Source organism: Lonchura striata, chromosome 3 (genome assembly GCF_050655825.1).
Source record: "Lonchura striata isolate lonStrDom1 chromosome 3, ASM5065582v1, whole genome shotgun sequence".
NCBI lineage: Eukaryota > Metazoa > Chordata > Aves > Passeriformes > Estrildidae > Lonchura > Lonchura striata.
Window position 1 is genome coordinate 43,099,119 of NC_140705.1, and position 144,179 is coordinate 43,243,297.

Sequence of the window (144,179 nt, forward strand, 5' to 3'; positions counted from 1 at the left end):
GTAAGTGCTTGTATGGTGAAAAAGGGATTTAGATTTGAATTGTTCTAGACCTCCAGCTGCTTGGATGGGTGCTTTAACCATGAGTCTGTTGGGGATGTGACTGAATCATGGCTCTGTGAGATGAGCTGCTTCACTGGGCTGATGTTTGTTGGCATCGCTGCAGAGCTGCAGTTTAGTTCATCCCCCAAGTAAGGTGTCTGCTCAAGAGTGAGAATGTAAAGTTAAAAATACAGAGTGTAAACTTAAAAGCTGTTCAAAGCATTATGTAACTGTGGAAGATATCAACTGTGAAAGTGAAAAAATTATATTATAGTCAGGCAAATAAAGCAGGTATTTTCCATTACAAATGTTTAAAGACTTCAGGAGTAGAGGTTATTTCTGTTTCTGATACTCTCTCTTGCTGAAGTTCTGAGCTGTCATCAGCCTCCTACTAGATGTTGCTGGAAAAGGGAAGGAAATCTTTAATTCCCAGCCTAGCTTGCATGTCAAATATTTCAGTAGTTATATAAAGTTTTCAATAGTTAGATTTACACCTTTTATTTTTAACTCTACACTTTTACTGCTCATTTTGCTTTTTCACCTTCTTCTGGCTCACCCTTCATCTGTTCCCAGAAGCCTTCTGCCTCAGTCCTTACCACTCAAGCGACTTTCACAAGCCGTGTCATTAACAATAGATAAAGAACTTTTGAATAAATTATTATCTTTACTTCGAAAGATCCAGATGACCAGATGTGATAATGCAAGAGATCTGTTTGCCTGAGGGAGCCTGTGTTCGTGTTAAAACCAAGTTTGGACTAGCTTAGAGTCACACCAGTTTCAGCTGACACACACACAAATGTCATTTACCTCTTGTTTCATCCACTGTAGCACTGTGTTCTGAAGGTGCTTCTACAAAAACATGTTAGATTAATTGCAGGTGGAAACTCTGGGTAACATCAGTCACTGAGCCCTAGCAGTGAACTGAGCCAAGGTGAGCCTTAGTGGGCAGACTTGTCATGAAAGTTTGTGAAGTTTAAGAAATGCCACTGAAATATTTATCAAAAAGCCTCCTCTTCAAACCAAACTTTTTACCTTGAAGTATTGAAAGAGAGAAAATCATGTAGCATACCAAGCTCCATGTAGGTACAGAAGAGTGACATGGCACATGGAGAATTCTGCCCATATCTGGACCCATTGCAGTGCAGCTGGAGTATAGAAAAATCATTGCAAATATCTGTTCTTGCATGTGCTTACACTAGTTTAGTTGTAGACTTGCCTGCTAAGGGGTTGTCAGTAATACTGAGACGTGGGGCTGAATTCCACCACAAATTCCATACTTCTGATCTGAATGGTAGAACTCAATAATCTTAAAGGTCTTTTCCAACCTAAATATGCCAATGGTTCTGTGAGTCGTGGTCATCAATACAAAGAGGACTCCAACCTTGTAAACAGGTTCCCTATATGATTAAATATCTCCATCATGATCATTGTTCTTACACTCTACTTCAGACACAAAGCTTTGCCAAGAGCCACAGATAGCAAGGATGCAGTTATATTTAATTCAAAGGTATAAAAATAGGAAGTGAGCATTCACTTCATTATGTTTCTAATTAATTATAAAATGTGTATCATCAAAATAAATATTCTTGAAATTGCTTCCTAATGAATCACTTACACAATGTGCCTACTCAGTTGTGTCAATGATTAATTACATTCTTGCCTCCTTCCTGGAATACAAATGCTTTTATTAAAGCAGATCCACGTCAGTAAGACAACAGACTCATTCTTATGGTCATTCATTTGGTTGTGGATTGATAGAGTATTTCTTTTAGCATCTTTAGAGTGCATCTGAACAGCTGCAAGTGGCTGTGACATAAATGAAAGTTCATGTCACCTTAAGCAGAATGAGATGAAAGACAGTCTATTCATCCAGTTTCAGCTTATCAGTGCAGTCATTAAGTACTAATATTATCTGGAGCACTGTGATAAATACAGAGCGTACTGTGCCAGCTGCGGGCGTCATCAGATAAGAGCCTTTTTACAACATTCTGATGCACAGAGGTGAATTATTCCGGATTATTAAACATTTCATTAGTTCTCAGCTTCAAAATACAGCTTTAAAAGTGTCCAGTCTCACAGAAAAAAATCATTATCACTCAATGCAATACTTACAAATTGGTATTTGTGAAGTTCAGTGACTGCCACTATGAAAGAGCCTCAGAAACCTTTGTGTAGGTGAGTGACATCGTTCTGCAAGGCTGAAAAGCAGTTGCTTATTTGCATAATGGCATTCATATCATTGTTGAAAGATTAGGATTCATTTAATGAAAGTGGTCATGGGCAGAGAAAAATGCTTTTGTACTGAATTTAAATAAGCCACTCCTGAGCTTAGGTATTCCTCTTTGGCTTTCTAGCACAAGTCACATGGAAAATCTTGACTGCCAGCTGTCCTTGACACTGATGGGCTTCATGTCAGTGAAGATAGTTAATAATGTTGTTTCTTATGCCCAACTACTTAGATGTCAGTAAGCAGGTTACTTTTATCTAGTAAGTCAACATCTGCAATTACATGGAAAGAAAGAACTGGAGAATTCATTTAGCACAGTCTGTCTTGCACAATGCAAAGTGACCAATTTACAATGACAGGAAATGAGGAAGGGTGGTATTAACTAGGAATATACCACATGTGGCTGTGGGGTGCAATTCTTTCAAGGTGTATATATATATATATATATATATATTCTTTCAAGTCTTTCAAGGTTTAGCTAAAATTGATTAAAGTTAAAAGAAAAACCAAAATACAATTAGGCCAATTTGAAGAATACCCAAACATAAAGAATCCATCTTTTATGTACTCTCTGTATTAAAAACACTTGATTCAAGTGAAATTTTAGTAAAATATGCTCAGAGTTACCTTGTACATAGGCTGCAGCAAAACAAAATCAGTAACTTACAGAAGAAAAAAGCAAAGGTTTTTAAAAGATGAGTATTTTGTAAATGCTTTGGATGACAAAGGAAAGGCAAAGTGCCTGAACCACAGCTGACTGCATTTGATAGTGCTTTTTTTCTTCAAAGTCCAACAATTACATGTAGGGAAAATGACATTTAAAAGAAAAAAACACAGCAGAGAAGAACACTATTTCCTTCACCTATTAACATTCCTCTTTCTTGGTTCAATCTTGCCTTTGTTTTTGCACCTTCCTCTCACCGAATTTAGTTAGCAGCCCTCTGGATGACCCCTCCAAATCCATTATGGAAAAGGAGACTCTTGCTGAGTTCAGGGGTGTTTAGGGGTAGCTCTGGACGAGGAAGGATTTGGGGTAGGTCCTACTGTTGAAAACCACAGGGGTCAGAGCCATGTGCTGTTTGCTCTGACTTTGTCCCTTTCAGCAGTGGGATCCCGTAGCCTGGCCAGCCTGGACAAGGCAGGCTGTCACCATGGAGGTGGCAGGACAGTGGTTCCTCCCAGGACCGTGCATGGTCGGGAGCAAGTCCTGCAGCACGTGTGGCAGGGAGGGAGGGAAGGAAAAGCCAAGTAAAGGCTCTGTCCTTGCAGTCTGCTGGGGTTATCCTGTCTGGGCAGGGCTGTGGCCAGTGCCTCCATACTGTGTATGGAGCCACGAGAGGGAGGGGAGAGGTGCTGAAAGCAGGGGAGCAGCCTTCTCCTGGTGCCACGCCCTGACTCGGTACCATCTCCCCAGTTTGCTTGGGCAGAGAAGCCCTTGCAAGAACTACTCAGCTATTTCTGACAAAATCTGTTTTCCCCTGATACTGCCAGGAAGTGCCTGGCTAGCCGGGCTCGTTAGCATGAAGTAGCATCTGTGACCAGCTTCCTGACACATGAATTTGCTTGTGCCTTCCTCATTTATTCAGATACAGATGAAGAAAGATGCAAGCACTGGGGAGCCAGCCCTTTGTCTCTGTGGTGTGGCATCAGGACAGCTGCTGTTTCCTCAGAAAAACTCACCCGGGGCTTCCGTGGCACCAGAGAGCATCTGGCTCCTGGACCATTCCCACAGATCACTGCCTCCTCCTCACCTCCAGATGCTCACCCAGACTCTGCCCAGATGCAGGACCAGACTGACCACGGGAAGCAGCCAGAGAAGAAGCAATTACTGGTTTAATGATCTCTGTTGTGACTACAGAAGCAGATTTCTGTGCCGTGGAAATCAGCAGGAAGGTACAAGTGCAACAGGATATGAAAATTAGTGAGTACTGGTATGTCAAGGCTTGGAGACTTCTTTTCCCCAAACAGGAAGGTGCTGCTGCTCTCATGGAGCAGCATGTCCGTGAAACACCTCTGCTGGCAGTGGATTAGCTGTACAAATGTATTACCAGGGCAGCACAGTGGAGGAGAAAATGGATGCATTAAGGGAGGATGGAGTTCAGAGTATATATACTCATACCAGGCACACATACACAGGCTTAGATAAGAAAATGGATAACAATTGAAATTCAATTAGGGACTTCATGGCTTATTTTTTCTGGAAAGAGTCATCCACTTCAACACATTCCTTTATCTTGTTCTGCCGTAATAAAGACATTGTCTTTCAATCGAGTTAACTCTCCTTGTTTCTTAATTACTTTAAAAGAGGATCTCAATTACTCTTTTCATGATCTGTTGTCAGATATATTTGCCTGCACTTATTTATAGCAACTGAGAAATTTTTTTCTTTAGTCTTTTCTGGTGTTAACTTTACAATTTGCAGTGTATGCTTTGGCTAAACACATTCAGCCAAAAGAGTAACACAGACAGATCTAATTGCAGATATATATGCTAAAACGTAGCTTCATTGGGATTGCTCTCAAAAATGAAGCTGTTCAGAAGTGTTTATGAAAGTGGCAACTGACTTGTGTTCCTGAAGGCTGGAAATTTGGGAAGGTCATTCTGCTTACTAATGTGGATTGTCTGCCATAATGCCAACAGGCTGTGTATCACTGCACACATAAAATTAATAAATGCTACTAAAACCTGCACTGTGCTTTTCTGTTACATGCACAGAAAACTGTATCTGTAAGAGTATTCTGGGCATGGATGACATGCTCAAATACTATAGTGATTACCTGCATATAAAAATCAAGGGGGAATAAAGAAAAAAATGCTATTTTTTTTTCCTACTTCAGAGCTTTACTTTCTGAAGTAACCATGTGTGGACAGATACATATCAGAGATTTATCCAAGTTAATTTTCAAATCAGAGCCCTCTGAGCATGCTAATTTACTGTGCTATGCTATTTCTGTCCACCAGCTGTAAAGGAGACGTACCTGGTTTAGTGCAAAGCCAGCTCAGAGCTGTCTGTGCTTGCTTAGTCCTGCAGGCACATAGATGCACTACAAATCCTGTCCAGCAGTTTTCAGGAAGCAAGATGGAACCTAGGAGGTTAATATTTTACTCTTTCTTTTGTTATTATTTGCGCTGGTTACAAAGTATTACACAGGAAAAAATAAGAAGTGGAAATACAATTTACTATACTGCATTTTACCAAATGGTCTGTGAAGTAAAGCAACAACAAACTAAAAAACAACCTCGAGAGACTGATATGGTAGCAGAGCTCCAAAATATTTCCCAGTGTGCTGATCAGCTGATGTTTATCATTAAACAATACTGTACCACTAACTGTAATACACTGAATAACACAAGATTCAACTTGAACAGAGTGAGAATCTCATCCTGCTGCAAATTGCTAGGAAGGGAAGAGATAGGAAGTGAAGAGCAAACTAATGTGAAAAACATGCAAAGCACAAACATTAGGCTGGATTTAGAGAGCTGCAAGTTATTTTATGAGCATTATAAACCGGATATTTTGTCATTTAAATGAAGATTTTGAGATCTCAGCTAGCTTACATTTTAACCCAAGCATCAGCATTAAAACGAAGCTCAGTAAGCAGTTGAAAACATTTGCAGATAATCTAGTCTGAGTCTTTACCCTCCTGTGCAGGCCAAGTGCTGCAGCCCGGTGCTCAGCAGGAAGCAGCTCCTCTGTTCGGCTCCATAGCCTGCAGCTCCGTGCCTGGGAGCAGCCGATTCTCCTGCTAACCCACCCTGTAAGCTTCGTGCTCCTCTTTGTCAGATGAGGCTCAAATTCAGGAGCATCCAGAAATATCAGGATCACCTACTACATTAGATTTCATCCTGATCTTTTATACAGACATAATAATTTATTGCCTCTTTCATGAGCTTCAATATCCCTTCCTATACTAGTGGAAAACAAGAAGAACTTCAATTGTGGTTGCCAAACATTCTTTGGAGTCTTGCTGACTTCTTGATGTGGGTGATTTCCCCTGGAAATGAGTTCTGGATAATAAGTCATGTGGAAAATCATCTGTTTCCTCAGTGATAGATTCCCTGCATTGTCATTTCACCAAGGAAATTTTCTTGGCTGGAATAACAGCAATCCTTTTTGCTAGAGAATAATTGTTATAGCTTTTATAGATGAACATCACCTTCTCAGACCTTCAGTTCTTTGAAAATGTCAACAACAATTGAATAAGAAAACGCTGGCTGTGCTGTCTACTGTAATTTCTAAAAGGCTTTCAGCAAGGTCTTTCACCAGAAGCTTTTAAGGAAGCAAAGCAGCTGTGGGGCAAAAGGAAAAGTTCATGTGTGAATAAATAATTTATGAGAAGAAAGAAACCAAAGAGTGGGAGGAAATGGTCATTTTTCATGGTGAAGTGAAATTGTAAGGGGAGTCCTGCAAAGAAATTCTTACTGGCACTTGTGCTTTTCAACACTGTCATAAAGGACATGGAAGCTGGGTGAGGAGCAGGATTTTCTGAGAATATGAAGTTAATAATTTATTCTGGACAGCAAATATGATTATGCAGACTTGCAGAAGGAACCTGCTAGATTGAGTGGGCAATAAAATGACAGATGAAATTTGGTGTAGACAGATATGAAGGTGGGGGAAAACCAATCCTGTTTTCAAATATAAAAAGATGGGTTGGCTGTTTCCCTCAACAGCAAAAGCTCTGGGCTATGATAGATAATGCCACAAAAACCATTCATGCTTGTTATCAGTATGCAATCTAAGGAAAAGCAAGTATTAACAACTGGCAGAAAAGAAAGAAAGAGAAAACTGGACATCATCATCATGCCACTTGTTATGCCCATGATTTCTCATTCCTTCTATTCTGCATGCAGTTCTGATCTTTCTTCCTCAAAAAGGTGTAGAGATGCTGAAAAAGTTTCAGAAAAGAGCAACAAGGATGATCAAAAGTATGAAAATGCTTTTGTATGAGAAACAACAAGAGGAAGGGAGGAAAACAGTCTAAAAAAGAGTCAATGAAATAGCATGGAAGGGAGCCAGCTCAGAAGTTAATGAAGTCATGAAAAGCATTGAAAGAGAGGATTAACAGAACACTCCTGGTAGAGGAATGGGGCACTGGCAGATGGAAGTAGTAGGAAACAGGTTCAGCTGACAGCACCAGAGGTTGTTCCACCCTCAGGGTGTCCCTGGGCTGTGAGCTCCTGCTCACAGACATGGATGTCCAAAGTTTGCACGTACTCAAGGGGCACAGGACAAACTTATGGAAAAGAGCTTTTCTGAGGATTACAGCATGTTGTCACTTGCAGTCACTGCTGGAGACAAGGCATCACCTTAAGGACCTTTCTTCTGGTCTTGCAATCAGCAGTTTTAAATGTTGAAAAAACAAAAAAGAAAAGCAGATTTTTTTTTTTTTTTTTTTTTTTTTGCTTAGGAGGAGTGATTCCTGGTCTGAAATTTGGAAATAGAAACTTACAGTGAAAAGACAAATACTGTTTGACCCTTAACATTTGAGCCTGCTGTTGCACCCTTCCAATTTACTTTCCTTCCTCATCTGTACCAGATGTGAGCACTTATGGGGAATCCCTTATTTGAGTAAAAGCCATTTTTGTGGCCACTGTGGTCCCTGAACTTGTTTCCACCACTTGACTGTAGTACAATGCAATGCTAATAAAAGAATTCAGTTTTCCAATAAGGGTGGGATTCCTTTGGCCAAAGCCACATTAAACATGACACTGAATCAGCCTGGGAGCTATCAAAATATCCCTATAATTCCAGCACTCCTGCCCAGCTCAGTGCACAGTGCTACCTATCCTTAAGAAATTAGCCAAGAAAATACAGTTGTGTAAAAACTACTGAGATGATTTCAAGCTGCAGAGGAAAACAGATAACACTATGAATTGGAGTAAAGCCATGCTTTTACTTAGAACTAAAAGCAACCTAAGGCTAACCATGAATTTGTTAGACTAAGTGCTAGGCTGTGTTTAACGTTGTGTTTTAGCTGCCATTTGTTAGCCCACTACATTTCCTTTGTGAAGGAGAAGCTTTGGTCTGATCAATTCCTTTGCTGCTAATGACGGACGAGGGATTTTAGAAAGCATCCCCAGGGTACAGAGAGCCCTGCTGGGCTGTTTGCCTTCCTCCCAGAGTTTTCCTGTGGAAGGGTACAGTATAATTCTTTGATTTTAGCAGTTAACTTACATCTGTTGCTGTCTTTCATTTGTTATTCCTACTCCCCACGCCTGAGACTGTCATACTTTGTCCTTGGCATATGGGTTTCAGTGAGTGTGTATGAAGTCATGAAGAGGATTATTAGCTTCTAAATTATGACAAGTGAGAGCAAATGAAGACTTGAAGCAAAGATATCAGTTCTCTGAGAAAAATACTAGAATGAAATTAAATCAGATAAGAAATTACAGACATTTGGAATAGGAGATAGAGACAAAATTGTTTATAATTAGCTCGTTGTTTTAGGGTGTTTTTTCCTGTATAGACTACATGTACTTTGCACTATTTATTAAATAAACTAATTACTCCTCTGTGAAACAATCTCTTTGAAAACAGTCAGAAAGCCTGCTTTGGGATCACTGTTGTGCATACCATGCTGCAAACCCAGCATGCTGTCTGGGAAGCTGCCTTCACCCATGTTACACCTGGGACAGGGCAAGTGTCCACTCTATTACCACATCCCAGGTGCGTTTTCATGAAAGGGTTTGTGCATCAGGCCACAGGACACAGCTGTTTAGGTATGGACTAAACTCAGAACCTGCATTTGCAAAAGATGACATTTGAGAAATTTGTGCATTTAAATCTGGATGCTTGTATGATAGAATTGGAAATAACCCAAGATTTCCAGTCTATCTAAGCATTGCACCTGGGGGGCCTGCAGAGAAAAAGCTTGGTGCCCAAATGCCTTTTGTGGATCTCTGTGGCACATCAAAGCAGGTGTGGAGTACACAAGACTTTTAACCAGGTGTAGGATGAGATCTCTACTTCTGATCCAGTGAAATAAATTTTCTTTATTCAACAGATGAATGCAGAAAACATGAGTTCAAAAACTCAAGCCAGTTATCACTTGGAAGCCAATATACAGCAACTTCAGTTTTCAGGTCTTCAAAGCATTCATAGATGGTTTGTACTGAAAAATGGGCATATGAAATAAACTCTGACAGCAGAAGCAGTATCTGAATAGTTGAACTAAGCTGCCAATCTTTGATGTAACTCCTAAACCACCATGAAGTCCATACTCACACCAGTAACCAGAAAGCTTTGCCCTACAAAGCTTCAGATGCTGAGACCTTGCCCTTGAAAAGAGTTAAGTTGGTATCCCACTTTAATTCATTGTCATCTCAGGAGAAAAACCATTTGAAAATAACAAAATGGCACCTGATAAAAACTATATTAATATTTGTAGTTGCTGGACAGTTTCTATTTTTGAAGCCAAGTGAGTGAGTAGAGTGTAACTTCTGTATTTGTGGTGACACAGGAGTACCAAGACATATTTAAACACTTGGACTGTAAAGTTATGAGTAATCTCCTCAGAACAGGAATATTGGTGTCAGAGATGTGACTGGGCATCCTCTTACAAGCCCTGCTCTGGCAAAGAAGGTAAAAATAACTAAGTTTTTTTTGGAGGGTGGCTAATTCTTGGGTGACTCAAGACTTTCTGTCCGAAGTGTATCAGCCCTACTGTCCATGTTGTGGACATAAAGTGCACTCACATGAGCTTATAAATCACAGATTTCTGTTCAGAATTGATTAGGCTTAAAGATTTTGAGAAAAAAAATTCTTTGTGATATTTTGATTAATTCTGCTTTGATATGAAAGTCATCATGTGTCTTCCATAGAACACAGTCCCATATTAGATGAAATAAAAACTTGGAGGGCAGTAATTCATGTGTGGTCCAAGAGTAACTATACTGAAGTGGAAAAATATTCTCTGTGCAACAGAGGCATCATAGCCTTTAAGACATCATTTTTTTGGGCACATAAAATTGAAGAAAACTTTTTCTTTCAGCATAATGGAATCTTGATAGGAATTATGAAGCACAATTTTTCTTTTTCTGGTCTTAACACATTGCTAAAGAAATGGAATTTTTTGCTTTTGACAGAGACAATAGCTAATAATTCACTGTGCATGGAAATAATACCAAGATTGGACAAATCTGCAAAAAACATTGTTAACAGAGCTGACAATTGCCATTCATCTTAACTTTTTTTTTTTTTCAGCTGGCAAAAAAAAAAGATATTTTCCATTTTCCCTTGAAGATGTGTCTATGAGATTCATTGTAACACTATGATAAGTGGGCAAGAAGAAACTAAAAACAGAATGGCATAACCTGAATTGCCCAAAGGGCTTAAGACAAGCTTTCCAGTAAGTGCCTCATAATTTTGCACTGAACATCTTTAAACTGAGCTTAGTGCAAATGTGTCTCCCAGTAAAGTTACTGGGAAACACAGCATGATGGTGACAGCATCCCATTGTCCATTTTACTGCTGGAGCCATTCCTGCCTTTCCCTGCAGTTCATGGCACCTGCAGCATCCTCAGCGCTCCTGACAGGAAAGGCAGCCCTTGCCTGCCGAGGCTGGTGGCCGCTGTCGGGCAGTGAAGGTGAGGCACCCAGGCCTGGCGATGCCTGGGCACGGCGGGGCTCAGCTGACGCAGGGGAGCCCTGGGGAGGCTGTGGCTCCTGCGCTCGCTGTGAGCCAGGCTTCGTTTCCTGAAACATGGGAACGATGAAGGAGGCTGAAACCCACAGCTCATTACTGTTTCAGACTTGTCCTAGAGGATCAGAGATTTCCCTCCTGCCTTTGTCTGAGACTGTAAGAGAAAGAGAAAGCATGCAGGAAGGGGAAAAGGAGAAAGACCATTCACTGGGCACAACCATTTGAAGACAAGACTTACAATAGGACAAAATCTTGCACCTAAATATGAATTTAGGAATACAAAAATGTAACTGCTACAAATCTAACAGAGGACACATGGGGAAGTCTCTCGATCCAGGAGAACTGTCACTGCAGTTCAAATAATAAGTAAGAGGTCATTGATTTTGAATCGAGGCTGAGAAATAATCCCCCAAGTGCTATTTTGAACTGTCAAGAATTTGGCAGGAGGCACTGATTAATGCTATTATGCTCTAGCTCCTGTTGAGAACTTATATGTTTTCAGCAACAATCTGGCAGAAAAAAACAGAGGAGCAGCAGCAGACATGTTCTTTGAAGGAACCTTACAAAAGTAAAGGTGGAACCACACCAAAAATCTCTCCCAGGTATAAATGCTTTAGAAACAGCATGGGAGTTTTATGGCAATGTAGAATTACTTAGAGCATGAAGGATAGTGAACAACAATTTGCTCAAACAGGACTCCATATTTTAGGACCACACAGTAATGTGTTCATGACACATTCAGTGAAGTGTTGGAAAAGAGTCTCACAAAATGTTGGCAAAATCAAGTAATTTAATTTTCAAATTTTCTCCCTTTTGTGATAGATGTGCTTGTTTTTTTTTTTTTTCCTGGACAAATGACAATTTTTCTGCAATTAAATAAGAATTTTAGGACATGTGTTTTAGCGAAGAAAAAAACCAAACAGCAAGACATTGAACCCATTATATATGAGTTTGACTAGAAAACTGAAAACCACATTTTGCACAAATAGCAGAGGTGGAAAATGGAAGTGAAAAGGCTGAGACCGCTGGCATCAATGTCAGTATCTACAGCACAGTCAGTTAAATTAGAAGAGAGAAGGAAAAAGAGTGAAAGGATCTCAGGTTAATTGTCAGTTTTCAAGCCAGCTTGAAATTAAGTGTGAGTAGAGCAAAGGATGTGTAGGTATTTAAAGGCATTTCTAGTAACTAGCTGGCATCACAAGCTTGGTTTTGTTTGGATCAGAAAGCAAGTAGCTCAGGAAACTCCTTGATAACCCTTGCATGAATCCAAGTAGTAAGGGAGTAGTAGAAATGAGCAGGTACATACAAATTCCTTTGCATAAAACCATCTCTGACCATTTTACCTCTGTCTCTCTTTCAAAATGCTCTGCTGCTGAACCTTCCCATGGGTCAGCAAAGTCTCCTCAGATCATCACAGGAGATGAAGACACACAAGGACTGAGTACAGAAGTGCATTCCCTTGCTTGAAAAAATCCCAGCAGTGCTAGGGTGTCACATTCAGAAAACAAGTGATCTTAGTCTTTATAATCTTACTCCTTTTTATATCTTAAATGGCTTCAGACTGCAAGAGCTGGAAAGGGTTTAAGAATGAAGGAAAATATTTCCTTTTTACAACCATTTCCTCACTTTTCTCCCACCATCTTTCTAGTGTGAACAATATTCAGGATGTGTTATGGAGACCTGAGAACCATGATGTTTGGAGGTTCTTTTCCCTTCAATTTCAACAGTAAATGGTACATAAAAGTGATTTGCTCCAGTTTAGAAGAGATTGTCCATACTTTTGTGGTAAGGTTCAGACTTCCCAGGACTTGAAGTGAGCAGGTGCAACAGGGTCTCACTTCTCTGATGCTGAGCCTCCCCCAGGAGCAGGGCTGAGAGGGAGATGTTGTTAGGATTACCTGCAGGGCTCCCTAGGGTGAGCTTCTGGCTTGGAGCCAGGTGGGGAGCTTCCTGGGGATAGGGCACAGATCCCTGGCCTCATCCCTGTCCCTAGCTCCTAACATGTGTTCTCACCCACCCTGTCACTCAGGGTGACTGTGATAATTAATGACCAGCAGTTCCCAGATTGTTCAAGGACTCAGTTAAATATAGGCACAAAATTAGCAGTGGTAGAACTATCCTAGTGAGGTATACTGAAATATCTCAACAGGTATTTGAGAGCTCTTTCATACCATCTATGCTGAAGCTTCACAATTACACTAGTGTGAAAATTTCCCGGCTGTTTTTGGATCTGATCTGAAAGTTCATTGCCAAAATGGGAAGATTCACATGGATTGCTGTGCTTTGGATGGAGGACTGCCTTCTGCTGCCAGTCATTTTTCAGCTTCCAGTACCAAAAATCTTGTGCTGGGGGGGATGGTGTTTCACTTTGAGGAATTCCCCAAACTCCTCCATTCTGTTGGATTTTGTTTGATTTAGACCTTGCTGGCTGTGCTTTCCTGAAATGAGAACAGGGAAATGCCAGACATACTATTTGTGTGTCTGCAGGAGATGCTGTAATGAAAACAGCATGGAATTTGCAGGAGAAGCCCACATTGTCCCAGGGGCCTGTGTCTCTGAGACAATTACTGGGACAAGTGGCTGCTGTAGAGGTGAAATCACCATCTGGGCTGAAAGATCTGCAAGCTGCCTATTTTCCAGTGTGGAAAGCATGCACAGGCAACATCTCTTCATTAGCAATTTCAAGGAATGAGATGGAGGAGATGCACAAGAGGTGGCAGCAGTCTGTGGGGACAGCTTGCCCTAGTGGAAATGAATGAGGGAAAGGAAAAAACAACAGAAGCTAAATCACAGCTAATTCCAGCTTGAGGAGCTGATTAAACAGACCAGGAGGAAGTTCAGAGCAGCAGTATGTCTTGGGCATTACTTGTTTGTTAAGTAAGGACATCTAATTATCACAGAAGCAACTGGAGAGAAGGTTTTTCAGAGCCCCAATTTATGTTCCAAAAGTGTTTCTTTAAAAACCAACAGCTGGAGTTTGCAACAGATGGTGAAAGCACAGTGAAAGCAGGGATTACAACCAGAGGGCAAAATGGGAATTTTAATGCTAGTACCAAACATTCCTGATGGGAGAGATTCAGTCATCTGTGGATAATAAGCATGCTGCCGCTGTCCTGCTGCATCCAAGAACTGTTTCAGTGAAACAGGCCTTAGGAGGGCCATGTTTGTGGCAACCATATGTCACCCAAGGAGAAAAGCTGGTCTTCAGAAACTGGCTCAAGGGATTTCTGAATTTCTAAAAAGTGATCCGGAACAAGTAAGAGAAAAAGTGAAGCAAAACCCCAAGGAAAGGTCTCTCTCTGCATATGTGTTAGCCAGCAGCTTGTTTGTTTTGCCATAAGCTTTGTAGACATTCTCACATGCTGAACCTCCAGATAATTCAAAGAGTAGACAAAGTTAAAAAGCAAGAAGGTCAAAGAATGAAAAATTATCAGATGTAATGCAATTAGGAAAGATGAGAACACCTTTTGGACCTCAAAGGTGAAGAAAATTAGGTATTCCTGTAACATGCAAAACTGTAGAGAAAATGGGATGGAGAATGAGAAGGACAAACTTGTTGCTGTAACATAGCTCAGAGTCAATAGGAGGATCTATGGCAGATAGGCTTTAGCTTTTTAAGTCTAAAACTGTCATTCAGAAAACCCTGTCAATTAATTGCTTCCCTCCAAAAGCATCTCTCATCCAGGCCAGAAATCTCTCTTGGTAGCTGGAGGTCTCTGCTACGCCAAAGGCCTGACCTGAGCAGGACTTCTCCTCTCTTCTCCTCTGCACTGAAGGACAGGCCAGGCTTAGTTTCTTGCCAGCTTTACACTTTACAGGACAGCAGGACAGCTGAAACAAATGAGCCAGTGGAAGAATTTTGGTAAGCCCTGTATAAACTAGGGCTCCCCAGCTTTCCTTGCCTTGGCTGCTCTTGCTGGTCCAAGGGGTCTCCTTGCTTATAGCATCTCCCTTATCCATAGGTCTGTGTGGGTTCTGGGTTGGCAGGCCAGGGAGATCAGCTCCATGCTTCTCTTGCAGAGAGGAAAACCCCTGGGAAGCTGGCTTCTAACTAAACTGGTATTTTCATCAAAATCTGTGCTGGAGATAAAGATGACATGTTCTCCCAAAAGGCTTGAGCAGCCTTCGAGGGCTTGACAGAAGAGTAATTAGCTTCCCTAGATGTCTGTTGTCATCCTGAACAGTAGAGAAAACCCACAAATGAGATAAGCAGGCTAAAAAACCTGGAAAAAAACAGCTTTAATTGCAGATGTTTCAAGGCAGAGAAAGGTAGCCACTGTAATTTGGCAGCATCCAGACCTCAAATTCTAAATTTATTTCCCAAGTTCCTATGTAAGCCCATTTTTCTCCACAAACAAGACCCAGGTCACAGAATCAAGCATCCAGAATCACTTAGGTTGGAAAAGACCTCTAACCTTTGACCATTCACTACCTTGTCAGCTACACCACAGTACTGAGTCCAGCTATTTCTTGAACCCCTCCAGGGACAGTGACTCCAACGCTTCCCTGGGCAGTTCATTCCAATGCTTAACAACTCTTTCTGTGGAGAAATTATTTCCCATGTCCAACTTGAACCTCTCCTGGCACAGGCTGAGGTAACAACCTCTGAATTTTACCATGGCAGCCAGGCAAAAATGATTAACATATAACCTATATAACATAGGTTATAACCTATAATCCCGCTTGTAATGTAACCCCTACCTTAGTACTTACTACACACAATATCACTACTTATCTAACACTTCAAAATTCATCCAGTCACTGATCAAAAAACTGTGCTTGTATATACTAGTAAAAATTATATATACTTAATATACTTATTACACTACTGTAATTGTACCTAGTAAGTCAAACACATAGTAAATAATAAAACATTAAGAGATAACTTACTAATATAAAAATTTACATTAAGGAAAAGAATTTACTTATAATCTTAAAGAAAGGGGGGAATGAAACAGTAAAAATTTAACAGAGTAAAAATCCATTTAGATTTAAGTAAAATGTACCACTTTGAGCTTACTAACATAAGTAAAGTATGTTGTTCAGTCTAATAACTACAGCACTAGTAAAGTTGTCCCAGCTAAAGAAAAGATAAAAAAGACTCCTCAAACCTTAAAACAGACAAAGCAAAGTAACCCAAGAGTTCTTTCTATACTTTCTAACAAAAACTAAGTACAAGTGTAACTAGCTGTAAGTACAAGAAAAATCACCATAATAAATATACATAAGCCTATTATAAAATTAGTCAAAATAATAAAAAAGATCAAGAGCTCTCAAAAATGAACATATGCATTAAAAAACAGTAAGTCCCCACATATGTCCACAATACTGTAAATAAACATACCATTCCCTAAAAATCTTTATTAAAATTGTAGTTTTAACTTTTCATCCACATTTCAAAAGTGGTGCAAGTGGTGAAAGTGGCAAAAATGAAAGCAAAAGTTGTGAATGTAAAAATGAGAGCAAAAGAAGTTAAAATGAAAGTGAAAATAGTGATTATGAAAGTGAAAGCAAAAGCAGTAAAAATGAAAGTGATAGTAGTGGAAATGAAAGTGAAAGAGAAAGCTGTGAAAGAGAAAGTGAAAGTAGTGGAAGTGAAAGTAGCAAAATCAAAAGTGAAATAAAAATAAGTGAAAACGAAAGCGAAAGTAGTGAATACGAAAGTGAAAGTGAAAGCTGTGAAAGCAAAAGTTAAGGTAATAAAAGCAAAAGTGAAAGTGAAAATCCTGAAAGCAAAACCAAATGCAAAAGAAGTGAAAATGAAAGTGAAAGTAATAAAAGCGAAGTTGAAAGCGAAAGCTGTGAAAGCTGTGAAAGTTGGGAACGTGAAAGTGTTGACAGTGTTGAAAATGTTGAAAGCATTGAAAGTATTGAAATTGGTGAAAGTGGTGAAAGTGGCAAAAGCGAAAAAAAAAGTTGCAAAAGTGAAAGGGAAAGCTGAGAAAGCAAAAGTGAAAGCAAAAGATGTGAAAAGAAAAGTGAAAGTGAAAGTGAAAGTAGTGAAAGCAAAAATGAAAGCAAAAAAGTGAAAATGAAAGTGCAGTAATAAAAGCGAAAGTGAAAGTAGTGAAAGTGAAAGCAAGTGTTGAAAGTTGAGAACGTGAAAGTGTTGAAAGTATTGAAAATGTTGAAAGTGTTAAAAGTAGAGAAAGTGAAAATGAAAGTAGTGAAAGTGAAAGCAAAATAAAACGAAAGTGAAAGTTAAAACTATGAAAGAGAAAGTGAAAGTCAAAAAAGGAAAGTGAAAATTAAAGTAGTGAAAGCAAAATTGAAAGCAAAATAAGTGAAAAAGTGAGAGCAATAAAAGAGAAAGTGAAAGCAAAAGCTGAGAAAGTGAAAGCAAAAGCTGTGAAATTGAAAGCAAAAGTTTTGAAAGTGAAAGAGATAGCTGTGTAAGTTGGAATTGTGAAACTGTTGAAAGTGTTGAAAGAGTTGAAATTGGTAAAAGTGGTGAAAGTGGCAAAAATGAAAGTGAAATCTGTGAAAGCTAAAGTGAAAGTGAAAGCTGTGAAAGCAAAATTGAAAGCAAAAGAAGTGACAATGAAAGTGAAAGTAGATAATATGAAAGTGAAAGTGAAACTAATGACAAATGAAATAGTGAAAGCAAAAGCTAAAGTAGTGAAAGTGAAAGTAGTGAAAGTAGTGAAAGTAGTGAAAGTGATAGTAAAAGCAAAAGTTGTGAAAGTTGGAAACGTGAAAGTCTTGAAAGTGGTGAAAGTGATGAAAGTGAAACAGTAAAAATTTAACAGAGTAAAAATCCATTTAGATTTAAGTAAAATGTACCACTTTGAGCTTACTAACATAAGTAAAATAAGTTGTTTAGTCTAATAACTACAGCACTAGCAAAGTTCTCCCAGCTAAGGAAGAGATAAGAAAGACTCCTCAAACCTTAAATCAGACTAAGCAAAGTAACCCAAGAGTTCTTTCTGTACTTTCTAACAAAAACTAAGTACAAGTGTAACTAGCTGTAAGTGTAACATAAAATCAACAAAATAAATATACATGAATCTATTGTAAAATTCTATACATATAAAAATTAGTTGAAATAATAAAGAAGATCAAGAGTTCTCAAAAATGCACATATGCATTAAAAAACAGTAAGTCCCCACATATGTCCACAGTGCTGTAAATAAACATACCATTCCCTACAAAAATTATTAAAATTGTAGTTTTAATTTTTCATCTGCGTTTCATTATGGCGAGCCAGGTAGGAGATTTTCTGTCCTCGCAGGGGCAGGGGGGAGAACGGACCCCCCAGCATCTCCCACTAATTGGATCCTTACAGGAAACAAGTATCAAAAATAATGAAAGCAATCCAAAATCTCCAATGAAATGTTCTTAATAACTGTCTAACTCATTATTAGGAAGCAATTTTGTAAATGTGGTACTCCTCCCCCTCATTTGACTTCCTCTGGCAATCACAGTGGCCCTGGAAGGCTCCACCAGGCAGGAAGAATGGGCAGCAGGCCCATGGCAGCAAACTATTTAATGACTGGGTTGTTGTGTAAGTGAGTGTCATCTGTGAGAGGAGGATGTTTTCCAGTTTGTCCTTGGCAGCTGAAGCTTTGCTGAAGGATAACCACATTGCAAAGACAGGCAATTTCAAGAGCTGCTTTTGCTTTTAGGCATTTTGAGTGATGTGTGCTCTTGTGAAGTTCAGATTTGGATCTGTACTTCCTTGAAGCTCAAGGAGAGGTGAGCATCTCTAATTAGGAAAAGTAATCCCTTTAATTTCAAATAACAGCTGAAGGCTTGTTTACATACAATCAACCATAAAGGTTTCTCAAGACTTTCAATTTACAGGCAGTGATCATCTATGGTTATTTTACTGTTATGTGAAGTTTTTCTAGTTCAGTATGGAAAAAAGCAGCTTTGGGCTGACCTAACTGTAGCCTTTCACAGGCAGGAAGCCTACAAGAAAGATGGAGAGAGACTTTTTACAAGGGTATGTATTGACAGGACAAGGGGGAATGGCTTCAAACCAGAAGAGGGTAGGTTTAGATTAGGTATTAGGATTAAAGTTTTCTCTTTCACAGAGGCACTGGAACAGGTCATCCAGAGAAGCTCTGAATGCCTCATTCTTCAAGTGTTCAAGACCATATTGGATGGGATCCTGAGCACCCTGGTCTAGTGGAAGGTGTCCCTGCCCAGAGCAGGGTGGTTGGAACGAGATTATTTTTAAGGTCCCTTCCAATCAAAACCATTCTGTGATTCTACCTGCGTCTACTCAGTGACACAAAATGAAAGGTAACCCATTCAGGAGCTGAAGCTTGGGTCCCCTGTCAATGGTCTTACATCTACAGCTTTATGCCCCTTATGATGAAAACATGGTTTTAATGCTGAGAAGCTTTAAACTAAACCAAAAAGCAGTTAATTATGGACACTAAATATATGAAGTAGGAAGTATTTAACAGCTTGGCCCAGCTTCTGAAAGAAATATCTGCACATACCTACATCACAAATCTTATTATACTACAGCAGAGCTTCCTCTTAAACAGCAGTACCACCAGAAAACAACGCATTTTATTGCTTTGACATGACACTGTTCATTTAAAACAATCAGAAGACAATAAGTATTGTTGATCTGCTTCTGTTACTGTTCCAAAGGAAACTGAAGAGTGAAATGCCCAAGCCCTTTATTCAGTTTCTTCCTCAAGAAGGAAACAACAGTCCAAGTCACAGCATTTTGTCACTTGCTGCCACAACGACATACTCTTGCTGCACATCAGAAATGGCCTGAAAGAATAAATCAGCATGGATAACAGTTTTTCACCAGCTAAGCACTCCCCAAACTCTAAAAGTTTGCCTGAACTGGTGCAAAACTAACTAATGAATAAACTCCTCTGTTACTTAGTATGTTCATGGTTGTTCAGTAACTGCTAGGTGGCAAAGCAAACTGTTTTTTTTTTTCTGCTGCTCTTGTCTTCTGACACTTTCAATGTCCCATGCAGAATATATTTGATGGCATCACTGAAATGCAACGTATCTTCAGGTTCATCTGTTCTGCTAAGGAGATGTCAGAGGTTAAACACAGCTCTTCACAGAGAAAGAAAAGAAGCATAAAAATCATGGTGCTAGGAACTAAATGAAAATATTGCCTCTTATTAGTTCAGGTGCTACTGCTGAACTTCTCATTTTCTGATTATTTCCCCACTACTTTAAGAGTGAGGCCAAGATAAAAATTAGATAATATTTTGGGCCTAGAAATGCCCTGTATATGCTATAGAGCTTAGTTTGCACTATCAGATAGCTACCTAGAACACATTTTGCTTAAAACAGCATGTCTCCACACCTTAGGGGCTTCAAGAATAGTAGCACCTTCATTTTTGCATACAGAAGGCCTGGGAAGCATTGAAAGTAGTGCCTAAACACAAATAACAGTTTTCAGAGCAGCATATGGCCAGCTGGTTATGTCACATTTGCAGGGATGTTATCCATCCACTGATTACAGCTGCCATGCAGCATCAACAGTGGGAGCTGGAAATGTTTGGTGAAGTCACCACACACTGACTCTTGCTATTCAGACTTTCAGCACAAAATTTCCACTGCAATGGGTAAGGGCATGAGCACCAAGTTTGTTCCTTGCCTCTCTTACTCCTGGCAACAAAGCAGAGGCATGTCTTCAGAAAAGAGATTCTCACTAATACATTAATGCTTAGTTTTGGTTTTAAATCTTGAATTTTCAATTGTTCTTATGGAAAACTAGAAGAAACAGTCAAATCAGAGCCTGCTAGTCCAGAATTTCAGTAAATTTCTGTGCCAGTAGCTAGTCCAGCTTCCACTGAAGGACTCTGTCACTAGGATTCCTCTCCCATGAATACACTGAGGATATAAGCTTATTCAGAATTTTCTATTAATGGATAAGGTTATCTTGAGGACACACTATAGTTATCTTCAGGGACACGAGAACTGGAAGGCTACCCCACATCACTCTTCTGCAAGAACAAGCTAAAAAAAGCCCAAGCAATGGGGTTGGTTTTTTTTTTTTTTCTTTCCTCCCAGCACGTATCTGAAGGCAGAAGTAATTAACACATGGAAAAATGAACCACGTTGCCAAATCTGGCTGTTCAAATCAGTAGGACCTATCCATATTTTGAGAGATCTGGACAAAGAGACAATTACACAAAAGTGGTCTACTTAAATTTTCGAAGTAGAACAGCTTGGCAGAAAATTGTGTGGTTGTTTATTAAGTCTGGCTTCCAAATCCCTCTCTTGGCCCTCCCCCTAAATCCTACTCAGGCTGGAAAACCCCTGTCACAGGAGAGACTGTCAGGAAGTCTATAAGCAGATCTTTAGGCAATCCTGAGGGGCAACCTCAGGCTAAAAATAAATAAATGACCTGGCAACATTGATCTTTGAAAGCTGCTGCTTGCCATACTGAATCCAGAAGTACTGCTGCCCATGTTTCTGCCTTCCTACAGACAGATGGCAAAGTAGAGCTGAGTCAAGAAAATCCTGCTCCAGAAGTTCTAGGTGCCAGGGATAGGCATCTATCTCCAAACTCTGTCTTGAGCATCCTTTATTCTTACATACCCACAGGCTAGCTGCCCTCTTCAATCCCTAGGCTATAGAGTGCAGCTCCCAGCTGAAATCAGTACATACATACACACATATAGATCTATCTATATATCTATCTTTTTTGCAGCTATCAAAATGTAAATTAACTCCAATGCAAAGGAATTAAAATCTCTCTTTTAAAAATAAGCTTTTAAAAATATTTCTGACCTTTTTCACATAAATCAACTGTAATGCAAATGTACATTCATGGGAGGAAAGACAACTAAGATATCTTTACATTAGTTGTGAAGACTATTAGAAGAATTATGTAAAAAGTTCATTTATTTTCACATAAAACCAGATTTTTCTTCATGTAACATAAGCCTCTTACGAGGCTTTTTTGGGGGCTTGGATCTTGGTGCAAAACATCAGTATTTATTTTTCTAAGGTGGTTTTGAAAAAGCAGATATTTGGTAGGTTACCTTGCCCAGCTTGTGAATTTTGCTTCACACACTGGAAATAGACACCATAAAGCACAAGAGCATCTTCATAAAATAGCATTTCCACTATAGTGAAAATAACCTTGAAACTAGACTAACAGAAATTTCATTATGTTTTATACAGCAGGAATGGTTTGGCTCCAGGTCTATTTAAGCAAAACCCCAAAGGTTGAAATCCCACTATATTACAAGAGCATTACTCGCTCAGACTTAATTACAGATTCCAGCTGGAATATGACCCTGTCTGCCTCAAAAGCAGCAACTCAGATAACAGGACAGCTTTGCAACACCATTTTTTTTGGCACCTGCATCCTGAACTTGGCACAGCTGATTAAGATCAAATAAATGTTGACATGATGACCCTGTTACAGAAACACAATGCCTTTCCAATACTTACCCCAGCATGCCACAAGAAATACTCTGGAACATTTACTTTGTGAGTGGTGTCTCCAGCAAGTAGCTCCACTTTCAGTACTACTGATTGTCACTCCGAGAAATGTTTGTTTCCAAAGTTCCCAGATTATGGGTCATCTGTCATGACACTGAGTCATTCGGGGAACTCAGTTTCAACAGAAGGCTCCAGGAATAAAAAGAGTTACTTTTAAGCTGTGCCAGAAGTTTTGTGCTTGAGCAACTGGAGAACATAGAAAAGCATTTTTAGGAACAGACCTAGAGATGACTGAGCTGGCTGTACTCAGGTATTTGCAATTTAATACATTGACACAGTTCAGCTCTATTTCTTGAATGTCTGAGGACCATGTTTTCACACACCCTATCCTGCAAAGCTCTGTATCAGAGGTGAACTGGGTACTGCCCTCTTGACAGAAACTATAAATTCAATAGAAAGCTACATGCCACAACTATGAATCTATGAGTATTTCAAATGGAGATGGCACATCTTCATATGCTTTGTTTCTGCCACGTGGGAAAGCTGTTGAAAATTTCTAGATGATCAAAGAAAGCAGTTCATATACCTCTGGGAAAAGGGGCTGAATCTGCTGAATCTGTACCTCATTTTCACAGTCTGGAAGGAAAAAAAATCAGCCATCCCTCAACTCTCTATTCTTATTATTTAATGCTGTGATCAGAGTGCAAAAGTTTACAGAGTATCTTGCAAACAACTCTCATACTTGTGGATCCCAAATTAACCCCTGTGGCAAGCATATTTCTCTCACTCTCAGGATTTTTCATAGAGGTGCACAGAGAGAAATTAAAGAAAAAGAAAACAATTTCTATTTCTGCTCCTTGTTTTTCCGATGTGCAATGTGTTTGGAGAATCGTTTACCTGGAGTGAGTGCTTGATTGGATTCTGGTGAGGATTGTTTGAGCCTGATGGCCAATCCAATCCACCTGTGTGTGGACTCTCGAGAGAGGGTCACGAGGTGTGGAGAGAAAGTAGTATGTAGTTTTAGTATCTTGTTTTTTATATGGTGTATTAATGTATTTTAGTATAGTTATAATAAAGAAATTCAGCCTTCTGAATTGAGTCAGACATCGTCATTTCTTCCCATTGGGTTCTCCTGCATTTACAGTAAGCGGTGACCCCGAACGTTGGATGAAGAACCAGGACCTGGATCGGCCCACAGCCGTGATTTAACACGGGAAAGGAGGTGAACCCTCTTGAAAAGGCTTGTCCGAAGTCCCTGCGAGGGATCGGAGGATGTAAGACACCGTGGAAACCCTCTCCATAGGACCAGGTGCAGCCCCGAGCAGTTTGCCGTAATCGGACGCCTCTGCCTGCCTTTGAAAAGGTACCGATTTTCTGATTATAATACTGCCCTGACCTGGGGTGGACCTTAACTTTGGGAAGAGATGTCTGATGACTTGGACGCAGATTTTTATTGTGAGGATCAGCTTATATATACCGTCTGGAGAGATTTGGCTCGGATCTATTGGAGAGACTGTGTCCGACGATGATTTGTTGGAGTTTCTTGAATTTGCAGACACTCGTGTTTTTTTCAGGAGCTTGGCTTTTGCCCTGAACCCAGAGGCTTGGAAAGCTCTGTTTTCTTCCTCAAGGAACGCTGCGCGCAAGATTTCCCAGACTCTGGATACGCGAAGTTTTTATACAGCTTTTTCGGCTAGTCCGGAGATGGATCCCAATGAGCACGTCTGCAGAGGGCGGGGGGAGTCCCCTGCACCCAGCGGGGCCCTTCAGCCCCCCGTCATGGCCGGACAGAGACCAGCTTGCTCAAGGAATCTTCGCTGTGGGGAGAGCCCTTCTCCGGGGCTCAGATGTTTTTCTCTGCCTCCCTGCAAGAGAAGCCTGCTCCTACGGAGGAGGTGGAGCCGGCCCGCAGCCTCAGTGCCTTGTCTGCCCCGGCGGAGCCGAGGGAAGCACCCACCGCGGAGACGCCGCCCTGGCCGCGCCCGGGCCGGCCTCGGAGCCGGCGGCCACGGCTCCTGCAGCGACGGAGCGTGCTCGTGGTGCGAGCTGTGATGCCGGGGGAGATCCCAGCCCGCCCCGCCGCCTTCGAAGCAGAGCCCCTCGCCCCGCCGCCTCCGCTCGGCTCGGCGTCCCCTCCCAGCCTGTTCCCTGGCGCTGCCCGGCGCCTCTTTGCGGCTGCCGCGACAGCGAGTTAGGAAGTTCAGAGCCTTTCCGGGGAGCAGCGTTCTTCTTGGTCCAGCCCCCCGGGCCCCCGCGCCCGCCACGGCCGGGTTTGGGGTCTGTGTTCCGCCCACATGGACCGGGGACACCAGCTCCGCAGGGTCTTAAAGCCTGCTGCTTGCTGGGCATTCTGATTCCAAGATTAACAAAAACAATTCACTGGAATTAGATTTAAGATTAGTTAAATAGAGATGGTTGAAAAAAATAAGAAACAAGAAAGAAAGTGGTTGATTTCAAAGCTTTGGCCATGGCATTTCAGAGATTTTCTGAGTTTTTTGAATTTGGTGATGGTTTTTGCACGGAAAAGGTGTTTTGGTGTTTGATAATTAGATGATGTCACATTTGGCGGTTCATTTGGTTTTTTTTTTATAGGTTTGTTCATTGTTGTTTGGACTTTCTTCAGTTGTTCTGTTTCAGGACTGAGAAGGATTTTTAAGGATGTCAAGATCAACATCTCCACTCGATGGACACATCTCCCGAGACTCAGGTGTTTGGACTTTGGGATTTGAACATTCTTTTCATTATTGTTTGGGTTTTTATATTGTAAGTTTTGTTTTAGAGATTTGATATATGTTATTGCAGGTAAAGGATCTCTTTGAACATTCCACATCAGCATTTGATTTGGCTTCTGATTGATAACTAGCAAATTGATAAGGGAACCTCTTGAGATGTATTTGCTTTCTTTGCAAGGGCCCTGCAGAATAACTGCAAATGCAGGGGTTTTTTTAATTTATACAGAAAGGGTGATATGTGGCAAGCACATTTCTCTCACTCTCAGGATTTTTCATAGAGGTGCACAGAGAGAAATTAAAGAAATAGAAAACAATTTCTATTTCTGCTCCTTGTTTTTCCGATGTGGAATGTATTTGGAGAATCGTTTACCTGGAGTGAGTGCTTGATTGGATTCTGGTGAGGATTGTTTGAGCCTGATGTCCAATCCAATCCACCTGTGTGTGGACTCTCGAGAGAGGGTCACGAGTTGTGGAGAGAAAGTAGTATGTAGTTTTAGTATCTTCCTTTTTATATGGTATATTAATGTATTTTAGCATAGTTATAATAAAGAAATCATTCAGCCTTCCGAATTGAGTCAGACATCGTTATTTCTTCCCATTGGGTTCGCCTGCATTTACAATAAACCCCAGATCACATACAGATTTTAAATATGGTATTTCATATGAAAGCAGAAATAGTTTTTTATTTTCTCCTAAAGTCAAATTAGCCATACATAATAAGCATGATTGTTCCTGGACTCCAAAGAGAATAAAAGAAGTCCAGATCATGAGGGAAACACAGAGTGACTCTAGTACAAATTTATTTTTTTTTTTGCTGCTCTTTAGAGCATCTCCTTCACTTTTGAATACCACTCCTTGCTCTTCCTGCACCAAGACATTGTTTGTTTAGAGATGAAACTCCTGAGCCCAGAGTTAAAATACAGTCCTTAGGGTCTAAGTATGAATGTGATGACAAGCATGATTCTGTAATACTAGATCAGTTCATCCAAAAATGAGAAACAGTGATGTCTTCTGGAGGGGCAACAAGACTAATAATAGTTGATAGAATACTTTTTTCCACTGCAAATCAAACTGTAATTCCTGCAGTGCATCAGAGATTAAATAGTAGGCAAATACTCACATCTACTTTACAGCTCTACAGCCTAGATGGGAAAAATGGCAGTTCAAATAATATGCCTATGTCAAATCAACCGGGGAGTCTGACTACAAGCTCTTGCTGTTTTGTAGCCAAAACTAAGTTATATATGCATGTTCAGATTTTGCTTTGTTAGAGAATGTCCTGTGAGGAGCATCAGAAAAAAACTGAACCTGAGTAATCTGGACAAAGCTGTGCCTTTGGGTTGGGGTGGGTTTTCTATTTTGTTTTGTGTTATGTTTTGTTCATTTATTTAAATCAGTGCCTGGTCTACTCTTCAGAAACAGTTGAAGAAATAATTTCACATGGGTTGTTGGAGAGTATCTGTATAGCTTGACTGAGATTACAATGAGAACCTAAGATTTCATCAAGTTTTTCAGCCTCCAGTCTTCTCTTCTGTGTAGAAATAAAATGGCAGAAGAGAACACTGGTGACATTTTGAAGTCTCTTTGGAAAGAAAGAACAATTTAGCAAAATCATTATTATAGACTGTAACACGTTTATGAACAGAATGCAATACAAGCTTTTTAATAATATTTGATGTAACTGGATTACTGTCTCTTCAGTTTTTCCTGGTTATCACTGAACACCTTCCGTTTACATTCTTAAATAAATTATTGTGTAAATAAAATATGCTCAGAGATCTTGTATGTGAACAGTACTTACATTTAATTACAAATGATCTGGATATGTTTAGAGGTGAAATACATTAAAATTGCTTACAGGAAATAAGCTCAAATAGCACTAATTTTGAAATCTACATTTTCACACCAGTACTGAGAATAGCTCAGCTATTTTTTTGAACATGCTTTTCAAAATGGAGTTTGGAATGCAGTAGAAAAAAAAAATCAAAGAAATACCAAAAAGAGGGAAGCACAGATCAAAACTTCATAGCAGATTGGATCAATAAAATATTAAACTGCAGTTCTTAAATGTAAGTACTACACCAAGTAGTAGTGTGGCTGTTCTTAAATGTTAAAGCCCTTGTTTTCTAAAGGAGACAGTAATAAGCATTTTTCCTATTCAATCCACTCAAGATTTAGACATCGTGCTACAAAAGCGAACATATCTGACACTTCTTCTATAACTTTAGCAGTTGGCTTTCCTGCTCCATGCCCAGCCTTGGTGTCAACATGGATGAGAAGTGGATTGGTTTGTTTACTGCTTCGGCCCACAATGTACTGCAGGGTAGCGATGAACTTCAGAGAATGCAGAGGGACCACACGGTCATCGTGGTCTGCTGTGAGAAGCAGTGTGGAGGGATACTGGATGCCATCTTCTTCTGGTAGTTTGACATTGTGAAGTGGAGAGTACCTGAGAAAAAACACACAAATGTTTCCATATCTTCTTCCTCAAGACCCAACAAGAAGGTCCTTTCTTACTGAAACCATCACAGTGGCATTTGTTAGTACTCAGAATACAACAGTGCTCAGTTACATTAATCAGAATTGTGCTAATGGCAACTGACACGTAGTAGTGGCCACAGATCTCTGGCTCTGAAATGTGAAGCAAGTACATTTCTTTATTTTCAAGAGAGGTGTATGCATACATCTCACAGGAATGTCCAAAATATCAGAAGCCGGGAGGGAAACTGAAGCAAAACCTGTCAAGTCCATAGCAGGATCCATCCTGCTGGAAACGGAAATTGAGACTCTCAACAGAAGCTGAGAAATTAATTAAGACCTTATTATGGTCTAGTGCCATTCAATTCCTACAAATCCAACCCACATTGTATAATACAATTCACAATGGTGACTATGTCTCCCTCATGGTAAAAAATACAATTTATGTAGTGATCCACTTGAGAATATTCTGTTGCAATAGCCTAAAAGAGTCATTATTCAGAAAAAAAACCTTATGAACTGTTAAAAGCTGCTAGGAGAACAAGGTCTTTGAAAACAGAACCACTTGATTCAACAAGGTGTTGAAGACAGTCTTTGATTCAAAACTGACTAGTAAGGGAATGCTGAACTCCCCAAATTCAGTGTGGGAAAGGATGAAGTAATCACTAGAATAGATATTGATCATGACAACTAGAAACTGTTGAGCAGACTACATGTTTTATAACCACAGGAAGTATTTAAAGGCACTTACTTGCGCAGCCATTCAAACTGCTCCTTACAGTCGGAGCAACCATAGTCCGTGGTCCAAGCATGGCCGATGGTGTACTTGTGGAATTTGAGCATGTCCATCACTCCCACTTGGGCAATGGCACAACCAAACAGGTCAGGGCGCTGATTAGCACAGGCAGCTTCAGCAGGGAAACAATTCCATTAGTATTCAGATCTTAAAGAATTAAGTTCAACAGTAAAAGATTCACTACTAACTTGTACTGGGAGCAGGCTGTCAGTGAATATGAAGTCAAATAGACTTTCAAGCAAAACTGTAAGCAAATACACAAATGGATAAAAAACGTTAATTCTGAAAAATGGTATGTTCAAAAGAACTTAAGAACCATTTCTGTGCTCTTCAGACACCAAATATGATTATGAAAACTTCCTTTCAAACCACCAAATTGGGACTGAAGGAGAAATGAACTTGTAAAGCATGTGAAATTTTGAACTACTGTACTGAAGGTACCTAAACCATTCGCTGTTTAAACTTTTAATACTAGTCTCAAGAAAGAAAAGGGCATTAAGGATCAAAAGCCCTCCATTTGCTGATGAAAATTGTCTTCCATTACTACTATGTAAACCCATAAGAAAAGGGTCTTGATAAAAGCAGATGGTTACAGAACAGTGGAATAACTTCAAATTAACAAAATGAATTGGTGCTGTATTTTCTTGTTTTACATTTTTTATATTCCTACAACTGGAAGGGACAATTTCTTTAAGACTAATGCTTGCTTCATATATTTTAAAAATAACTGCAGTAGGCCCATCAAGCTCAGTGTTCAGTGTATAAGAGTGGCAACTGGGAGATCTCTCCTATAAATTATAATCTGGTTAACTAGTTATTTCCGTTTTCTCTGAGTTGGAGTTATCTTCAGCCATCCTATAAAAAAGCTATCAAAACACATATCCTCTGTAAATACAACTGTTTCCTCTCTTACTGTTTATTCATCCAGTGTTCATCATATCTTGTAAGTTCTTCAATTCCAATTGCTGTTTCTTGATTTAAACCTTTTCCCTGGTGATTTTACAAATTCCCCTGCCTTTTTTGAATTTTAAGAAATAAGAGCACTGAAATCATCACATAGCTACTACAATAGATCCCAGAATCCCTTAATTCAGAACTATTCACTGTGCATCCACATGTAGGTATAATCTTTCCCAAATTCTTATCTCCTTTGTTTTAGTCCATTGTGAAAATGGATTGATTATCGCCACTCTTTGCCTCCTGCTAACCATGACATTGCTATGACATGACTTTGCTTCCAGCTCAGCAAGGACTTTCTTTCACAGCTTTTGAAAATCCAAGAATAGCTCCTCACCTAAATCACTGTTACAAGCCCCATATGTAGCTTGATTCCTTCAGATAACTCTAATACATTTGAAAGCTGCAACTTCAGCCTGCAGAATTCTTTCTTTTATGTCAGCTATTATTTATTGGTTTCAACTAGCTTGCCCATTAGAGAAGTCAGATTTACTCAGCTGCAGCTTGTGGATCGCCACGAAACATTTAAATCTTGGCATTACACTTGCCCCCTTCTGTTCCTCAGACATTCAGGCTTAGTAGCCTGCAATTTCATATCAGAGTTCACTTAGGATCCTGCACATGCACCATCTGGTCCTGGCAACACACTGCTTTTCACTGGATTGATTCAGTCTGAAACTTTCCTGCTGATGCTTCAACTGGATCTCCCCAGAATACTCCCCATGAAGACAGACTGGTGCAGGGAACCTCCAACCCTCTCCTCAGGAGGGAACATCAATACAAACAGACCATTTAGTTGTTCTGATTTGCAATTAATTTTCTTTGATGCTCCTTTTTCATCTCACTAACCTGCAAGTCCCACAGATCATCTGGCCAGCTTCCTGCCTCTGATGTGCATAGAAAAATGTCATTGCTAATCTTAATATTGAAAGCAATTTTCTCATCAGTCTCCTGTCTGTCCCTGCCAAGAGTTTACACTATATCCTATTTTCTTCATTTAAACATGATTTTTACTTTCTGAAAAATGAAATTTTACTTCTGGTCATCTCTGATATGCAACTCTGCTAACTCTTCCTTATTTATGAGTCATTTCCATAAGGTACATATTAAAAAGATGCTATGTAAAAGATCTCTAGGTTTTAACACAAAGATCAGATTCCTCCTCTTCAAGCTATCTTCTTTTATGAACATAAATGGTATTGTGGTAGGAACAAAAGTCAGAACAACTACCATAACATTTTGTTTTAATATTCTTTATTTCAGAGTGTCTCCTGAAGCACTGTCTGTTGCTCAGGATTTTGGAAGAAATTGCTTCTTGCTAGTTCCTTAAGTAGTTACTTCAGTGAGAATTCACCTATGGAGACACTCATCCATGCACACTGCACCTTTTCAATTAGCCACAATAATGATATGCATTAATAAAGTGTAATTTGGAACAACAATTTATTTGTGAATTTTATGCCCCTATACATAACTTTGAGCTTTATATTCAGTATGAAAATAAGCCTTCAAAATGTCAGAATTGGTTTTGTCTAGGCAAACGTGAGAGGTCAAACACTGCACTTGCACAGAGGTTTTCAGCTCACAGCTGTGCTGCTCTGCTTAGCTTGGGGATCACACTGCAGGACAAGGAAGTCTTGTTTTGCAGTTGAATGAGGCAAGATGAGCTCAGGGCTCTGCAGTCCTCAGAGACACCTCCTGCTATTCTGACTGAAAGAAAACAGTTTTTTGGAAGAGTGACAATATTCTTCCTTGTCAGCTTTTTCTTCAATAAATAAGAACAAAGAAAATCTGGCAGTGGGTCCTTGAACCTACAGGATGAGTTAGGATCTCTAATGCTGCATCAGCAACTATTGCAAAATTTACTTCTGCTTTGATAAAAAAGACCTTATAGGAATTTCCTGAATTCACCTCGGTCAAGGAAAATCCCTACCTGGCTCATCAAGAGCATAGAAATCCTGCTGGACTTCTGGATTTACTGTAATCTACCAGTAAATTCAAGGGAAGGATTCTAACAAGATTTTTTAGAGCAGGGAGGTCTAGATTCCTAACACCTGTCTCCTACCAGAATGATGTACTTCCTGAAGTTGTCATTTGCTTCCCCTTATTGACACAAGGAGCCCAGCTGAATATTCAGGAAGTAATCCAGGGGGTTTTCTTACTGAAGCTGGGTAGGATGAATCTCATCCTGACTGAAGTGAAGTCCACATAACGATAAAGTATTTTCAGAAGAAATGTAATATATGCAAAGTTTAATTGTATTTCCAACTATATATTTAGGCCCAACATAAAACTGACTTGTGTAATGCTTGCATTCCAAATGGGAGTACAAACCCTTTAATCCTTTATCATATTCACCCATTTCTATTTTAAATGCAGAAACACCTTCTGCCACTTGTTATTGAGAAGCATATAAGCAAAACCCAAAATACAGCTTTACAAGTACTTGTTACTTGATCTTTAAAACAATTGCTTTTTAAAAATAATAATGCAGGTCTAGCCAAGATGGCTTAGACCAAAGAGCTGTGTAATTCCAAATCCTTTTTCTTATGCTGGATGCCAATTCACTGAAAAGCAGAATAAAATCAACAGAGTCAGTATAGAGCAGCAGATGAATACAAAAACAAGAGCAAGCAGAGTAGGCCCAGGAAAACTGCTTGTTTTCCGTAATTCAGTGGTTTATGAACTTGAGGTGCCTTTTTTACCTCCTTTTCATGTAAGTAGCTCAAATCTGTCATACTGTCACCTTTCATGCTGCTTCAAAAAGGCAAACAGACCCTGATACATTTACTTTGTGCCTCCTTTTCCTTTCAAAATTGCATAAAAAATCACCTTCTTTTTTCTACTGTTACTTTCAGATGCCTTCAGATAGGGATCTTATCAGAAATGTATTTTGTAACTCTTAGACTGTTCAGAAAGAGATCTTTCTGTGACAAGACTTTTCTTTAAGAGGAGGCTATTAATTTCCTTGAATTTAAGAATACAGCAGTGAATTTTAAATGAACATGATACACTTAAAAGACCACACACAGTTTCCCAGTGCTATATGAATTAATAGTTCAGTGGTAACTTTGTAATGGTTAACCTGAAGAAAGAAAGATAAAAAAAAAATCACCATGTTTTTTAAGCCACTCTTACTTTCTGTGTGATTCTACCACAAGGTTAACTCTTACCACACTAGATTGTGTGGCTTTTAACAGCCTTTGCAAGACACTGCAAAATTCCAATGTCCTGTGCAAACAGCAAATGAAGTACTACTGTACATATTTAACATCTGGTATATATTAATGCACTGACATACTGGCAGATCTCATCAATTTCTGTCTGGTTACTTTAATAAGCCCAGCACCAAATCTGAGAAATAGACAAGCAGTTCTTACCAACTAAGAGGCCCCCATTTGAGCCTCCATTAATAGTCAGCTTCTTTGGGGATGTGTAGCCTTCCTTGATGAGGTATTTGGCAGCACACTGAAAATCATCAAAGCAATTTTGTTTGTTGGCCAAGATACCACCTAGCACGGAAACAAAACAAATCAATTGATACCACAAAATCCTTTTGATACCATCTCTTCAGAAAAACATGTGTCCAAAAATACCTGGGAACAATTCCAATTTCATGAATATTTTAATAATTGATGCAGCTTAGAAAAACAGCAAAAATGAAAGATTCTGTCAACATTGAGAGGCTGTAAGATGGTTCTGTCAATAACTCTGATGCTTTCAGAAACTCTGAATAATACATACCTATACTGTGGAGAAAGTGCCAGGTAATGTTCCTAACCAGTGAAAGGAAAGCTAAAAGCTTTGCACAGCAAAATATATACAAAATGACCATATACAACACACTTGAGGTTTGAGCTAATGGGACTCTAACATCCTTAAACTCAGTGACAGTTTCTTAAGGCAATAAAGATTCCGCTTATAAAATAGGCTATATAAAATAAGCACTTCTAATTTCCTGGATATATAATATGTGGCGAGTAATTTACTCTTTTTTCTATTAGTTGTTTTCAAACCAGATGATATAAAGCTCTCCGAGTTGCATCTTGCTTTGAAATTTTATTAATTAACTTTCAATATGAAAATGCTTAAGATACTGCCATCATGTTGAATGAAATTCCAAATGTCATCAGATGTATAAGGGAACAAATAATGACAGAAAACGTTGGTTCTGATGACATCATTGATAAGATCTCCAGGTCTGAAAAAAAAAAAAAATTGCAGGGTGGGATAGGGAAGGAAAAGGATGGTTTTCCCTACAATCTTTCAATTATTTTAATAGAAGAATATCAGCTTAGAGAACTCACAGTTATTCAAATCTTGGTTGTTTGGCAAGAGACTAAAACTAGATACTCCTCAAATGTTATCATACCTAAAGACCATGGTAATCTCAGGAAATTAAATGCTAGTAAGAAATGGGAACTAGGAAGAAAATCCTTGCATTCCTGTAGCAAAGGCAGTGGCCCAGCCAGGCAAGCAGGGCTCATAGGATGCAGAAATGAAGTCCAGTTTCTTCTACTTTCTTTACAAGCTGGATGGTTATTCCAGGCTGATTGCCTAAGGTTCTCCCTATGATCCAGGAACCTCCAGGACTTACCCTAAATTAACTTTTACCCTAAATTAAGTGAGATGAGTTACAGTCTGGAGGTGTCTCTTCATCTCCAATCTCCATCAAGTGATCCTAGACAACCAGTTTACAATGGCTGCTTTGTTTCTATGTCACAGAAGCTTAGCAGGATAAGTCTGACATTTAGTCAAAAAGATCTTGTAGAATTGAAACCAATACATTTGTATTTTTTTTTTTTTTTAACAAATACACATCGTTCTTGTATTAACAAGACTGTTGAAGGGAGACATACTGGGATGACAAAAAAGTCTTCAAGCAGGTGGCAATAAAGGAAAAATAGATCTTACTCCTTGCTCAAAACACCAGGCTGGTGTAAGGTCAGAATCCTACTTAAAATTAAACCTAAGTGAAAAAAAAAACTTCTGTAATTGCTTCTGGAATTAAAAAAGAACAGATACATATTTTATTTCAAACTGCAATAAAAGACTTGGGTCAAAATCAAGCAGGAAATAGGTGGATCAAAGAAGCATTATCACATTAAGATAAATTTTATTAAAACCTACTGCAAATCAATCTGCAAATTAAAATTAATGAAGGATATTTCATCTTCAGCAATAATATCCTGTATCTGCAAGCAAATACAGTTTCTATTTATGAACCTATTACATAATTAACTCAATTGTGAGGAAATGACCCAGACAATTTACCAGAGATGAAATAGTAAAATCAAGATGCAATGATCTGGAAATACCATTTTGTCTGATAAAAAGATATTATGGATTACTGCCATGGCAAATTGCTAGATCATAAGCACCACTGTTTTGGTACGTTTGCCTTGCTCACAACATTCCCAGCAACTTATGTGCCAGATTCTTGGAATATGACTAAAGTGTCATGGTTAAATAAGGATAGGTATGTTCCTGAGATAAGAACGACTTTTTCAAGCTTTTTCCCCTGGTGGAGGAATGTGGACAGTTGTCAACAATAAGGCAAGTAGACAAAGACAGTTTGTCTGATTAAGATTAAGAACTTGATGGGAAAAACATGGACAGAAATACATCAAAAGTGTTAAGAAAAAGGGAAAAGAGATTGACAGAGCTTTTCAGTGTTTACTGAGTTTCCCTGTGGCATGACAGTCATCTTAAAAAAAACCCTAGAAGGACAAATGGTTACCTACAAGTTGGATACGCCAAGAGCTTGGAGGGGATGATGTGAATGCACTTCTGGAGCTGACGGTTTTCATATGAACTTCAGTCACAGATTCACGGAACCATTTAGGTTGGAGAAGACCTTTAAGATTATCAGGTTCAGCTGTCAACTCAGCACTCTCATGTCCCTAAGACACATCTATGTGTCTTTTAAATACCTCCAGGGAAGGTGACTCAGCCACTTCCATGGGCAGCCTGTTCCAGTGCTTGAAAATCCTTTTGTTGAACACATTTTTCCAGTCACATTCATCAAATATTAAAAAAAAAAAGTCTATTCATAAATTACGCAAAAACAATATAGAAAAGTTTATACTCTGAAAATAGATGAAAACTATGAGATTAACACTGGAAAACATACAGATCTAACATGTAAGTAAGGAAAAAGATTTACTTTTTGCAGAATAAGTAAAATGCAAAAGGAGGAAGGAGTGAAAAGAAAATGTTGCAATTTTCATTGCTAAGCCTGCAGTTTTGTTCCTGTGCTTTGACTGCCTTACCTTTGTGCCAGGTCTCTCCATACTCGCCCCCACCCCGGATGTTCGCCACTGCTAGAACACCTCCCAGGTTTTGCACAAAAATAAGCCTTGATACACTGAAAAAGCAAACAGATAAGAGGATAATTTTTATTTTCCAATTTTTATACACCTACCACTTCTGCAAAAATACTTTGAGGGAAAGATCTCTCCCAAAATCAATGATGAAATTGTGAATTAAGTCCCTCTTGATAGTGAACCTGAGTAGCTAGGCTTTATATAATGGTTATCCATGGAAATGAAACTCCCAGCAGCTTTAGGAGAGGAAGGAACCAATGTTGGTCTGTTCTTCCTCCCTTAGTTCTGCTCTTTGGAGGAGTGTGGCCAGTGGTTTGGCCTAACAGATGACCACTCAATGTGTCACCATTTACAAAAATTATGTTCAAAGCACTTAGTTTGCAGACTAGAGTTATGCAGTACCATTGGACCTCCATAGCTTTCTGAATTGTTCCTCCTTCATGGGACCTCCACTTCTTCAGAGAGGAAAGGAAGATTTAGCCCAAAGGAAGAAATCAAAGAATTAAGATCAGCACTTGATCTTTGTTTATGAGCAGGTATTTTCAACCTAACTTCTGCTTGATATACTTCTTTTGGACCTTTGCAATACTGTGTTTGCAAAGAAAAATTCTGTATCTACCATTCTTTTGTGCCACGGTCAGCAGTCACATCAGCAGGTGGTCAATCTCATTCTCATTCAGTTTTCTCTCACATTGCTAAATACAAAACAAATAGTATAACATAAAATTACAGGTTCTGCCTCCCCTACTATCTCCTGAACCTGTCTGAAAGCCAAAATGGCATATTTTTTAGAAATGCTAAATTACAAAAGCATCAAAGATATTATTATATTTTCTTTTTCAAATGGACTGAAGTAATTCAAATTATATTTAACAATTAAAAAATATTAACTGTTGATCTGCAGTTGATGCAGTAGTTTAATATAGCAGAAGCTGCAGAAGGCAAACCACACATATGCTAAGGAGACAAGTAAAATATTGAAATTTAACCGCAACAAGTATTTTTCCCCCCCTCTAGTATATTTCAATTTCTTATTTACTTGAATTTTTTGGTCATCCAGAAACCACTGTCTGCAGAAAATAAATTTGTTCAACCACAGGGGCAAGGATTGTGTGTTTTTCCCTTAAAGTCCCACTAATAAGAAATGGCTTGAAAATGGTAGTCTTACAGTATGTCTCATGTGGATATAGTATCGCAACAGGTGGAGTTTTCATACTTCCCAAAGAAATTACCTATGTACTGGCACATGCTCTTGAGAGTATATATCAAGGAGTAAGGAAAGAAAAAGAAAAGCACAAGGATAACTGGTAAGAGATTTCTGTATTTTCATAACCATCAAAGGAAAACCTTCTACCTAGGCTGGTTATCTGGCCCATCAGATGGCTCAGGAGCCATGAATTATCTCAGCTTCTGTAAAATGAATTCTTAAGACCATCACTGTGAATTACATTTTCCTTACACTGCTGTGACATGCTGATCAAATGCAAGATTGCTACTCTAAAAGCACATTGTGCAAAGGTCAGAGAGTATTACTCTGTCAAGCTCCAGGACTCTTAAGGTTGCTACACAGCTAATGTGGAGTAACGTAAGAGAAGGTTGCCTTATGAGACTGGCTTCTTAATTTTTGGTATGTAGAGTACAAACCCTCCCAAAATATTCTGCACTTCTTTTCCTTGTCTGCCTCAAACTTTGGACCTCTTGATCCAAAGTTATTTGATTCCCTAATAGTCAGAAGTACCAAGTAACAATTACAGGCAAGATAAAAGTTTGCTTCCCAAACATACTGACTGAGAATACTTTAAAAAATAAGATATTCCACAACAGAATCCATCCTCTTCCATCTATTAAAAGAAACTGTTCCTGTCTGAAGGATCATGGTGAGTCAGGACCCTAACTTGACCAATATTTTGAATATTTGTAACAAACTTTCTCAAAGCTTTTCTCTTGACCTTTACTTTTAAGTTCAAGGAATCAGGTATTACAATTATAGAATCCAAACTCATTACTTTTTTTAAAAGTGAAAATTCCAAGTAATCAGACAGCACAAAGCTCAAGTTTTACACACAACCCTATTACTGCCTCCAGTGTTTTTCCAGGTAGATTCTTGCTTCCAGATTTGATTTCAAGTCAGCTCGGTGTCTGAGTCACAGCAAACTGCCCAGTCAACCTGCACGTCTATGAAATGTCTCATTCTGCAAAACAAAGTCTGGCTCCCTGCTCCTTCCAACAGTCTCTGTAGGCTTTTGCTCACTGTCCCTGTTCTTCCTTCTCTCCTGGAAGCAGGGTAAAGTAAAGGGCAACAGGATCAAGATGGAGTCAGTGGAAGGATCAGAAGATAGTTCCTGCTATGGAGAGCTCCTTCCAGACACTCTAATCACTCTTAAGGAGCAAAAAACAAAAAAAATAATAAATCAGATGTTGTTTTTTACAGTAGAGAATCATGTGAGGAGCTGTGCTTCACATATCAAGAACATTTCCCCAGAATTACTGATCCGTTGTGAGGTATTAGAGTTGACAGAAAAATGCAGGCTAGTGCACAGGTGATGGGGAAGAAGTCCTGAGCCACAGGACTTGGTTGCTTTTTAAGCTTTTGTGGAGTTGAAGAGAGGAGTAACAGAATAAGCAAAAGGCATAATCCTCTACTCTGCACTGAGGGCTGCTTTGTTGTCTGACCTTTCTCCAGGCTCACAATCTCTCTTCCCTGCACCACCTCTGTGCTTAAAGGCTGGGAACAACATGGCACTGATATGCAATTTCACAGACTGCTGCACAACCAGCTGTATTCCAGGATGACTTAGAAATTGCTCCTCCTGTACCCACGCAGGCACACACAGAACAGTGCAGGGAAACATGTTGGTTCCTACAGTGTAGTTAGCCAAATCTGAGGCATTAGTGGTGGGTTTGTGATGGCATTTACCCAGCAGCTCTGACTGGTATCAGCTCCATCAGCCTTCGCTTGCACTTGCTATGTGGGCAGTATAATTAATGACAGTGCTCTAGCAAGCACCATCTCAAAATGCCACCAAATGAAGTTCCCCAGTCCAGAGAAGCATCTGAAAGATGCATACTTACATTCAAAAATAAACCACTACTGTAACTGACCTAATGACTTTGGCCTACCATTCTTGCAGTTATTTCTGGATCCTGTAATCTGTTGGTTTGTTTCTATTGCTTTCAGTGAAAAAGATTTTTTTTTTCATTTTTGATGTGAAAAGGAACACCATTTGTGAATTAAGCAGAAGTAAGTTCCTCAGATCAGAAGCTGGCTTATGCTAATGGGCGTAAAATACCAGTAATAAAATACTGTATAGGGTGGAGGACATACAGGACATAATTTAACCACTGGAAAGGAGAAGCTAGAATACTTTGTGGAAAGTTTTAAGAGTTATAAGTTTAAGTAAAAATGCCTAGGAGTATTTAGCCAGGAATGCTACATCTCAGCTCAGAATTGGGTGAATGATGTGGCAAACCTCAGCCTTGGCCATCCTGTGGCTGCTTTCTAGCACTCATGTCTGTGGTCATAAAAAAACCCCAAAACCCCAAACCCAACAAACAAACAAACAAGCAAAACAAAACAAAACAAAGCCCCACCAAATCTTGATGTTGGGCTGTGGATGGAACAGCACTTGGGAACTCCTTGTGGAGTACTCCTTGTGGAATACAATATACTGGAGTATATTGTAACAGGGATGGAATAAAACATTAGTGGAATCTGCCAAGTAAAGGGTGAACTGGACATCCTGCCTTTCTGACATAAATTCCCTCTTACAATTTCCTTTCCCTGATTTTGCCTGCCGACTTTTGGAACACATTCCCTCACCAAATACTCAATTCTCAAGTTATTAGCCATAAACATGTATTTGAAGGCTTTGGCTTTTCTTTTTTTTTTTTTTTTCTTTTAGAAAGAGAAAACTGAGAAATCATATCTTGATATTACAGGGAGAGTAAGGAGGGAGGTGCAGCCAATTATGTTTTATTTACATTTTCAGTGGGATAATATATTTTGATCTGGAGGTCACTGATAGTTCTCTGTGCACTTTTAAGGGACTGTTACAGATTCATATTCTTAATTTATGAACTGTATAATGAAGGTTTCATAGGGTTCAGGAAAATATAGGTCACTGCTTCTAATTCCCATCTTCCTCTCTTCTAAATGTCAGCTGCACCCTTTTGCTGCTGTTTGCTGGACTCCTACGAGAATCAATTTTTAGCTTGCCAAAATGGCAGAAAACCACCCACTCTGTTTTGCTGGGATAGTTTTCTGTCATTCTTGTGAGGTAAATCAGCTTAGCAAAGGCTCCAGCAAGCACCAGGGCCAATGGATGGGCGGTGCAAGCAGGGACTGTGAAGTACCTTTTCCTTCTGCCAGCAAACAGCTCTGCAGTATGTGGAATTTTACCTTAAATCAATAGATAGGTAATATTTATTTTACATTCTTTAAAAATGAAAACATGGTAAGTTTTATCGCAGTTTTCAGCATCTACCATAAACTGTAATAAATCAGTGGTTGAACCTAAGTCAAAAAGAATTTTAAAGCTATGCTAGTCATATAATTATGTCTCAAGAACCACAGAAAATGAGAAGTGTAGCTTTATGAGGCAGATAAAAAGCTTACAAATAATCACAGAGCTCAAGATGGGAGGTCCATTGTTAGACAAGATATTTGCTAAAAAGGACAAGAAACAGTAAATGCTATTCAGAAATACAATCACAGCAAACAAGAAGGGCAAGCACTATAAAGGATTTCTTGAAATGTGCAACTCTAAAGCAAGACTGGTAGGTAACAATCATAAATTTAATAGGATTGTTTCATAATAGATTATTTTTCTCTGGTGAGCTACTTTTCTGCTTCCTGAAAAACTGTTCTCTATTCAGCCCTTTCCATTTCTGCTTTCCTCTGCCTCACCTAGGAGCATTTCTTAAGTATTCAAGCACTGCTTCTTGGCAAGTCTATTCAAATTGCCTTGCTTAAGAAATAAGGCTTTTCTTTAAAGAGATCATCTATGCAATAAAGCTTACGGCTTTTGAGAGCTACAAAGCCTGTTCTGAACACAGCATTTTTAGTTCACAATGTGTTGCTTTGCATTTGTATAATTTGTGTCTCAAGACACAATCCTCCTTCCTGATCATATGGAACACAGAAAGATTTTGTTTCTGATGTAATCTCAAAAGTATTATACGAAAATGCAGCCAAATTCAAATTATTTACATAAATTTAGTCTAACATTTGATTTTCTATAATATTTAGATATGGGCAATTGTTTAACTTGGAAAAAAGAAAACTTCCTATGCTAATAGTTCAACAATGGGCTCAAATATTTCCTTTAATATATTTCTCCATGTTTTGCTGTTGAACTCAGTGACAGAGCAAGAAGAGGTTAAGGTGTAATCCTAAGGGCAAGGTGACTGTTGTAAACATCAGGAGCGCAGGGCACTTCTCTGCTCCAACATGTGAGCCTCAAATTCAGAACTAACAAGGCAGACAAATGATGCCTGGACAGCCCTTATGTCACCCATCTTGCTTCTTAGGAACCTGAAATGCATCCTGTCAGATTCATGGTCCACCCTGCCCACAGTCTGTGACAGCTGGTAATATCAGATACTTCAGAAGAAGTTGTGAATCACCCTGCTTACCTGTAGCTTGGTGTAATTGATATGTTGAAGCCTCCATATCCATACAAGAAGGCAGGATGAGAACCATCTAATTTAATTCCTTTCTTGTGAATAATAAACATTGGGATTTTAGTGCCATCTTTGCTAGGGTAGAAAACCTAAGACAAGAGAAAAAGAAATACAAAATGTACTCAGTGTTGTAACTCGCCACAAGTGCTGTTAACAAGAATCAGAGGTGACCATTTCTATGGGGTCTGATGGGTAAAACCCATCAGAGCAACTTGCACCAATTGCCCAGGTCAGGTTCAGGAATGGGCACCACCTGCTTGGTTGCTTAGCAGCTCTGGAAAATATATCAGAATGAGAAAATACAAAGGGTATGATGGTATCACCTTTAGGTATCTTATCCATCAATTCTACACATAAGAGGGTTTAAGAAAATGTTAAAAAAAAAGAATACAGTTCTCTGCAAGGGAAGACTGTCAAAACACAAGGGCTGCGTGGTCCATCACATGTGAAAGGAGCTGGTACAGAGAACAAACAGAACTAAAACCAGATTTCCTGCACGGATGAATTCACTGAGGCAAGCTGGTATCCAGTAAAAGTGGACTTAGCATTGCCCAGTCTTTCAGGTTGTCTCAGGGACACTTCAACCTTGCCAGGGTGGTAACACAAGCCATGACAGAAAGTTTTGTAGCACTTTGGTGCATTTTCAGACATTATTAGGCAACTAGAACAAGGAGACCCAACCTTGCAGAATCCCCAGTCCATCAAGTGAGACAAATGAACTGCCCACTGGCTTTCTTCCTGAAAGGAAATCAGCTCCCAAAACACCAAGTATCCACATAGCACATGCTTTCATGCATCTTTCTGTTGCTGCCACAGCACTGTGTGAAGTTAAAAGCTGAACTCCATGTACACAAACTAGACTGTAATTGCTTAACACAGTTCCCACATCATCTTGTTTTGATGCAAGTCTCTGCCTGCATAGTCTAATTTGGGATCCACTGTGTCATATTTTGCTAGTCAAGAAAAACATGTGGCTGTGAATGCAGTTTATGGCTTTTCCTAAAATTCTGGCTGATTCCTTTTCACTGCCTTGCTTTAACATTGTCGCCGCTTTGACTTTAATGAGAACAAAAATGTAGTAAATGAAGAATGACACATTCTTATAATTTAGTTGCATGTTTACAATCTCAGCTTTTAAAGGAAATAGACATACCATGATTTGTAAAGCACATGATCAACAGGTTCTATTTTTACATGAACCTCATCAGTAATATGAACCTATGCAAAACATTTATTCCGCACATTGCCTGTAATGTGAAATATGTGAAATCCACATAGATGAAAACAAAGTAATCACATTTAATTTTAGTTTAATCATGGCTAAGGAAATGTGAGAAATTTCAAATGAAATCACATCCACCTCCAAAAGCTTTAACAAAACATCTAGACATATTACAGATAAAAATTTAGTATTTCACAGTGCCCACAGTAGATGAAAAAAAAAAAAAACCCAAAACCAAAAGCCTACGGGTATTTCTACACAGATTCCAATCGCCATAACTGTATCTTAACTGACAAAGTACTTCTCAGAACAGTAGAGTATAATGGATTTTCACTTTAAATAGTTGAACACTATAAACAAATAAAATAACTGATGAGCAGGAGAACTGCTGAGGCTGATGATGAGGAGTTCCAGAGACTCTTCCCTAAAACATCATCTGTCAACTCCAGCTGTTGCTGGAAATTCTCAGGAAGCAAGCACCTGACCTTTACATATTTCTAGAAACTTACTGCTGTTGGCCAGTCCTTTCCTGATGATTAAAGTATGCCACTAATTTTACTGCTGGTTTCTAAATGGGGACTTTATCTTCTATATAACAACTCCCTAAAAACTGACTTCTGTAGGGCTTTTATTATCATCAGTTAAGATAAAACACTGTTAAATGAAATCTCAACAGAAAAAAAAGATGCATGTCAAGATGCATGTCATTGCTTAAATTTGCAATTTAAGGGGTTTCAGTCCTATTTCTGCTAAAAATGATTATTATCTCTCCCTCCAAGAACACATGAGAGATGGGACAGAAATCAATTCAGTGAGACACTAAGATATGTGAAGCCATTTAAGCTTCTCCAAATAGACTATTTTCAACAACTGATTCAATCTCACCTTTAAATTAGCTGTTATCGCTGAAGAAAGTCCAATGGTTTATTCATGTCACCAATAAAGGGATATGCTTCTATCTCAAAGATTAAGGTAAACTGCAAAGGGCAAGTGCTAAAAAGGATTTCCCAAGATGGTGTTTCATGCTTAACTTTAGAAGCTGTCAGCTTTTACAGTGGTAAATGCTCATAAAAGGGTACTACCTTTTTCTGCTTTATCACAGATAGGAGAGATCCACTTGTGACAGTCACATTATATTACTCATTGTTCATATATTTTCCAATAAGGTCTTAAGTCACTAAAGTCAGCATATAAAAGAAGAGGGTAACTTAAGAGAATGAATTTGAAGGGAAAAGGATGGAAAAAACCACTTCACAAATATTATTATGAATGCTGAAACTCACCATTCAAGGCGAGACATGCTAAAAATAAGTATCTTCAGCCTTTAGGAATGTTAGAGCAATGCTGTGTGATTAACAGGGCGCTCCTGCTGCGTGCAACCCTTGGTGCTATTCTAGGACTATAGTACTGGAGCAGTAGAACAGCCCTGGAATAGTCCTAACTTTTAGTCTCACATTAATGTCCCTGTGTCACATGGCAGTGGGGTCACATTGCCAGAATCACCTGCAATTCTGATAGCAGAGCCTGAAGTATACATTTATAGCCTCTATTCTACTTATTGTGCTAGAAGAAAGCACAGCTACTCACTGCTACAAATTACATGAAAATTAAGCTATATAAGTGAAACAGAGCCCAATCTTAATCATTCTTCTGTAGTGCATACATATGTATTTATAGAGTGGTGCATTACTTTCTTTTGATTTTTAAACTTAGCATTTGAAACTTAACTCCATTTATAGCAATTTACAGTCCATTTTCACCAGAAAAAGTCAATGGATGTTTAGTCAAAGAGAGTTTACAGAGTAAGTTTTACAAGCAAATACAGTTAATAGCTCTGTGGTCTGGCTTGTAAATTTACTTAGAGGTTAAACAAGATAAAAAAGTTCAGTACATTCATTCCTGGGGAGGTCTTTGTCCTCCTAATTATCATCTGCTTTAAATGTGCAAGTATTTATGTTAGGTGAATCTTCACTTAGGAAGAGGGGAACTATCAGCTGGCATTGTGGACACAAACCTAAATTCAGAAAGGCTCTATATTTATCCACCTCTGCCTCTGCAATGACAAGAAGAATCCTCTCCATCTCAAGCTACCAGGAGGCAAAACAAAGTATTTTAGAAAACCAAAAGGTCTGAAAAACACAGGCTGCAGAAGTTTTTCTTTAATTTATCTACAAAGATAACATAGCCAGACATTGATACTTACACACAGAACTAAAAATAATTTTGGCAATCATCAATTTGCACTTCACTTGTAAATCAGTACCTTAAAGAAAGTGACACAATCATCTCAATAAATAAATAAAACTAATCTGTCTGCATACTGACATTGTGCCATGTAGCTAAAAATACCTAAAATTACTGACATTGAAGAGAAACTTCAATTTTTAAAAATTAAAAACTTCAGCAACTTCTGAGTATTTAGTTTTACTTTTTCTCCCTTTCAGAAGTATTTTATCTATTTATATAATGGAGAGATTAAAACATGTATGTCATTATAATTGTTTGGGTAAGAAAAGTGCACCTGAAATCATCTTGGTTTTACAAAACCTGAAATCTTTCTACACAAAAAACAACGCCAAACATTTACTCATTTAAAATGAACCTTCTAGAGTAAGCTTCAACACAAGTTTTGAAATGCTGCTGTAAAACACAAATCCAAAATAATCTTTTCCATATGGATCTAAAGCATATATTTTTTGAACTGTGAACAATATCTGAATGGTCATAAATCTTTTATCATTTGCCTGACTTGCTCATTAATGGCAAAGCACTAACAACCAGTTAAAAAGTGATTAGTTTGTCTTGTCAAGAAAGAGTTATGTCCTGTAGATAAAACATGAATTGTATACATAAGAAGCAACTTTAATTTCTGAGACTTGAAAACACCCCCTAAGTCACAGTAGGATAATTATTCTTAGGAAGCTAGTAGTTATTCTAATAATATCTCTCCCAAATTCTCTTTCAAGATAAGGTGTTACATACCAGAAGTAGCAATTGTTTCCATGTCTATGTGTGCCTGATCAAAACCAGGTAAGAATCACACTTGTCATTAGACTGACAACCATTGTGTGAAATGCCAAAAAATTTTACAAAGAGCAACTAAAACGGCATATAAACCAAGCTGGAATGCTCCTTATTAAAAATAATGTTCAATAATTTAGGTTTATTAACATCACAATAATGCCTTCAAAATAGTTTTTTACAATGTCTCCTATATAGTTTTTCTGATATATTCCCTTTTCATTTGGAACAAACAAAGGATTTAGCAGTTTTGTGGGATTTAGCAATTTTTTTCTGCTTCTAGGTAAGAGCAGCTGCCCTCACACTGCTGCAGCCACCACAAAGATACAGACAGCACTGGGGAGGCAAAACACTGCTCAGTCCCAGCAACCCCTGGCACAGGGGTTACAGGGAATGACCACTTGGAACTGGATTTCAAACATACAGTTTCACATAAAGTATTCCCCCTGTGAAGTGAAGATTTCTCATCACACTTACACCAACATTTGCCTTTTGAGATTTGGGGAAGAAAAGTATAAGGAATTCATCGTAAATCCCATAACATTGCCCACATTTTGCCAAATGTCACAAATGCTTTGTTAAATAGTTACTGTTTTAAAAATCTCACACCAGTATCTCTGAAAGGTGACTTAAAGGAATAGTCCCTAGAGAAAGTCTTCCTTCACAGATGGTGGCATCAAAGTTTTCAAACCTATATTTAGGTACAGAGATAACAGTGCCAGAACAATGCCACATAGCAACATCTTCCACTGACAAGTCCTAACACTCGGTGCTTCAGGAAGGCAAGTCACAAAGACCCTGCCCTCACACAAACAAGTCTGAGCACACAGTGCTGGCATCCTCTCTCGAGATGCCAGCGCAAAAAAACTCACTGATTCAAACAGAATCATGTGCTACCTTCCACATCATCGGTCCATTCCTTTCCTCATCACCTCTGACCTTACAAAACAGACACTAGTCTGGAGTTAAAGACTATAGTACATCACAAGCAAAGCTCCCCATTCATTGCAGCAGTGGCTTGGACCCAAGTGTAAGATCTGCAGTGGCCCCATAGGCAGCCAGCCAATGGCCACACATAAGAGCAGCTCTTACTAAATACTGGTTTTTGAATTCTTACATAGAACATGAATCAGAAGTCAGGAAAAATAGTCATGAATCAGAAGTCAGGAGAACTGTTACCACTACAGAGCAAATCCACAGGATCTGAAGTTTCCTTTCTTCAGAGGGGAATCCTCATCAATCTTCTTTAAGCCTCTTAAATTAGCTTCAAAGCAATTCTGTGTGGGTTGCAAAGCTAGCTTAACACTGAGCTGGAGAGGGGCCAAAGTAACTCAGCACAGCAAAAATTCATGCAGGTAAAACCGAGAAAGGACACCCACCACAGACATTTGCAAAAGCACTATGAAAATAATAAAGAAACTTCTCACAAGAAATTGTTTCACTACCCACCCACCCACCGGCACAAAAAGCAAACTCATGCTGACAGAGGCAAAGTGCCAGGAGATGGTCTTTTAGAGGAAATGTCTCCTTGTTACTAGGTTCAGCTGCCTAACTACAGGGAGGTATCTCACAGGGTGGTGGGAGGACGTAGGGGAAGACAAGAAAAAAATACAGATGAAAGATGAGAAATCCTGCAAGACTGGCATGGCAGAAACTGCTTTTAAATCACTCTTTTCTAGGTTAAGTTAAAAGGTATCATCCCCCTTGCATAAAGCCTTGGTGGTAAATGGGATCCAGTGAGACTCCCACACACCCTCTACTTCTGCAACCAGAGAGGCTTTTTGCCTCTTCTCCTTTTGCCCCTTTCAGTGCAATCTCAGAGCTTCCTGCAGCAGAATAATTAGAATCTGCCAAGTACAGTTAATCCTTTACTTTCATCAATTTGCCTTGAAGATGATTTAGTGTACAGTGTAGAGACAAGACAGATAGGAGACAGATAAATTTACCTTTTCATTTAAATATACACTGTGTCATGTTAAACAGAAAAATGTCCCAGGGGCCTTTGTAAGTTACAGTCTATTTTCTGAATTACCTCTATGTTTATGCATTAAGGAAATGTACTACTGTGAAGTAGTACAGCATGAGACAAGCACAGGGATGGCTTGATGGAAGTAGCACACCATCATGGATAAAATCACAAATAACAGCTGCTGGCTAGTCTATTTTCTTTCATTAAATCAAGCTTTACTTCACTGAGTAAACTGCTCTGACAAGAGACAACTCACTGCAGTAGTGTGTAGGCATTAAAAAATAAACACTACTCATTTTTACCATGCTGGAAATCAGTTCAAATTGTAATGAGAAATACTCTAAGAGCAAAAATATAGAGACAACTTAGCATGGGGTAAGCAAGAGGAAGAACTTTCTTTTTGCAAGCTACTTCAAAATAACTATTCTTATTTATGGTTTTATGATGTGGTAGATGCACACACCTAATCTGACACGCTGAGAGATGAGATACATTCACTCAAACTAGCTAGCAATTAGCTAACTAATTAACATTCACTAGTAACTAGCTAATTCACCTTTCCTGGTTTTGACTCCATCTTGCTTCACACTTTCTTGGTCATCTCAACATAGCCTCACTGCTGAGTGTTTACAAACTTCAGGAAAATGACACAACTACTGTTGGATTTTCTCCCTAATGTATGGGCATCTAGACAGTTCAGGGTGCTCAAATTTCACCTATTAGCTAATATCCAAAAATTCTTGCACAGAAAAAATTCAATCTTGAAAATGGGGATGTCAGATGTCAGCTTATGTCAAAGCCTCAAGAGGATCCATGCATTTGCTAATAAGGCCAAGAAGCTTTGTTCATGACTTTCAAAGGCAACTTCAGAGGGTTCTGCTCTCTCTTCCTTAGAGAATCATACCATGTTTATAGATGTCAAGTTGGGTACCCAAAATCAGAAGTGCTATAAATCTACAAAAACTGCATGAGGCTAGTGGAATATTAAAACATTCATAAATGTTTTTTGCTTTGAAAGAGAGATCTTCTACACCAGACAGTGCATGTTTCAAAATCAGTTTCAAATCACTTTCCTGTAAATATTTATTCTGAAGTACTTACTGAAATAAATAGGTCATTAAAAGTATTGTGATGCAGTTCCATATACATTTTCCCACTCAAATTATAGCTAAATATAATTTACTTTCTGAATTCAAGTTACTCATTTGTGCCCCTACATGACTATAAGACCACCAAAATGGTAGCAGAAGGGGAAAAAAAATCCCTTTAGAATGGTCATGGTAAAACTGAAGTCCTGTAAAATATCTAGGGTGCTATCTTAGAAAAAAATCATTCTAAGGTTCAGATGCTATTGATTTCAACAGTTTCCTCTGGAGACAGTACTACTGTTTTCAGATTTGTAGTAGCCATTTGTACAATGAAGAAAAATAACTCAGTGAGTAGCAAGAAACAAAAGAGAAGTATGAGTTTTCATTCATTGTTGTAACAATGCTTAGGGAAAAAATTATTCCAAGTCTAATATAAAGCAACCCAGCAAAAATTTCAACTGATGGTGTAGTTTTCAGAAAGATGTCAAAATTAAGACTTTGAATGGACTTTGTATCAGGAACACTAAGGAGTGTGCTGAAGCACCTTTGTAAACTCTTGGAACAGGGTAGAGAAAAACAAGTTACAAAAGAGGAACATTTTTTTTAAAGCCCTAAGACTAAGGAAAACTTGCAGCAATCTTTCCTTTCTTAGGCAAAACATGAACAAGACAGCAAAAGCCAATAAATTTGTATCATAGTCCACAACTAATAATCAATTATCAATAAATCAACAGATCAAATATCTAATGACACCAGATCAACTAGAATGAGAGCTATCAGTTAAAAAAACACCAGTAAGCAGAAAGAAAAAGTCAGGGATGTAAAATACAACTCTGAGATTTCAGGCATTGTGCTTTGAAGCTTTTCTGCATCCACACTATTTTTAGCTGTTAGCAGAGATCTCTGTACACTGGTTCTTTCAAAAATAATTGACAAATTGGATGAAGACCAAGCAGTTCAGGGAGTTGTCAGGGAGAATTTATGTAGCAATTTTTCCCTGTCTGTGAGAATAGAAGCTGGAACTAAAGAAATAATCTCTTTTCTATCATTCATCCACACAGTTGAAACACTAGTTACTGTGAATAATAATAGTTCTTAGAGGCTCCCCATGTCCCATAAATCTCCTGTGAGATGACTCAAGCACAGAGCAGAAATAATTAATCTGAGGGAAGATAATATTTTATCAGTACCTCTGAGAAATGTTGAAAAAATCACATCAACTGCTAAATGAAGATGCAAACTAGCTTACCATTTATAAAATTGCACACTGATGAATTTGTGCTGCATCGTAAGCAGACAAAAGCCCAGACAAAGTGAGGGACTTAAATGGTTTTGGATGAAAAGGAACTGAAAAAGAGCTATCTTCCTTTATTTTCCTTCAAAAAAATGTTCTTTCAGAATGCACCAAGATTTTGTGATTTTTAAGTTTTTACCACTTCAGTTCTTATACTGAGGACAAATAAGAGAGGTTTGTGGAACAATTCCACTCATGTGTTCCACTTACACAATTTTGCAACTTTGCATCTCTGAATACTTATCAAAGCACATTATGTTTAGCTTGTCTTTTCAGCAGTGAACCCAATTTGAGAATGCATTGACTAAGCTTTTTAAGCTCTGCCTTACTGTTTCTAGTGCATTTTTTCTCAGTGTTTGTTATAAATGGAGTAAATGGAGACTATGCCCTTCAAAGTGGTCAGCAACACCAGCATATTACTAAGAGGTGTGATTGTGCCATCAAACACTGAATAGAAGTTCTCCAAAATCTCCTCACTGCTATTTATCAAAAAAAAAATTTCTCAGTATAAACTGAACTGCTCAAAATATTATGTGATCATCCTGGTTTAATATGCATCCTTTTCTAAGGTAATCATGCTCACAGTGAATGCAACTTTAGGTTACAAGACTCACTATAATTTGTTTCCCTTTTCCCCTTTCAATAGCACTCTTCTCCAAGTAGTGGCCACACAGACTCAATCATTTTTCAGAGGTTTTCATCTTCCACATGCCTATGTAAGATCTCACCAATATCTGAAATAGTTGTTTTCCACTCTTAACTCTGTTAATCTGCTTTCCACCATGATGATAAATATTAATTAACAACAAGAAAAAACCCTAATCCACCAAACAGTTTTGACCCTGGATGAAGACAGCAAGTATAATTTTATTGGGCTGCAGTGATTACGTGTGTATATATATATTTATCAAGAGTTTATCTGCATTTTTTAGCAGTTCTAATTTGGTTTTGTCTCCTTTAGGTAGTTAATGCATAGCTATCATTATCAGTCTTCCAAATGTAATTTATTTCTCTGTTCTGCTTCAAGCTTTGGTTGGTAATGGCTCTGTGATGGTCTGCATTTGCATGCTGTCCAGCACACTGTTAAATGTGGCCCATGATTAAGTCTCTTAAGTCCTGCAATAACCAAGCAAATAAAAGAATAACAACCTTCTAATTTATTCTCTGCCAGCTGCCCTACCTCCTTAAACCTCTTTGTAACAGTTGCATGCCAAGCCTAATAAATAACTGCATAAACTAGTTATGAATTTGTGTGTGCCTGGAGGCCTGCAACTCTGAAACACAAACCTCTCAGCTCTGCCAGAGCCACTGCTATTCTGAAAACACTCCAGTTCCCCAGTTGCCTACAGGGACACTATTCAGAATGAGAGATGCATCCACTGTAAAGTATTTAAATGGGAGCATGGAGCTGTGGTGAAGCTTAATTGCTAACGGGAAACATCTCCACTGCAGAAAACAGGGGACAAGGGAGTCCTTTTTGAAAGGAGTAACAAAGAGAAGCCAAAACTACCTGAAATAGTAAAATGCAATCTAGCAAGACCAGAAATACAACATACTATATAACCTGACAGATGCAATCACATAAAGAAAAGTGAACAACTCACTAAAAAGTAATTTAGAAAAGTATCTTAAAGATGTAGACATGCCAAACTGAACTTGAACGATCAATTGTTGGGGGAAAGGCAAATCCTACATGAGGACATATAAACCAAAGTCTCACCCACAATGTGTTATGAAGTAACCCCCCCTGTTTTATTCACATTTGCAAAGCTGGAGTGCTGTGTTCAGCTGAAACAATGGCATACCATATGCTGAGCATCTAAACAGATTCCAGGAAGAGAATGCAGAGTGATAGGAGGTCAGGAAATAGAATCCACTAGAGAAACTGAACAGAGTGCAGATTTTTCTTTAGTTTTGATTGTTTTTAGTCTACAGGAAAATAAAAGAGGGACACACAGTGAAAGTCTTTAAATATGCAGAACTTGGCTGTAACCTGAAGAGAATCAATTGCCTTCCGTGGCAGTGAGGGACACAAAGCAACACATTTCAAACTCAAGAAGGGAATTCAGGCAAGACCTTTAGGTGGTGTCCCCCTATTCCCTGCAAAAGCTTTTTAACAGTAATCTCAGTGAGAACCTGGGACAGACTGCCTAGGGAGTGTGAATAATTCTAAACACAAGCAGACAGAAACCAGCCAGGAACTGGTACAGGCAGAAGTGACCTGCCATAGTGCCCATGACAGCTCAGTCATGCCCATGTCAACACAACATCCAAGCACATTCAGGCATGGTAGTTTCTTCTTTTTCCCAGTCTTTTTGCCCCTTGTTTATTACAGCAGCTCCGCTACAGGTTTTTCTGTTCACAGCTGCAGGCACCTGTTGGGCAGTAGAAAGCTGGTTTCTCTCTTCTTGCAGGAAAAGACAGTATCATACCTCCTGGGACTTCAGTAGATAAGATGAGCTACTGAGATTGTTCTTACACAGATTTTATGTGATTTCAAGAAGAGAAGCTTCAAAAGCAGAAGTGAAGAAGACAGACTCTAAAACAGAATAACACAGATGTGCAAACACCTGTTAACAGAATGCCCAATGTTTTATTTTCAAGTCATATGAGCTTCACTAACAAATAAATTACTATAATTCCTACTGTTCCAGAAATTTGTTTGAATTTAAACACTGTCCTGTGGCACAGACAGATACATACCTGAGTATGTAACGCTTACTAAAATAACTCCTCTTCCTAGGAAACCTCAAGACTATTAAATGCACTTACATGACACAGCTAGCACAGTACTGAAAAATACAACCAGAGAAGTCTGGTTTTCTTGGAGGCCTAGTAAAGGCAGTCAGTGTGCCTCCCTGCCAGGTCAGTGGCTCAAATGCTGGCCTATGCCAGTGATGACTGACAACTGCAATCATCTAATGATCTTTTGCCAGCTGAATAAAACTCATGATTGTGGTCCTAGAGCAATCTGTCCTCAATACACCATTATCATCACAATTAAACCCCACCCCATCAACCAGGTTCCGTGAGGCAAAATGATGGGTGGGCAGACAGATAGAAATATTCTGCAGAGGAGCATTCTTGTTCTGAACAATGCTGGCATGGCAAAGTTTAACATTTATCCTTAGTGAGAAAAGAGGCAGTTATCACTTTTTTCTTTCAGTAGAGGACTATGCTGAGATTTCCCATTTTTATGACTACTTGGTTTAAGCAAGAATTAAACAGTTATAAAGAGGCTTTAGAGCATTTTTTCCTGTGGAACCATTCTGTGTTTGACCCTCTACCATGATGGTATTGGCCATTCAATATGCACTATACAATACACACAAACTGTATATTATATATATAATGATCAAAAGACTGTGTGCTGTCAGCCTTTGTTGGTATTAGACATATCAAGAGGGGGGCTTTTTATTGACGCTGAAGTTCTCCAAACTATTTGTGTAAGATTTTAATAACCATCTTGATTAGGTTTTCAACCCACATCTGAAAACTCAACTCTGAGGATCAGCAAACCCCTGCCATTAGAACAACAAACCATATCCCCAGAGCAACACCTCATCAATGTGAAGCCATGGACAAATTTCATCCTGAATGTTTCTGTTCCTGTAGAATGAAGTTAATAATATTCACTGCCTTTGAGAAATAACACTGATAAGCCTATACAAGTGGGAGAAGAAAAGCTGGAAGTAGATTTCCACTGAGGAACATTAAACAGAATTCTTACTTACCCTGTAAGAGAGTTAATTAAAATAGCAATGTGTTCATGCTTAATTAGGGGAGGTGAGTTCAATCAGAGGAGTGAATATGAGAGTTGGAGGAAAAACAGAACGGAAGAAATTCTTCAGTGACTTTTTAGAAAGAAGAAAACCTCAAGTACTTTTACTACAACATTATCATTTTAATATCTCTGTATCAGCAAAGAATCTACCTACTGAGGCACCTGAAGACTTCAACACGTGTTCATTTAAGCTGTCTAAGTGAATGACTGTAAATATTTTTGATGGCAAAAGGTATTTTCTAATTTACTTCAAAAATCAAAACTATTTTTTATTTACAATCAACAATGCAATAATTTAAGACATCCTTTAAGCTCCACTACAATTCCTTAAGGTCTTGTTTAAAACTCCTGGGTGCAAACAGGAATTCAATTCACTACATGAAGTTTAATGGTTACAGGTCTGTTTCAGGCCATGCTATTTTGCCTTGTGTTTTAAGGAATGCTCTCCATGGAATGCTCTCAGAGAGCTTGTAAGCCAACTAACATCTCCCTTCACTAGAAAAGTGGAAAGCAAACCACTGCAAGTTCAAACCAAAGTTCTACTGAGTAAGGCAAAGAATAGTATTTCAAAATGAGCTTTAGTTAAACTACTAAGTAATCACTTCTCTTGTATGCTTGAAACAAATGAACATTTTTATAAAGTATAGAGCATGAAAGGTCTACAGATGTTTCCATTTTAAGAAGCTCTCCAACTCCCTGCACACTCAACAGGAAAATAAACAATTTATTATTAAAAGCTTGGAACTGCTGAATCTCAAAGCCTTTATGATAATACAAATGAACACACATAGTATGAAAAAAAAATTAGTATTATTTCTCACATTGTGTGGTCAGTAGTGTGCTAATTCTTCCTAAGAGAAGTTTTGCATTCCCCTGCATCCCAAACCATAATTTTCATTGTTTTGCATTCTGCTAAACAAAAGCTCCAACTTCCTCAACTATGCATCAATCCCCAGTGGTATATAAGAAGGGGATAGAGAAAATCCACATTTAGACCTTAAAATAGGATTTTAACTGGATTGGTGAGGAAAGCAATGTGAAGTCTATCACTTCATCATCTTATTTGGAATAAGATGGTTTGGAGATGTGGTTCCTACTCCAGATATCTAAGGAGTATATGAATTGCATTGGCTGGGGTTACTTAAATTATAATGGATGTAGAGCCAACTGCTATTCTGCTACTCCAGCATATGGATTTCAAAGTTCAAGAGCATTTAAGGTCATCATAAGAAATTCATCTCTTGATACTCTGCCTAGATGTAAAGTCCTTGATTCTGACAGTTTCCTCCCTTAAAAAGGAGTGTATTGTGGCTGCAAATATTTAACATATTTAATATAAAATCTCTTTGCTTTCAAGAACTACAAAGGCCTTTAAACTAGAGCACTACATTTGCATTGTTTCAGTGTTTCTTCAATGAGAAGCACTGAAATGACAAGAGGTAATGGCAGACTACTGTGGTGTTTGTAGCAATCCACGGGTGTAAAATACTATATTCCACAGGCAACCTGCCAATGCTGTCACAGTTTCGCTGTGATTTTGTTGATGTCCTCCAGAGCAAGACTGGTGCCTTGGTGCCAAAGCACTAGGTGAGATCAGAGCCAAAGCCTTCAACCTCCTTCCTGGGAGCTCTGAAAGAAGTGGCTCAAAGCTTACTTCTCCCCTGCAAGAGAGTAGGTATCTGCCATACTGTGGCAAGCACTAAAACTGTGCTGTTTGTCACATTCCTTCTTCCCCCATGTATTTCACAGAATCACAGAACAGGCTTAGTTCAAAGGGCTTCACAAGCATCAATGAGTCCAACTCCTAGAGGACTATCCCCAAGAGTCACACCATGTGACTGAAAGTATTGTCCAAATGCTTCTTGAACTAATTTTCTTCCTTACTGCAATACAAAACCTCAAGGAAATAAAAAGAATAAAATAGAAACAAACAACAATAAGCAACTTGTTTTCCCCAAGCATTAATTCTATCCTCCCATCGCATGAGATCAAGGCAGGATTCAAACCCCAAATACTGTGAGAAAAAGAAAGTTTGACTCTTCACAAATCAACCCTTTTGATTGTGATGGATTCTCAGGAGAGGGATGAAAATTATGCCAAAATTAATACTCCTCTGTAGAAAAGGGGAAAATTACTTGTCTCTGTTCATAATCAGTTGCAAGTACATGCCTTCAGTTCTCTGGTATGAGAGTGCTTTGTCTCAGCAGATGGATTCAAAGCTACTGAACTTTTCTCCAGCTTAAAATGATCAACTAATATGGAAAGTTACACTCGAGCTCTGGTCAATGGGGTCGGCATTTGGGCTGCTGGTGCGTAACACCATCAGCAAAATGGACAGTGGGATTTAGAGTATCCTCAGCAAGTCTGCTGACACCAAACTATGCCGTGCACTGCAGTGGACAAGCTGGAGGGAAGGCATGTCAACTAGAGGGATCATGGCAGTCTTGAGAGGTGGGATTTTGTGAAGCTCATGAGGCTCAACAAGGCCAAGTGCAAACTCCTGCACTTGGATTGACACAATCCCAAACACAAATACAGGCAGGATGGAAGTGGACTGAGAGCAGCCCTGCAGAGAAATATTTGGGGGTGTTGGTTGACCAGACACTCAATGTGTCCCAGCCAATGTGCACTCACAACTCAGAAAGCCAACTGTGACCAGGGCTGCATCCAAAGAACCACGGCCAGCAGGTCACCACTCTGGTGAGGCCCCACCTGGAGCACTGCATACAGCTCTGGGGTGCCCAACATATGCAGGACACTGGCATGTCACAGCAGGCCCAGAGGTGACACATGAAGACGATCAGATGGCTGGAGCACCCCTCCTATGAAGACAGGCTGAGAAAGTTGGGGTTGTTCAGCCTGGAAAAGGCTCTGGGGCAGCCTAATTGTGGTTTTCCAGTATCTAAGAGAGGTCTATAAAAGAACTGGAGAGGAACTTTTTACAAGGGCTTATTGCAATTATAAAAAAAGGAAATTGGTTTTAACAGCAGGAGGGAAGGTCTGGATGAGAGATTATGAATTAATTCTTTACTGTGAGGGTAGTGAGACACTGGAACAGGTTGCCCAGAGAAGATGTGGATGCATGATCCTTGGAAGTGTTAAGGACCAGAGGGATGGTGCGAGTTGCCCTGGACCAAGTCCAGCAGGGTGACCTGCTGCTGGCTAGTTGACAGGTGCCCAGACAGAGTAATGGAACTCCACCAAAGATGAGAGGACTCTCGAGCTGTTAAGATCCACATGGGTTTATTGAAGGAGAGGCTGAGGACCGAGGAGCAGGAACAGAAGGGAGACAACCTCACGTGAAGGGGAAGGCTTTGAGAACAACTGGGGAAGGAGGGGCCAGGTATATAACTGGGGCAGGATAGGCATGGTCAGGGTACAAACAGTCCAGTGAGGGAAAGGTTCAGGGGAGGAGCAGGGGTGGGGTGACATGCACAGGACCAATGAGGGAGAAGGGAAGGAACGGTTTTTGGAGGGAACCAATGGGGGAACCAAGAATAAGGAACTTTCTAAAACTGGGGAGACTACAACAAATTATGGACATACACTCATTTGCATGAGGGAGCAGTGAGCTCTGGGAAAAATGCCCTATCTTAGACAAATGCAGTTTCCCAGGGCATCCCCAAACTGCTTTCTCCAGGGGCACCTCCCACAGGATGGGACTTTGAGCAACCTGGTCTGAGCAATCTTCCATCTAGTGGAAGATGTCTCTGCCCCATGGCAGTGGGGTTGAAACTAGATGGTCTTTGAAATCCCTTCCAACTCAAACCATTCTTTGATTCTATGATACGCATGTGGGTAAGGGGAAGAAAACTATGTTAAGATCATCTCTGTAACTACACTGGAAAATCAGAGATAATTATAATATCAGCTCTTACATTGCTTAGCAGGTTGAGCTTACTACAGTATTCCGAGGACACTGCTTTCCTCTGCTATTTTTATATTAATGAGGGAATATAATGCTCATGGAATGATACCACCAGCAACAGCAAGATCCAGGAATAGCATGGGCAGGTGCTGGGCACAAGTTTCTCTGCCAATCAATTTCAAGCCTGACTCATCTTCTCTTAGTGTTGTATTTTCCTGAAGCAGAGATTAATCACTGTGCCAAACTGTATGGTGTAAAGTTCCACTTGGAATGAGAATGACTGTAGAAAAATTTTCCTCATCAATGCCTCATAATTTGAAATCAGTACTGCAAGGACTTAGTGATGGGAGTGAAAGATTCTCATGAAAATTACTTCACCTGCAATAATAATTTATGTAAAAGAAAGGTGGAAATTCCTCCCAACCCGAAGAGAAAGATCTTTTTTAAGACCTGTACTTCTTGCATTTGTGCTGCAATATTTAAACAGCAGCTGCTTTTCTAATCAAACTAAGTTGTAAAACCAAGCTGTGTTATGAATTTCACCTTTTGCAAGAACTAATCCAAAGTGCATCTGTCAATAGCAACATCTATTTTTGGTTCATTGCAAAGTATTTTAAGTACTGGAGGGTATGCAAAGAATGGTAAAAGGAGCCAATCAACATTTTTATTGTTGCAATTTTAACACTTAAAAGCCTACACATCAACCTTAAAGTAGGTGTGCTGTGAGCCACACCAGAAGACTGTTTATCCATGATTAAGTATCACTGTGAGGTGATAACATGGAGAGTCATATAAGAACATAGTTGGCAACTTTACAGAGATAAAATACTCGTATTTAAATAAAATGCTTTTATTTAAAGCAACAATTGAGTTATTAACACAGTAAACATCTTAGGGCAAGTGCTGTTTTTAAGTTCCTGTTAAAGTGTTTTTTTCCTTCTGTAAAGCCCATCCCAGGATATTTCCTGAAAAAGTCTGTCATTGTGATAGATGGAAGTATGCGGGGAAGAGAAGCCAAATTTCAAAAAGTGCTTGGCAGAGAAAGAGTAATGAAAGCAACTTAACATATTATTTAACAAAAGCAGCCAGGAAAAAATTTTGATGTGTGGCAACCATTTAAAACAGTTTGACTTTTTCATGAAGGTCAGAGAGTCCCTCAAGATAAGGGCAGAAGTACAAGCTACAGCACAATAAATTAGACTGCACTTGCAGGGTGTCACATGGAGCCAATAACTTACAAATATGCTCCCACCCTGGTGTAAAAGTCACATGTGTTGAAACAGCTCTCCCTTCAGTACAAGTTGGCTAATTTGTTCTTAGTTTGGGCTGTCAAAGTGTAAGATCTTAATCGTAGGTACAAAAAAAGCAGCAGTTCTACTACAAATTTTCTTAGTGTAGTAAACTTTATCACTGCTCTACCCTTGCACTTTACAACATATGCCAAATACTGTAGATTGGATTTGAAAGACCAAAAAGAGGCACTGTGGCAATTTTCCAATTGCCATTAATTCAGGTTTCATATACACAAGACTGCTTACATTTCAGTTCAGATCTTGACCCTGTTATATTCAAAGACTGCTGAAGAACAACTCAATACAGTTTCATATATGCTACACAGCAAAGCTGGAAGATTGCTAGTATTAGCAGGTATTTCTTCAGGTATATGAGAACAAAGAAAGAACCTTGGCAGAAGACCTGCCTTTCATTAAGGACATGGATTAGGACAGTCAGCAACATTATCCTTTATTACTTAGTAATTCTCACGGAAATTAAAATGATTAAATAGATTCTGCAGCTTTGGTCATTCTCCTATAATAATCAGGGTTTGCCTACTTTCAGTATATTTCTTGCATTCTTAATTTTTTCCACAATTCCCTGCAACGTTGGCTATGTTTTGAAATGGCTATGTATTCATTTAGGTTGACAGCCTTTCATACCTTGCTTTGATATCCTTCCATTCCCTTTCCCTCCTCCAAGCAGCACTTTCAAGGCTCTAAGTGGGACCACACAAATGGAAACAAAGACGAGTTCATCTGACCTGTGCAGCACAGGGTCAGTTACCACAAACTTGACCAGGCAGTCACAGCCCTGTCCTTGACAAACTGCCTTTTTCACAGCTCAGCTGAGATTTTTCTATGGATCTGAATGAAAGACATCAAAAACTAATTTCCAAGAGGTTGCCATACTGAGATCATTTGTTGGTATAAAGCAAAACTGGATGACTGGTGAGCCAAGAGTGCTCTTTGTAAGCACTAATCCCAGTGTATCTATATGGGTCACTTTTCCCTAGAGCTGGAACTGAGCAGAAGCTGAGTAAGGAGAAAACAGAAACACTGATACTGACTTCCACCACATTACAGCCTAGCAGTGAATCTCTGCCCGTGGTTTACAAAGTGAAGGTTTCCAAGGGCATAGCAACAGCATGCTTTCTCCTTGAAATTATTTGTATTACTGTTCTACTTTACCTTAGTTTAGCATGTAATTGATTTAAGTGTAAAATGAGACTTTATTTTTCCAGACATTTATTTTATAAAATTTGATTTACTAGAAAAATACATTATTTCTAATCTACAGCAACCTTGTCTATACCCTTTTTAATTATATGGGTATTTGTGTTTCATTATTATCCTTCTGGGTTTGATAGCAGCATTACAATTGTACCAAGCTCCTTCCTAAAGAGAATGCAGTTTTCTTTTTCTTATCCAACTCACTCTACCCTAAAGGTATCCTGAGGAAGTCCCTTAATAAGTATGAGTGAAGCAGCAAAAATGCATTCTCTGTAAGAACATTTCCAGGAAATTATTCTCTCTCACACACTTATTTCTGTCTGGAGATGCAGAGACAAACAGATGGGGCTGTTTACAACCACCTCATGTACACATACTACTGTCTTTACGCTTTTAGACAATGTGCCTTGTGCATGTGTCAGAGGCAAAATTAAAAATAAGATATTAAGAGAAGTATCTAATCTCTTTTTGAAGACTCCAAGCCATGCTGTCACATGGCTTTATGTTGCTTACTTTCTACATAATTTCACCTTTTTGCAGGCTAACTTTATTTAAATTCCACTTTTGGCACTAGATTTTGTGATGCCTTTATCTATAGAAAGAAAAAGCCTCTATTCCATTCTTACTCTTAGTCAGAAGATAAAAACATCCTACATATGAGAAAATGAATCCACATTCCAGTATTTATTCTATAAATTGTAGGTCTTAAATATGCTAGACATCTCAATTTAATTACTGTTTTTCTAGACCCCTAATGATTTCAGTTGAGTCACCATCCCTGGATGTTTTTAAAAGACAAATAGATGGGCACTTAGCGACACATTTAGTGATGAACTTGGCAATATTAGGTTTATGGTTGGATTTGCTATTAAAAGGTCTTTTTCAAACTACATGATTTTACAATTTCAACAAATTTCCATGAACTCTCTACAAGTTCCATACCTGTCTTAAAAGTCCTGACCAGGGCCTAGTAGTTTATCAGGGTCCTACCAAAGCTGTGTTTAGTGGAAATGTATATTTTGTATAACCTTTTTAGTAACAATACTTGTTATGAGGTCAAAGTAATTGTCTGTGAAGAACCCTGTATTCTACTGAACCTGTTCCATATAATCTGTAGGTTACACTGTTTTCCACTGAAGTAATTTCTCTTAACTTTATAAACCTTAAATTTAGCTAATTCTTATATACCTTCACTATGCGTAATAAGCATCTCCAAAGGAGTCCCCATGCTACTACACTGAGACACTTATCTGAGCCTTTAGAGCACCTGCAACAGTATTCAGCTCAAAATCAAAGCATAATTCTAAAGCAAGCCTCCACACCAATAGCTAAGTCCAGTTGTCTTGAGCTCTTGCATAGGTGATTAGAGCAAGACAGCAGGGCTCATGCTCATTACCTGAATTGTCTGGTAAACTGAAGGATCAAATCCTTTAACAGTCACTTCTCGGAAAACTGTAGGCTCCAGTTCCTCTTTGGTCAGATCACAGTGATATATAATACCTAAAATACAGAATATAATGCAAGTTTGTCAGCTTAGTATATATCCAACACTAAAATGATGCCAGTTTAGGCACTGTGATGAAGTCAGGAATGGGAAAGGTATCTCAGCAGGGTGAAAATCAGTAGTTCTGGACTCATTTTTTCATTTATTATACAATTTAACACTTATAAATATGCATTTTATCTAGGAAGGGTGCAAAGACTTTTGTGCAGAAAGAGTAATTCTCACCACTCACACAAAGCCAGGAGACTTAAGCAGAATAGAGGAAAAAAACCATTCACATAAAGTTAGAAAGGACTTATTGAGAACAATAATGTTAGAGGAAAGAAATGTAAAGTCAAATTTAAAACATTCCCTTTTACATCCATCAGACTGAAAAGAAATATATCAAGAATTTCACTCAGATCAGCAATTTTGTCCTTATGATAAAATATTTGAAATTAAAATTCAAATGGCCTAGATAAAAGAAAGACCTAAACATTCACTTGAAATTGTGGCAGAGTAGCACAGCTATGGAACTGAACAAAATCTGGTCTTGAGTAGCTTCTTTTACATCTTGATCCTGCAGGTTTGAAGACAACTGCACTTGAGTTGTACCTATGATTTCCAAAGAATTTTGCCCATGAGGAAACTTATGTCTATAAATAGTACAGAACTTCTAGGATGCAGCAGAGGCTGAATCACAGGGAATGCATCTATCTAGACACTACACTGATGTGTAAATAGCCAAGAATAAATTTGCATTTAAACTATAAAATGTATTTCCTGTCATTCAACCCTAATAATATTTGAATATGTGTCATATAATGTGACTATCATGTTTGCACACTGGCTAACATACCAAAAAATCTTAATATTCATGCCTGCACTAGAGATACACAGGATACATAAACAAACTTAAGTGTTAATTATTCTTTGTTTTCCACCTTTATAACAAGCTGGTTCCTGCAAAATTTGGAACATATATTAGGGAAAAGAACACTAAAAGGTATGGCAGTAAGCACTCTACTGGGATTCTCAATGTAATAAAATTAACCAAGGTGGACAGGACTTCATTGAAATCCTACTGTATTGTGTGTATTGTAGACACCTTCAGGAAATAGAAGTAATTACTACAGAGGTTATAACAAAAAAAAATCATACAGACTAAAACATGAAATAATGAGGAAACTTATCTGATATGAGGCCATTGCCTCTTTAGGTTAGTTTTATAGACTGGAAAATCAGGAAGATAGAGATTGGTAAACAAATGCAGATGTAAACTAAGACCTCGAGCAACTGATAAAGCCTTTTTCCAAAACAGTGAGTTAACAGGGGACTAAAAGTAGGACTACTCTAGTCTGCTGGGATTTTTTTTTTATTTATCACAAAATTACTAGTAAGCCTGATCAGGTTGATAAGTGCAAACCAGCATTAAGGCACCACTTCCCTTAAAGATCAGGATCCAGAAAATGATGTCGAAGTGCAGTGTAAAGCCCACCAGGCAGCAAGAGCAAAGCAGCTGACACAGAGGCAGCAGCCCGAGCTGGGCAATGTACTGGCAAACACTGCACACAGAGCAGGCAGAATTGCCACATCTTAGCAAACCACACCATAAAGAATAAGCACAGTCACAGACTGCATTTCTAGAGCAAATCAACCTAATGTTACACTAATATGCAATTCAACCCCTGCTACTGCATCTCTTGTTCTGTTGTATTTTTAGTGTCACAGCAGTTAATATAAAAAGCCATTGTAATATTTTTAACTGTTTTGCCAGGTACTAAATCAATGTAAAACACCAGAGTGGTCACCTAAGTATCTGACCAGAGTGGACAGCAGGAATAACCATATTTTTCAAGGAATACCAGAAATTATTTTATGGTCTCATCATATATGGGTTTAGAACTGCTTTATTCATTACTTCATATATATAGATCGTTATTATTACTTTTGTTGTAGGTATTAAACACGAGTATGTTAATTTGTTTCTCATTAGAAAAAAAAGAATCATTCAAGCTAATACAGGTGCAAATGATATCGATTTCCAATAGTAAAGTATGAATATCTAGGTTAACCAAGGATCAGCCCTATACCTTTTGTTTGATTATTCCTCTGATGAGGTGAATGGAGGTTGCACACAAACTAAAACCTACCTTCAAACTACCTCTCTGCTCTGCTTTCCTCATTCTTTCCTTATTCTCATTCAGTCTACCTACATATCTTACTTCCCCTTTTTCTTCCAGATTCCAGGTCACTCTGCCCCAGTTAACAGAGCTATGCCATAGTGAATTCTTTGTAGATGCTAAGGAAATTAATGAAAAGGAGGAAAATAATCTGCCTAAGAAACCAGCACGCAGTGAGAGCAGCTATTGCTGGCCAGCTGGAAAATCACAGGCCAAAATAGATCTGGGCTCTTCCTATACACATTTTTAGCAGCTGCAGAGACTCTACTGGCTCAGCTGAGATGAACAGTGCAGGACTGCAAAACTGGCAACTTCTGGCCCATAATGTGGTCAACTCAACTATGAACCATCAGGCTGGATGAAGTGAGAGATAAATTCAAGAGTGTCCTCAAGCCACTCTCCAGCTGTAATAGCTGCAGCAATCTGAATGCTGTTTAAAAGAGGAACTGAAAATATATAATATTTCTCTTTATGCAAACAGTTAAGACAATAGGCAATTCATCACACTTCCTATCTGGTAAGACTGAAACCTAATTTTGATAATTTGACATGATCCTTTCTAGCAAAACCAGCAAACTTATCTAAAGTATTTTACAGCCCTTTTGCAATGTAATGTTACTGGGCTCTAACTGAAACAAGCAAAAACAGGTCAGATGTTATAATTACATTTTTATCCTCTTATGATACAAAACCTTAGGAGAAGATAAAGATGCTGAAACCTCTCTGCCCCTTCATATTTGAATCCTGTGTTGTATTAGATATTGATTGTTTGGGCCATACAGAAAGAAAAAAAAAAGAGTGAACAGTAAATACATTTTCTTGTCATATACTAGATTGACAATTGTGTAGAAACTTCTTTCCTATGCAAAATCCTAGAATATTTACTTTTTTGCCACACCTGTATTATGTAATGTTTTGGACAGCTCCAGCCTTGCAGGACTGTACAAAGAATATTCCTATAACAATTCAACAACACCAAGTACTGTAAGGACAGATAGTAAGGATGCTCAAATAAAGCTATGCATAAACAAATCATAAAACTCTCAGAGAACACTTTCTGCGACTTTTATTGATGTTCTTTAAATTTTAATTAAAAATCACATTAAACACATTAACAATTATCTTTTACTGAGGTTTTCACCTTCTATCTTGCTGTATGAACTGTGAGAATGCTACAATTATATCGCCAGTACAAGTCAGTCTTTAGTTTAATGCAGGTGTCTCAAATACTAGCAGGCACACTATTTAGGCTTGATGGATCAAAGGATACATTTTTATGTGCACAATCACTGCTAACATGGGTGGAAGCAGTTTTATACCAATATACCAGAAAACTAACTAAAAAAAAAAAAGAGAAGGATACTGTTCTCAGGAAAAGGAACAATAATATGAGACAAAAAATCTTACCTGGAGATAAAAAGGAAGTAAACTGGTAGAATATTTCAGTGTCCTTCTTTTGGCCACTATATCCCACAATACTACCAACTTCTAGGGGAAAAGTCTTGAGATGTGCACCGGTGGCTAGGTCATGAAGCTGCAGGATATTCTTCACATCATGCAAGTAGCACAAAACCAGGAAATTGGACCTAACACAAGCAACCCATTCTGCACATCATGTAAAAGAAAAACAAAGCCACAGAAAACACAATTAGAAAACACGAGAAAGAAAACAATCAGACATAGTCTGATCCTAAAATTCTTTAGCATACCTAAAAGCATGCAGCAAAATTTCTGTTACGCACTGCCTTTAACTCTTAGATCTTTGTAAATGAACCCAAAATAAAGCCTGACATTCTCTGGAAATGCATTAACCATGCTGCTTAAAGTTGATTTATGCAGACACAGGAATAAAAAATTGCTTAATCAATATGCTTATGCATTTAGGATATTTATAGATCAATACTGCTCTTAAATATCACATATTTCAATGCATAACCCAAGCAAAACATTTATCTTTGCCAGAAATACTTATGGAAAGTCATGAAAATCAAAACAATAATTATGATTTATACTCAAACTAAACTCGTAAGGAAAAAAGACATGGTTCCATATTGCACACTGAGGAACAGAACCTAGATGTTACTATTTGTTTTGGTTCTATTGCTGAAGTAATCAGGAGACTATTCTTGCAAGCAAGCCCTACTGGGTGTAAGAAAAGGGCTATTCTGGGGTGATATTCTTATCATGCCATTAAGAAAAGCCCACATGCCTATTCAAGATGCTAATGTTGCTAAACAGCATTCTTGAGACTGCAAGGTAATAGAAGCAGGATGCAGCACAGTGAACTCAATCCAGCAAAAAGATCCAGGAACAAACCCCTCTGCAGAGGTTCACTGCCTTTATGTCTCTCCTGGCAGTCCTAGTTCTAGCCCCGCCGTGTCTGTGCAGCTGTGCAGGAATGAGAGGTTCTGCTCTACAGAACTTTTCTCATCCTGAGTTTGTTCCTTGGAATAATTACTAGACATATGTGAACCTTTATTTCATGGCATGCCAATTTTCCACTGGACTTAAAAAAATTAAGACCAATTAAAATAAAATATCTGGGTTAGTAATTTCTACAAGTTTCTGTGGTTCTACTGACTATCAACTACCTCACTTTAACTTCCATCACTATAGCCTGTAAAGTGTAGAAACTCTTTGGAGCTCCAGTACACCCACAATATATAATGTAATATATAATGTCTCCTGTGTCATTGGCTTTAGATCTGTAGTGGCAGGTCTATTTATTTACTCATACAGACAGGAGAAAGATTAAAACATCTTAATCTTGCTCAATATTTCTGTCATTTAAGAAATTATTTTGCAACAAAAGTATTTTAACTTCTCTTTAATTCACAAATTGAATACAAGCAAGACAAAATACAGGTAAAGTTAAAAATCAAAGAAAGTACTCTGAAGGAGGCAATGTAGGACATTTTTATTTGTTTGTAAGACTAGATGAGGAGGTGATTCTTATTCTCTTCCAACTACATATACACAACTTCTTCTCTGACAATGCAGACTGGAAATCTAAATCATGGGCAAAATACCAGTGTTGTAAAATGGCTTTTATTATCTGCTGGAAGCAAAGAATGAGGAGACGAACCAAATGAGCAAGAAATTTTAGGTAGGACAGACAGGGGTACACTGTAATGCCAAAGCAGCACTGTGAGATGGAGTCTAATATGACAACATTAAAGGAAAAAATATCAGAACATAGCATATAAAAATTGATGGAATTTCAATTTTATGCTATTTTATGTTATTCACATCTTAACAGTTCTTTCTTGTTTCCTCAAAGTCCTATGAAAGCAAATAATTGGAATTCATAGAGTTGTAAAGAAGACAGTCCTATAAATGCATCTTTGCATATTCAAATTCCAGAATAAAAGTTCCAAGTTGTATGTGATGCTCCTTTCATTATGGGTAACAAGTTTTTGGAATTGAAGGTCAAAACTTGTTATACTGAAAGCATCATATATATGTTGTCATATAGAGTTCAGGTCTGTGATGACCCCTAGAGCTCAAAGACCTTCAAATCCTTTTAGCTTGTTTCTGAAGGACCAGTGAAATGCAATACTTGTCTTTCTAGACATGTGAAATCACATTTCATAAATACTTAAATAAAGCTTTACTGTTCCCCTCTTCACAAACATTGCCATTCATCTTTTTTTTTTTCACAAACTTTCCAACTCCCTCATGAGCTTCTAGTCTAAATTTGGGAATGTTCTAACCAAAGCCCCAGAGAACACTTGCTGAAATTTTAGCCATGACCTGAAATAATAAGGTACTGCATAACCTAACACTGTTTATAGATTAGTAATCGATGTTTCATTTTCACTCTAGAGAGGTTAAAATTTCTTAAGTGAAGCTGGAGAACATAATAAATGTTGTAAGTTAATAGTTCTATTCTATTACATATTTTGAAATACAGAATCCCTCTTGGCTGTATACACAAGGAGAATATGTAGTAATTTAAAATATTTTTCAACTTGCCACTGCACAAATTTTTCAGGATTTTTATGTGGTTTATGAAATTCATACAAAATATGAATTTAAAAGTTAGCATCCCAAGAGCAACACACTTTTTTTGCATGCAAAATTATTGCCCCTGCAATGAGTAGGAGATCCCATGAGCTCCACTGGTATTCTTAGCAACATCTATAATTAAAATGTCCAGTTTTACTCTCAAAATTTCTTGAAAAAACATTTCACAAAATGGATTATAAACACTCAGATCAACTTCAAATGTATAAAATATATAGCTTTTCCTCAAAAAAAAAAAAAGGACTTTTATTTTAAAATTATGTTGGGGTGATGCTTTAATTCCTCACTAATTATTTGATTAAACAGCTCAGTTTAATGGATTTTTTCTTTAAGAGCTGATGTTCATTATTACTTTGACTTTATATTCATGAAGTGGAATTACTCTTTTTATTAGATTCAATTGCTCAGGAGAAAGGCTGCTGGCTTATGTGGGGATTTCTGCTACTAAGGAACTTGCCTAGGAAGCAGCAATATCAACTCTCCATTACCTCTTTGTTTTATAAATTAGATGCTCTCAAGTGGAGATAACAGATGAGAAGCCAATGCAAAATATTTTTAAAACATTCCCATGAAATTTAGGAACACAGCTTCTGTGTACAGTACCTGTATTATAACTGGGTTTGGTGCACTGCTAACTGCCTCCAAAACTTACAGTAATGGCAGCTACAAATAAATGCAAAAAGCTAAACATTGAAGCAGACTTGAAAGACCAAAAGTAAAAGAAGATACTAAGAACCAACACTTATATACACAGCAAGCTAAAACAATGCTGAATTATTAACAATAGCTATTTTTTGACTGCAAGCTTTGCGATGAGTCTCTGTTATTCCCATGCTCAGCACTGAGAACCACAGGTACTGTTGGGTGTGTTGCATTAGCAGCCAACCTTTTGGTCTTGCTCGTGCAGTGCAGGATGCATCCTGCATGCCTCTGTATTTCCTAAGAACTTTTAAGACTGTGTGATTTCAAATCTCCTGTCTAAGTCTGACACCATTGCTGTAGGCACCCTTTACAGACAAATGGGGAGAAGAAATAAGCACCTTTAGAGCGCAAGTGAACCATTTATTTTGGATACCCCATTCTGGGATACTGTGAATTGCTTGCTGAGCACTTTCACACACACAAGTGATGGTTTTCAAAAAGCTAACTGCCCAAAGCCTCATCAATGTATAGGTCAATTTATTTTCAGTTAATACTGATGAACAGAGCAGTTACTCTCCTGGATATACCAAAATTTATCAACCTACCTACTTCCATCATCCATCAGGCACAGGATTTATATTACTACACAATAAACACTAGGAGGTTGTCTTCTCCAGCATGAGCATCTGGCTTCAGGCATCAGATAGAGATGAGCACACTTGGAGGCAGTACTTTCCTAAGTACTGAAAGCAGGTGTGAAGAGTTATCCCTGGTACTGGCCAGTTCTCTCTGAAGAATACAGTGACCAATTTGGTGACTACAATAGGTTACACACAATTCTGCAACAGCTGAATTTGGGTTAGAGGAGATACAATTCTTAACAAGGCCTAGAAAACTGAGTTCAACTGTGTCTAGAACTTCTAGTTCAACCTTTGAAAAATTCATACACTGCTACTTTCCAAAAACTTTTTTTTATTTTGACAGCTGTTATTAGTCACAAAGCTGCTAATGTGGCACCTGCAATGTTGCTATGAAGAACCTTTTGAAATAGTTTCAGTGAAAAAAAAAGGGTTGAGTCCTCACACTAAACATCTGTGCCACTAACCTTAATGACTTAAAACAGTTTTGACCTTTCTTTTCTGCAGCACTAACTACAGCATGTGAAGTGTCTGAACATACAAACATGCTTTGACAGATGAAATGCTGATGGAGAACACACCCCACTAGAAGAGCCAAACAGCCATAGAGCATCAGCAGGAATTGCTGAGTTACCTGATGTACCCTGTGCTTATGAGTCCACTCAACATGTGTATTGTACAGTGAGAATTATTCATGTATTTCAATGGACAGCCAAAGCTGTAGCTGCAAGACAGTCCTGGAAGGTCACGGTGGCTTTTTTTGGTCATCACAGAGAATGACCATAAACTTCAGTGGCTCTGCAGATTAACAGGTACCAATGCTGATCTCAACTACAATGAGCTCTAACCATCACTCAAGGTTACTTATGGTTAGCCTTGCAGGTAAAGCACGAGCAATTTACAGAATAAAACATTAATAATTCTGAAACAAGTGAGTAAATGCTGACAAGCCTTCACATTATAAAGCATATATCTTCTCACTGAAAACCTATTCTCAGTGGCAGCTTGCCATGTTAAAGTTAATGGGAAAGCTTCAACCAATTTCAAGAAGTTAAGGATTTCGTGCTCCTTACAGACTTTCCCTCCTGTCTTCACTACAGTGCCAAACCACAAATTTCAGCTGCAGTACCTTACCTTTCCATCTCTCACATACTTATGAATTAGTTAGCAGGTTAGAGGTATAAAGAAAAATACTATTTTCCATTTGGGAATTGTAGCTGAGGGAAGGGAAGCATTTACTTGCGCTGAGTTTAGGTGTGCAGATGTGTACAAGGGTACAGGGAGCACTGCCAGCTTTGCCTGTGCTTGTTAAATGGCCAACTGAGATTCAAGGAACTGTTAAGATCCTCTCCTCATCTACAACATATTCAGGAATACGTCTTATTCCTAAATCCTCCTTACTCAGGAGATCTATTCTGCTTTCCAATTGCCACAAGGAAAGGGTTGGATAGAAACTGCTGCTCTCCAGTTGCCCTGCTCTACCAGTACTGAGCACCCTGGGTGCAACGGAGGGTGTAACAGTTCTCAAAATAAATAATTTAACCTTCTAGACGCAGCAGGCTTATCCTGTGCCTTAGAACTAGGGTTGCAGGTCTGTTATGGTCAGTCTACATTTATGGTGTCATAGCTGCCTTTTTAATTCAGCATGCTTCTTGCAGCTGTATGGTCATTTAAAGCACAAGTTCAGCATCAGATGTGAATTTCTCCTGTGGTTTTACTTCAGACTCCCTGAAAATTAAAACTAACACTTTATAAACAAACTCCAAAGGGAAGGAAATTAGTCTCATCACACTACAATATGCTCTGAGGTACCCTCTTCAAATTCCTTTTAAAATAGCTGTCATTTCTTTCTTCCCCTCAGCTTACAGAGTAGAGATCTAAATTTACCTCATATCTCTGTGTAGAATCCCTGCTGACAGCAGTAAAATGAAGTGAGTGTATAACCTCACTGCAGGGCTATGCTTGATTTTTCCCTTTATTTCCCAAATTATCTCACTTATAAACAGTTCTTGAAAAAGAAAGGCTCAAAGCCAATAGAAAACTCTATCTTAAAGAATATATTGAGGAAACCAAATGACATTCACACCATCATGCAGGCATGTGTATATATTTCTTGGTTAGATTGTATTAGCTGTAGCATCTTTTGAAGAATACAATGATACTTTGTAAAACATCTCTTTATGCCCGTGATGGATACTGGTAGAGATTCTTAAATTTAAATCCTGTTTATTATTTGTAAACAAATCTATTTAACTGCAGCTTTTATGAAATTGAATCTAAGTTAAGACACAGAAATGAACAGGCTATGTCTTTCAGGTAGGTCATACATCCCAATAAAACACATTTGCAACCTAGGGTACCACTAACTATAATGCTTGTGAAGAAATACTAATACAGCTAAATTACATCTTGTTAAAGTCACTCCCACATGTAAGTAAAAAGCAGTAATACCCATTTACCCTCTGAATCACTGCTGTCTTAGCTTTTGTAGAAGGAACTTCATTACACTGTCATCTCTATATCACCCAGATCAAATTCAGTTGACTCCAAGGTTTTCAAGAATTAATCATTAACTGTCATCACTACAATTATGTCTTCCTGAACAAAGCTTGTAATGATTAAAAGAGCCTGATATGGAGACTGGCTTGCTTGCTGGCTACATCAAGTGAAGGAGTGAAGTTTTTTATTTATTCAGGTGTACAACTTCCTGAACATGATAAAACTCCCATATCTTGATACTAAGGATGTAACACTAATCTGCAAGTATCTGTAATAAAGAAGCAACTTATGAATTTAAATTTACTTTTCTGTAAGATCTACTATATATTTATTAAGATCTACTTAAAACTCATCTTCTAACGGAGACTCTTTCATTTGTTAGTTCAATCCAATTTCTTTACATATAACTCCAAAAAGCGATAGAGGGAAGTAGACGTATGATTATGTGTTCTGGCTTCACATTCAACTACAGTAAAAGATTAATGACACATAACATATTCCTGGAAGTCATCCTGATGCTTTTATAGACAGATTATGCTTGCTTTCAAGTGTTTAAGAGCTGAATGCCTGTTGGGTTTACAGTCAGAAGGCCAGTGTCCTCAGTAAACCCATTCATCTGAGCTTTCAGTTTTTGTAGTGCAGTTCTTGTTAAGTCTGCACTGTCAAGGCTGTCATATATAAGGCATTAAATAAATGTTGCATGCATTAATTTTGTTTGTGCACAAACATGAACTCATCACAACTTTGCCTTTAGAATTAAACCAAAATGAAGTTGAGCTAAATATCACAGTGTAGGGAAGACCAGATCTGGCATTTATCTCACTGGGAAGGAATAGATAATCAGTGCTTACAGAGACACTGGTCAAAATTCCTTTGGCTGCCTAGACCATTTTCCATGTAAGTCCACACATATGAACCACATTTCATGTCAGTCACAGGTTTCTGTCCCATTCTGTTTAGACACTCACCACGTCCAAGTCAATTTTTCAATTTGGCCCCACTTTATAAACTGCTGTCCCTCATAACTTAAACATTGCTTAACATTGCCTGTGTATTTGCACATGACCAAAATTAAGACTTAGAAGCAATTTTTCACTTACATCTGCTACTAATTCTCTGCTTATGACTTGAGACATACTTCATTTAAGATGCAGGTTGCTCTTGATTCAAATAGTTCCCAATCTTAAGAAAAGATTTGTGCCTCACAAGCTCTAATTTGCTACATTTCCATACACTAAAATTCTCTTGATATTCTAGAGTCCAGTCATTTGCAACATCACTACAATTCTGGATAAGTTTAGAATCAACATTTATGTCACACTGGGGACACCTAGGCTGTGGCAGAAATCACACAGGGCACATTGTGAACTGCAGACAGAAATAATTTTTTAAGTGACAGAAGCCTTAAGATAACTTAGGAGTAGTAGTAAAATAGATTTGTCTCTGAGGAAAGACAGAAGTTACTGTATATGCATATATGAAATCAGATACACAATTCTACATTTTCATTCTGCAAAGCAGCTCTTCACTGGAAAAGTAGCAAACGTGAAGGAATTTGTATGAAAAGTGATTAATAAAACTTCAGAGTATTTTTGAATAACTAATTATGCTAGTCAGATAATTAGTACCTTGTACATAATTGTACCTTGTACTGTATGGAGAACAAACTACATAAATGTACACTAGGCATCTGTCAAAAACAGCTCAGAGGAGGGTCTTCTGTATTATCTGAAACTAATTCTAAGCTTTCATAGAACCTTCTGGAAAATGATGGGATTAAAAAATACACCTTTATTTTAATTATATCAAAAACCAAATATTTATGTTTTGAATGGCCTTCTATACTTCAAGAACTCCATGCCCTTATGCTTTTCTGAGGCTTTTTTTTTTCAAGTACTGTTTACTCCTCTTATTCCAGGAACAAAAGAAATCCTGTCTCAAATTCTGACCAATTCTGTTCAAAGCATGCTGCAGTACTGCCAGATTTGCTCTTTCCCTTCTTTCTCCTTACAAAGTCCCTCTTATTGTAATTCCTGACTGTCTAGTAAATATTTATTTCACTGACATGAAGTAGGAAAATACTTTCCCCTCATTTCCTACAAACACAGAATTGAAACAAGGACAGATGAAGCAACTTTATTAGGGCCACACAAGACGTTAGAGAGAGAAAGAGATATTCTGAATAACTTGTATCTCAGCAAGTCTTTTAATTGCAAATGCTAAACAAAGTTTTAACACAGGAAAACAGCAAGAAAGTCTGTAAAAGATAATTCAACAGACTAATTACTGAATTAATTTGGAGAAAGCAGAACCTAATGTCTTTAACCTGACATGAACTCTTACCTAGAACATCTTTCTCATGTTCAGGGACGAGAACTTTCCATTTGGATTCCTCTGGATCACTGAAGTCAATGTTGATTAACCGATAATTTGGAGAATGGCGGTTTGTCTTGAAAGTGAACACTGTTCCTTCATTGGTGACATACTCATACTCAGCCTCAAAGTTATCTATCAGCTTCACCCATTGAAGAATTCCTGCAAGATCAAACAGAATGTCAGTTCCTCAAACAAAACCTTACAACACCTGAGAGCAAGGCTGTCCTAACAACTGCTGTAGGCTCTTTCTTGAACAATGCCGGTGACCAGCGCAGTTATGGAAAGGCCAGAATCTGTACCAGGTATTAAGAACTTCCAAAGACTGCTCCAGATCAATAGGCTGCAGTGGAAAAATGACAGTTCACAGACATGTTAAGATGATTGGTTTGGAGAAATTTCTAGCAAAATACTGACAGAATTATGCCTCGTGTTTCACCAGCTTTCCTAAGGGGCTTCTGGAGAGCTCAGATGTTTGCCACAGCAATGCTCCTACCACAGGGGCTGCTGTGAAGCCAATGCCACCGAGCGCATCAGGCTCTTGTCAAGGGAGCTCATAAATGCCCCTTTCAACAGACTTAGAATGAAGGGCTGCAGCTGACTTGAAAGACTGCACTAAGCTTTCAAGTGCAATTTTATTTTTAACAGCTTTTCTACAATTACTATTTAATTATGAAGATATGTTTGGGGATTTTAGTTCCTGCAAAAAATTTTACTTTGAATGGAAAGTTTTCCATTCTCCTTAAAAGCCCAGAACTTCCCACAGAATAGAAATTATGCTATTGGAATTAGTACAATAAACTTCAACGAGAAGTTTCTCTTTCAACTCAGAACTAGCATTCCTGAAATGCTGTTCTGCAGAAATTTGTCGCCATCAAAGGACAACTACAGTTAGCAAATGTAGATGAGACAGCCTGGTCAGAGAACCAGGAAAGTAGGTAACTTTTCCCATAATCAGCTTGTGAGACTTTAGGGATTTGAAGAAAAACAATGATAGCTTGTTATTCTAAATAACCTGCAGGTGTTGTTTTTCTACTCTCAGTTTTCCTGTTTTTATCAAAGATTGTTTATAAGAAAGGCATTTTGTTAATTAGCCAATCAGGTGAAATGTATTGATTAATTGACCAATCTGGTCTATCTGTATTGGAACAGTGCATAAAAGAGAGAATTTCAAAGTAAAGTGCAATGCTGTGCAAACCAGCCTTCTGGTGAGTCTGTGTAATTTCTTACTCAACAGCGACAAGCAGAAACATCTGGGTTTCTGAAGAAAGAAACTGCATTTTGCCTATCAATCTCCTAGAATATCCCACTCAGTAAAAGAAGCAGACTTCTCTCAAAAATTAATTGCCTCAGTTTCAGATTGTGGTACAGAGTGGGTAGTATTGACTCAACCTGAAGATATGATTTTAAGACTCCACTGCCTTTCATTCACATTTTCCTGTTTTGCAATAGGTTGAGAGGCTAGTAGAAAGAAAAAGCAGCAAGGCTAGATAAGATATGTGATATACTTGTTATATGTACAACCCAACCTATCATCCAATCTTACTATTGTAAGCATCATACATTAGCTGTGCTGAAAAATCAGAATCCTTATTGGTATGTGAAACTAAAGCTCTTATATCTTAAAAAAAACATTTAGTGCACTGTCTGTCCCCTTCCTAAAGCTACAAGTTGGCTCTTTGCTTTTAAGTATAAACAAATAAACTGTTCATAAATCTGTGTGTGAATCTCTGTAATGCAATGTTTATATCAATAAAAAAGCATTTCAGCTTATTTTATAATATTAAAAACTGAGCAGAATAATGCAAGTAGTCATAGCCAAGCTGTAATTACTGTAAATGAAAAAAAATAAAAGAATAATTGAGGAAGCAGTGAGATGACTAAGGTCATTTAAAACCCATTAGATGTAATAACAGAGTATAGTCAGGCCTGGTACATTCATAAAGTTTGTATCTCTTAATTGCCATTTTGGTTTAAAGAAAACATCCCTGTCTCTTCATGCAAAGTAATTAAATTCCACTTTGTGTGCTGCTGTAGTACAAACTTTCCACACAATCCAGTCAATTTAGTATCCTGAGTGAATACACTGCCCCTTAAACTTGATTTTTCCTGAGATCTGAAGTTTTGCCCAAGAGATTTCATGTTAAAAGCAAACTCCTGCTAAGTCACTGCAGTTGCTGTGAGTTCCACAGAAAAAACCTGCTTTGATGACCAGCAAAAACAAAGCAAATCTATTCTACAGAGAATCCTAATAAACAACATGAAACCATTTCAAGACCCCAAGTCACATGGCATTTTAGTAAATAAAAACTTTAACTGCAGAGTAACACCATAACAATACTGGTATCTGACAGAATGAAACCATCATACTGAAGTACAAGACTTCATAAAAAGAAATTGCCAGATTGTTGAAAAAACACATTTTTTTAATGGCAAATGTGCACAATAGTTGTAGTCTCCAAGTGCAACAGAACTTGGATTTCATGAAGAAAAAGGACAATAATGTGACACTAGGGATTTACATTGCTTCCTTACAACTCATTCATCCATTCCCAAATGAGCAGCTAGTAAAAAAGTGAGAGGGTTGATGTAAGGGGTACACTTAGCTGTTATTATACAAAAACAGGAGCATCCATCTTATTAAAGTGGCTTTTATGCAGTCCTTAGAAGACAAATATTACAGATTAATTACCTCTAAACTACTGTCTTACTGAAGTGGTTAAATATGCCAACATCTAATCCAGGATCAGGCAGGAACGAGGCAACTACAGGCAGCCCTTACATCATTGCTGCACAGAGGATGTGCTGCAGTTCTCCAGTGAGAGGAACAAATCCTTTGCAATGACACAGCTCTCAGCCATAAGAAGATGCTTCCTTATGCTTGGTTGCAGGTGACCTGGTTGTGGCTGTGACTGAAAGGGATATTCTAGCATTGCTTCAGATCCCCTTGCTTAGCCTTCTCCTTTGGGGTAGAAATAACAACCTAATGACAAACACAGGCAGTTACTGGGCACTTACATGGCTGAAAAGTGATGGGGATAGACACCATTTCTTCCCAGTTCATGCCAGTGGCAACACAAGGAAGGGACAGGCCCATTTAGTTCACTAGCATGGCACTGCCCCCCATGTCCAGCACTCTGACCTTGCCTCTCAGTAACAAAAAGAACAGTATGTCTGCAAGTTATGACTTCAATAAGTACTTGAAAAACAAGGTGAAGGATAGACATTAAATCCATTCTTCATAAAAAGGAGAGAAAAGAGTTGAAGAACTGGATCTTGATATGGAATTTATAGGTTTAACCAGCAGCCCTCTGAGAACGTGTCTTTGAGAAGAATCACTGAGAAGTGGTATTTGGATAGTCTAAGGCTACTCTTAACACCTGAAACGCTGAAGACTTCAGTTTAATCCACATAAGCACACAATCAGACAGATTTATTATATACAGGAAAAGCAGGGTAGTTTCCTGTACACTGCTGCTATACCCCAATCCTTTCCCTTGCCAGTCCTTCTATTAAAATACACCATTGAAAAGATACAGATGGTTTTGCCTGTATGTTTTATACCAATCAGTTGTTCATCATCACATTACTACATTACAATAGGAATTGCAGGTAGAACTCAATGGACAATAATGCTATACTACACAACAGAAAATGGTAATCTTACAGAGCTAGACTTCTGCAAAAGACTAAATCAATATTCAGTATACAGACAAAATTTTTAAACAAAGTTTTTGGATCCACAAAAGATCAAAAGAGAAATTGTTTCAGTAAGCATCACAGAATATGCCCTCAATCTTGTACTGGCCTCTGGACATAGTAAAATATTCCACGGTCTGCTGAGAGATCTGGGTGATGAAGCAGGTCTGTGAATGACAACTATAGGAGAAGGAAAAGCTAATTTGAACAAATTGGTAAGAGCATGAATTATAACAAGGTCTTGTTACCAACCCTCTTTAGACAGAAAGGATAGAGTGGCTGAGAGTCACTGTTAATCACTTCACTAAATGTTCTTGATATTTCCATATTTCGTGTAAAGGCCAAACAAATGGCAAATAACCTCTATGTACTGGAGAGATAAGGTTTAATGGTAGGATTATCTGACACTGGGAAAGAAAGTTTTCAAAAGGCAAACACTTGCATTTGGCTTTTTTAATGGGCTCTAACAGTCAAAATTATCAGGTGAAGATATAAATCCTCATCTCTATAAATTCCATTCTGTCTTGTCATTTTTTGCAAGACAGCTTTTCCACAAATGGGGCAGTGCTGAGAAAGCTCAGGAAATGAACCAGGAGGCTTGGCTCATAAGAATGGGACGGGTTTTCTAATCCAAAAAATTATGCCACATTTTATTACAGTACACATATTAAATATATAAACTTATACCACAGAAAGATCATGATTTTTTAACTCCTAGATTTTCATAGAATTACAGAATGGTTTGGGTTGGAAGGGAGCTTAAAAGCCATCTACTTCCAACCACCATGCCATGGGTATAGGGTCACGTTTCACTAGACCAAGTGCTCAAAGCCCTGTCCAACCCAGATTTGAATACCTCCAAGGATGGAGCATTCACAACCTCTCTGGGCAACCTCTTCTAGTGTTTCACAGTACTAATCCACACTAGGTTTTACATTCAATAGAAGACAGAATCTCATGGTACACAGCACACATTAGACCGGAAGAGACTGTTTCAGGGCCCCTGTGGCATGTTCATAACATATTCTGGGAACTGAATGGCAGAGTCCTTCAGTCAGACATCTACTTCTACATCAGAATCTAATTCCTTCTTGAATCATGCAATATTCAGCTTCCTCTCAAGCCCCTGCTCTGAGCAAGGCAACTAGGGAAAAGAAATAGGGTTTTCCCCTCTTTTTTCTTCAAAGCCACAAATATTTAATTGTTTCACTCTGATCTCCAAGGGCAAGAAAGATTTTCAAACAATTTAGACTCTCTTTAAAAGCAAGATCTCTCTGTCTTGGGACCTGACTTCACTTATAAACATCTGAGAGAGGAAATACTGTAAAGAAGATATTAAGATGTTCTTAAAAGGAATGCAACTTTCGTATTTGTATTGAGAGGGTATGACTCATTTTGCAGATGATAGATGACAGCTACTCAATGATCATGGAAAGTTAATGTATTTGCCATCTAAAATATAAATAAATGGAAGGAAGCAATCCTCATTCCTTTGCGTTAAAAAGTTCAGACGTGTCAAGATATATTCAAATATTAATCCAGAAGACAGAAATCATGCACTTTTATGAGAAGACATTTCTCAATCAGTTTCAAGGCTCCAGTTTTACTTCCACTGGGATAATCACTCAGAAGACAGGAGACGTGAATATATATGATTCATTTTGAGAGAGTTATAGCTCATGCACTCAGACAGCAGAACATAGCAACAGAAAAGCAAGCATCAAAGCTAATCTCTCTCCCTCACACTACACTTTCTTCAATATAAAACTATGAAAGTACAAATGCCTCATCTGAAAAAATAACTTCATTAAGAATAGTGTTTACCCTGGTGGTGTTCGAAGCCAGCTTGAACAAGACTTTGAGTAACCTGGTCTAAAGAGAGGTGCCCCTGTCCAGGGTAGGTAGAGTTGGGACTGGATGATCTTTGAGGTCCATTCCAACCCCTCAACATTCTATGATTCTGTGATCTATAGATGCAATGCCCAGTCAGAGAGTAGCACCATGAAGGTGTCCTTGCTCAAATTAACAGCAAGCTATTTAATTTCATAGAATAGTTTGCATTTGAAAGAACCTTTAAAGGTCATCTATTTCAATCCCCTTGCAATGAGCAGAGACATCTTCAACTAGATCCAGTTGCTCAAAGCCCTATCCCACCTGATTTTGAATGTTTTCAGGAATAGGGCATCCATCACCTCTCTATGATGTGGCAACCTGTTCAAATGTTTTAACACAGTTATTGTAAAAATCTTCTTCCCTCTGTCTAATCTAAACCTACACTTTTTTTAGTTTAAAGCCATTACTGTTTTTTATATGGGAACAAACCCTGCTAAAAAGTTTGTTCCCACCCTTCTTACAGACTCCCTTGAAGTTGCGAGCAACAGCAAAGTCTCCCTGAAGCCTTATCTTCTCCAGGCTTAAAAACCACAGCTCTTTCAGCCTTTTGTCATAGGTGCTCGTCTCCTGATCTTCATCGTGGTTGTCCTCTGAGTCCACTCCAACAGGTCAATGTCCTCTCTGTGCTGGGGTCCCCAGAGCTGGATGTGGTGTTCCAGATGGGGTCTCATGAGAGCATGGCAGAGGCACAGAATTCCCTCCCTCATCCTGCTGCCCATGCTGCTTTGGATGCAGCCTAGGATACAAGTGGCTGTCTGGGCTGGGAGTGCACATTGCTCCATCATGTCCAGCCTCTCATCCACTAATACCAAGTCCTTCTCAGAGCCAGCAGGGCTGCTGTCAATCCCTTCATCCTGCATCTTGCATTGATAAAGGGGGTTACCCCAACACACGTGCAGCAGCTTTGCACTTGACCTGATAGAACTTTATGAGGTTCCCACAGGTCCATTCCTTGAGCTTGTCCAGGTCCATCTGTATGGTATCCTGTCATTCAGGTGTGAAGAACCACCCAGCTTGGTGATGCCCACAGACTTGCTGAAGGTGCACTCGATCCCACTGTCGATATAGCACCGCTCCCAGTATGGGTCCCCTCAGTATGTATGGTCCCATCAGACCACAGACACTCATCACCCCTGTCCTTTGGGACACTGAGCTGTTGACCACTACCCCTGAGATGTGATCATCCATCACAACTTCATCCACCCATCAAATTAACATCCCTCCAGTTTAGAGAGACAGATATGGTAGAGGATCACGTCAAAGGTCTTACAGAAATTCAAGTAGGTGACGCCCCATGGTGCTTTTTTTGTCACTAATTTTATTTATTTTTATTGCTAATAATTTGCTTACAAAAATAAATACATATGAACTATAAATTTATGTATAACAAATTAAAAAATACAGTGAAAACCAGACTTTGAAATTGACATTTAAGGGATATGAAATATTTTTCTTAAAACACTCTATTGTTGATCCTTCCACATATTTTTCAAGACAACTAATTCTTTTCTTCCCATTTGTTAGGATACAACAGCCTTGTTTTGATATTCATTTTGAAGTATTTTTTTAAAGTTACTTCAATCACAAAAAAGTTTTTCAAAACATGGAAGAGTATTCTCCCTCTCAACACATTCCACTTTATAGCTGATGTCTACTGTCACCTCACTGCCTCTTGTTCATTTTCATTATAAAGTTTTTGATCCACTATTTCAGGCTACACAGCACATACTGACTCATCCCTTTAATGTTACTGTATATAGCACTATTCATTGCTTATTTATTTATTAAGAGAGCCTGATAAATTGCAAGACTAAACTAAAATACAAAAGGCCAACAATCCTATTTTCAACACTGATGTGGACAAACATTACCTTTTTCAACCTGCCCTCAAGTCACATACATGCTTTTTTAGTGTGGGGAAAAAAAGAAATCAAAGAAACAACAACAACAAAAATCTGACTCTTAGCCTTGCTCTTAAATTCTTTCTTGCAACCTTTCCCTGCCAGTCTAATACAAAGCAATTCCAGCTGACAATGACTAAGCAGCCAGCAAGCTGTGAACTTCTGTGTTTGCTCCATTTTTATCACATTTTTTCAATACAGTAGTTCTCAAGTATTTTTCACTAGCTCCTATTCCTCTACATGAGTCCTCCCACCACCTCACACTCTTCCCAGCAGACACAAACCACCAACCTCCAAGTAGCCCAGTAACCAAGCATAAGAGTCCCTATCACTGTTCTCTCTCTAAAAAGCCCATGTACCTCCTATTTAAAACAAATCTGTGTTTAGCTTCCTTTCCAATCCAACAACTCAGGTGTGCTTTCCAATTAGCCAACCCTCTCAGCTTTTTGAATTCCAGAAATCACTGCAGATTTTCATTAAGGCTATGTTTCCACACACCCAAAGGTTATAAGAGCCACCTCTTCAGCACCCCATGCTGGTTTATATCCCTTTTTTTTCCCCTCTGCTCTCAGGCTTCAGGTTCCCCAGGAAGAGTAAAGTGGAGCTCTGCCCAGAGTTTTGAGTCAGTTCTGAACTCAATCACAAAACAGTTTTACAGTGTTCACAAGTGGAGCTTGACCTTTTCATTAGGCTTCCCAGCTGCTACAACAATACAAAATAAAGAAAAAGGTCAATACTAAGGACAACTTCAACAAGACCAGTAGGCCATGTCATTCTGGTCTATGTTCATAGCCAAGGGTGATTAAACAGCTTTCATTTATTTCTTGTTGCACAACAGATTGGTGCTAAATTCCTTCTTCACAGCACCAAATCACATATTCAAAAGAGTAAACAATAAAGGCTGACAATCTAATAAAAAAGAAACAATCTCATTTCTCAAGAAAAGGGAAAAACAAAATTATTACCAGGCACAGAAGCATGAAGAGACATGCTACGTAAAAAAAACCCCACTGTTTTTGTGGCTTGGTTGGGGTTTGGATTTTTTTTGGTTGGTTAGGTTTCTGCGTTTTTTTTGGTAAAGTATACAAAAGGTTTACTAATAAATAATTGCTTGATTACTGTGTATCCAGCTGTTTGGCTACTATGAGACATTTTCAGGTATACTGAGAACAGTTAAGCAAATTCATGAGTCATGAGAAGTTTTCTTGTTTGACTGGTTCAACAAACAAGCAAACCTGAGTGCTGCCTGTCATGTCAAGATCGATAAAATAGCTACCGAAAATTGTGCCTTACAGTGCTCAGCTACTGGGTAAATATGTGGTTTTTAAGAAATACTTAGCATTAGATCACTTTAAGATGCTTGTTACAGGAGCCAAGAGTTGAAAAGCCTATGAGCAGCTTAGCAAGGTAAGTAGGGAAATCTGGAGTATGGAAAGAGGGAATAACCTTCTGGTCATTAACCCAGAGTGCCATCCTTCCTGACCCAACAGGCACTGCACTCCTGCTACTGATTCATAAGGCAAAAGTAAACCTTATCAGTTAGCTGACAGAGTGGTCAAATCTGGACAAGAATCCCATAATTTTGTCCCTGATCTTTCTAAATCTCACCCCACAAGGAGCTAAAGTCAAGGACAAAGAGCAGTCAGCTGTCTTCTCCCAGGGGGTCTTCTCACAACACTATCTTGCCACAATACTATGAATTATGACCTCAGGTCTTGAGTATTTGTAAAATACTGATATGAGATAAAAATGTTTTTTAAAGTGTGTTTGGTTAAGTTAGTTGTAAACATAAAAATTCCAATTAGTAAACCTGGTCATTTCTAACACAAAGAGTTTTGTCACAAAAACTATGCTGTGAACTCGGTTAATCGGAGGGGAGTCACAAAACGTCTATGGTAATATGGAAGGGAAACAATATCTCTCCAAATCTCTATCTTTTCAGACTAATTTAAAATCCTCATTAAAATGAAGCTATTTGTCATAGGTTACTTATCACAGTGATTTTCTATTCTCAAAAGGAGCATTTTTGGCACAAGTAGCTCACAATGATCTGCTTAAAAACCTAGCAAACAACCTGACCACTTGAAGAGGAATGTAACTCAGTCTATACAGTAGAAACCCTCTGAAGGGGGATAGGAAAGCATGAAGAACATTTTCGTTAATCTGGGAGGCAGAAAAGATGCTCAGATACTTCCTGTACTGTTCATGGAAAGAAACAGAAACATTGCTGTGTAGATTATCTTCAGAGGAAAACAATCTGACAAGGAATGTCACAGGAGACTGCACGGCAAATTTGATTAATCTATAGCTGTTGACAAAAACATCATGACATATAGTAAAGGGGGAAGATCTATTGACACACCTTAATTTTCAGATGCAGAAATATACAAGTTAAATCTTTTTAAGTCTCCTGAACATTTAGAAATAGTCTATTCTCATTTATTAGATGTGATCTCCATTCAGAGACTAAGATGATTTCCCACTCAACACAGGACAAGTTAACATCCACTGACTCACAGCCTGAGAAATACATGAACAATCAGTGAATGCACAGGACACAACTTCCTTCAGTACAACAGAACTAATATAATGTTCTCTCTTCCAGAAAGTCTTTGATGACATCATTATCACCTCACTTATTATTTAATGCCAGCATATGCAAAAAGAAGCAATAACTCATGCTGTGCAGGAAGGTAATGAAATGAATTAACTCAAGATTACTAAAGCAAAAAGTAAGTGGCAAATATTGGACTAACCATATTTCATAAAAAGATAACTTATGAGAAAATTAAACCAGAGGTTTCCTCTTCTTCAAAGCAATTTACTTTAGATTGTTAGCAAAATCATTCTGTTCCACTTCTTGATGATTCTTGTGGAAAAATCTGGATCTTCCCTTTCAGTTTCTTGGATTGAAAAGGTGCAAATTTACTTTTTTATTTGTATTGTCTAGGCAGACAGCAAAAATGGGACAGGTACATAACTGAGCATATATATGGAAGAAGTTCACAATTTAAGAAGGCAAAAAGGGTTTTACAGCTTTGTTATTTCGGCTGAATGAGCTTATGTGGTTGGATTAATCTTTTCAAAGCAGCCACAAACTGTTAAATTTAATTTGAAATTCAAAAAGTAAATATTTTCTTGCTATAAAAACAGGCCATAAGAGTATGCCATAAAAACATGCCGTAAGGGTAAAAACGGAAGATTACACGTTCCTTTCACCTACTGGGGAAAGAACTACCTGAGCTCCTGTAAGCTTGTTATGGCTATATTGTGCTGCTTGATGATTCCCACAGTAGCTGACTCATCCCTGAATTCACAGCCATCTTCCAAGTTCTACCAGGAAGATATTTATTAAGCATTTTTTATTTCCACACATGAAACATACTGTTTAATTTCGCACTCCTGTTTCTTCTTTCTTTTCCCAAGATGGATATCCATCCCCCTTTTCACTCTGCTTCCCCACTCCACCCTGCAAATTTAAGCAAAATAATTCAACCAGCTACTGTGCTCTTTGAGGGAAAAGGCCTTTTTTTGTCTCTGACAGACAAAATGAACTTTATTCTGAGCAAGAAGGTCTCCTAACATATAAGTAGAAATATTTTTTTTAAAATTGTGCCACCTTTCTAACCTACAGTAAGTTAGAAACAAAACCCACAAATCAGCTAGCCAACCTTAATTCTAACAACCCTTAAATACAGTGCATTTACTCTTTCTAAACTACGATCTTACAATACAAATAATTCAGAAGTATGAGAAATTTGTTGACAGCACACTTGAAATATTTAATGAGTATATAATTTCATATGTCCAGCTGTGTGCAGTAGACTAGTTCAGCTAAATCAAACAAGTCTCCACAAATTAAAATAATTAAAAACTAATCAGTAAAGTCTATACATGAAAGAGAACTTAAATTTTTATTTGATCATATAAAATTTGCCACATACCACCCTCTATATATCCACTGCAATATTGCCAGATTGCATGAATTTTTCAAAATATTTTTCTTCAGTCTCAGTGAAATGAGAAAATTATAAAAACAATCACTATTTCTAAATAAGCTGTACAATATACTATCAAAAGGATCCAAACTATGATTCACTTCATAGAAACACAAATGGCTTTCACTGAATCCAAGAGCCACAACCTAGAAATCACAATACTGCTATCCAGTACAAGAAGAGCTAGTAACAGGTAACTAGCCTATAAAATACTTACACAGGAATAGTTTATTATTGTGATTCCTTCATATTTGAAGAAGTCCTGACCTTTGTTTTGCTCCATCCAGACAAGGGAAGTCAGGTCTGCCTATTCATCCTTGCTGATACAGCCAGGATGCTGCTGCAGAATGACATAGTCATTCACTGAGCACAGGAGCTTCTACGACCATAGTGTGGCTTTAGTCCATAAATACAGACATGTGCCTTTATCCTGACCTGCTGCTAAAACAGCACTTAAATTCTGATGTATCTCATAGAAATTAAACAGTATAAAGGACACTTCTATAACCAGCCTCTGTGGGATTTTCAAGGACGGGTCCAAATACTGGAAGTGATATAAGGAACAAGGATATAAGAGGTCTATTACAGAAGGAAGGATAAAAAAAAGAGGGGGACAGAACAACCTAAGTACAAAATTGCTACAAGATTGTTTGTAATACCAGTTGTGTTCCTTCACTTCTGAGGTACATTACATATATTAGGTCCTTTCCCTTGATTACTAGTTCAGTTACTTTTTTCCTCTTCATTACAAAACCATAGTCCTGTCTCTTAGCAGAAGTTTTCCTTGGTCAATTAATTTCAAGAGTCCAGGAAGCTGTGTAGTCAGTATCACCTTCATAAGGTGTTAAAAAAAAAGTAAGAATTCAATGGTCATCTTCAGCTTTCAGTTGCAAAGTCAGACTTATTTGCACCCCTGTCTTCAACAAGCATCTCCAGGATGCAAAAGCATTTTGACTGAAATAAGAAGAGCCTCTCCATTATTATTTCACTTCTTCTTCATGGTTACTAAATTGAAGCTTCACTGTAAAATCACTCTGTCCTTAAAACAGAATCTATATCAGATTTGTTATCTACTAGATCCTAGACTACCTATAATATCCATTTTCTTTCATTTTTCAGTTTCCCTCATTCCCCCTTTGCTAGTCAGTACAATTTCTGAAATAACTAATGCTCACTCACATAGTCCTGTTTCGTTCTTTTTTTCTGACAGCTTCTTCACAAAAATGTATGTCATAATCAGTTTATTTTCTCTCTCCCCTCAAATTTGTACTTTTTTTCAGGTTTCTAGCTTTAATTTTTTCTAGTTGCTTTCAGTTTTGAGGTATTTCTCTTTTCTTCTTCTCCCTTTAATCTTAGAAGCATGTGAGCTACAAGCCACTTTTTGCAATCAGCACAGGGGTCCAAATCTGTCCAGAGAGATACTTGTTTTCCACATGGGCTGAATCATCCTGAGGGAGCACAGGAGAGCAGGAGCCTCAGCTAATGGTCTGAACCGGTACATTCAGTCCATCATCTTATCACACCTGCAGTCTGGAGGTTATTCTCACTTTGTCTCCAACACAGAATTTCACAGCAAGCAGAGTCCTTCATTACAGTACAAGGTAAGAAAATGCATTAATCACCTCACCCACTTTGGATCTCAAAGCAGTCAATGATGCAACAGCTGTTGGATGAACATGGCTTAGACTAAGTTAGCCTTATACTAACTTAGTATGATTTATATTAACATACTGTGTATGTTATTACATACACAACTCAGCCAATAGCCCATTCAAGGAGATGGATTTACTAATTTAAAACCAAACAGAATTACTCCACTTGTCCACCCTATGGGTCCTTTAAAACATACACCTCCCCATCAGCCAATATTACTTGCCTACAATATTACAATGCATTTCCCCATTTATTTAAGTCTTCCCTGTTAGACTTTATTTTAACTCTTGAGAGCACACTTGTCTAAGACACTATGAATTCATCTATGACCTACAGATGGCACTTCTGAGAAAAATCAGAATAAAAACCAGGTTGTTTAAGGAGCTCTCTAGAAATGTAGCTATGCTTATAACTGTTCCTTCTAATCCAGGAATAGGTTCTGAAACTTCATCTCAGGTCGCCACAAACTCCCAGTGATGACAAAGCCCTGCTGAACACCATAATGATCTAAATAAACAGATGTACAGGAAGGGTGCATCTTAAAAGTCCTCTGATATGAGTACAACACACAGAGAGAGTCTTGTATGCAATGAAGAGACAGACATAAGTCTCCGAGCACTGGAAACAGTGAAACCTAGTGGTGTATGGGTTTGTATAAAGTAATTTGTCATTCTAACTTAATTATATTAAGATTCAGCATAAAGAGAGTGTCATCCAAGAATTCATACAGGAGACAGCTGCTATGAATATCAAAGTTGGAAGGCAAATCTTCATTGACTTTCATATCTCTGAGAATCCACAGGGGAGAGAACTTTGACTGAAAGTGGCTCAAGTCTAAGATGAGAAAAATTTCTTCTGAAGCATTCTCCACATCTCAGAAATCTATCAGGGCATCCATTTGAGTGAATCTTCAAGGTATAACAAGATTAAACTTATGCCACAAGCTTATGGTTTCACATCTGCCTGGCCAACTGACCTTCCACCCATTCTTGTGAGGGTTGGACCACTGCAACTCCTGCTTTTCCACTACCACTGATTGCATTTGGGAGCCAACACTTCCAAAAGCAAAGTGGGATTAAGTATCTCTTATTTCCACAGAAAGCAGGCTGCAAGTTAGGAAGAGGACACATTCATTCATACACATCCAAGAGGAAAATCAATGATTTGGCAGCAATTCTAGGTTACCCTGTTCTGTACTATTGCTGCACTGTTGTCCACTGGATTAAGCAAGGCAAAAGGATCCTTGCAGGTTAGACAACCCAGTAAGCAGAGCTTTAAACCAGAAAAAACAGGAGAAAATGACTCCTCAACAAGTAGGGAAGATGTGGATGGGGTAGGCAAGCCAAGGGCCTGGGTGGTAAGAATGAAAGAGACACAGCAATTCACGAAACAGAGCTGAAGTGGAGTCTCTCCAAGCATAAGTACTTAAAGAAGGAGGTGCCTGCAGAACAGCCTCATGGAGAAAGCTCCCAAAACTCCAAAACTGTACTGAGGAATCAGCACACTTGGGTGCCTGCCTGAACTGTCTCTACACTGATGCACACAACATGGGAACAAACAGGAGGAGTCAGAAGTCTGTGTGCAGTTTCTGGACTATGACCTCAACGGGATAATGGAGTCATGGTAGGATAGCTCACAGGAATGTTTTGCTACCATGGATAGGCAAAGGCTGTTTAGTAAGGACAGGCTGACAAGGTGAGGAGGTGAGTTGCTTTTTATGTGAAAGAACAGCTGGAAATTGTGGAGTTCTGCCTTGGGAACTTTCAGGAGATGGTAAATAGCTCATAGATTAAGATCAACGGGCAGACCAGCATGGGTACTTACTGTAGTGGTGGTATATACTGCACATAGTAGTAGTCTGCTCTATGTAGTACATGCTATGGACTTCCTAGTTAGGAAGAAGTAGATTATGCCCTCTTCAGACAACTGGAATGAGATTCATGTTCACAGGCCATACTCCTTACACTGGAAATTCTAGCTACTGTGATGTGTTCTGCGTGGAAGGACAATTTAATCTAGGGCTCAAGCAATGTAGAATTCTACAGTGCCTTGATGATAAGTTCCCAAGGTGATCATGAAGCAAAAGAAAGAAAGGTGCCCTGCCTAACCTGGTATGTACAAATAATGAAGAATTGGGTGTGTTGTAGACAAGTCAGTAGTAGTGTGCCCTCCTTAGCCTGAAATATTCTGTTTATAAACAAGAGAATAAGTTTCTTGAGATCCAATATTAAATGAAGAGCTGTTGCAGTATTTACTCTGTTTCTGAAGTTTCTGAAGAGAGAAGATGCAAGAATCAAAAAAGCTAAGTTGTGTTCTATGCAAAACACATATTGGGGAACACCTTTCAATAATCCAATACTCTGGAAATACAAAACTACCAATCAGTAAACCAGCCAACTATGCCAACAATTAACAACAGCCATACAGTGTAAAGTGCCATGCTTTCAGCTCATACCATTGTGGCTACAAAGCCTAATACACAAAAGCCAAAGGCTACTCCAACTAGAAAGCAAGAAAGGAGCACTTCATGAAAGCGCATTTGAAATAAGAGTTGATCCTTCCACTGTAACAATGGTGCTACCAAATAACACTGGAGGATTTTTACTTCCTAGTATTTCCTAGTATTATACATAGAAAAAAGTGTAATCTATAAGCTAGTCACTTTTAGTAAAAAAGTGCTGTCAGCACTTGCAGGGAGATATGTGAAGTTTTTAAAATACAAAAAGAACTTTTAATATGGAAAAGTATTAGTGGTGCAGAATGAAATGGAACATGCACTGGTACAACTGCTTATATTATACCAACTTTTCCTTGTAACTTTTTAAACAAACTACAGAAGGAAGAATGGAGTTTTTCATCTACTGATACATAACAGAAAATGGAATGCTAGCAGAGCTTATGTTATCTAATTTCTGCATCAAGGTAGTTAAACAATACATGTATTTGAATATATATAAATATTTTCATTCAAACATAAGGTATTTCAAATCTCATATTGTCTTAGAAGGAAGCAAACTTACAAAGCAACACATACCTGATATACCCTGAGACTCCTTCTGTAGATCACAGTACCACAGTCTGTTCACTGGATCACAGCCTTCTCTGATAGACAGCAAGACATACCGACCATCATCAGACACCTGTAAGAAGACACAGAAAAATTAAACATAATTCACCCTTTGGAAAAAAGAAGTCCAACTTGAAAAGTGAGTTCACACACGCAGAAAAATCTAATGCTGCTGTTAAAAGAACATTACAAGCTACAACCACAATATAAATTACCTGATGAAGCTTCTTGGTTTGCATTTGTACATGCATGTACCCATACAACAGAAATTCTGAAATAGTGTCTGCTACTACAGAAAGTCATCCATTAATCCTTCTTGCTACTCAGGCTTTGCAAACACACTATATTTCTTGACAAAGCTTTTGAAAGTGCAAGTCCGACAAGGAAAGGCAGAAAGTAACAAGAAGTCTTAGAGTCTCCCTCTCCTGACTGAGCCGTTTTTAGCATATTTGAAAATTACCAAATTTTGATGTTTTATTAACAGAGCTCATAGAGAAGGTTGTTTACTGTCCACATTCTTATATGACCTTATCTAATGGAAATTTAAACCCCCAGTCACAAAATATGAGTCTGAGTTCTGGAATTTTTCTGTTTGGCACTATACACAGCTTCAAAACAATTCTTGTATTGTAATTATTTCTTAGATATATTTCAGTTTATATTTGTGACATTTGTCATGCAAAATGTCTGTAGAATGAATTGTGCAAAATAAATTTCAGAATAATTAGGTTCTAATTATACAGGTTCTGAATTCCTAATTCAGAGGAATGAGGTTCTAATTCCAACAGATCCACAATTTTAAAGACACAAGAAAGGGACATAGTAGAACAGAAACAAATCTCAGTGTATGAAAGTTAATAAAAAACACCAACAACCAAACACTCTTTGAAACAAAAACAATCCCTAAATGAGTGTTTACACATCGTATTTTTACAGGCATTTTGTTAAGATCGAATTATACCACAAAAAAAGTCCATACAATCAAAAGCTCACAAGACAAATAGAAAAGAACACCTAAGAATCCCACTGTAGCCAAGAAACCACTCCATTATATGAAATACCAAAGACATCTTTAACAGGGCACCCTGCACCTAGAAACAAATAGATCCAGAAATGGAAACTAAGATTAGGCGATCTTTCTTGAAAGAATACATCTTCAGTGGTTTTAGGTAAGCAATAACTGCAGGTGTAAATTTTAATTAAGAAAATGATTGCAACAGGCTGCTTAAACATCTTGTCCATACTTGTGAAAGCACCAAGTTCCCTTCATTTCCTCACCAATTAAAAAAACATAACAAATAATTTAAAGTTGTATATAAAAATACAGATTTCAGTTATACTCTAGAATATGACACACAAAACTTTTAGTCACTGTCAGAACACATTCAAATTTATTATTTGATTCTGTGAGTAAAACAGTTAAGAGAAGACTGATAACTTTACCCAACAAAGAAGAGAGATGTGCAGATTCTTGATGTTGTTGCAAGGGTAATTCAGAATCTCTGATAACAGCAAATCTGAATATATCTAATTTTTCCTTCTATATTCCCAGATGGACTAGTTAAGAGTTGATAGCAGTTTATGTTTACTTTGAAGTAAGAACTCCCAAGACATCTTGCTGGTGGGGTATCAATTATGTGTATCTCTATCACTAAAGCTATTCTTATACCAGTGAGTTCTACAACCTTAAGGATTTTGACAGGAACAGAACAAGACGGTTGACTGCAGCATGCTAAAATGTTCAGGATTATACTGCAGATTTAGACGTCTACATTGCAAAGTTACAGTTTGATGAGCAATCTTGGCAGCAACACCAGCTTATGCAGTCTCCACCTCTAGCTCTTCCTACAGCTATAGCTGCTTGTGTCCATGTAAGTTCATTCCCCATGTCATGACAGTACAAGCATCCACCATTTGTGAAGTGCACCAGTTCAGGGAACTGACACAACTAAAAAAATGGCATGTTCAACAACAACGAAAAAATTTAAACTTCCAAGAACCAGAGAAGAAGAAAGAATCCCGAAAAACAAAACCCAAACAAACAAAACATAGAATCCAGAAGTGGAAGGAGAAAGAAAAAGGAAAAATACTTAAACAATCCACAATAACAAAAAAAAGAAGACTAAAAGAAGCCCCTCTGCCAGATTAGTATCTCAATCAGTTCACTGTTCAGTTGCACAAATGGCCAAGCTAACACACAGCACCAAACAGCTGGAAACATGAATAACAGGGGTAGAGATTGCTTAATGCAGCTCAGATTGCAGCACTGATGAATGTGTAATCTCAGCCCAAATGCCACTGACCCTACACTGTAAACAGACAAGAGTCTGGGTTTCAGGATGGCAAAAAGAAATAGTATTTACCAAGTATCATTTGAATTATTCTTACATTGATACATCATCTTCATGAGCTCAGTCACAATCCCTGCTCTTGGCTCACAAATTTATGAACTGAAATTTCATACTAGTACCTCACTCAAATCTCAGAATGCATTCATGGTTCAGCATAAGGGGGACAGCTGCAATGTCAGACCTGATTTCCTACATTTATGATGAAAAGGAAACATATCTCAAGAATTTCTGAGAGAGCTCTGGAATGCCAGTCAGTGTACACTTCTCTCATTAAAAAATTACTATAATTTCAAACACCCACTGGTAAAAGGTAAGCAGGCTATAACGTGATTTCACCTCTTAACATTTAGTATCTGTCAAAACAGGACAGAAGAAATCTTGTAGCCTTTCTACTGCAGCTTTTGAAAACCTTCAGCAGAACAATGATTTTACTGTCATAACACAGCACTAATGCCTAACTCAGCACCAGTAAAGGAAGAATTATTTCAAAGAGCTGATGTTGGCATGTAGCTTTTAGTTTCACTACTACTGTCATTCAGTCAGTTGGCAATTTTGAGTTTGTTAGATCTACTATTTCTTAAAAATTTATTGTGACCATCATTGCACCATACAAACATACATAACAATATCACTAAGACAGCTGTACTCTTAAGTACTATTTTATCTAGTCTTTCAAGCATCAAAACCTTTAAATCCTCCTTTATAGTAGAGTTCTGGTTTATAGTGGAGCGTTTTCTCTGGATTCTTTTTCTGCCTAGTGATTTCATTCCATTGTTATCTGTTCTCTCTATTTTGATGAACAGTAGCCACTGCTATGACAAATATAAACAGAAGAATCAGTTTACCTGTAACTTCAATATATCAAGAAACAAAATTATTTGAAGTCTAAAAAGTAAAAATAATCTTCTAACCACTCAAATCTCATCTTTGTTACAAAATACAACTAATTCATTATATAAGCCATATAAGAAACTGCAAACAGTTATGAGGATCCACAGCAAAAACAAAGTGAAATATTTTGTCTAGCAGCAGCAGCAGATTTCAGACCAAAAACTCATACATAATTGAACTAACAACGACAAAAAAGAATGAACACAAAAAAGTTGTTGGGTTTTTAGACTTTCTGTCTTTATGTATCACTCAACTAAAATATCAATATGAAACATATTAGAGTGCTCTACTTTCAAGTAATTTGCATACCAACAGTGAATATTAATGCAAGCTCTGTGAACACTACCTGGACAGTCACCACTGCCAGATTCAGGATAAGGAAGAATTCTCTATAGTCAGTTCACAAATAGGGGTTCTTAGAGTACGTCATATTCTATTAAGGCAACTATCTATACACATCATTCCTTTATAGACAATAAATTAAAAGTTTTACTACTTTTGCCCTTTATTATCAAGGTGGAAAAAACCTAATCACTGCATAATTTGTTTCTGCATAACAAGGCACTAAAAATAAAAAAAAATAAAATTCAGTTATTAGATCCTATGCCTGTGTTGAGAAAAAGCTAAACTCTCTTTTTAACTGCAGGCATTAACACTATGGTAATGTACAACCTGATCTGCATCTGCAGTTATTTCACAAACTACCACTCCTCATGCACTGGTGCCCTTTGCATATGAAACTGAGCAATTGTCATGGCTATCTAATGCATTTCCAATGAAGCACAGCAAATGAATCACGTAAAAAAAAAAAAAAAAGAAAAAAAGCAAAGTTCAAAAAAATCAGAGACAGAAACAACGCTTTCCAACAGAGCTAAAAGGTCAAATTACTAACTGTAATAGCCATGAAAGATCAGATCATCCAGAAAAAGAAAGATGTGTAGCAATAAAGCTGCAACTGTGCAATGCATGGAACTAAAAACTCACTGCATCAATAAGCTGGATTTTAACACTGCTACAATTTTCACTATATGCTATGGATGTAACAGCTTAAAACCACCCAGAGTGACTGAATAGATTAAAAAAAAATATACTTATTTAGGAATGTACCCAGTCACCAAAATAAAACAGATTAATGACAGCAGTTACTTCCTTAACATCAGATATATGCTACATGAAGACTTTTGCATAACACCTGTATGACTCCACTAAGAAGAATTTACATGCAAGAAACCTTTAAAAGAGGTAATTTCTGCAGCAAGTTGTTATTTATGAGTATTTTCAAGCTTTTTATCAGATGAACAAAGGAAAATATTAAGCATAAAAATCCATAAAGCACATTGGTTCTACAGAGATAAAAAAAATACTGTAAAATTTGCTGAAACATTTGGCAAGTAGAGAGCAATTACACTGTCTGAATAACCTCAAGTGTTCTACCATCACAGATGTGCATATGTGCCTGTGCTGCAAAAATCTGCCCGCATGATGACAAAGAACCCCCACAGTAGTCTCCCAGCCTTTCAAATTCCACTTTTATTCTCTCACATTTATTAGAAAAATCAAAGCTATTTTCTTTCCTAGAATAGGAAACTCTTTTGTAAAGGGTTGTAGGTTTTTGTGGGGATTGTGGGGTGTGGTATTGGTTTATTGTTTTCTTAATGAAGAGAACATACAGCTATGTTTGATATTATTTTTGCTGTGGTGCCAGAAAGTCATTGAAGCTTGCAAATAGCTCCTATCACATTTTATGTTCCTGCAGTCTTTTAAGATGTTGAGGACTGGGACATGAACTCCCTCTTACAAAGGAACCTCTTGGGACTGTCTGAACAATCCAAGCCACCTGAAGCTGCTACTCTCAAGGCTGTAAAGGCACTGTTTTGTTTTCTGTTTGCAGAGTACTGGTTTCAGAATCAACCAGATTTCAGAAGCCCTAATGATGGGTGATGATGGGAACGCAACATTTCAGGATGAGGTCCAATAGAATCCCCTTCCTACATTCTGAGGCACAGGCCTGACATACTTTATGCAGGATGTGGACATGGTTATATGCGAACAACATTCTGATGTGTTCTATCCACCCACTCCCCAGGTTAGGAAACTTGCTCTAGGCATCAATTCAAATCTCTTATTCCAGGTGGGTTTTTATTCTTGGATTTTAGATAGAATGTACTGGTATATAGAGTACTTCTATTCTGACTATATCCTTTTGAGCCTCTGCTAACCTTGGAGTTGAAGGAGCCATACCAAAGTCAGAGAACGGGGATTTTGAATCCAGATCATCACAGCAATATATACACACATATTTACAAGCATTCTCTTTCCTAAGTCTAGCACAAAACAAAATCAGTAGCCCTTTGGGATGACAAACATCACACACAATTTTTACTGTGGCTTTCAGCTTGCTTTTGAACAATGAAAGCACTGAAGCACCTGGAACCTGGCTATGTAAGGAGATTATCAGCTCCCATAGAACCATGTGCAGCCATGATTACCTGCCTCTTTCTTATGAGTAAAATTCTCTGGGCCTACTGCCAGGGCTGTAGGAAGATATTCATACTAGTCTTCTATTCAAGATTCAGCCTTGACTAAGACAGTCTGAGACTTCATAAAAATTCCCAAAGCCCTGTTTTACCCAGCAGTGTGTCTCACTTGACTGAATTGGCAATGTTTTCAGCCCTCCATGCTGCTCATTTTTCCCCTGTGGATGCTTCTACGTTGCTGTAGTGAAACCACTATAGCCAGAACACATCTGGCACAGCCTACTCCTCTGTGCTCAGAATTTCATGTATAAGATCACCTCCCTGCTTTATAACCACTGATGTTAACTGACAGCTCTAAATATAAAATCAAGAATTTAAAAAAAATTGTCAATTCAGAGACAGTGCACAGTGTTTGTTAGAAAACATGAAAAAGTGTAGTTATTTTACTGCTGGCAGAATTGGGATAGGAGGGTTCCTCTCACCCACTCCTTTCTGCTCTGTTTACTTTCCTGCTGGTACCACAGGGAGTTCTCACACTACCAACTGTGAAAGACTGTTATATAACTTATTGTTTAACTTTGAGAATAACAGTCTGTCTGTGAAAGAGAGGTATGTTCAGTCAGTCTGGAGAAGAAGCAAGAAAATGCCACTTAAACACAGAAGCATGGGAAGCTCCTGTTTTCCCAGAGTACCTATGACATTGCCAAGGTTTTAAAAATCTTCATACCAGACTGCCCTCTGCTGGGCTGTAATGCAATTAAATGCTATCCCTGCTCTTCACAACTCTCCCACCATTCTAGAATCTGTACCAGAAATGTTTATGCGTTTTCTAAGGCATAAATGAAAAGATTTGATAGCCTCTTTTTCAAAGCTGACATATCTGACTAAGAAAAAACAGATTTTTTCCTCAGAAACAACCCATTTAACTGAAGAGCTGGAAACACATCTGTATTTCTCTGCCAACATCATTTTCAGCACCACAGATTTTGTTTAAATCACAGCATACTTGGGGGTGGTGTTGAATGTGTAATAAGGAAAAGAACCCTGAAGCTATTTGCTTGCATATTGCCTTGTAAATATATTAAGCTGACAAAATTTTATACAACCCTCTCTTGTCCTTATCAATGACCTAGTTTCCTATCTCCATTGAGAATACACACTACTCCAACTCCCTACAGCACACCTGATATTATTTTTTCTGAAGTATCATGGCAACATTATTAATTTTGCAGTCTCTGAAGGATCTCCTTGTCAGGTGCAAGTATTTCTCTTCCTTGAATGTAGTTGCAAGACCTGCAAATTCTGTTCAAACCTATGTACGAAAGTTTAACACTCCCCCTACCATAGAGAAACGTTTGGTACTTAAAACTAGAACACACACACCACAATTCAACTGTTTTCACTGAAGTTTATGTAAAACATAATGTCTCTAGTTAGCAGGACTAGCAAAGCTGGTAAAATACAAACATTTTTTTATTTATTTGACAGAAACACATGAAAGCATGCATTTTATAACATGTTGAGCTCTGCAAAGTTGTATTTTAAGATCTACAGCAGCATCTTAGCACCAAGGAAGTATATTCAGGACAGCACCAAACAGCATGATATTTTAACTTTTCCCCCACTACTTTGTGGTCTTCCACTCTCTTAAACACTTAGAAAAACTGACCATAAAATTTGTTGAACGGCCTGAAAACAAGATTTGTGACACATTGTACAAGGATGAACCCACATTTTGCAATTGCACTGTTTTGGTTTGGGTTTTGTTGGGTTTTTTTAATTGCACAATATTTTTCTCCTGACCATTAAAAGAACCTTTCTTTTCTGGCAACCTAAAGACACCCCTATCATTTTCATAGGTTAATGTGTTGAAAACTGACACAAACTGATGATCACATTTTTGATGAGAGTACCTGCAGGAACTGCGGACACCAAACCAGGCTAAAACCACTTCATATTCATCAAAAGTGTCAGATAAAAAAAGAGACCAATATAGAAACAAAATGTACTGATCAAATGTAGTAGGCAGGAGAGTACAGAGTATTACAAGTATTCATTCACAGGGGAAACATCAGTTCCCTGATAAATAGAAAGACCATCACTACATTCCAGCAGCACTTCAAATAAGTGCACTCAACTGCACATTGCTAAATCTAACATGGGGAATAAAACACATTAATTACAAAAGGTTTACTGGGATTTTGCACTATATAGTAGTAATTCCACAAAGTAAGCTTAGGAAATCAATTCAATTTCAAATAACACAGTCTGTACCATATGTGTGTTGATAAAACTTATAGGAAAATTTAGAGTTCTCCAATTATACACTGAGTATTAACAGATTTTGACCTGTATATCTCCATTCTTCAATTATGTAGAATAGATATATTTCTTTTTCAGGGAAGACACTGCAAAATTAAATATAATCAAATAAATATACAGCAGGGAATATCCAGACACGCTGGCTATTAGAATAAGCTTTTTGTGCAGGAAGTAGAAGCTGGGGCTAAACACTGACCAAGAAGAAACAAGAACAGTGACACATTGTCCATTAAATCATCTTCTCTGTCTTGGAATATGTATCAGACAGAATGACCTCAGTGAAGAAAAAGGGTATATGATTGTCTCACTGCAGGCTGGAGGACTGATTTAAAGCAAATTAGGCAGCCTTATTTTCAGGAATTCTTAATCAATGATTTTTAGTTCAATTGTCAACTCTACAACACTAACAAAAATAAAAAAATCAAAATAAAGAAAAAGTTTTCAAATCAATATCCACTATCAGTTGTTAGAATCTGAAAAACAGAATATGATAATGGTAAGGTGCAGGATGTTACTATACCTCAGCTCCCCCCATCCATTTTGGTTCATCAGGAAATTCAGCACATAGGATATCTTCTGACTGGTTAGTTCCTAATACGTGATAATACAGCTTTTGATGCAGATTAGTGGAGGTCTCAGTGCCTAGTAAAATGCAGATATTTAAACCAGTAAGTAGTCAAAGAAATGTAACAACCATATGAAAGCCTTAGAAACTTGTGTATCCTTTTGTATATAAAAGAGAAATTCAGAAGAGAGAACTAGGAATGTTCCAAGCTACAACCATTCCCCTCCAAACAAATACCATCCTACTAAACAAAGATAAAACTTCATGCTGGAAACCTGCATAAAAGTAACCCTTTCCTTTTACTGTTGGTAATACCTTCTTCAAATTTAAAGATTTATCATTTCAAGCTTTGCTTTCTAGAAATAAAAGCAAGCAAAGCTAAGAAAAACAAGAATCTCTGACACCCTCTAATGGCATCTTCATTTCCATTTCACCCAGAGCAACTAAGGGGAGATTTACTGCTAATTAACATTCCTAGAAACCGTCATACTTCCATTTGCTGAAAATATAGAAGTGATGTCTTTTAAAGCACTGTATGAGGCTCCACTTGATTTAATTTTTTTAAAAAATTCATTCTTGCAACATTTCCAGCACTTCAGCTTTTGAACTACAAACGGGAGGTAAAAAAAAACCTCAACAAAACAAGGTCGATGTCTATCTTGCAAGTCTGGCAAAATTACAGGCTTCAAAAGCAAATACAGAGGCAAAATTCAGGCTCTCTCCTGTTTAATGAAGAGCACATCTCGAGAAGAAACTTTTCAGTAGTTCTGTCTTATAACAGAAGCTGCTAAATTCCTTCCCCAATGAGGCTCCTCCACAATTTATCCCACTTTGTGCAGTGCTCTTTGAATTTTGCTAGCATAAACATTTCGTTTTGCTTTGCTGTGAACCACACATGAATTAATCTGGTTGAACAAAAAAAACCTTATACCTCTCATTGCTACTCATCAAAGTCTCCTAAAGCAGTTTATCTATGCCCACACAAATGCTTAAGGGGAAAGATCTAAGTAAGCTTCCACCAGATATCAAATTCTAGCCAACACCACCAACAATATGGAACTTAAGTAAATCATCCTAGAGAAAAAGGAAGCAGTAAACTTTCATGAGAAAAAGAGGGGCAGGTAGACAAAAAGTGATTCGCACTAACTGAACATAGGCTTTGGCGATACAAGCCATAATTTCATCTCTAATTGCACAACCAATACAGCCACTTATCTCAATACAGATTTGTAGAACTAATTATTTGTTGCACCAATTCACTGCAAAAGTGATTTTGCTTCCACATAGTATGCAATCAGAATAGTCATACCTACCATCACTTTTCCCATCTTGTTTTGGGTAGCAGTTATAGAACATGCCTTTTCCATCATGGGTCCATGCCATGCAACTGAATTTAACTCTCTCCAGTGTATCTGGGAGATCCTCAGGACCTTCTACTTTCATAAACTTAATAGTAATCCAATCAGAGCCACTAGAACTCAGGCCATATGCAAAGTATTCACCATCTTCACTGAATGCATAACCTAGGAAAACGGAAACAAACGAAATGAAGAGAGATTAAATTGGGATGCTAGTTAAAGCAACTGTTCACCAAACACTAAGAGAAGGTTTATTTTCTAAAAACAGTGCAAGACACTACATCTGTTATCACTTGAGATTCACACCACTTTTCCACTCTCTGTGGACTTCTAAATTCACAGATCCAAGTTTAAGCACAGTAAGTATATCCATGTTCAGTAACACAACTTATGCCCAAACAATTACGGTTTGAATTATATTTCTTCTACTGCCCTGAGCTTGGCAGGAAGAGCTAGAAAATGAAAATGAACACAGGTAGAGAACTTGAGTGAAAGTTTAAGAGAGAAACGGTACCAAAGAAGCTAAAAAAGATGCAAGCTATCTGAAAGTATCCTGAAATAGTTAAATACCACTTAAAAAATTGAGTCACTGAAAACTAGACCCTTTAAAACCCTGAAAACTGAAGTAACTGGGAAACTTTACCACATTAGCTTGCAAATGGTTAATTACCAGTATTCTCAGCTAAAACCTGTGCTATGTATTTCACTTTATCCAAAAAGTGATGAATAAAAAGCTTCCATCATAGTTGATGAAGATCAAATTCATGCTTGCAAATCAAGTCAAGCGAAGAGACTGAATTATCATAGGCCTGTACAGACCTGAAAGTAGCTACCAAAAAATTATCTAGGAAAAAGTTTAATTTCATAATCATGATAGTTTTGAGAGGCGCCACTGTGCCACATCAATATATTCTCTCTCATAAGAATGTAAGAGTGGCAATTCTGGTTCAGAACAAAATTCCACCTAGTTGTCCTCAGGAGTAACCACAATGTGATACCTACACAAGTAGGAACAACCACATAATCATGGAATGGTTTGGTTGGAAGGAATCTTAAAAATCACCTATTTCTTACCCTCCTGTTGTAGACAGGGACACCTTCCACTAGATAAAGGTTTCTCAAAGCTCTGCCTAACCTGGCCTTGAAACACTTTCAGGGATTGGACATCCACAACTTCTCTGAGCAACCTGTTCCAGTGCCTCACCACCTTCACAGTAAAGATTTTTTTTGTAATATCTAATCTAAACCTATTGTCTTTCAATTTAAAACCATTCTCCCTTGTCCTATCACTATATACCCTTGTAAAAAGTCCCTCTCCAGCTTTCTTGTAGGCTCCCTTTAAGTACAGGGAAGTTACTATAGGGTCATCCCATATCTTTCTCTTTTCCAAGCTGAACAATCTCAACTCTTTCAGGACTTTGTTATAGATGGGGTGCTTCAGCCCTCTAATCTTTTCACAGACTCCTCTGGACTCCCTCCAACAGGTCCATGTCTTTCCTAGAATGGGGGCCCAGATTTGGATGTAGTACTCCAGGCAGTCTCACAGGAGCCCAGTGGAGAAGCAGAATCCCGTCCCTCGCCCTGCTGGCCATGCTGCTTTGGACACAGCCCAGGATTAAATCAGCTTTCTGGGCTACAAGCTCATTGCTGGCTCATGTCCAGCCTCTCATCCACCAGGACTCCCAAGTCCTTGTTAGCAAGGATACTCTCAATCTCTTTATTCCCGAACAGCCTGTGCTGATACTGTGCAATGCAAGCACAAGAACAATATGCAGGAATAAATGCAAGAACAATGCAAGCACAAGTAATATTTCCCTCAAATATTCTTATAATCTCCAACCATTTTCAGTTTAGCAGAATTGTTTCCAATCAGTAGTTGGATAATACTCCTGAATACTTCCCTTCCCCTTGATTATGTGCAGCTTGCCTTTTTCCACCACCAACATCCACTGATAAGGGGTTCTACAGATCTGCTTCTTGCAGCATGAACCATCACCTTCTTCTGTTTGCTTGGGACCGGACTCCCACTGCTTTCATTTGATATTCCCTCATTCTTGTAATAAAAAAATAAATTCTTATTTCTTCTCTCCATCCTATTGCATGCCACAAATGGTTCTGCAGACCTCTAATATCCTTGCTAAATTGTCTTCTTTTCCAAGCTGATTAATACAGGCACACTCAGTTTTTCCTTTGATTTTTTCCTATTGCCCTCCTCAAACCTGTATTTCAGAGCCCCTTTTGAGGTGAGGAGACTGGGACTAAATTTAATGTTCAGTGGTACAGTATAATCTCCTGAGTTGCTAATGTAATGGTGTCTCCTTGTTTTGTTCACTATTTCATAGAATCACAGAATCATGAAGTTGGAAAAGACCTCCAAGAGTTCAACCTTTGACTGATCACCACCTTGTCAACTAAATCTCAGTGCTGAGTGCCACACTGAGTTTTTCTTGAACACTTCCAAGGAGAAAATGTCTTCCTGATGAATAAATTGGTATTTGATATACTTGTTTAGCTTCTACCAAGAACCAAATTGACATTTTCATGGAATTACACATTACACTCCAAGCATTGTTCCCAAGAGGTCATCAGGAACCTAAGAGTTCACTCCATCCATTCCTCCATAAATGAGGTTAGGACTGTTTGTCCTCTGTGCATCACTTAATTTATCTGCACAAATACTTTTACCTGTTAATTTATTGTCCATTCATTATTATTAAGGTATTCCTGCACCTCTTCAGTCATTCTTCAGCCAGGGGTAACTTTGTACTATCACCAAATTCAGCTACCTCACTGCTCACTCCTTTTTCTAGTATGTTCAGTATATGAACACTGCAAATCCTAGAACAGTCTCTGACAGGGCTTTATTGGTGATTTCCACTTGACAGCCCATCAGTTCTTCCTTTCCCTACCCTTAAATCAATTAATAATCAAAACCAGGAGTTTTCTCTCTTGTTACACAGCTGTTAGTTTTCTAAGTGCATTTGGAAGGAGACTATGCTGCTAAGACTTCTAGAAATACGCAGAGATTACATGAATGCAATACACACAGATTAAGGCAGAACTTCACCATAAAAAGGCCATATTGATTCTTTTCAGCCAGGTCACTTTTAGAGAAATATTCACTAATTCTGATGGCTGTTTTTATTAACTGTCCTTGAACAGACTTAGAGGACTTTTAGGTCCAAGAATCTACTTCCAAAAATGAGCAAGTAGGGACTGTGAAAATTGACAGCTAAGAGAAGTTACAGCCCTGGTGAAAATAAACAATCTTATGATCATAGAAGTTAATGCTATGTTCCTTCACAGTCCCTAACTTGTTGGCCTGTGTTAAAGCTGCAAAATACAATTTTAAGAGAACTAATCAAGATAAATACATAAACTTTTTTCCTTGCTAGGGAGAGCCTCAAGAGCTGCTCATATTTAATTGGAAGCCTGTTACAGAGTTGTAAAAAAAAAGCATTGGGAAACGGAACCAAGTTTATTGTGGATACAGTGTAGATTTAGAAGTGTTCTTCTGACACACAGTACAAATCCACATAAGGCTATTGTAATTATTTAAGATTAAATTTTCAACTTCTGCTGAAGACTGAGACTTACTCAGCAGGAACTGCTGTCTCACTAACCTCGTAAGGCCACGGTGCCATCATCAGAAAGCTTATTTGGATCAAGAAAAACTTTGGCATCAGCATCTAAGGAATCTTGTACATATAAAACACGCTGATTCTGGAGCCCAGTATTGTAGAAGTGAAAATACCTAAAAAGAACACAAGAGGGAAAAATTGAGTAGGAAGAACTCTGATTTTCAGTTAGGCAAACACAACTTGTATGAAGTTATCATGAAGCGAATAAAAGACAGATGAATAGGTTAGGGAAACACAAGTTTCACAGCAGAGTAGGAGTCATGGCTAGGATGCATCCAAAATATCCTTTAAAAATAAAAGCTGCATTTGCCACAGTACATTTCAAAGAATTCTAAGTATACTATAAACTCCACATAACTATCTATGTTATCACTGGCAGCTGCAGCATTTTTCTGTTACAAGTACTGGCACAGGTTCCCATCCCTTATGTTCTCAGCTTCGTCATTCATACAGCTGCTTTCATTCCATACCAGGTGACAGACTTATGTTCAAATCAAACAGAACCAAAACTGTTTGAATATCCCTACAATGTGTGTTTGAAAAAGTTGTAGGAACAGACAAATACAGACTGTCTTTAGTGAGTGATACTCTTCACATCCTAAGACACTACAGAGCTCACAGATATTAACACCCATTTTCAAGTGCTTTACTACACAAACTCGTGACTTAAAGAACCAGGCAGCAGCTTCACCTGGGGGAAGAGGAGAATTTACAGAGCAACATTCAAATCTAAATATAAGTTCATATATTCCCTAAGACTGACAAGTACTTGGCTACAAACATGGGAACTTGGTAAAGCCAGAAGAGGAAAATATACTCACAAAGGCCTGGTTAACAACATGAGCTAGTAATATGTTCAAGTAATAACAGTAATGTTCAGCAAGTGCAAAACTGTAAGATTAAAAGAAGTAGAAGAAAAAGAAAAGTAATTTTCTATTTGATCAGCCATTTTCTTGCCAATTTCATCTCTGCAATGCTGAGCAACAAGCTGGGAAGCAAAGGTCAAGCAATGAGACAGACACAGCACCTCCCTGAGCACCCTTCCTTTCTGCAGACTCTACAGAACAACTCTTTGGATACTGTCCTGTAGCAGCTATTCTTCATCAGAAAACCAGAGCAGTTAAATGTAAGGGTTTCTAAGTGTCATGAGAAGTTCAGAAAATTCTTCAAATAGAATAGTTCCTTACCCCACACTTTACCGAGTGTTATTTGACATGGTAGAGACCTCTTGATCGCCTCAAACACCACAACATAGGGCTTTTCTATTTTATTTGTGTTATATTTGAACCACTCCAATTTAAATCCAGCACATGCCAAGAAATAGAGTACCACTCAGAAAGACTAAAAAGACATCTATTAAAGTCGAAGTAAAGTGTCATGAATTACAAGCACATCAAGCTCCTGGCACAAATGTTCTTCCTGGAGGACAGTCAGCTGCATTAAATTAAGAATTTGTATCTGCTAGCAGAGACTGTATTTATCACTGCCATAAGACCTCCTGCAACCTTAAGCCTTAACAGCGCTGAAGGTAACAATACCCAGACACGTTTGCACTGCACAGGGAGAATAGGTCAGAGAATCTAAAGCAGTCACTGACCAGACCTGGTCACCTGCTACATCTGCATGAGCATCACATACAAACTAACAAGCTGCACCTGACTCACTCAGCAAGGCATACGTCCCCAGATGCAGCACAGTCCTAAACAGCTCCACTGCTTCTGGGCTTAAACCTCACACCTCTACACACTGGCATGTTGTGCCATATCCATGACAATTAAAATCCACATCAAATCCACCAACAGCTTGGTTCATATGGGTATATGGTATATGGGTTCACTCTCTACCATACACCTTCACCAAACCCCACACAGTACAGAATTTCCCTCCCTCAGTAGTGTCAGTGCCTTCTTCACAACACAGATCGCTAAAACAAATCCCGCTCAATATCTGTGTAGAAATCTTAAGGTAACAAGATATTCTCTCTTTTTCTGTGGATTATCTGTGGATGGTGGGGAACACATACATGGCATAGCTGGGTGCCCGCTCAGCAAGGACAAAACAAATTGAAAACATTGAAAAAGATTATCTGTGTTTCCTATGATTAAGAGTGGCTGGTTGTTTTTGCTACCTCTTTTCAACTGCTAAAACAATCTTTAGATGTAGTTAAGTCCCTTTACACCCTTTCCCTAGAAGCCAGCTAGTGTTTCTAAAAGAGGTCACATTAAATTCAGCAGCTGCAGTCTCCAGATCTTGGGTAAGACACAGAAACACCACCTCTTCACTTAGCCTAGGGATATGAGTAGATTAGGCACTGGAATATAGCAGGATATCTTTGTTTCTAAGAAAACACTTGCTTTATGTCCTCCAAATGATTTTTCACATATACCCTGCAGCTACAGGAACAGTTTTTCACAAGGGAATTCCTACTGCTTTTTACTGGCTATGACTAAACAAAAAAAGCCTACCAGCTGCTCAAAGAATGACCAATGTAAGAGTAGTGCTCTAGCAAATATGTAAAACAGAACACACGACAGGCTTATGCTGTTTGCAGACAATGTGCCTTTAACTATACTGATAGTAACCAAGCCTTTCTGAAAGGAACTCCTCTAAGCTTTACTTTTACAACAATTATTCTACAAAATTTTCTGGGTTCTCATAAACTCACAAATTCTTCTTCTTATAAAAGAAAAGCCAGCAAAAGAAGAAGATAATATGATTGGGAACTGCAGAGAGTGAAGCACCTTGTGCTCTGCATCATGCAACCTCACATTAACATTGGCTTAGTTTTCTTCACAACTATTAAAAAAATACAAATATAATTTGTTTGCCTAATTAATAGTTGCTTCTGACTTGCTTCACATTCATCACCACATCAAAAGACATTCCTCACATACCTTTTTCCTTTCTTGAAGTGGCAGCTGTACTTAGGATAATCATAAAGTTCAGTCATTCGTTCCTTGAACAGTCCTCTAACAGGACACTGCTCGAGAAAGGGTACTGTGAGCTTGTTCTGAGCTTCCACAAATGCCTGAAAGAAAACAATCAAAAAAATATAAACTGAAGCAGAAATTCCCATTTTCTACAGAAAACATTCTCAGAAGCAATGCATCACAGACATCATTCCACCATATAGATTACACAATGTCACACATGAAGAATCCAACATGCTTATTTGCATTATGCCACAATTCTTTAATAGGACTCAACTTATATCTTGAATAATGACTCTCCAGTTCATACACTGGGGAACCAGCCAAGAGTCCTAAAAAAAAAACCCAAAACAAAACTCCAACAACCAAAGAAGCTCTAAACAAATAAAAACCCAAACAAACAAACAAACAGCTGCCCTTGACTGGTCCAACCAAGCACACATAAGAGGGAAAAAAAGTTAATGCTTCTCTTCAGTATGATACCACCACCTTGAACATTCGAACTGGCCAAGAAAAATGGGGGCAAGATAAGCATGGGTTAGTTTTAAAAATTTTAAAAATACCAAGTACTTCAGACTTTCACAGAACCATAGAATGGTTTGGGTAGGAAAGGTCCTTGAAGATCATTTAGTTCAATGCCCCTGCTATGGTCTGGGACATTTGCCAGTAAACCAGTTTGCTCAAAGCCCCATTCAACTTTTCCCCATTAAAACACAGGGGCAAAATAATGGCATTTTGGTGCCATGAGATATCACATGAACTTTGTTCATTATAAAAGTTTTCAAAATGTATTTGCAGTTGCTTAAAAGCAGAGTACCCATGCATCTGGTCAGTAAGAGACAAGCATGTGAAAGCAGCCATTCCCATGCAAAGAAAGGTTACCTTTGTCTCTTCACTATCAGGATCTTCAAGCCAGCAGTACGGATCACTGATTTTACATCCATGGTAATCCAACACCTGAATTTATAAAAGATAGTAATTTAGAAAAAGACATACACACAAGAAAACTCTATCCATCAAGGAACCATAGTCAGCATGATGAAGGGCATCTGGAGTTTCACAAAAGCATACAGTGCTAAGGAGCAAAGACAGAACCAACACATTGCTCCAAGGTAAATCACTAGTATTACCAATCTTTGGTGATGGCATCACAGCAGCACAGTACTTCTCAGAAAAAAAACACAGAGCACCAGAAAAATGGTGAAATGCACATAAATTCCTTCTACAAGATAGATTAGTAAGCAAAAATGAAAGCCCACCAACCAAACCGAGACCCTTAAGGTTTTCAAGCCAAACTATAAAACCCAATTACTGGATGCATACAAAGTATGGTTCCTGGTTACACAAACGGTCTCTGGTTTAGCTCTCCCTACTGCTGTTGCCCATAAATATGTGCATAATGTGTATATATATAAATCGTAATATAAAAAATAAAAAGCCCATCTCCAAAACAACAAACATAACAAATAAACCACAAAATATTAATCCACGTGGTTGAATTTACCTGCTTCCTTCCTCCAGTACTTTAAATAAGACTAGATACCTGCTACTAGGGTTTGCACAGTTCAGCCTTACAGTCAAATGGGAAAACAAATTCTTCAGGACTTTTTCCAGCTTTGGCTCATACCGGCAAACAGTTTGGTATAAATGCAATGTAGATCTTTCCTGGCCTGTGCACAATGCACAGTGGTTTGAGAAAGGGAAAGAAAATCGAACCCATTGTAGCCAAACTTACACTGTAATCCCTTGTGTATCCAGATACAGTGGAAATACAAGAAGATGAGACTATGTTACAGATGTGCCATCCTATATAAATAGACTACTTGTTCCTCTGCTGACGCTGCTGCAGCCCGGGCGGAGGCCCGGGTTCCCCTGGCACACGCACCGGTACCGAAGCTCCGGGATGCGGCCGCTGCCCCCGCACCCCCGGCCCCGCCGCCCGCCCCGGACCGGCTCCGGCCCCGCGGGACGTGCCCGGGGGCACCGGCGCGGGCCCGAATCCCGCCCCGACAGCGCCGGCAGCCGCCGCGGGCCCCGGGCGCGACAGACCGAGACCCTCTGCAGGGAGCACGCCGGGCGTTCCGTGGCCGCAGCCCAACAAAGCCCCGAGAGCCGAGGCGGCCCCGCGGGGAATGGCGAGCCGGGTGCCCCGCGCCCGGGCCCGGCCGCCGCACGCCGGGTGCTGTCCCGGCCAGCGCCCTACTCACGGCGGTCTCGTCGCGGTACACCTCGGGGTACTGGAAGGCCGGCATGGCGGGCTGCGGCGGAGAGGGCCAGGAAGCAGAGGAGGCGGAGGAGGAAGAGGAGGAGGAGGAAGCGAGGCGCGGAGGCGGCCGCGGGGCCGGGGCCGTGTTTCGAGCGCTGGCAGCCGCCGGCAGCAGGCGCGCAGCGCGGCACAGGCGCAGCGCCGCCGCCGCCATACGGCCGGCCCGCGCAGCGCCCCCTGCCGGCGCCCGCCGCGCCATGGCGGCGGCTCAGCGGCGGCCTCGCCGTCGCCGTCCCGCCGCCCTTGGGCGCTGCTCCCTCGTCCCGGTCGCCGTGCTCCGGCGTGTACCCAGCTCCACCTGGCTTCCATCCTCCTTATAGCAAACCTTTGCAAAAAAAAAAAAAAAAAAAAAAAAAAAAAATCGTAGGTTTTCATTTTTTTCCCACTCGACTCCCCAGCCTTGGCCCGCGGTGAGGGAAGAGGCTCGGGTCTGGCTTGCAGAGGTCCAAAATCAGAGCTGATTCCTAGATGGAGTTAATTCTTTGGTTCTAATTATGTGACTCGGGCAGCTCAAACACAGGTTACAGAATCACAGAATCTATTAGGTTGGAAAAGACTTCTGAGATAATCAACCTGTTACAGAAGACCACCTTGTCAAGAAAAGCACCAATCTTTTCCTTAAAAAACTTTAGGAACTGAGACTCCACCACCTCTCTGGGCAGTCCATTCCAATGTCTAATAATCCCTCCTATGAAGAAATTCCTCCAGATGTCCGGCCTAAACCTACCCTAGTGCAGCTTAAGACTGTGATCTCTCATCCTGTCACTGGTTGCCTGGGAGAAGAGACCGACCCTCACCTGGGTAGAACCTCTTTTCAGGGTGTTGTAAAGAGCAATAAGGTCACCCCTGAGCCTTCTCTTCTCCAGGCTAAACCTGGCTTGGTCCACTCAAACCTTTAGTGGTTTCCATCAGACATGCTTCTGTAAGTTTCCAGTGACTCCCCTTCGCCCTAAAGTGAAGGACAAGTTGACTACCTGGTGCCAGTGAAGACAGCCACCCCAGAACACCAGCCCAGCTGGCTGGTGCTTGTCACCCTCACCCCCAGAGTCATGGTGTGTAGTCCCACGCCAGCTCCCACCCTGGCCTGCGCAGCCAGTCTGGATGAAAGGGCTCCCAGTAAAGGTGTTTCAAGTGCATGACTTCAGGCTCATCCATGGGGTGTTTATTTTACAATAGGATTTCCTGGGTCAGAAAACCTGCAAACATTTTTCCTCCAGGGAAAGACCAGGTATACTCCTCCTGCACAACAGAGGAGACAGGAGGCAGCTTGGCAACGTGGCTGAACTGCTTTTCTTCCAGATGACGCTGCTGCCCACAGCCTTTGCCAAGCTGTCCTCAGCCTGGGGAGGACTTCACTGCAGCTCTTCATCCAGGGTAAACTCGTGTATGTGTGTGTGTGTGTGTGTGGTTATTGGCGCCAGCTGGACATTTGTGTGTGGCATTTAAAGGTCTGGTAAGCCCAAAGAGTGCTCATAGTTCTTAATAAAGTAACCACCTGGAATGACAATAACCTAAAACATTTTGGAAATGGCATCAAACCTTTATAGTTACCAGCTCAGAACTGTGTCTTGATTGCTTCCCCTTAATGGAAAGAGTTACCATCTCTAATTGGACATCCTGTGTAAAGGCTAAGGTTTGTGTACATATGAAATATGCCAGCCCCATAATGGTCACTATTACTAAGTGACATAACTGTCTTCATCATCTTTGCTTACATCCTAAACTACAGCTATATGGCTTCTTTTCTCTCACCCTTTCTTTTGGTCATTTTTCCTTCTTACCTTGTTTCTTTGTTAATCTTCTCCCTTTGCAAGACAGTAGGACAGAGGCTGGCTACAACTATACCTTTTGCTCAAGAACATGCCACCAACAAGTATGTTGATGGCAATGCCTTGACATGCCCAATGATGATAAAAGCTTGCAAATTGTCTGAGAAACTTGCTTAGGTAGATACTGGCAAGCCAAAGGTGTTTCTGTCTAAAGCTTCCCAGACAGAATTGTATATGCACACAAATTTGCATAATGGGGAGAATTATTAGCTCAATACCTCTGTCAAGTGTTCAGCTTGCCTGTGTGCAACACAAACAAGCTATATGTCCACAGTTTGTCTGGGAGTTTTGGGCAGCTTACTGCAAATTTGTTTTGTAGATACTAGGGGCCGTGCATTTGATTCAGAGCTGCAGTTTTCCTCGTGAAAATGTCTTTTTCAGCCTGAAGGTATTGTCTGCAATTAATGTATTTATGTTTATCCAGAATGCCTGACTGTTTAGCAGCTCAGGCAAGGTTATCTGTCATATATCTGACTGAACAGCCGTACATCTCAATAGCCTGAGCATTTCCACGATGTCTTCGAAGATCAGCTTCATGCTGTAAAAGCAGCCAGTCTGAGTTGTAGTGGAGGTTTTGGGCAGCTGTTCTTCTTCCACGCAGCCGGAGCTTCCTGAGCTGGCGGGAGAGGCAGCCTGACCACGAGGGTGCTCCGCGGCTCCACAGGGCAGCACCCGGAGTTCCTCGGGCTCCAGCAGCGCTCTCCGAGCAGGGCAGGGTAATTCCTGAACGGGCTGGCAAGCATCCAGTAAGCTCAGCAATTATCCATCACAATACCTTTCAATTCATCCTAGATACAGGATGAAGGTGGGAATATACAAAAAACACCCAAGTACATGGAGGTCCAGGGTAAGATCGTTGGACCTGTAATTTTACAAGCAGTAATTTTCTTTCAAAGATGAGCACCAGGGACTGAAGTTTCTCTACTGTAAATTTCTCCCGTGCTTTTTGGGGGTAATGGGGGGAGAAGGAAGTGAATAATAGCAGAAGGAGCAAGTCTATACTGTTGGATGTTTTCTTATCAGGAAAGCAGTTAATATGGGTCCACATAGTGTCTAAAACACTGCACAAAACATATCTTTCTTACCAGACACCATGCACACCCTGTACAAATGAAAGAGAGTGCAGTGTACAGTCTGGTAACAGAAATCCTTACAATGAAAGGTGTAGCACTCTTCTGCCTTTTTCAATATGGTTGTTTTACACAAAATTAAAAGTTATTCACATTAGGACTGAAAATTTGAAGCCTATCTTAATTGTTTGTATTGTAGCAGAAAGTAAATTTCTACTAAAATTTTACCGTTTCTTGGGCCTAATGAACACTAACAGAGTTCAGCTTTGATATTTGCTGTCTTTTGAAGATAGATTGCTGAGTAAGCAAAATTTTTTCTTTTCCATATATAAAACAAAAAATTTGAAAATCTCTCAGTAGTGTTTGTCATCACACTCCCATGTTAGCATGATTCTGATCATTTGCAAAACAGATACTGGTCTCTGCGGATATTAATTATAATTCTGCTGATCATCCAGTCATTAGCAAATCTCTTTTGGCTTAGTCAGCATCTCCACAATGACTCACTGCAAGTAGTATATTGACTCAGTAGGAAGTGAACTCATCATCTTGGCCAGGGAAGATCTGACAAAAAATCTAGCAGCAGATTTTGTTTTTACCTTTCCTTGTCGCCCTTTCCCCAACCTCAGTCACATTATGACTTAGCAATAACTGGAAACCTTTCAGTTATAGAGTGAAGACACGTCTGTACCTTTACTCCTGTTTTCTGTATATGTTTTTTATTTCATTTACTTGATTGTATGACATCAGTTCTGCTGTTCAGATGTTTACCAACAGGTGTCAGCAGAACCTCAGTCTTGTGCTACGATGAGCATGTGCTGAGGTGTACAAATAACTCCAGTTTCAGAGGAATGTGACTCTCAAATTGTCTGCCCTGATGGGTTTCTATTTTGGAAGCACTGACTCAGGAGCCTAAGTCCTGTTGATTTTCAGTGATCCCTTGATTCCTAAATTATGTTCATCTAGCCTACACATTAATTATAATAATTTTGTATTGTTAATGGGTAATTAAAGGATTGCTTGTTTTTGAGATGAACTATAAAGTTGCTTACATAATAAAATATGATTTTATTATCTCAGTCACAGAAACATCTACATGACATAGGTCTGGTCAACATTTGAATGTACAATCAAGCAAAACAATATTTCATTGTGGCAAACTTCTCTGTAGGCCGTGGGATAGGATGGGTTCATTGAAGTCAGTGTCACACTGCAGAACCATCCTCTAGCTTTCCCTAGGTATGTGCATTGGTGTGCTTACATGTGCTTACACTGCTGTGGAGTCAGTTCAGTGATGTAGTGATGTCCACAAAGCATTAGCATGGCATTGCAATTACAAAGTGGTATTAAAAGGTATTTCATCAGGTAGGCAATCTAAACCAACATACCTAAACTGTTGTAGGAGGGTGAAAACAGAGATTATAGTGTAAATACACCCAATCCAAAATCACTTTTCTATGAAGGAACTTTTTCAGACAGATGAAAGTTAAGGTTCACCTTTTCCTTGTGCAGTGACCTGAGGTGAAGTACGAATAAAATTCTAATCATAGACAAGACTGATGACTCTTTATTATTATTATTACATTTTAACATTAAAATAAGGATTTGCCAAAAACCAGAGATCACATAGTAAAATCTATGTTCTTGTGTCCTTGGGTAGACAGTCAATACTCATGTCTCACTGCATGTGTTGTGCTTGGGTTGTTTAATAAGTTTTCACAAAGACCTTCACTATTTGCAGGATTTGTAGGTCTGGTGCCTACTTATGCACCAAATCACTGTCTTCCTGATACCTAGATTATACTTACTTCAGCATTTCTGGAAATTAATCCTAATCTTATACAATTCAGCTGGGACTCCTGGCTCAAGTATCTTGCCAAATTCTTCTTAAGAGGCTCTTGCACAAGAAAAGTCAGAAGGAGTTGAACTTTTCTTGCTACACAGTATTTTATTACCACACTGGGGAGAAGGGTGTGACATAGAGACCAACAAAGTCAATAGAGGTTTTTCTGTCTACTTTTTCCCCACACCTATTTCACTGAATCTTGAATCAGTCCTTCCTCCACCTCCTCCCACCAAATATCACTCTGAAAAAAATAATTATCTTTACAAATATTATTTTCTATCTAAAGAAAATATGTTCATTCTTTTGTGTGGAAATGTAGCAAATACATATTGATAAAATGGAAATATAAGTGTTAATTTTTAGTGTTTGCTTTTGCCTTTCCGAAGTATCTTCTGTTGTGGTTGTCATTGTATGCTGCAAAAACACCTTATATGCTAACTCCTACCTTCAGTGTCAAAAGCATCTGAGGTATTCTTTACGTAAAAAAGGATGACAGTATGAATAATTCTTACATGGCAATATCTGAAAATAGAGATAAATACGAATTGGAAGAAGGCTTTTAATTCTCTTCCATTCTGAAAATGTAAGGATGAAAATTTTCTTGCTTTGGATGAAATCTTCTGCCAATTGAAGTCAAAGGAAGTTTTGTCACTGATTTCAAGAGTGTAGGAGTGTCACCCCTAATCTTTGCAGTGAGCAAACCAGTTGGCAGCTTCCTATTAATAGATTATGACATGTTGACAGAATTTGAAGGACACTAAACATAGGGAATCTGATATATTTTTCTTGGAAAGGAAAACAGTTTTAGCTCTTTTTAAAAGACTCCACATCTAGAAATATCTTCTTCTGCAGTCATCATCTACCCATATTTAATATGTTTTGAATGTATGTGTTCAAATGGCTTAGAAACAAAACTTTCTGTTATGCCGCAGGAAATATTTGGCTTGGGTTATAAAAACATAGAAGTTATAGATCCCCGCAGAAAGAATAAACTTTGGAGTCAGAGCACCAGAAATTTGCTTCCAAGAGGGACTTGCACATGCCTTTGAGAAGAACCACTCAATACTTGAGAAAGAGAAAGAAAGAAAACTATATATAATTCAGTAATCACCAAATCTGAAATTCAAACTGAATTGAACACTGTGCAAGGTTATCCCACAAAGTAGTGCTTATAGCCACCCTAGCAATTAATTTAAAATATTACCTCTATAATTCCACAATGAAGACAAAAATAAGAAGAATAAAAAAAAAATTCAATTCCAGAATTGCTTTTTAAGAAAGGTACTTTATTTCAGTAGATGCTAAATAATAATTCACTTTTTAAACATTTAGGGATAACTTTAGCCTCCTCTCTGAAGGCGTGTGAGTCAAACCTAGTCCTGAAACTGAATAACACATTCCAAAGATGCTGAATATCAAATCTCTGTATTTCTAGTGCTACAGATTCTGTGCAATTTAGATGAGGACCAGGGCATTACTGTGCCATTTTCCACACATGGCCAGGTGGTACAGATGCTCCATGCATTTATGATCTACTACTTTCAATCAAAGTGTAGAACACAAGACAACAGGTAGCTTGCATTCAGAGACATGGAGGAAAATAATGCAATGTTACAGGTCACTATGCATGTAACATTTGCAGCATGCCCACAATCTGGTGTTTTGTAGACTGTGAAAAAGGAAAGCTCCTGGGGAAAGGCTGAAGGTGCATAATGGCAAAGTTCTGTATGTTTTTACAGAGGGCTTCACCTTGACTAACATCCAAATCAGGGAGAAGCATCTTGTGGTGAAAGGATGAAAGCTGGACTGGTAATTTTAGCTGTATGTAAGTATGGGGAAGTTTGAGGAAGGTCATAGCTCTGAAGTTTTGTGTATCAAAATTTACAGAGAATCTCGAGGGTCCTAGAGTGAAGGTGCTGGACAAGCTCAAGTCCCAAGCAACAAAACAGCTAGTGATGTTAACCACAGTGACTGGAAAAAGCAGTAGCAAGGAGAGCTTAGAAGACAGATTAAGGGCTCTGGTGAGCCATACTGATCTTGAGCCGATGGCGAGACATTCAGAGAGAAGCAGATTTTTGGGCTTGGACAGACTGGAGCAGACAGGTGGATTTGAGTGATCCGTGTGAGCAGTTGGGCTTGTGTGTACAGACGACCTTCCCCAGACAGGAGGTGCCCTTTTCAGTGGAGGAGGGAAGTTGACCAAGGACAGAGCCCTCTGGAGCTCACAAAAAGCTGGAGACAAATGGGGGCATGTTATTCTCCTGTTCCAATATGCAATTTATTGATAAGAAAAGCTGTTAATAACTAATTTCAAACCATGCAACCAAAACTTTTCAAGAGATACCTTTTAAAGTAGTGTGGGGCCAGTACAGAAGCCCTATGTGGTTTATTCTGTAAATAGTCACTTTTGTAGAAGAATTTGAAGTTTTTCAAGTTACAACAGTATTACTGAAAATTAATGTCTTTTATGAATCCTGTTCTTTCCTTCTCTTGGAAAATTGTGCAGGAATTTCAATGATCCAATGCATATTAGAACAAGTTAAACATTTTTCTTCAACTGGAAATTTTAATTCAATTTTTGCAAACTTTTTTTTTTTAGGCTTTTTTATCGCTATGGTTTCAAATTCTGACAAAATGTGAAGGAGGAGAAATTGAGAGAAATGTAATGGAAATAAATTCCTCTTCTGAATATTTTTATTGGAAGTTCTTCCTTTGCCTTCAGTCTAGACAGAAGAGATATTTTTCAGTGCCTGGAACACGTTCCTGAATGCAACCGGAAAACATGAAGCAAATCAGAGAAATTGCAGAAATATGTATGACACATTTGTACCAAAAAATTCCACAAAAAAAATCCACACAAACTTCCCTCTAATTCATTGTATCTAATTATTCTAATTTATTTTTGCCTCTTGGCAGGTCTCCTATTCTAAACTCTGCTCATGCCTGAGAGTCATCAAAATGCACAGGACAGGGCCAAAGTAAAACAAGGCCTCTGCCCTATAATTTCATAGACCAACTATTCCAAAGCACTGCTAAAATTACCCAGGTCAGAAGAACCCCTTATGATTCTTGATAAAAAAATTTAAATGAGCATTTGTACTAAATAACAGTGGTGTTATTTAGCTCCCCTTCTCCCTGTTCCTCTCATATGTAGTGGGATTGTGATGTCAATATTCTTCACCCATTTTTGAAGTTTAGCTTCTGTAGAACGAACAGGCAACTGCTACAGGTTATTTGTTCCTTTACAAAAATGATTTAATTATCTACAATTAAATATTCTAGAGGAAATAAAAGTACTTGGGAAAGAAACCTAAATGAGAGAAAAACAAGAATTAAAGACTAGGACACCACATCTTCTGCAAGAAGGGTCTTGCTTGCCTGGTAGACTTTCTTTGATCTCTAATTATGTTAGATGTTATGTTGTTGATGTTAGTGCTGTAAATAATCCCTCTGAATTCACTAATTAAATCTTTTAATATTATTCATTCGCTCCTACCAAAACTTACTTTAGTAATTAAAAACATTGTGGTAATTTATTCTGACCATATGACTATTTTGTCAGTTATTTATTTAAATAATTTTATTTTATTACAATCTCACCAAAAAATCATCCTCATCGTTTAATTAAATGGTGTATGTGAAAAGCCAAGAGGTATTTGGAATTAGGCTGTGTTTGTTCACTTTATTTATGTGCTTACTCTTGCGAACTTCAGGGTATTTACAAAGGTATAAAGGGTAACAATTGTTACCACACCAAGTAAAACTTGCAAAATATCTCCATTTGCTTCATGATAAGCATGTTATCTAAATCTTGTAAGCACTAAAGAGATCAGAGAAAGAAATGTACCTTTCTCTTGTGTAATGCTACCTGGATTTTCTTTTTGTCTCATGGGGGACTGGCATATTGCTGTAAACCAGCCTTCTTAATCACTTCTGCACTCACTGCCCTTTTACTGATACCACTCACATGGAGAAAGACACAATTCTACACAGCTCATAGGATTTCTCTTTTACCAGAGATAACTGAAGGTGGCTGCCTAGATAAGATCTTTGCTCACACTGGCAGCTCTGAGCTGGGGGTTTCAGCCAAAGACACATTGGAGCATCAGACAGATTTGCTCCAAGACTCAAACCTTTGGAAAAAGCACAGTAAATTTAGTAACCATGTCCTTACACCTACTAAAGAAACTGAATTTGTCTTCTAGTTTCAGGGTAATAAACCTAACAGCCTCATTTCCTGGAGGGTGCTGAAAATAAATTCAGCCAGACCCCTTGTTCCAGGGAGTGGAAAAGTTGGCAAGCAGTGTTCTCCAAGGAAAATCAAACAGAACAAGTGCCTTGGTTGGAAACACGGGGCAGTCTTCCTTTTTCTTTTTTCAGAGAACAGATCTGAAATCATGGTTATCTGAGTTAACCCTTTTTTATTCTCTGGAGGCAGCCTGATATGCAAAATAGACACTGTGCCACCCACCAGGCTGGAGCAGGTGGCTTGCCTGCTGAGCTATCCACTCCCTACAGTCCTCCATACCTAGGGGAGGTCAACTCTCCCTGATTTGCTCCTCTTAACTTCTCCTTTTTAGGATTATTTGCTCACCAGTGAGGAGAGGCACTCAGTGATCAGACAGAGCGTTACATCTGAGCCTGACACTTCACAAATCACTTTAAAAAATTTATCAGTGTCTTCCCCACTGCCATTCAACCCCTCCCATCCCCCTCATAATCTGTCTCTGAATGGGCAAGATCAGGTCTGGAATGAAAGCAAGGAAATGAGGAGAGCCTTGACTGCCCAGCTCCCTGGGAGTCTGCCTTAGAAACCACTCAGCCAGCCCAGGGCTCATAGCTGCACTAGTCAAATTGTTGGGATCATGTTTATAGGCAGGTCTTTCATGGAACCTCATACTTCTGTCATTCTATCAGGTCCTTGCCTTTCCTCAAGTACATCGAAGGACATCTTCACCATAGGTGAGCAAAAATCTTATGTTACCTTATGCTGTGTTGATTAAACTACTTGTAGACCCTTCAGGAGTGACTCAGGGAGGACCCCACCTGGTCTAGGAAAACTGAATTCTGGAATGGCACCACTGGAGGACCATCAGCATGTCTGTTGTCCAGCTTGCACCTACAAAGCAGGTGATGAATAACTAGCAAAACTGAACACATAGCCATGTTTCTGGCCAATATACCTAAACCTTTCTGCTAACATCCAACTTAACTGTGCAATGAAGACATCTTGCATTGTTTTGCTACAAATCTTGCAGAATCCAATGCTGTCCAAAAAGTGTGCTCTGAAAGCTCATTTACCAGTACATACTATGCTGTCTGGTATGGTAAAAAAATGCCCAGGCCAATGAAGTCAGGTCCCCTCCTCCTTTCCCCTGCCCTTGCATACCTGCACACTCAGCACTTCCCTCACATAAAGCATGATCTGCCTCTAGGTTTGCTTATCACAGTCTCAAGAGTAAGTACTAGGCAAAGTTAAAATCTGTTGAGCACAAGGGCGTTTGACCCTGACCACAGCCTGCTGTTCCTTTAACAAACAATTAAGACATTCCATGTGTAACTAAATTTGAAAGCAAACCCAAGAATTAACCAGCTTGTTTTAAATAGGGATATAAATAAGAACCAGCCCAGCCATTGCCTAAGAGATAAGCCAAAACTTTGGGGTTCAATAAAAGTTCAGTCACTTCTGAAGGCTGAATATTTATTTAGGGAGCAGTGTCATAATTAGGGAAAGGGTCTTTATTTAGAGATTTTAGGGAACACAATGTCCCCCTGAATCTCATTTCTATTTGAGTAAGTTTCCTCTGAGCATGATGATGCTAAAGGAAAATAAAAAAGCCAAATCCATTCTCGCCTAGAACAAAAAGTATTTCTGTAGGACTTCTAGTTCTAGTGTAAAGTAGCAACAAACAAAATAGTCACAAAGGTATCGGCAGAACTCTGCATTATGTGTCTATCTCAAGGCTTGTGAGACAAGAATGAAGTAAAAAAAAAATCTGCATTTAAATCAGGTTTGTCATAGAAGTTTCACTGGCATAATACAGATTATCTTTTAAAAAGATGTTAACAAAAACACTAAAATTTTAAAACCATTGGCACTTTGCTTGATCAATTTCATTAGCTTGGCAAATACCATTTATTATATGAAATGGTGTATCAAATCCTTGAATAAGCTAATTGAAATACATCTAATTGTTAATATAGTTATATATTACATATGTGTTATATGGATCATATAACTTAGGAAAACCTAAAATCATTTTAATACTCTAACTAGGTAAAAAAAAAGCTGGAATAAAACTGCATGTATCAGGAGAATTTGAAAGTCACTTTTTAGCATAAAAACTTTCTCTGTGGCAGAAAAATAGATGTAAGAGAACTTTGGTTCTGTTTAGTAGTGTGAAGTTAAGAAAATCAGTAATTAAGTAATGAGATCATGGAAAGTGACTATACCCACACATTTTTCGAGGTGATATGAGTGCAGAGAGTTCGTTTTTCAGGGTTTGTAGATTGAAGATTACACATTAACCACTAACCCAACTGATAACTCTATGGACAGAGTCCGTTCTTCTATGTAACATGGCCTCACTTGTCCCATGCACGATGTTTTATGAGAGCTCTAAAATTTATGCTTGCACAGTTTTCTTGCAAATTATTTTCCATGTAGGTCAAAAGAGCCTTTCCTAAAGGGTTCAGCAAAATATCTGATGAAACCTTACATGAAAACTATTACAAGAAGTTTTACTTCAGAATACGAAAGTGATCAATTTTATTCCTATTACTGTTGAATTTGGAAGAGCACTGTTGTTTGTCTAAGAATTGCACACTACAGCCTACAACTGCAATGTAAAGCTTAAATGCTTGAAAGTATTTAAGTGATTTCAAAGTATTTAAGTGTGATTTCAAAGAGACTGGGTACATGAGCATCTTTGAAATCTTAGTACCTTCTACATAAAATCAAGGGCAGTAGCAAGGTCAAGGGGTTTTCATGATGCTTCTGACACTTCATTTTGTGAGAGATTTTCTCTGAGTAGCAGAGAAATTGTTAATATGTCTGAAGTTGCTGGTTTAATATTCTGTTTTAACAGCAGAGAAAGATAAGCACATTGTTACAGCAATTAGTGCAATGTTAAGATTTGTTTTGAAAAGAAGGAAGTTTCCGTGCAATATTTTCAAGCGATGTTTCGTGGCAGTATCAGGGGTCAGATGAAATTTCTGCTAAACACAGGAAAATATATAAGCACATAATAGTGTTATCTTCCTAATTAAAATCTTTAGTGTCTCATGCTACAAGTGAACTAAAATTGTGCGGCCATTATGGTAAGTTCACACTCAGATACAACACAATGGTATCAATATTGAATTTTATCACCCTGTAGATACTTTGTGATACTTTTTTTTTCAACCTTACATAAATAAAGTGAGCACATACCATTCATTAGCAAAAACATTAATTTTCAACCACATAATTTTTATGTGTCTTTTTTCACAGACACGCTACAAAGGTTATTTCAGTCACCATGATGTTGAGGTTTTCTATTATTGGTAAAAAGAAATTATAGGCTTTTTGTTGAAATCAAAAGGATTTAGAGCATTTCAATGTCTGTATTTCCAAGATGAAAGTTGTACTGAATCTTTTGACTTGCTCAGTTGCTCCCACTTCACCATCATAATCCATTTTCATTATGTGGCACATTTTATTAATTATACATTTAATATGTGCCTACTATGTCAAATATACTAACTAATACTATGATATTTCAGCAGGATTTTCAAAGCAAATCAGCCCAAATAATTTGATTGCTTTCCCCCAGATTTCTGCTTTTCCAAGAAATTTCAAATTAGCAGCTTTTCCATCCTTAAAAACTGAATGTCAAAATGTAAAGAAAAACTTGCCCTAAAACAAAGTTTTCTTTTTAAAACTAGCAATGGTAATTTTAATTTGGAGTAATTTAAAAATGCATTTCTTCTATGTAACATACAACAAATAGATTAAGTTTTCACTCAGCTGTGGCATAATTGCCTTTTTGAAAGGCTTCAAACTCAAAAAATTTTAGAATGTTTTATTAACTTCAGAGAAATCATATATTTTTGATTTCCTGAAAACTCACTTTAAAATGCAGATAGTACTTTCTTGTTTGATTTATGTCTTTCTTGAGGAACTTCTTAAAGATCAGAAAGTTTAGAGGTCAATGAGATGATCTGACCCTTAGTAAGTGAACCCCTTAATTATTCCAAAGGACTGAGGCATGGGGGATCTGGGATCTTCATTATTCTCCGAAATGTGGTGTTTCCACTGAGCTCTGTTGAGAGATCCCTTTCCTCAATCAGCTCGTTGCCTGCCCAGCAATTCTATACTTTACATTCTTGTTTTGCAGATAACACAAAATCTGTCAAATGAGATATATACTTGATCTTTCTTATCATATTGTTTTACCACAAATGATGCAGTGCATGGTATGCAATTCTAAAATAGCACCAGAAGCTATTATATTCTGCTTCCAAAGTGAGGCTGTCTGAAGTCCACAGATGCTGGCAATGTCTTTTGAAAACCTTCAGGAGCTTGATCCAAAGCCAGTTCAAGCTAATGAGACACTTTCCAGTGACTTAAAAATGTCACTCCTCAGAGTGCAAAACATGTTATGAATTACAAAGTAATAGGTGAATTTTACTTTCATGCTTTTGAGGGTGTTGTGGTGTGGAGATTTTTAAACAATCAGTTTAAAAGTTAGTTCCAAAGTCCAGTGGACTCAGAAGGCTCAATCAAGCTGAAAATTCTGTTCAGTAAGTATTAATATTTCACTAAGGTAAAATTCAGCTCATAAATGCACCCATCACTTACCTAGCTGACTAGATCCTTCCCCAACCTGCTTTGCCCTTCTATTGAATATAAGCTGACTGGTGCCCATGTTTGCAAAGAAAGACCCTTGTACTAGGGCAATTTGTTCATAGTTAGTTTTAGTGACCTGTGCTCCTAAGCTGTAATGATAAATGATACAATAATGCAATGTTTCAGGCTCTAGGCCTCCTTCTCTTTGGGTCTTATATGAACAAAATGACAAAGTATTTTCTGACCCTTACTCTGAGAGATGCCCATTTTAAAAATGAATTTTCTATAACACACATGAACCCAGTTAAAATGAATGAGAACTGTGGAATTCATTAAGTAAAAATAATGACTGGCCAGGAGTGAGCTCCAGTTAGGAGCTCTGCATGAGTTAAATATGGTATTTTAGTTCTTCACCACTATGCACTGCCATGAAATGTGTTAGTCTTATTATAAAGAAACAGGTTTTTGTCTTTCACCTATTTTTTACTGCAGGTTCCTGTCTTTTAACTTTGATTTGTGTAGCTGCACTGTCTGCTGTGTGCTGGTGTCCCCACAGGATCCTTTGTTTCCTACCTTTGAAAACATTCAAAACAAACAAGACCCTTTCTCTTCCCATAGACGGTACACATAATATTAATGGTTATCTACCTGTGATAAGCAGAGCAGTATCATTTTACATGACTTGAAAGGGTCATCCATATCGTCAAGCACAATTAACTTGTCTTACTCTCACAAAATGGGCTGGGGGAAGTAACTAAGAGGCCATACTTCTTCACATACCTGGAAAACAGTTCCAGGACAAGGAGACACCCAAAAGACAGAAAAAGATCCTAAACAACAAGCACAACAGGCTTTCTGTTGAGAAAAAAGCTATATTGCAGCTTTTTGATGCGATACTCTCTGTGGTACCTGTGTGTATTTACTGAGATGAACAGTTGCATACAAGTTTGAACAAGTCTAGCTGCAGAATTTAACTTCCTGCTTATCCCACTTTTAAAGAAAGCAAACTCTTTGAAATATTTCTGGAGAACAGAGTGAAAGTTGTTTTGAGGATATATTCAGACTTCAATAAAAAGTATTCTGAAATGTCACAGAACTTGTACTGTTTCTCTATTCAGGTTTTGGTTTGCAGTCTACCTAGATCAGAACAGCAAACTAAGAATGAGTGGTAATTCTGGTTCTCTGAAGGAGGTTTTCACACCCTATGATACCTTTCAGTTCTCAAAATTAATGTGAAAAAAAGATTTTGCTTAGAGGAGAAAATGTCCAAGTAACCACTGTGTGGAGAACAATGTTTGTAATTCAGCATGCGAGCATATCCCCTCTGAGTCAGCACTGAATCAGTGTCCCAGCTGATGTTTACGGTAGTGCCATACTGTTTAATTCAGATGTAATGATGTTGACCGCTTGGGCTGTGGAGAATGGCATAGCAGTTGTCACAATAACACAGCTATTAAGTGTGTGACGTGACCAAATGCCATATCAAAATACTGCTCTAGCCACATATGTTATTCCTGCAATTAAATGAAATATATTTCACTTCCTGTCTTAAATAACTGGGTAGTACAGCTGCCAACAAGGTGCTGACTTTCTATGGAAGAATGATTGACTGTCAATAGCACATCCATTGTTCTTTAGATTTTTTTCCTACAATCCTTTAGGAGAAAGTGACCTGGTTAATCCAAACCTTTTCTTTATTAATAAAATCACAAATTTGAATCTGCTATTTTCTTTTTACTACTAATGGAAAAAATCTTTACAATGCCAATCATGTTGTGTCTTCCCCATTTAATATGTCTGTATAGGGAGAGATGGCCAGAATAAAGCTAGCCTTCCTTGCTCAGATGAAATTTAAAATAGAGAAATAATTGAACAATGCCTATTTCCCATGTTTCTATTTTTAAAAGTCTGTAGATTTATTTTTGTCAGCAGAAAAAAAAAAAGTCTTGAAAAGAAAGCAACAGTTTTCCCAAATAATTCTTGTCAAATTTAAATTATTCTGTAGTTCTGTGAATCATTTCTATGAGCTTCCTTTCCTCCTCTTCTTACCCTGTAGCGTCAAATTTTTTGCCAGCCCTGTTGAGCGAGCGCAGGCTGCATGACACCCGGGAGGTGCCAGGGTTTAGGAGCGGCTGGATGGAGAGGGTGGGTTTTGCCCTGCAGGGAGAGCGGAGTCCCCGCGGGGCAGCGGGGCTGGGGCCGGACCGGCTCTGTCGGTGCTCGCAGCCCGCGGCTGCTGTAACATGAAGCTCGGGAAAGGTCAGCGGCCGCGCTCTGCAGTCGGCTCTCTGCCTATCTGTGCCATCTCTTGAAATAACAGCGACTTCCAGGACTCCTTCACCTTCTTCCCTCTCCGGCCCCGGCATCCCTTCCCTCCCCAGTCCTTCTCTGGCACACATCCTTCAGCGCCACTCTCTTTTCTTCCTTGAGCTTTTCCTGTTGTCATCACCAAGACCTCTATGTCCTCTATTGTACTGTGTCCTCTCAGACTCAAAGGCTATCTCTGGCTCTGGAGATAAAGTCTTCGCTAAGAAGGATGGAGATTTAATTTGGGGGGGAAAAAACACCATAAAGGGTTAAGAAAAAGAAACATGCTGGTGCCCTGTTTTGGGAACAAATCCACTCTCCCTACTCACATAGGTAAAATCAAAAATTGCTCTTAATTGTCTACTCTCTCCTTATCATACCCAAACTTTGTGAATTTCCTGAAAAATCTATTTATGATCTGTACCCTTGAAAACTTGGAAGCAGTTTGTTGGAGAGAAGCTTCCATGTTACTCTGCCAAGTGGATTACCAAAATAGACCTGCATTGTTATTTTTGAGTATTCATGACCCTTCAATCATTTGTTTGTTTTAAGAGGATGATTTTTTTTTTTTTATTGAAGCTCTTTTGCCTTGGTGACAATGAAAGTTGAAAAGGGTATTTTAAGCAATTAAAAAGTAATTGCTTAAGTTTGTAGTGCAAATTATTTCAGAGTGATCTGTGTATTTGAAAGAAGGAGGCTGCTTCTCTAACATGCTATATTATGAGGTAGATCAGGTACTAAGAAACTTCACTAACCTGGAAGTGAAACTTTGGGTAGAAAAGTAATTTCTTATGTACTTTTAGGGCGTAAAGTCTTGACTAAATTTTCTTCTAAAATGAAGAAACCATCCTTGCTGTAAGAGTTTTGCTTGGGGCTACGGGACTATCTGTGACTCCTTTTCCCACGTGCTTCTCACAGATGTACCCGCAGTGGGTCATTTGCTGCTGGTAGTGTTTGTCACTAGCAGGGTCTCCTAATCACCTGCTCAGGTGGGGCACCACCTGGTGACTGGCAGGAGAGGGGAAGACAGACTTTGCTGTTCAAAGACACCAATCCTGTGCAAATTAAATGGCTGTCTGCAGAGAGATACATTGGTGAGTAGCTGAGTCCCTTCTCTTGACCATAAATGTAGCAGAGAAAGCACCCCGTGCACTGTCTCACCACAGCACTGATGACATTGAGGACTAATAGCAACCTCTTATTTTCCTTGCATTGCTGAATTGTTTTGCTGCAATACAGAATAAACACAAGGAAAAATCTGTGGCATGCAAATAATGTTCCTACCTTAAGAATGTTTCACATTTGAAAAAAAGCAAGCAAACCAAGTGAAAATTCTTAACCTAATAGAAATATGATGAGCAGTGCACAGAATTTAACAGATTTTGTAAATCACTGTCTCCAGTGCCTGTTGAAATATTTGACCAGACTCTCCAAGGAAATTCAGTTATGATTAAGCAAGAAAAAGAGCAGGGCCTGTTTAAAAGGAAGGTATTTGTAGTAAAATACCTGAAAAATGTACCTAGGACAGACAGATAATCTCCAAAAGCTTCCATACACTTTGCCACAATGCTGTTCCTGGTTTCAAAAAGACATCTCTGCTTGTACAGACAGAGGAATCAAAATAAACTCTGATTGCTGAAGCTATGTTACAATTTAGGAGCATCCTTATATCCACTCTACTGAAGATAAAATCTCTTCCTCAGCCCCGAGTACCTGCAGTCTTTCAGGACCAGGCATTGAAGTAGTGCTCTGAACACATATATAAGTGTATGTGTAAATAATTCTGTACACATACATGTTGCCTTCTCAAACATCATGGTACCTATTTATCAGTGGTTCATCTGCATTGCTTGCTCTTTAATTTGCTTTTAAAGCTGCTAACACTCAAGGAAGATCTGAGCTCAAGAATTACAGACATACTGTGTCCTTCCTGAAAGTTTCACTGGGAGATCTCTGAAAGAAAATTGTCAATTTTCACACAGAGAACAAGTATTCCTCGCCCTTAACAAATGCATAGATGTCTGACTATACCATTGTAAAATGCCATTAGATAAACACCCTGCTCATAAATCTGGTGGAATAATATGCCATTTGCAAGAACACCTACTGAAAAGCAATATTTTAGGTCCAGAAAGAACTACTTTTTCAAATGGTAATCTCTTAAAATTATGAATTATTCCATAACTCCAGTGAATAGACATACTTATAGGAATATGCGTGCATTTCTATGCCTAAAATCCTGTGTTTATCTTCTAAAAATCATGACCAAGACATTGTTGTCTCCATTAAGATAAGGGGTAGGATTTTAGGTCAATAAATTAAACTAATATCTCACTGGAAGAAGTCCTAATCTTTACATCTCTTCCACTTTTCTTTTACACTATTTCTGCCTGAATAACCCATTTATTTGACAGGTAAAATTATAGTAAAGAGTGATTGATTTGACATAAAATCATGCCAAAAAATGTGAACGGCATTGTAGAAAGTATTTAATGGCTTTGTGGCCATAGTGAATAAGTCTCCTGGCTTTGATAGCTTGATGCAACCTAGAAATATTGTTTTAAGTCCATCTTATCCTACATGGCATCAGAGCTGCCAATTTTCTTTGGCAATATGATGTACACAGGCTTTTGAAGCATTAGATGGCATGGGACACTACAGCATATAAATTATCTAAAGCTATCAGAAAACTTTTATTTTTCAGCTTCAACAAACCATTACATTTGCAAGAAATTCCCATGCTATGTGAAGACCATGGGAAGCAAAACCCTTCCCCTGCTCTAATAAAACTAAATGTAATAAGGATGATGGTCTTTGAGGAAGACAAATTATAGATCCATGAGTGAACTCCTGGTCAACTTCCCTTCCAAGGGCCTAATACCTTGGGGCCCATTTTTTGGACTTGCTTGCCTTACATAATCATATCTGGAACAAATATTAGAACATATTTTTCAACCATTGAAACAAAGGGTTCTGAAATATCTGCCAGAGTTCATGGAGAAAGAATACAAAATTACTTCTAAGATAAATTTAAGAATGGGATTAAACAGCAAGATATGATGATGATGATCTCCAAGCATGGACGTTAATATTTAAGCCATCAGGCTTTGTTAGTTTCATGTCTGGACCTTCTGATAAGCACTAAAATAAGTGTGATCTCAGATCATGAAATGAATTGTGTCACATTAAGGAAAGGCTTTACCTTTCTACTGGCCACTAGCAGAGACCAAAGATTTTTTTTCTCTTGACATTAAATTTGACTCCAAATTTGTTTTGTGTTTGAAGATTATTTCTTCCTACTCCATTCTGCAGCAATAAACTACCTACAGTAAGAAAAAGGATATCACATAAGAAGTGCTGGGGCTCCTATCTGCTCTCTTGGGTGCATAAAATCACCACCAGATTTGGGATCAGAAACACATTTTCCCTTATGCCCAGTTGGTGAGGCCCATAGGTGCCTGGAAGGGGTGAGGGCTTCTCTACAGAGGCACACAAATAAATTCCTGCAGCCCTGTGAGCAAACAGCAAACATAAACAGGACATTGCCAGTGATCTTGATTTCCCTTGCTCCCTTCTTGTGGCACTACATGGTCCTGCGAGAATCTTCACAAATCTTTTTTCTGTGGTATGCTGGGAATTATATGGCTTGTGGTAGATGGAGACATGTGGAATACATGTGCCCAGCATCCTTTTAGGCTTTTTTTCTGGTCCCCAATCTGTGTGATAGTCTTAGATCTCACAGTATATTAAGGAGAAAAAAGGACATATTATGCTAACAGAAAATTGAAACAATGCACTGCATGTGTCTTCTCTTGGGAAGAGGGCAAGAAAACATTTTGTGCATGTATCATGAACACTACCTGTGCTACTTAATGCATTAATCACAATTACTTACAAACTTCTGGCAATTGAGCTATAAGACTCTAAAGCACAGACTAGAATATATGGGAAAATAGCAAAGACAAGCAGAGATTTCTCTGTATAACTCCATAAGTATTTTTAGCATGCTAAGCATAAATTTCCTTCTATTACATAGATAGGAGAACTCAAAGGTAAATGTAATTGTTAATATTCTCAGCATGTGTATCTAAATTATGTTATTTATCGACCATTTGTACTATGAATAAGTGTACTTAAAGACACTTTAGTAAAAAGTGTTACTGTCTGCTAAAGACCTCTTCACTAAATGTTTGCACAGTCCTGAGTGGTTTGCAAGTCAATTAAACCACTGATGGAACAGAAATAAACACTTCTTATTGAGAAATGTCACATCAGTCTTTCTGCTCCATTTCATTGTGTCATTTAATGCACTGAATGGCATTCAAGTGACACAGCACCAGCTATGGTATCATGGCACAGGATATATAATGTGCTGAGCCACGTGCAGATGGGTAAACAGCATTGTAGTTGCACCAACTGGCACAGAGACCAGAGACAAGCTGTCATGTATTTATTCTTAGGGCACACTAACCTGCAACTGGAGTATTGAAAAATAGATTTTCTCCCATCCATTAGTCTCAAAGGAGCAGCATGCAGGCATGTGCAATTTAACACCTGCTAGCTCTCCATTCCTTGAAAATTAAGAAGTGTGGCAACCAGAGTTGTCAGGATCTTTTTAGTATTACGTTTCCTCTTGCTTTCTACAAACGGGAATGTCAGCAAACACTGTCACTCTGTTCTACCTGATACATCACTCACATTGTTCAGGTTAATAGATAAGGCATTGGAGTTTCAGGAGTGCTAACAAGTTGCAGTTCAGTTAGTGCTTGCAATTTTTCAAACAGATGAAGAATCTACCTATTATAAACTATATTTATGAAGAGCTTAAGAGGTCCTGATTTCTTCAGAGCTATGTAGTTACAAGGAAGGTAAAAGCATTCTTGGTGAACAGAGAAACCCTATGCCCCTATGTTAATGTAAGGATTAGTGAATTCAGTTTTAAAATACTTGGAGGCTTCCAGATTTTTATTTAATTGATTAGATGCTCTGATATAGTTGATAGCATGTTGTTTAGTAACAGCAGAATATATGTCAGAGTTAACTTAGAATTCGTTGTTATATTGAGTACTATGTTTCATTCAAATCTAAATTGTGGAGGAAGTATACAGTAGAATATAGAAATATTTGGTGAGATAAACACACACAAAAAAAGAGAAGATAGCTCAATGCACTTGGGAACTATTAGAGTTGTTCTTGTACGTCAAGTTAATATTGGTGTCATATGATTCATATTTTATGATAAATTATGTTGCACCCTGAAATAGAAATAAACAAGACTCCATTTCTCAGAAATGTGCTTGCATTACTGTTGAATCAGAGCTTGGCATCAATACCAATGGAACACATGAAAGAAGAGTCCTTTTTTTCTTCTACAGGAATATTTTTGGAACTTTTTTTTGAAAATACTGAAGAGCTTGTAGCTGCAGCAAGCCAAAATGTGCAAGATAGCCAAGATAGCCGGGAATGAAACTTGCTGCATTTCCTAATCAAAGCAGTGACACACTATATTCTCTGCTCCTCTTGCCAGCTAATGATGCTCAGCCTCCTTCCCACTGCCCCTGAACCATGCTTCCAGCATTGGGTGTGTCAGACAGAAGAGAGACCTGTCCCTCTTTTCCATCCATGCCTTTGCTCACAGAGTGCACCTCAATTTGACCTTGATTATTTTTATACATTCATGGCCCTTGTTTTGCGATGCATTTTAGAAACAAAACTAGAAATTAAATTGGAATCAGGAAAATGGGATTGAAAAGATCTGGAGAATTCATATTCTGTTATTGGGAAAGCAAAAAGACATGAAATGATAAAAAGAGAAATATGCATAGAAAACCAAAGTCAGGGGTTTGTATATATTTCTTGTCACCCTACTGTATACAAAAGGAAAGTCATTAAGGTTACAAGTTATGAGAGTTCTTCTTAATGGTAAAATTGCTTTGTCAACCAAAGGGCTAAGTATATTAATGTGTCATATTTCATCTCCTGCTCTTTCTGTCTATATATTGTAGGCTTGCTCATTTGAGTATAATAAACCCCTACAATCTACAGTTTCTTCTAGGATTTTTATGTGAAGTTAACTGAAAACAGATTTTACTCAGGGAAAGAAAACAAATCCCACTATAATTTTTGCAACTGAAATGCTTCTGCTTTGGAATCGGTCTTCTGAACAGGGAAGGCTCTCAGTGAACCACTGCTTCTAGGTCTCTCTACTGTGGGACCCTGTACACAAGTCTCTTTGGCGGATGGGAACACCCCTCTCACCTGTGCATGTCCTCCGCAGGGGAGCATGATTGCTTATTTGCTCTCCTTTTGGACCTTTGACTTGACCCGTCATTGCTCAGCCAGACTCATCTCCAGTGGGAATGGTGGAGATTTTTCTGTCCCAGAAGAACTGATTTGATGGTTACAAGGTGTGGGAATTTTGGAGTCAAACTCTCTAAGGCAGAAGATTTTCTTCTTCCTGGATGAAGGGACTGTGGCATCATGCACTATTAATATAGGTACAGGTACTTTCCTCTTCATCCAAGCTTAAGGAAATATAGGATATAACATTTCTTCCCTGAACACAGAAAACTATTTGAAGCTCTGAAGCCGTTTCACAAGAGTACCAAATGAAAGCAAAAGAAAAATATTTCCTGACACCTCTTCTTTTCAGTCCTCATTGTAGTTTGTTTAGAAAGTACTGTCACGCTGAGTAGAGCACTCAGGCAGGAATTGTTGGGTGCTTACCACTGTCCATTCAGCCTGCTAAATACCTCACCCAGATATCCCCCTCCACAGCCAGGTGTTCCAGCCTGTAGTGTGTTATTAAAAGGCTGAAGTTCCTTCTGGTGCCATGGCTTAGGTAATAGACACTCACTGGTGTGAGCCAGCTGCTTCAGTACATTCTCATTCTGCCATGCACAACATGTGCCATCAAGTGCTGAAGGTCACCACAAACTCACCTGGAAGGGTATGGATGATTCCAGGTATGGATGCAGAGGGACACAGAGCTCTTGCAAGACAAAATCTCAGATTTGCAGTAACCAGAATCCAACCCAAAGCCAGTAGGAGTCGAAACAGATATTGCTGTCTTCAGTGTGAAGGAGCCACTCCATTCGCTGCAAGAAGTAAACCTCATCTTTTCAGCACAGGCTTGCTATGCAAAAGCAACATTAAGCCACTTCACAGTTAAAACTTTAGAACAGACTAACATGAAGTTTATTGGGAAATCAAAAGAAAATATTTTAAATTGACTACATTACACTAGAGGCAAGAATACATCTTAAAGGAAAATTTCAGAGATCTTGGTTAAAATATAAAATATTGTAACATTTTAAAATAGGCAGCATCTTCCAAGAATTTAACCAGGTGCCTGGATTTTTTTGTCCTGGCAGAAGAAGGGATTGTGAAATAAAACCAGAGCAAATTGATAAATCTGTAGTATAATGCTGCAGCGAGTCAGTCTTTGGGCAACATCTCAAAAATGCAGCTACCGAGACCAGATGCATTGCCCCACAGAATGTGTGACAGAAGTCAACAACACAGGTGTTGAAAGGGTGAGTTGCCCTTTCATACCTTAAATCCTGCTCATTTTAATCTAAATTGCCACAGTGGTCATGTCACAGCTTAAAATATATCTTTCCTGGTTCCTTATATTTGCTGCCCTGAGAGTTACTCTTGAGGCTAGTGGAAGGCAGGAAGTTAGGTGCTGTTATTTTTTTCCATGTGTATGTAAAGCTTAATAGACTAAACTAGGAGGGTCAACAATAGGCGAAATTAAAACAGTTCTAAAAATGAACTAGACAAGAGGAAACAATTATAGGGCTGCTATTTGGAGGAAACAAGCACAGGGTGGTTCAGTCACTAACACAATGAAGGAGACAGCCCATGATGGTGCTTCTAAACCCTTCCTGGCCTGATATTGCCAAACTGTTGAGTGTTGTTTAGTTGCCTGGAATGCTGCCACAGACACATCCTGATAGGTCAGGAGTAATCCTCGGCAATTGCTGTGAGAAATAGGAAGCAGGCAAAGAGGGCAGCAGCAAGTGAAATCTGCTCCTTTGAGGAGCAGCGAGCACTTTCCTCTCTCTGGGTTGTCTAAGGCAATGCCCTTCGTCAAAAAAATAACTCCAGGAGGTATCATGGATTTCATAAAATGTCGTCAGATAATATTTACGGTTGCCCAGATCTGCTTTTAGGATATCTAAGTGTTTGGTAGTATTCTTGCTGCCATAACCCCAAATCACTAAAGCAATATTAATCTGTGGGGATCAAAAGAGAAATGGCCTTAAGCCAAATGCACTGACTGGGAACTTAGAAGACTTGTCCTGGTTTTTGTGTTGATAGAAAATTACACTGACTGCATCCTTGGAATGCTCAGCTTTCCACCTGTGACTAGAATTCTTGTTTTCTCATTGTCCTTTAAATGATACATTCAGTTGCAAGAGGTTTGTGGCAGGCACTGTCTCACATTGGGTGTTAATACTCCACATGGCACAGCAATGCTAGGTTTCACACTGCCATAACAATAATAGAGAGACTTGCATCCATCTGCCTTACTGCTAACTAATGAACTTACCTATTAAACTCTAGATCTGTAAAATAATTGGTTTAATTTTTAGTGGCAGACTTTTATCAGGCTCTCTGATGTCTAATTGAAAGTTAATGATTAAAAACCAAAGGTCTTTGTTGAAGGCACGGGAATGTCAGAAAGGGAAAGTGCTAAGAGCCCAACACATATATTACCCAAGTATCCATTGATAAGTAAGACAAAGATAAGAGAGAGTTTCTCTAGCACCATTTTTTGTGCAGCCTAAAATGTTTTTACTAGGTGACGGTAATCTAAAAACTTTCATTCAAAAGGCTAAATAAAAAAATAATGAAGTGTTTTCAAACTTCTGGTCTAGAGAATTTATGGAAGATATTGTGCATAGATGTTCTTGTCTGTCAGGTTTTATGATGTGAGGTGAGAGTGGTGGGCTTTTTTTAATCCAGAAAACAATGCAGACCACAGCTATATAATAGAAACTTACCACATGATTATTCTTTTTTTTTCTGCAAACATTTCAATTGCAGCTGCAAGAGACTGAAAAATCCTGCCTGATAAGCTTGCTTTTCTGATTTAAAAATACAATGGAAAGCTACCGTGCACACGCAAAACCTCATTAAATTAAATGCTAGGGATTATCTCTGAAGGTAAGGGAATATAGAAGGCAGGTGAAGATAATGAAAGCAGGACATTATCCCATTAACATTTGTTCTGTTACTGCACCCACTTTGCTGTCAGTTCTCATTAGTATCCTTCCAGAAAGCTACAGACTAGCTGGTAACTCCAGCACCTCTGCATACTGGCCACTCCTGCAGAGGGAGGAAAGGTGCATGTCAGTCAGGGCAGCCACAAGCCAGGGAAAAGGGCAGGCTGCGGGTGAGGCTGCAGAGAGGTGCCTGATACACCCTTCTCAGCACAGCCAAGTGCTGTCGGTGATGCAAGAGCCCTGCTCGGGTCCTACCAGAAAAGTGTGTGTGCTCTTTCAATGCCTCATTGCCGCGCAGCACCCATGCAGGTGCTGATGGTACTCCTTCAAGCAGCACCCATGCAGGTGCTGATGGTACTCCTTCTATTGCAAAGGGATTCAGCGGCACGCACGTGTCCCAGAGCACACACAGCACCCACAGACCCCCCTCTAATACCCAGGAACTCAATGTACTCTTTAAACACAGGCTGGCAACAAGGGTGGTGCAGGGCTCTGCTGGCCCTGGGCAGCTCAGTGGGGGAGGCAGCAGAGTGAGCATCCTCTCCTGACTGCCGGGCTGCAGGGGGACCTGGCAGGGTCTGCAGCCCTGTCCCCCACTCACTGTGCAGCTCTTCCAGAGCAGCAGAGTCTAAGGGGAAGACGACAATAGGACAGCTCTGCTGTGTCTCTGGCTCTGCCCTCCGGAGACCCCCAGCAACAGGAGAAAGACATTTGCCTGCATTCCAAGGTTTTGTTGGGTATTTTTTGGTTTTGTTTGTTTGGTTGGTTTTGGTTTTGGTTTTGTTTTTTCCTGGAAACTCACAGTCATGGCAGTGGGAAAGCAAGAGCTACTGGGAGAAAGTTCTTTGGGCTTGCTCAGGAGACTGATTTAGAACTTTCCTTTCCCAGAATTTGAAGCCGTTTCTGCAAGCACAGATTGACCTTGTTTGCTCATCTGGTTAAGCATAGACTTTCATTCCTCCTGTAGAATATGAGGAAGATTATATAGAGTAAAAAAGCATCCATGGAGGAGTCCTTATGATGCTCCCAAACTGGTAGCAATTATTACATGACAGTAGAATTTGCAGAAATGGGGACACTGTAATTAGCTGGCAGTCAATTCATTGCTAGTCCAGCTCATTGCCAATTCATTGCCAGTCCAGGTAATCCACTTTCAGCCAGTGCCCTCACTATTTTTACCTTCTTATTCCCTCCCATTCTTTCCCTTTCTTTGGAGTTCCTCCTGTGATTGCACTCCCTTTCTTGTCTTTCTATGTAACTAATCTCTTCCTAATTAAACCCTGTCCTAAGAACCTAACTCCCAAATCCATTAATCATTGCTCTCCCTGGTTTTATGTTTTAGTTTTCCCTTACCCCATCACTGGTTTGTTTACATACACTAAAAAAACCTAATCTGTTGAGGTGGGGAAAACCCATTATTCCCTGTTTCTGTTCTAAATCTCTTTTACCTGTCTTCTTTCTCCCTCTCAACCCCTTACTGCCCCTAAGACCTCAAGTCTTATAAACATAAATACAATTGCATTTGGCTTTGAAGCACATATCAGCCCCATACAATAAAATGCCATACAGAGGATACCTATAGGCTATGTTTCATTTTTTAAACTGTTTTCCTTCCTCTTCTGTGCTTCTGTTTTCATTATCTCTCTGTTTTTGTTTGTCTTCTCTGCCCCATTTTTCATCCAGGACCTCTCTCTGCTTCACCCCACCCTTGCAGCTTCACCTCAGAGGAATGCAAACCAAATAACCATTCAAGACTGGTGAACTTTAAAACCCATGACATTCAAGTGGGTTGGAAATTAGACAAAACAATTTCACCCATCCCTTGTTTAGGACCCTGATGAACAGCTTGTTGTAGCCTCTTGGGTTAGCGTGCAGAAGGATGTGCTGCTGCATGTCTCCCTTTCATAAGGGAAACACTGGAATGTGGCTGGGTACCAAAAAGCCTGTTGCAACATGGTTTGTTAGAAGGACACCCTGGATTCCCCACACACATCTCATATACAGGGTTTTTCAGCTCACCTTCTTTGATAGTGAGCACATGGAAATGGCAGGATGAGTCTTGTTGATTGCTTAAGTGGAGTAATTTTTTAGGGTAATGAATAGACTAGTTGGCAAAGCTGCTTGGCCCAAGTTGAAAATCTAACCCAAACAACCAAATAGAGCTTTGTTTGCTTGAGTGAGAAAACAAAATTAAAAGGGCTCCCCAGTTTACATTTTCTTGCTTTTTATAAACAATTTCTTAAGGCTGCCTAAGAAAGTCACGTGCCATCCCTTCATTGTCTTCAAAAATCACATCGAAGCAGGGTCCAGAATGTATTTTATTTACTTAAGAAGTAGTTTAAACAGTGTCAGTGCAAGCAAAGCCAGGGTGCTGGAGTCTGAGACATCAGGAGGAGATACTTTCCCCTGTGCCCCCAGTGTGTCAGGGCTGCAGGCAGCAGTGAGAGGCCCTCAGTGTGAGGGCTCCCAAAGAGCAGGGAGCAGCAGGGGGTCCCCAGACCAGAGGGGTCCCTGCCCATGGCACAGCAAGGTGGACAGGGGCTCAGACACAGAAGGGCCAGTGCTGTGCCACTGCACGCAAGAGCAGCAAAAGCCCATCCCCTCCCATTGTTTACTCAGCTCTCTCCCTTCTCTCTCATCACTCACAAAACCAGGCTTGCAATTATAACAATAACAAAGCTGGAATTGAATTTCTTTTCTGGAAAACCTTTAATATCAGTTCTGGTTTTGGCTCTTATAGGATGAAGCTGTTCTTTTTATAGGAAGGGGTGGAGATAATTCCTTGAAAATGAGCAAACAAAGTGAAAATAAAATATAAACGACAAGAAAATGCTTGAATCCAGATTCAAGCAGTAACAGATCTTTTAGGGGCATAAGTATAATTTTCCATGCAATTAGTTTCAAATCATGATAACTGACGGATGCTTTCATTTATTTGGCTGAATTGTGACAACATTCTTTTTTTTCTATAGCCCTCCAAACCTGATTGAAAATCTACTAATGCCAGTGAAAAGACTCCCACTGTCCTCAAATGGGCTTTGGATCAAGCACTAATTAGTCTAGGACAAACCAATAAACTCAAATACTTGAATTGTTTTATATTGCATCTCAAACCATATTTTGTTTTCATTCTATGTTTATTAGAAAAGCTATGGATAATTTAATTGAATTACTTTATGTGAAAAGCCCCAGCAGTTAAAAACCTGCCCTGGAAACACTATACCTACATTATCTTAAGGAAAAATAGGAAAACCATACAGTCTTTCCATAGACACAATGCACACATTTCAAATATTGCAAAAAGCATACATAGGAATCTTCCTTCAGCAGAATCTTACTGTTCACTAATGACAGTCTGCTGTATGCCTACCTATACCACAGCAGTTGATGCATGTATGATATTTAAAAGAGTGTGTACACAAAGATGCATATTAAATATACCTATAAGCAACTATAATTTTTATTGACGTAAATAAACTACACTCGCTGAAGGATATTTTTTGGTTGATATAATTATATCTACATTAGAGTCCTTTTGGCATGACTATGTGCTTCAGCTGAATTTTCCACACATCATAACAAAGCTTGCAAGACTTTTAAGGGTTATTAAGTCGTAGGCTGGATAACATTTTAGTTGGCAAGGCGTAAGCTTCTTAACTTGCTCTGCACTAAGATGATACAGTAGAATTTACCTAATGAGCACACTGGAGAAGGTGCATGGTTCAGATGCTTAAATCAAAATCTTACATTCATAACAGATCCAGTGCCAATCACAAGCTTTCATAAAGAATAAAAAATGCAGAAAAGGTACACAAACAAGTGCAGACAGCTGCCTTTTCCCTCTGTTTATAATTAGAGCAGACAGCACCCTACCTACCTCACTCTGTGCCAGAAGTCAGGTAGCCACTTTATTATTGCCACATACTCTTCCAGCATTGTGGTTTATTAGGCTGGGCTTGCTGCCATGGTAGAACAGCCTCATGACTTTCAAAGTAGACCTGGTGTATGTCTGGCTAGCTCAGAACGGAGCCACACAGGAATCAGCTGCATTGCAATACTGGGTGGGACTTCTGGTCCAAAGTTAGAGGTCCACCATGTAGGCATCTATGTCTGAGTTGGTTCTTAAAGCTCTTTTTAGAGGCAGTGAAGAGAAATGGGCATATCTGGGGTTCAGCTCTTTCCATATGCAGGTGTCTAAACTTAAGTGGGGTGATCTTCAACCACATTCATAAATGGCTGTAGCTTGGGCTTGATAACACGGAAGCTGCACTGGTTTAAGTAAAAGAGAGGGGCTATAGCCACATGGAGTCATGGCCATGGTACAAAGTGAGGATGTGTGCATGTGAATAGTATAGATAAGTATTTTCAAGAGCACTTCAGCAAAATTCTTTTTTGGAGACACATCAAATCATTCTGTTTGTGCTGTGACTACTTCCCTGAGAAGCGTGTTCCAATGCTCAGTCACTCTCTGGGTGAAAAACATTTTACTGATATCCAATCTAAATCTCCTCTGACTCAGCTTCATGATGTTTCCTCAGGTCCTGTCACTGGCCATGAGAGAAAAGAGTGAGAGTAATGGCAAAAGTAAATTATGTTCTTAGTGATGAAGAGGTTCCACATACTAAAGTCTTCTCTCTACATGGAGTTCCAATGAAATGGAGGATGGCTGTGTCAGCAGGCAATATTTCTTACTAAATTGGATCATTTATAGGAAAATAGCCAGAACAACCTTAGGTTAAAAAACATTTGCAGGTTTTCAGCAGATATCCAGTATGAGATGTAAGCCTTCCAAATGAAGAAGCTGATTGTCAGACACTCCTGACTTAGTTTGAAAGACAAACATTTAAAAAAACCTGTTCACATTGCATAGTTCCATATGTCCTTTCTGGTAATTAGCACATCTTTTCTGTGAAACACCCTGTTAAATAAATGCATTTGATCTACAGCAGTTTTTGTCAATGGTTCAGACAAATTCACCTAGTGCATCTTTAAGGACTAAATCTGCTGAAAGAGGGGTTTATTTTATTCTGAGGTGATATTTTTAACAGATCTCAGGTGCATGGGATTGAACAAATAGGTGGGTTTAGAAGGTGCCAGAAACAGCTTTTGATGTGTATTTGATGTTTAGAAATATCTTCATGTTGTAAAGGCACCTTCTATTTCCCTTTGTATGGAAAACAGAGTATTTGGGTGGGATCCTTCATGCTCACTGGTGAGCAGAGAATCCTAATACCTGTTTCAATGTTGGTGCCAGTATTAAATAATCTGCCAGTATTAAAGTCTGCTTCACAAATTTATCTCATTACAATATATAGCGGTCAAAGAACGTTAATCACATAAATTTGAATGAGGTATGTTATTCAACAGTCTCTTCTTTCTTGTTTGGCTGCCTGAATAACCACCACCAGATAAAAGTATATAAAAGTAATCAAATATATAAATACAATATACAAATCAGCAGCCTGCCTACCCCTGTGATTTACTTCATTCATCTGTGGAAAGAGTTTTCAAAGCTCTCACAATTCAGTCTTTTAATGGCAACAGCAGATTCTTTTCCTAATGAAGAGAGATAGCATTTTTATAAATACCCCAGGCTTTTCTGACTGACAATGCATCGTAAGAAAGACTCCTTAACACTAGATGGAACTTTTACACTTTAATCAAAGGCTGCTTAACAGAAACTATTACCACTTCTGTATAGGAGACATTTTTTCCCTTCAACGATTCTTTCTTTTAAGGTCACTTTACGTACCCTGGATATGCCCAATTTTTTAATATTAGTCTTGCAGTTTTTGAGCAACTCTCCATGAGTATAGCAATGTCATAGGGATAACTAAGGTAGGGTTACATAAGTCAAAGAGTACAATTTCATGTAATTTAAAATGGTGTAACTCTCTACACTGTTCTTCTTGTCTTCAGACATTTATTCATCCAGCTTTGAAAGAACAGGAACATATCTCTGGGGGCTAAACTAAAAAATCTTTGATCCAGCTACATACAAATAAGCAAGAATTTACTCTCTGTTTGACAGCTTGGCAACAAATTTCACCCCTGATTTCACCAAATCCTTCAGAAGAAGTTGCATTTATTTTGACAGCCGTTGTTTAACCAGGTATAGTATGTCCTATCAGATCAACCCAAAGTTTCTTCAGGTAAATGCACTCCACAAGGTGAGATGCAGGTCAGGGAATGATTAAAGGCTGTATGCCTGGCCCTGGGATGCCAAGGTGTGGGTGTCATGCACCCACATTGCTCTCAGGGCAGCTCAGTGTGCAGATGCCCTTCCCTCCCCAGAGGAGCTGCGTGGGCCTTTTCCCCAAGGAGCGTGGGCTGGCTGGCTCGCCAGGCAGGGCTGCTGACAGTGCTCCACTTCTGAGAGTGCTCTGACAGCACTCCGGGGCTGGCACTGGAGCCCCAGCCTGGCCTCTCTTGTGCTGCCACTGCAGTGGCTGTGAAGGGGGGCATGTGGGACCAGCCTCCTCTGCCTCCCAGTGTGGGTTTGCTCAGGGTTCTGACAGGAACCCCCCCTGTTGCCATCAAAATGCTTGGACAGCTGCTCAAAAGGCCTTATAAGGGCTCAAATCAGAGTAAGGTCAACACAAAGCATTACTGGTCAATTGTTTTGTGACTTTAGCCTTACTTTTTTTATCCAGAATGCTGGAAACCATTTGCTTGATCTCTGGTCAACAGCAGGCTGGACTCAGCTGTCACCAGAGGCGTAGTGAGGAGCGCTGGTGGATGGACAGCGGTTTTCCTAACTTCAGTACATGCGCATGAAAACGAAACAGTGCTGTTACACTTGGATCTACTATTTCCAGAACTTAATGTCAGTGGGCAATTAGTCACTGGAGAATGAGACAAATATTTGCCTGGAAAAGGGACCTCATGAGATGAGTCAGCAGATCAGCCTCTGCTCTCTCCCCTAACTGACAAATCCTTACTCAAATGCTAGTCATCAGAGCAATTAGAATATTCTATAAACTGGTAATCCAGGCAGAAGTTAATGATGTGAAGTAAGAAGAAGGGATATTCCTAAATGTTTTACCCATCCACTCATCCCTAGCATGAGTAGCTAAGTTTCAGCTCTCCAACAGATTTGTGCCAAAGTTCACATAATGTTGTGTTGGTGTTCATCAGTTGTATTCATAAATTAAACTTACGGCACATTTCTTATTAGAAGTTAAAATAATGAATGAAGCAATGCTTTACCCATGGAAATTTATTGGCACAGGTTCTTGGGTAGTTTCAGATATGATTTTTCAAACATCTTTTCAAAAAACAGAATTTCAGTGCATATTCACTTGGCCTTAGCTATGGATAGATTTTCATCCTCTGGCCTAAAACAAAAGAGCTTCTCCCCTGAGTGAAAGGAGATTTATTTGTTGTGAATTCATGAGCAAGAGGCTATTGAGTTCATGTTCACCATTGGCTATTTTCATCCATACAGACTTTGTCCCTGTTGTCCTGTACCAGGGTCACTGTCAGCACCCCAGAAACCACAATCACCCTGAGAGCCCACTTTACTTTGTGCACCCCCAGTCTCATTGCAAAGGCCGTCCATACATAGGAGCAGGGCTCTCCTCAGCCCCACTACCATTCAGTGGGACCCACACAGCCAGAAAGCCCAATTCCCTCCTGGACCCTAGTTTGCAAAGACTCCCTGACATCCTTCTGCACTAGTCCCAGGCTTTCCATGTTTGATGAGCCACTGGCCACAAGAGGATGGAGATGAGGATGACTCTTGCAGGGTGCCTGTGCATGGGTGCAGCTCCACTGACATGGGCTGGTCAAGCACACTCCTCCATCCAGAAGCTGGTTCCATCAGCCTGGTGTTGTGAATGTGCAAAAGCACTGCCTGCAGCCACCATGTGCAAGCAGGCAGGAAGCAAACAAAATACATAAAAGGGTCTGCTTTTTCATTGGATGCAAAATATTCCCCCTTGAGGTAAGGATTCTGGGATACGGTGTTCTGACATGCTGGTTACCTTCTCTCCAGCTCACTCCCAGAGCAGCAGCAAGAATAGTACGGAGAGGAATGAGACAACTTTTGCCAACACTTAAGGTGTGCTTCAGCCTGATTGTCCAGCTCCTAGGGATGCTTGTCACGAACACATGCCAGAGAACCCTAACCTGACACTGTCACTCCTCGCCAGACAGCACAGGACCTTTGGACTCATCCTTTTCCCCCAGGTCCTGCCAAACACTCCTAGGCAGAAGTTCCACTTTCTGCCTCCTGTGTCCTCCACCAGCCAGGCAAGTCCAGCTGTCTTGGCTCAGAAAAATTCCACTGCTTTGGGAAAAGCAGGCTCTGAATCTGTCTGTGCTGTAGAGAGACAGAGAGCTGGCCAGAACATCTTCCAGGGAATGGGGCAGTGTGCTGCCCTGGCTCCTGGCTTGCACTGCTTGCACCTGGGTAGTCATAGTGTTGGCATCAGTCTTTCCAAGGCTGGAAGGTATTGAAGATGCAAAAGTGATGCTGATGTTTCTGCAAAGGCCTTGCTGGGGCTTAATTAGGTGTGAGTCTCATCTCAGAGAGGTGAATCACAAGCCAGCTGGCCTCCTGCTGCCAGCATGGTGGGTCTGGGCTCAAATCCTCCTAAAACCCCCAGGACTAGCATGCCGGGGCACACATCTGGTGATCAGAGGGTGAGGAGAGCCTAAAAAGACTGAGAAATATCCTCCAGAAGTGCTGTGACCTTTGTCGACAGTTGGTCTGGACCTATTTTGTGCTCTCTTCCCAGCCTCACCTTTTCCCCCACTTCCTCCACGTCTTAAAATTACAGCCAAAACACTCCCCAGATGCCTCTAACTAATACCTTCATCTGGACTGGCCTTTCCCAGGACCTCTAACTTACTCAGGCTGCTGCATGTGAGAAGGAGTCATACTTCTATGCTCTTTTGGTTTCTAAGAGATGCCTCTGAGGGGGCATCCTGAGAGCTGTCTTGGGAAGTTGTCTTAGAGAGGGAGAGCCTCAGCCCAGGGAATACCCTGGGAGTTGCACCCCTTTTGCCACTGCTTCTTTTATTTGCAAAAAAAATGGTGCTCATGGTTTCCTGGTAATAATTTAAATGATTACTGGCTTTGTTCTCCAGTGTGTCTGAGATGTTCCCACAGCTGCCTCAGGCAGCCTGCAAAGCGAATTTATTTACACAGTTCTTTGATGAGCTAGGAGCTTGAGACATTCAGGGCAGCAGGTTCAACAGCATGGGCCATAGGGAGGGTTTGGGGATGCTGTTTTTTGAAAAGGGTTTTTCTATTCAAAGATGCACTGCCTAATGCCTTTTTTCCAGGTCTGTTGGCCAAGTAGCCGGTCCTGATTTGAATGCTGGCTTGAGCTAGTGCTGGAATAAATGCTGTTGATGCAGTTGGCACATTGCAGTGTGGAAGAACACTTTCTCTTGCAAATGCCTGTCCTCCATGGATCCTATGAGGATCCTGGAAACTGAAGGCAATTTCCCCTTTTCGGAGTATTTTTGTGAATCTTGGAGGACTGCAAAGCATCACTTATGAATGTCCTGACCCATGAGGACAGCCTACAACTGGCTACTGCCAGTTCATCACTCCCAGCCTGCTCTGTGTTGGGAGAACACTTGTGTTTTATGCCAGGCAGTATTAGCAGGTTTTACTTTTGGCTTGGGAAGCCATGTCACATCATCTTCCGGCTTGGTAAGGTGGGAAAAGATGAGTCACAATTCCTCTCACTCCAGGATGTGTGCAGTACCAGCGAGGGCCATCACCACTGCTCACAGATGACAAAAGAGATGCGCTGTGCCCAGCCTACTGGCCCTGAGGTCTGGGGAGAAGAAAGAGGAGAGGCTCTCACAGTGCATGTAGGCAACCAGACAGCCAGTTGCATGTAGGTGGAGCCTGGCTGCTGTGTCCTTGTGGGCAGCTGGGCAGAGGCACAGACAGCCCTGGGGAAAGGGTGCAGAAGGTGGCTGGCCCAGAGCTCTCTTGTCTGGCCCATGCTTTTCCCTATCCCCCGCTTTTGCTGGAAGGTACTGGTGGATAATGTAGGCAGTGCTTATGTGGTCAGTTGTATTTCTCCTGGGGACAATAGGTGTTTTGATTTTGTGGTTTGGGTTTTTTTCTTCCCCCCCCCCCCACCCCCCCCGCCGCTTCTGTCAGTAATTGAAATGAAAGGTCAGGAGGAATAACCAGAAAGAATGGGAATAAAAATACTTACA

General features: G+C 38.9%; 1 protein-coding gene across 1 annotated transcript; it reads right to left on the minus strand.

Moving 5' to 3' along the window:
* Positions 1–25,684: 25,684 nt before the first annotated feature.
* Positions 25,685–109,045, minus strand: PREP (prolyl endopeptidase). The gene is made up of 15 exons (XM_021553809.4): positions 108,818–109,045; positions 107,493–107,567; positions 106,575–106,708; positions 103,663–103,793; positions 99,995–100,204; positions 98,637–98,758; positions 90,043–90,148; positions 73,835–74,026; positions 65,094–65,291; positions 61,417–61,520; positions 41,220–41,356; positions 35,532–35,626; positions 32,640–32,771; positions 28,258–28,414; positions 25,685–27,477 (listed from the first exon to the last, which is right to left on the minus strand). Exons 1-15 carry the CDS (start codon positions 109,028–109,030, stop codon positions 27,183–27,185), a joined length of 2,301 nt encoding a protein of 766 aa, XP_021409484.3. The 5' UTR covers positions 109,031–109,045; the 3' UTR covers positions 25,685–27,182.
* Positions 109,046–144,179: the final 35,134 nt, after the last annotated feature.

Excerpts from the sequence above, each read along its gene's own strand:
- PREP (XM_021553809.4), bottom strand. The coding sequence starts at position 109,030 with ATGGCGGCGGCGGCGCTGCGCCTGTGCCGCGCTGCGCGCCTGCTGCCG. Across the intron at positions 100,205-103,662 it reads TGGCACCGTGGCCTTACGAG|GTTATGCATTCAGTGAAGAT; the intron begins GTTAGTGAGACA and ends CCGTTTTCCTAG. Across the intron at positions 27,478-28,257 it reads CAGTTTGAATGGCTGCGCAA|GTACTCTCCACTTCACAATG; the intron begins GTAAGTGCCTTT and ends GTTTTTTCTCAG.